The 144179-nt window shown below is 37.4% G+C and overlaps 1 protein-coding gene across 2 annotated transcripts; it reads right to left on the bottom strand.

Annotated features, from left to right (window-relative positions):
- Nucleotides 1–42375: 42375 nt before the first annotated feature.
- On the bottom strand, nt 42376–126934 carry Calcr (calcitonin receptor). Of its 2 annotated transcripts, XM_057777094.1 has the most exons (14): nt 126828–126934; nt 79478–79556; nt 75031–75184; nt 73592–73702; nt 71191–71303; nt 69172–69263; nt 65967–66093; nt 64921–65031; nt 54891–55044; nt 51961–52021; nt 51813–51879; nt 49661–49879; nt 48313–48354; nt 42376–44124 (listed from the first exon to the last, which is right to left on the bottom strand). In XM_057777094.1, the coding sequence occupies exons 1-14, from the start codon at nt 126848–126850 to the stop codon at nt 43852–43854; spliced, it is 1626 nt and encodes a 541-aa protein (XP_057633077.1). In that variant the 5' UTR covers nt 126851–126934; the 3' UTR covers nt 42376–43851. The 2 variants fall into 2 exon arrangements, with proteins under 2 accessions (XP_057633077.1, XP_057633084.1); XM_057777101.1 differs by lacking the exon at nt 64921–65031.
- Between the last annotated feature and the right edge of the window lie 17245 nt (nt 126935–144179).

Below are 144179 nucleotides of genomic sequence, written 5' to 3'. Positions count from 1 at the left end.
CTTGCAAATGCTTTGTTATTTTGATGCGTGTCAGAGCAAAGGATTAATCATGCCTTTTAATCATATTTTGTTTTAAAGGAACTGTAGGAACTTATTATGTAAATAGATTTAACCTGGCATTTTCAACATGGGGCGGCGACTGCAAGTAGAGTAATTTGGAGAATTTTGTTTTTAAAAGTTTTTTTATTGTTTACTTACAAAATTCCTATCATGTTCATTAAAAAAAATGGAAACACTAGGAATGTTGAAATAACGCAAATTATATGGAATTTTCTAGAACAATGGTTCTCAACCTGAGGATCACGACTCCTTTGGCAAACCTCTATCTCCCAAAATATTTATGACTCACAACAGTAGCAAAATTACAGGTATAGAGTAGCAAAGGAAATAACTATGAATTGGGGTCACCACAACAAGAGGAACTGTATTAAAGGTTCACAGCCTTAGGAAGGTTGAGAACCACTGTTTTAGAGTGACAAACCTGAGGAACAGAAACACGATTCGATTTGTGTTAATTAGTATTTATAAGTCTAGAGGGTTTTTTTTTTTTGTTGTTGTTGTTGTTTTTTTTTTTTTTTTTTTTCGGTTTTAGAGACAGGGTTTCTCTGTGGCTTTGGAGCCTGTCCTGGAATTAGGTTTTGTAGACCAGGCTGGCCTTGAACTCAAAGAGATCCACTTTATCCTGAGTGAGGTAAGCCAGACCCAAAAAGAGGAACATGGGATGTACTCACTCATATTTGGTTTTTAGCCATAAATAAAGGACATTGAGCCTATAATTCGTGATCCTAGAGAAGCTAAATAAGAAGGTAAACCCAAAGAAAAACATATAGGCATCCTCCTGGATATTAACCTTCATCAGGCGATGAAAGGAGACAGAGACAGAGTCCCACATTGGAGCACCGGACTGAAACCCCAAGGGACAAATCAGGAGCAGAAGGAGAGAGAACATGAGCAAGGAAGTCAGGACCGCGAGGGATGCACCCACACACTGAGACAATGGGGATGTTCTATCGGGAACTCACCAAGGCCAGCTGGACTGGGTCTGAAAAAGCATGGGATAAAACCGGACTCGCTGAACATAGCAGACAATGAGGACTGCTGAGAAGTCAAGAACAATGGCACTGGGTTTTGATCCTACTGCATGTACTGGCTTTGTGGGAGCCTAACCTGTTTGGATGTTCACCTTACTAGACCTGGAAGGAGGTGGGAGGTCCTCGGACTTCCCACAGGGCAGGGAACCCTGACTGCTCTTTGGGCTGTTGAGGGAGGGGGACTTGATTGGTGGAGGGGGAGGGAAATGGGAGGCGGTGGTTGGGAGGAGGCAGAAATCTTTATTAAATAAATAAATAAATAATAAAAAAATAAAAAAATAAAAACATATTTAGAAAAAAAAGAATTTTGACTATCAAAATTATAGTAATTTGAAGATCATATAAGATTCAATCCAAAATTTTGAGTACAGATATTAATAACTAAATTACAGAGATTTGTGTGGTGGAAACATGGTGACTGTTAAGTTCCAAAGACCACCATTAAAATGTATAAATTATCTTTGTTCCCAAGATATTCAAAATTTTCACATTTGCAGGCATTTTTAGTCAATAAAATAAAAGAAACATTGATTTTAAAAGTTTATTTATTATGCTGTGCTTGTGTGTCTATAGCTTTTCAGATTACTTTTGTCATATTCATACTCACAATCTTACACATTAAAAAGAAGAAAAAGAAGCAATTGAGATTATAGCAGAAATGAGAACATTGCTTTGACTGTCCTTTAAGAAAGAACTGGCTGTCCAGGTATGTGATTAGTGGACAGCCAACTACCGTAAACTCCTTCATGTTCCTTCATCATTGTAGCTGAGAACATTTTTCAATGGTAGCCCTGGCCAGTACAAAAATGTCATTAAAGTACCTTAGAGAAAATTCTAATGGCTAACTCATAGATAAAAACTCAAAAGAGCATAGAAATCCTTATATATTTTAGCATTATTCCAATCTTCACAGTCATCTCACATTTATTACAGCAGAATTTTTGAAGCTCCGACATTACTGTCCAAACATTGTCGAGTCTCAGAAATGAAAGAATATCTTTGCATATTTCATTTACCTTCACTTGGCAGTTATTGAGTTCTGTAATTACAATAGCAAATGTATCAAATGACTCAGAAGTAAATCCTTCTTATACACTTGTCCAAGTGCTTCTTAAGCATGAGCATGTTGATGAGCCAACTAGATGCTGTGAAGATGCTGGATCTTCGTCAATGAGTCTAGAGCAGGCATTCTATCACCAGGGGATCATCTGGGTCAAGCTAATGCTAATTCTGTTCCTTGATCAAATCTTCTTATCTATCTTTTAGCATGCCATGAGTATTGAAATTACTTTACAGAGAGAAAGAGGAACATGGCTTTAGAGACAAGCCAATGATTATGATCAGAGGCTATGCTAAGCACTCTACAGCTATCATTTCATTTAATTTCCTGGAAAACTACATCAAAGAACTACTGTTCCTTTTTTGTATGTCAGAAAATTAAGCTAACAACCCCTCAGTGACACAAGGTGCTGTGACTAGAGGAGAAGCAATTATTGTTTGTTTCTAATTAGTATTTTGAGAATAGACTAAACAAAATGAAACTTCACCAGGACTATGAAACTCAGGGATGCTTCCCTTAAAAGGAATGAAAACAACAGAATAAGCAAAGTTTTAAATTCTTAGTCTCCTCAATATATTCGAGGTGAAATAAGCCTGTGCCACACTTTAGTTACTAAAGGCATATTATTATCCTTCTCAATAGAAATATTTTTCATGTGTGAGATCCTGTCATGTTAATTCATATTGTTTATGAGTTTTGAATGTTCATGAGCAATGTATACATATTACATTAACCATAAGATGAAACATCAAAGGTGTTATTGGGATGAATCCTAAGCATTTACATAGTTGCTGAGTAAGTCAGCCTTTACAAAAAGAACTCCTATAGATTCTCTTTTCTTTTAGTAGGGATGGAAAATGATGAGTGACATTTGTACTTCATCTCATTTAAATTACCATCCTTGCATCTACAAGAGGAAAGAGCAATGTAGTAAACTAGGACCATGAGCCAAGAAAACAGAATCCAGACGTTTTCAAATTGCTTTTTTTAAACAAAAAAGTACTAAACATAATTTTTAGTTTAATAAAAAAAACCTACTTCAGTTACATTAATTACAAGTTGACAAACAGATAAGGATTGCATTAAACTTTTTAATACACTCTCACAGAAAAACATCTTAAACATTGTAATTTCTGTATTTATGACAACTCTTACTGAAACTGGCAAATTAATTGAGTATCTGCTATTGCCCTAAAATGGTACTGCACATTGAACTCTCATCTATTTTTCAGTTTGCAAAATCTAGGATTTTACAGGCTGCCTTTAGTCTGGTTGAATCACTTGCCTTTTCTTTAAGAAAACTGAATGGCATTGGGAAAATAAGAAAATCAAAATTTAGTTTCTCTTATCTTTTATTGTACATTATAAAAATTTCCTTTTATTTTCTTTCAACTAAAAATTCAAAAAAAAAAAAACCCAGAAGTGAAGCAGTACCTCCATCCTTAAAATGTTTAAAATTTGAAAAAGAAATCGAGCCATAGTTCTTTCATTAGTGTAGGCTATATGGTTTCTATGAACACTTTCTTTCCTGATTGATCCATTCAGTAAAATAATATTGATCATTTGGGATAGTGTGTTGCATCATTAACGTTTCTTTTAATTAGAGCACATCAAAACCAGAATGTTCATTTTGTTTGGAAACAGATTTAAGTAATGGAAGGTAAGTGAGGTTTCCACATCCTGGCCCAGCAAAGACTTCCAATCCTTCTACTCCCACATTTTTGAAGACAGGTAGGACTAAGTTGAAGGTCCATGAATAGCTGTCTCTTGGTGCCAGCCCTCTATTCTGCTCTAAGGTAATATTCAGAAACTCTGGAAATTACTACACATATCCCAGATTCCCTTCATAGCTGAATTCCCATTAAGCTTTATCAATGGGAGTACTGGCTGATGGTTTAATGGATACTTTCAGCATCCTCTGGTGAGCTGTGAATGACAACATCAATGCTTATCCTACTTATTTTTAAATTCTCTCAGCACCCTCAGAACCATTTCCACTGAGCCCCTTCAGAACTGTCAGACAAGATCTACAGCAAAGATCTAAGCACACGGCAGCTTGGGCTTCAGTCATACCACTAACAACATCTCACTGTGTGTTTCTGCTCCCAGATCTAAGACCTCTGAGGCCCTCACCTCTAAAGGTAAGCATCAGCTCTGAAGGTAGGGGAGGCTATCTCTCCTGTGATGCCTAGATTCCAGTAATTAACTCTACCCACCTTTCCCCATCATGTTTCTACAAGACAGCTGAGAAAGCCTCTTCATCATCCACCTTTACAATGCCTGAGCAAATCACACATTGTATGTCCTTTGAGTGACTTAAGAATGATCAAAATATTTTACATAAAGTCTGTCACATCAAGGTCTACTGCCATTCCATTAATAAGAGATTTATTGATAAACATGACCACAGCTACACATCTGAAAGAATATTCTAGAATACACAATTTTCTGCTCCCATTCCACGAGCATTTAGTTATATCTTCCTAGGTCAATCAATGAAGTGATCTCTTCAAATTAATACATTATCTTCAAATGACTGATTTTTGACTTCCTACGCTTCACCCACTTTTCCTGGGTGGAAAGATGAAGAAAATAAAGTAAGACAAACAATATTACTTTTAAAGAATCTCTAAGTTAACTCCTCAGGGAGTTCCAAAAAGATGTTTCAATTAGTATGACCTCTTTTTCAATAGCAATCAGAATACAAAATTTTTGACCATACGTTCAATTTTCAGTTGTGACATGGATTGTCACTCAAGTGAAATATAAAAGACAGATACAATCTCTCTGTCCAGGTAAAGAAAAAATTCAATATATTTCCAACATTTCCTGACAGATTCAGTAGTAAATAAATAGAAGAATGTTATCAAGTCCATAAATCTAATATTAGTTTCTATAACCTTCTGATAAATTCTGAAACCTCTGAAATTCTTAAGAATGTAAAAGGAACTCACCTGGAACTCAGCTGGCTTCTGGGTCCCAGGTTTAACTTTTACAATTTATAGAGGATATAGAAGGATCTTATTTGTCTTTTTAAATATAATTTTCATTGTATGTTTTGGAGGCTTCTAACATGATCTAATGTGATGTATACATATAGTAAGGTGGTTATAAAAATGGAACAAATTAATATATACACCATTATATATAGTCACTTTTTGTGACCAAGGCAACTGAAATCTTATTTTTTTAACTCTCAAATACAAGAAAATTGTGTTAATTATAGTTTTTAAGTTGTGTGAGTCTTCTCTCTCATTTTCTTGAAGGGTTCAACATGAATGCTCACAGTCCCATCCCTCTGCTGTGTATACAGAATGTTCCTCAGTATTAAGCAGAGTGGGAACCTGGCTCTGAGAAAAGGCAGAGTGGCAGTAAGGTGATAAAGTCAAGATTCCAAACAGATCACTGCCACGTAAGTCTGTCCACAACTTAACCCAAGCGACAAAACCTGATCTTATCATCAGCAAAACCTTTTGTTAAACCATAGGGACAAGAGGACTACATACATATTCTGTCCCAAAGACGATGGACACCTCAGTCAAATCTTCCATTGTGAGCTGAAGAGAAAAGAGAAGCCCAATCCATGCACAAGACCTGCATTCTTTTACAGTGAGTACACCACCCGATCAGCTCTCACAGTGCCACTGGGTGCTGCATCTCATTTTCAAGCTCATCACATCTTCTCAGTATACAACTGTTAATATTTTTAAACCCAGATGAACAGGTGGGAATCTCAGTTTCTACCATTCTGTGCTAAGGGTAAGCAAACAGGTATTGCTTAAGCATCAGCAGGAACCACTTTCCAAGCTTGAATCAATTGCATTATTCTTTTGTGATCGAAATAGTTACATTCTTCCCAAAATTATAAAATAAAATGTATTGTGAAATGGCTGAGATCATCTATAACTTTGCTTTTCTGTTTACTTTCAAATATTGATTCAACTCTAAGAGTCTCCCTCAGTTACCAGTTGCCGGTTAGATTAGTAGCTTCTGTTGATAGTTGCTTACTCACTTTAGAGTGATGACCTGATATTATTTTTAAGAAATATTTTAATTTTTTCCCACATTCAGTAAATTTACGATAAAGGTTGCCGTATTCTACCTGCACAACAAAGAGGATTAGTCATGGGAATTACAAACTGGTTGTTCTGTCTTCATCTGTAAATTTTCTAACAGTGCTAACATAGTGTTCATCCTAAGAAAATAGAGTCTCATTTCAGACATTTAAAAATCCCTCCTGGGGTGGGAGAGATGGCTTACCAGTTAAAAGCACTAGTTGGTCTTGGAGAGGATGCTCGTTCAGTTCCCAGTAACCACATAGTGTTTTACAACCTCCTGTAAATCTAGTTCCACAGAATCCAAAACTTCTGACCTCCATGGGCTCCATACAAGCACACAGAGCACAGACATACATATTGCCCAGTCACTCAAACATATAGATAAAATAATACTTAAAAAACCAAATACCTCCTGAACTGCCCCAGATCCAGTGTGTTACAAAAGGAGTAATGCATGTTGCATCCATTTTCTCTTGATTATAGAATTTTATTGCATTTTACTGCCTCTCTCTCTCTCTCTCTGTGTGTGTGTGTGTGTGTGCATGCGCACACGCGCGCCCTGGAGTCCTTGTGGTCTGTCATGTAAACTAACCAAGAAGGAAAAGAACCCAATGCATAACATAGTGCTGACTTCTTCTTCATTGGTGCCATGACAAGGGTGACATCTCAGGGTTGTCTTTTTCAACATTCTACTCAGATGCAATAACCCAGAGTAATTTTCAAATAACTCATCATAGTTTAAGTCAATTCTGTTAGGTCTAAATGGAGTTGTTGTTTTTTATTTTATTTTTATCTGCCAATAAAAAGCTCTGTCAAAATAAAGAAATTAAAGTTAAATAGAGCTATTTATTATTTACCATAAGTGAATGAGACACTTAGGCACACTGTATTATCTTTCCAAAAAAATGTTCAACCTTAGGAGATGAATGCACTTCAGATTTAATAGTGCTTATATTAATGTTAATCAAAACAAGACAAATTGTCATAGTTTATAGCCCTAGTTCCATTCCATTCTTCCCAAAATCTAAACCTACCATTTGATTGATGTGTGTGTGTGTGTTTTGAGATGGTGTCTCTCTGTGTAATCTTGGCTGTCCTGCACCTCACTGTGTGCACCATGCTGGCCTAGAATTCACAAAGATTCCCCCCAATGGCTCTGCTAGGATTAAAGGCATGTACTAGCATGCCCAGTCTGGATTGTGGTTCTTAACATCTAACCATCAATCAGGTACTACCAAGGCTGAAATTCATGTCTGTCCCTTTGGCCACTTCTCTGGTATCATCTTTTTAGTATCCAAATTGAATGTGTGGTGATTTCAAGATTTCCAGTTTATCTTTAGTGAGATATTTTGAGTAACTTATTCCCTCTGTAATTAATAAAATACATCCTAAGAGAAAACAAGGAAGTGAAATTATTTCTGTGACAAGGTCTTATAAATTAAATATTAACTGTGGATAAAATTATTCAGAGAATGCAAAGAAAAAGTCCTGAACACACGAGAGAGAGAGAGAGAGAGAGAGAGAGAGAGAGAGAGAGAGAGAGAGAGAGAGAACTAGTAAACAAATTCAGTAAAGTTGTTGAGTATAAAATCAACACAAAACTCTTCTATATATGTATAACAAACTATCCAAAAAGGATGAGTGAGATGCTCAAAACCCAATACCACTTACCTTAGAAACTACAAATAAAATAATTAGGTTTAAATTTAACAAACAGTGAAATGCTTTTATAGTGAGAAGTATTAATATTTATTTAAAACTTTAAGAATACAAATAAATGATAAGACATCTCATGTTCATAGATTGAAAGAATTAAAGTACTTAAATGTCTATTAATACTACTCAGAGTTAGATACCAATTTAGTGCAATCTCAATTACAATTCCAAAGTAATTTTTCACAGAAATTGTAAAACAATATTTAAATTTGTAAGACATTAACAAAATACCACAAGTAGCAAAATCAAAAACCAAAACAAAGTTGAAAATATCACAATACCTGACTTAAAACACAAAGTAATTATAAGCAAAACAACATGCCACTGGTATTTTTTAAAAACTCATCAAGGGATGGAGATGGAATGATAGAAACTTACACATTTATAGTTAACCAATTTTTGACAAAGGCATCCAGACATACAATACGGAAATGGCGTTCAATCAGTGAGTGATGCTGAGGAAATAGGCTATTTATTTTCAGGATAATGAAATTAGAAAACTATTTTAGAGCAGGCACAAAAGCCCAAAATAAATAATAACTTATACTTAAGACTTGCAATGGTAAACTAACAGACAAAAACATAGTGAGATAACTTTACAATATTGGTCTGAGAATTTTGTGCTTGACAAATAACCCTCAAAATTCAAGTAATAAAAATATAAAAAATTGGTTTCCTTTTCATAGCATATAAGCATTCAACTGAGTAAAGACACAAATTACACGTTTGCAAAGTATATATCTGAGAGGAGGTTAATATTTGAAATATATAAGGAACATAAACAACCAAAAAGCAAGAAAGCCATACAATTAAAGTGGACAAAGTATCTGAGCTGACAGCTCTAACAAACAACACACATTAGGGCTGGAGAGGTGGCTCAGAGGTTAAGAGCAGTGGCTGCTCTCCCAGAGGTCCTGAGTTCAGTCTCCAGCAACCACATGGTGGCTCACAACCATCTATAATGAGATCTGGCACCCTTTTCTGTCTGCAGGTATATATGCAGGCAGAACACTGTATACATGATAATTTACAAAAAATATTAATGTCCAACAAGCTCATTTTATGCCCAGCATCATTGGTTATTAGGGAGATGCAAATTAAATCAAATGGAAAAATCACTCCACAGAATATCTCTTCTTTAAAATAAAGATGATAGACAACAAAGCTTAGAAAGAGTATGGAGAAAAGATCTCAGTGTTTTTTGTTGGAATGTTGGAAAGCATTGTAAAAAACCACATGGACGTTCCTCAAAAAATAAGAATATTATATGATCCAGCAGTCCTACATCTGAGAATACAGAGGAATTGAAATCAGTTGTGGTCAATAGGATTCTCCCACTCATTTTATCATTGTCCACAAAAATCAAAATATGGAATGCAGTGTCCCTCAGCAGTTGAGCAGATAAACTATGGCAAATACCGGACTTTGAAAAGAATGTAGTTCTGTCACTTGGAACAAGATGGATAAATCTTGAGGACATAAGACTAAATGCCAGTTACAGAAATGCAACTTTCACAAATCTCATCTGAATGTCAAATATGGATCAGTAGAACTCATAGAAATACTTGGGAGCAGTAAAGAGGGGCTGTGAAGTTATTAGTTCAAGGCATAAAAAGTTTCAGCTGGATCGGGCAACAGTTTTGTAGGATCTTTAACAGTGGGATGAGTGCAACCAATGTCAATCATATACTTCAAATAGATGAGCCGGGTGGTGGTGGCACATGCCTTTAATCCCAGCTCTCAGGAGGCAGGAGCAGGCAGATGTCTGTGACTTTGAGGCCAGCCTGGGCTACAAGAGCTAGTTCCAGGAGAGTCTCCAATACTACATAGAAACCCTGTCTCAAAAAAAAAATAGCTGCGTAAAATTTAAATGTACATTACAAATAGTTTGTCCAGTAAATGAGAAAAAGGATCTGTTAATTTGCTTCTTTAATCATTCCACATTGTATACATATATTAAGACACTAACCAATTACATCATGCCAATTAATACAATTAAGATTTTTTTTTAAAGACGATATCATTGCAAAAATGGTCAGGAATATAAAGAACCCCTATATTATTCCAATCTATAATTATGTAAAAATGTAAAATCTTTTGTTTATATATTATATATTGCTGACTATTTGGGAAGTCAGCTCCCAGAAGTCAGCACCAGGGTATGTAAAGAAAATTCGTGAATGTGGTAGAGGCTAGACTTCTTTTCTACCTCTGGGGTAAATAAGGAAGCACACACTTTCCTGGTGGTAACCTTCTCCTACACTTTAACTTACATAGTCTCTCTTTCTTGACAATCTCTCTTAACATGCAAACATTTCTCTCCTGCACAGTTACATATTTCAATATTCAGTTACAACATCTCATTTTACATGACTACGCATCTTTTACATACATTTTCCTCTACATCTCTTTTCTATACAGCCTCATTCTCCTTGTCTCCACACATTCCCAAATCTCCACACAGCCACAGCTGTACATCTCTGTGTGGCAGTAGCTCTTACACACTGCTCTCTCTCTCTCTCTCTCTCTCTTTCTCTTACACACGTACTTCTTTGCCGGGGACCACCCTCAGCAGGGAAGTGGGTCTCAAATCTGGGATGTCTGGAAGGCGGAGTGAGTACACAAACACAGGATTCTGATGCAGGCTATCAGCTGTGGGGCAAGCTCTTCTTCTTCTTCTTCTTCTTCTTCTTCTTCTTCTTCTTCTTCTTCTTCTTCTTCTTCTTCTTCTTCTTCTTCTTCTTCTTCTTCCTCTTCCTCTTCCTCTTCCTCTCCTTCTCCTTCTGCTTCCTCTTCCTCTTCCTCTTCTTCCTCTTCTCTCTTTCTTCCTCTGTCTCTCTCTTTCTGCCGTAAGCTTTAAACCTCAGTCTTTATTGTAAATTTTACACAAGGAAAGTGATACTTTTTTCTTGTTACAGGTTAATCATTACATGGGCAAAACAGTTCACAAAAAGTATAAAGATTTTGAAATCAAAACATCATCATTTATCATCACATTTCCCTAGTTCCCAAGACCCATGCCAGCCACTATATTCTTAATTCTTAGCTAAGTTAATCATAAAACAACTTCCGAGGCTTCCACCTCAGAGGCAGACTACCTGTAGTTTACAGAAGCATAGTTCAGTGGGTTTTACTTCACTGTCATACCTTTCCCATTGTGGTTCCCCACTATTCCAATTTTGATTTATAAGGTCATAGGCAGTCGGCCCCAGAGACCTGGGTTCTTCAGAAACTTTATTCATCATAGGCAAGTTCCTTTGTGTTTCAGTATAATTCTTCTGCCAAGTTTTATAATCAGGAAAAGAACAATTTCTGCATTTTCCCAAATTGCTACAATTCTTTCATCAGTCAGGGTTTTTTCTTCCATAAAAAAGCCATGTTTTATAGCTTTAATGCCTGTCTGCTCTGTCAGATCAAAAAGACTCATATTATCATACAGCATCCATATTTTCTGAAGCCACTGGTGTGGAAAGAGAAAAAGAACATGAAGAACAAGTTCACTAGTAGAATTGCTATAACCAGGATCATCTGTGACATTGCCAAATGCGTATGCAGACACCATAGAAGCGGCACCCGGGACACGTGGGTTATTTCTCCTTGGCCCTCAAGTAACACGCTCATTTAGCTGCCACTGGGATGCCTGGGGGGAATTGCTTCTGGCACCTCGGGAGCCACACGTGGAGGGGGCTATGCTTTGCCCTCTCCGGCACTTCTTCTATGTCAACCACTCATCCTTTACTCACCTGTCCATTCTCACTCCTCCACTCTCCCACAGCAGCCTCTGTCAGTATCACCTCTGACTCTTCCTTCTCTGCTCTGCCTCTCTGCTCTCTTGCCTCTTGCCCTTTGCTCTCTGCCCCCTTACATCTCTGCCCTCTGCTGCCTCTGCCTTCTTGCTCTGTGCCTCATTGCCTTCTCCTGTCCTGTCTCTCCTCTAACAGCCAAACTCTGGATAATAATACTCAAAACTTGAGTCACGTAGTTTCTCTCAGGCTAGAAATGTCGCAATGACCCTGGACATAGCTCTAATTTGGTGAGGGTATTTAGACAGAAAATGACATTGGAAATCAAGACTTAACAATAACAATTCATTAGAAGGATCTTGAGTGGTAAGGAATATATGCAGACTAAAGTTGCTTCAAACACTGGCTTTGAATCAGTAAACAATACCTGTGGAAATGTCCTTGTGCATGTGTCTCTGGGGGCAACCAACCTGCTTTGAATGAGGTTCTTGGCTAAATGTGTAAAAGGCTGTCCTTGTAGCTCAGAATTCTCCTGTCAGGAAGAGTTATGGAAAATATCCTAGCTTTATTTCTGTTCATCAATATTATATAACTTAAGTAGAATCATTCTCTAGATCATGCACAGATGTATTTGTGCTCAACAGAAGGGAAATATGCAAGAGATAAACCCCCAAGCAGTGGGAATACACCCAAAACTTTTCTTAGGGAAGAAATTAAATTCTTAGGAAGAAATGAAGTGACTCATGAGAGAAGTTACAGACAGGAGCAACTGGTTTCCATACTCAGCGACCCCACGGCTTTGTCAGGTGGGGCTCCCCACCAGGGAATCATGTGTCTGATGGGTCACCCTGCTGAACACTAATTGCAACCTTCAGTAGACTCCCACGGCGGCTCTCTACAATTAAGTTTCAGATTATCTTTTAGGGATTTTCTGTGTATGTAAATGTGTTTCTCAGTGTCTGTGTGTGTTTCTTATGCTTTTTAGTTGGGTCTTTTTTTTTTGTTTTGCCCTTTTTCGATTTGGTTTTATTTTTTATTAATATTATTATTAGATGCCTGTTTGTCTTTTGATGAGAAGAGAAAGAAAGGGGGTGGATTTGGGTTGGTTGGGAAGTGGGGAGACCAAGCTGGCCTCAAACTTACAAGATTTTGTTTTTTTAGAGGATCCCTGTGTGTTTAAATATGTGTATCTATGTGCCTATATGTTTTTCTCATGTTTTTTCTTTGGCCTATTTTCTTCTGTTTGTTTGATTGCCTCCTCCCCACCACCGCCTCCCATTTCCCTCCCCCTCCACCAATCAAGTCCCCCTCCCTCAACAGCCCAAAGAGCAGTCAGGGTTCCCTGCCCAATGGGAAGTCTGAGGACCTCCCACCTCCTTCCAAGTCTAGTAAGGTGAGCATCCAAACTGCCTCAGCTCCCACAAAGCCAGTACGTGCAGTAGGATCAAAACCCAGTGCCATTGTTCTTGACTTCTCAGCAGTCCTCATTGTCCGCTATGTTCAGCGAGTCCGGTTTTATCCCATGCTTTTTCAGACCCAGTCCAGCTGGCCTTGGTGAGTTCCCGATAGAACGTCCCCATTGTCTCAGTATGTGGGTGCACCCCTCGCGGTCCTGAGTTCCTTGCTCGTGCTCTCTCTCCTTCTGCTCCTGATTTGGACCTTGGGATTTCAGTCTGGTGCTCCAATGTGGGGGTCTCTGTCTCTGTCTCCTTTCATCGCCTGATGAAGGTTAATATCCAGGAGGATGCCTATATGTTTTTCTTTGGGTTCACCTTCTTATTTAGCTTCTCTAGGATCACGAATTATAGGCTCAATTTATTTATTTATAGGTCCTTTATTTATGGCTAGAAACCAAATATGAGTGAGTACATCCCATGTTCCTCTTTTTGGGTATGGCTTACCTCACTCAGGATAGTGTTTTCTATTTCCGTCCATTTGCATGCAAAATTCAAGATGTCATTGTTTTTTACCGCTGAGTTGTACTCTAATATGTATATATTCCACATTTACTTCATCCATTCTTCCATTGAAGGGCATCTAGGTTGTTTCCAGGTTCTGGCTATTACAAACAATGCTGCTATAAACATAGTTTAGAATATACTTTTGTAGTATGATAGGGCATCTCTTGGGTATATTCCCAAGAGTGGTATTGCTGGGTCCTGGGGTAGGTTGATCCAGAATTTCCTGAGAAACTGCCACACTACTTTCCAAAGTGGTTGTACAAGTTTGCATTCCCACCAGCAATGGATGAGTGTGCCCCCACATCCTCTCCAGCAAAGGCTATCATTGGTGGTTTTTTTTTTATTCTTTTTTAATTAAAATTTCCACCTGCTCCCCGTTTCCCATTTCCCTCCCCTCCTCCCAAATATTGCCCCCTCCCCCAACTCCCTTCTCCCTATCCCCACTCCTCTTCTCCTCCCCCCACATCATTCCCCCTCCCTCTCGATACTGAAGAGCAGTCCAAATTCTCTGCCCTGCGGGAAGACGAAGGTCTTCTATCTACGTCCAGGAAGGTGAGCGTCTAAACAGGCTAAGCTCCCACAAAGCCAGTTCATGTATTAGGATCGAAACCTAGTGCCATTGTCCTTGGCTTCTCATCAGCCTTCATTGTCCGCCATGCTCAGAGAGTCCAGAATCAACCCATGCTTATTCAGTCCCAGACCAGCTGGCCTTGGTGGGCTCCCAATAAATCAGTTCCACTGTCACAGTGGGTGGGTGCATTTCCTTGCTCATGTTCTCCCTCCTTCTGCTCCTCATTTGGACCTTAAGAGCGCAGACCGTTGCTCCAAATTGAGACTCTGTCTCTACCTCGATCCATCGCCAGATGAAGGTTCTAAGGTGATATGCAAGAAGGTTCTAAGGTGATATGCAAGATATTCATCAGCCGGGCGGTGGTGGCGCACGCCTTTAATCCCAGCACTTGGGAGGCAGAGGCAGGCGGATCTCTGTGAGTTCGAGACCAGCCTGGTCTACAAGAGCTAGTTCCAGGACAGGCTCCAGGCTCCAAAACCACAGAGAAACCCTGTCTCGAAAAACCAAAAAAAAAAAAAAAAAAAGATATTCATCAGTATAGGATAGGGTCATTTCAGGTTCCCTCTCCTTAGTTGCCCAAGGTAATTTGTGATCCTAGAGAAGTTAAATAAGAAAGTGAACCCAAAGAAAATCATATAGTCATCCGCATGGAGAGGGGAAGTAGACAAGATTGCAGGGCAAAAACTGGGAACTTGCGGGTGAGGTGGCATGGGGCAAAGGGGAAATGGGATGAGAAACATGAGAAGGGGAGGATGGGAGGAGCTCGGGGGATTGGGATGGTTGGGATATAGGAAGGGAGGATACGGGAGCAGCGAAGTATATATCCTATCTAAGGGAGCCATCTTAGGGTTGGCAAGAGACTTGACTCTTGAGGGGTTCGCAGGTGTCATTGGTGTTTTTGATTTTAGCCATTCTGACAGGTGTAAGATGGTATCTCATTGTTGTTTTGATTTGTATTTCCCTGATCGCTAAGGAAGTTGAGCAGGACCTTAAGTGTCTTTTGGCCATTTGAACTTCTTCTGTTGAGAATTCTTGCCGGGCGGTGGTGGCGCACGCCTTTAATCCCAGCACTTGGGAGGCAGAGGCAGGTGGATCTCTGTGAGTTCGAGACCAGTCTGGTCTACAAGAGCTAGTTCCAGGACAGGCTCCAAAACCACAGAGAAACCCTGTCTCGAAAAACCAAAAATGAAAAAAAAAAAAAAAAAAAAAAAAGAGAATTCTCTGTTCAGTTCAGTGCCCCATTTTATAATCGGGTTGATTAGCATTTTAAAGTCTAGTTTCTTGAGTTCTTTATATATTTTGGAGATCAGACCTTTGTCTGTTGCGGGGTTGGTGAAGATCTTCTCCCAGTCAGTGGGTTGCCTTTTCGTCTTAGTGACAGTGTCCTTTGCTTTACAGAAGCTTCTCAGTTTCAGGAGGTCCCATTTATTCAATGATGTCCTTAGTGTCTGTGCTACTGGGGTTATACATAGGAAGTGGTCTCCTGTGCCCATGTGTTGTAGAGTACCTCCCACTTTCTCTTCTATCAGGTTCAGTGTGTTCAACTGATATTGAGGTCTTTGATCCATTTGGACATGAGTTTTTTGCATGGTGATAGATATGGATCTATTTTCGTTCTTCTACAGACTGACATCCAGTTATGCCAGCACCATTTGTTGAAGATGCTCTCTTTCTTCCATTGTATACTTTTAGCTCCTTTATCAAAAATCAGGTGTTCATAGGATTGAGGGTTAAAATCCGGGTCTTCTATTCGATTCCATTAGTTGACTTCTCTGTTTTTATGTCAATACCAAGCTGTTTTCAATATGTAGCTCTGTAATAGAGTTTGAAGTCAGGGATGGTAATGCCTTCAGAAGTTCCTTTATTGTATATGATTGTTTTGGCTATCCTGGGTTTTTTGTTTTTTCATATAAAGTTTATTATTGTCCTCTTAAGGTCTGTGAAGAATTTTGATGGGATTTTGATCGGGATTGCATTGAATCTATAGATTGCTTTTGGTAGAATTGCCATATTTACTATGTTGATCCCCCCCCAATCCAAGAACAAGGGAGATCTTTCCATTTTCTGGTATCCTCCTCAATTTCTTTCTTCAAAGACTTAAAGTTCTTGTCAAATAGATCCTTTACTTCCCTGGTTAGAGTTACCCCAAGATATTTTATGCTATTTGTGCCTATCGTGAAAGGTGATGCTTCTCTGATTTCACTCTCTGCTTCCTTATCTTTTGTGTATAGGAGGGCAACTGAGTTTTTGGAGTTGATCTTGTATCCTGTCACACTACTAAAGGTGTTTATCAGCTGTAGGAGGTTTTTTTTTTTTTTGGTTTTTCGAGACAGGGTTTCTCTGTGGTTTTGGAGCCTGGAGCCTGTCCTGGAACTAGCTCTTGTAGACCAGGCTGGTCTCGAACTCACAGAGATCCACCTGCCTCTGCCTCCCAAGTGCTGGGATTAAAGGCATGCGCCACCACCGCCCGGCTGTAGGAGTTCTTTGATGGAGTTTTTGGGGTCGCTTATGTATACTATCATATCATTTGCAAATAACAAAAGTTTAATTTCTTCCTTTCCAATACGAATTCCCTTGACCCCTTATGTTGCCTTATTGCTATTGCCAGAACTACAAGCACTGTATTGAAAAGGTATGGAGAGAGTGGACAGCCTTGTCATGTTCCTGATTTTAGTGGGATGGCTTTGAGTTTCTCTCCTTTTAATTTAATGTTAGCTGTCATCTTTCTGTAAATAGCTTTTATTATATTTAGGTATGACCCTTGTATCCCTAATCTATCCAAGACTTTTATCATAAAGGGGTGTTGAATTTTGTCGAATGCTTTTTCACCATCTAATGAAATGATCATATGTTTTTTTTTCTTTCAGTTTATTTATATGATGGATTACACTGATAGATTTTCATATATTGAACCAGCCCTACATCTCTGGGATGAAGCCTACTTGATCATAATGGATAATTTTTCTAATGTGTTCTTGGATTCGGTTTGCCAGTATTTTATTGAGAATTTTTGCGTTGATGTTCATGAGTGAGACTGGCCTGTAATTCTCTTTCTTGGTTGAGTCTTTGAGAGGTTTTGGTATCAGGGTAACTGTAGCTTCATAAAAGGAATTTGGCAGTGACTCTTCTGTTTCTATATTGTGAAATACATTAAGAGAGAGAGAGAGAGAGAGAGAGAGAGAGAGAGAGAGAGAGAGAATGCAGAGTCAGGAGATACTGTGGAGCAGCCAGAGAAGAAAGACATAAGCCACCAGCCAGAACCTTGCCAGTAAGCCACAGCCACATAGCAATACACAGATTAATAAAAATGGGTTAGTTTGGGATATAAGAGCTAGCCAATAAGAAGCTAGAGCTATTAGGCAAAGCAGTGTTTTAACTAATAAAGTTTCTGTGTAGTTATTTTGCATCTTGGCAGCTGGGAACAAATGAGCAGCTTCCAACAACACAATTCAAAAGAAAAAATAATCTGTCATGTGAATAAACTTGAGATAAATCACAAAGACATTCATTTCCTTCAACTACTTTCTTTAAATTTCCTTTGTAAACTTAGTTTGCCCCTATGTTGTGTAATGTTTGAAATGGTTCCCTCTCTTTCACAAGAATAATGCCATTTTGTGAATTACATATTCACAATAATATATTAACCATAAACTCCACTTTTCAGTATAAATCTTTCCTCTCCATAGTGCCTGTTGGGCTAGATGGAGGAGAGGTCTGTGGCCTCCGGATGCTGGGTCTTGAGGGTTTTCTCCCCTCTGAATCCTAGCTGTGATTTCTTCTTCTTTTTTTTATTAATTAATTTATTTAATTATTAAAGATTTCTGCCTCTTCCCCGCCACCACCTCCCATTCCCTCCCCCTCCCCCAATCAAGTCTTCCTTCCTCCTCAGCCCAAAGAGCAAGCAGGTTTCTCTGCCCTGTGGGAGGTCCAAGGACCACCCACCTCCATCCAGGTCTATTAAGGTGAGCATCCAAACTACCTGGGCTCCCACAAAGCCATTACGTGCAATAGGATCAAGAACCCATTGCCATTGTTCTTCTGCTGGAGAGGTTGTGGAGAAAGGGGCACTCTCATCCATTGCTGGTGGGAATGCAAACTTGTGCAACCACTTTGGAAAGCAGTGTGGCGGTTTCTCAGGAAAGTCGGGTTCAACCTACCTCTTGACCCAGCAATACCACTATTGGGAATATACCCAAGAGATGCCCTATCATACAACAAAAGTATATGCTCAACTATGTTCATAGCAGCATTGTTTGTAATAGCCAGAACCTGGAAACAACCTAGATGTCCTAGCTGTGATTTCTGACCCCTCAAGGGGTGGTTTTAGGGAAGGCAAGAGTAAAAAAAGACAAAAGAATCTTGCCTGGGGTCCTTCAGTGGTCTGGCTCCCCCTGGTTTTGCATAATCTACCATTTTCTGTGAGGTTCCTGGAAGTCCTTTTCTTCTTCTAGAGTGGGCAGACATCCACTCTAGAAGCTTGCCTCCTCACTCCAGTGTTGTCCCCTTCATTGGGTCCACCTTAGCATTTCATGAAGCAATCATTCTGCCACACTTGATGGAAACTCTTCCCACCCGTGTTGGATAAGAGTAACTCAACTTAGTCTCAAAGTCGCTGACTTCTTGGTGAAGGGCAAAATCAGCCTTTGCTTAAGCCTCTTTAGGATTTCAAGTTCTCTTTTATGGGTGCTCTTTCTTTCCACTTCTATAATCCAAAGAATTTCCACTTTGAGGAAAAAAAAATCATCCTCCTCCTGCTAGTGATAAGGTCACAGGAAAGCTGTGGAATCCTTAGCACTGATCAAAAAACAAAAAACAAAAACAAAAACAAAACCGAAAAAACCTCCCTGATCCTCTATACCTCCATTTTTATCCCTTCAAATAGAACAATACTGGAAAACTTGATTTATAAAATTTGGTAACCTCATGGTTCATGTGTTCACTCGTTATGTAGGGGTATCAGACACCTAACATTGTTCTACCTTGTTGTGGTGTCTGGTTAAGAGTTACTTTAAGAGTTAAGAATTATTCTAGACATATATGTATTTGAAGTACAGACTTATTATTGAGATTGAAATTGCTATATAAAACAATACAGCATCCAAATTTGAATATAACTTAATTCACATGTACCACACCAATTGACTTGCATCACACTGTTCATTTGCCTAATGTAGACAATATATAATGCCATAACAATTTGAAATTTAAATTAGATAAAATGTTTACATAACATGTCTACATATTATGTTTACATGATAAACTTCATTGGGGAAGTCAACAAATTAACTTTATTTTTTTACTTGTCAGATGGATACTCTCATTGTCAATTTTCCAACAACATTAAATAGGAATTCATTGACAGTGGTCAGATTTAAGCATACTTTCTACCTCAAATCTTCTTACCACACCAGCTTGCTTTATTATGACAAAGCTTGAGACGTAAATAGATAATTCAGGTATACATTCTTCTCTATTGACTATTTCTAGTTTTTAAAACCTAGTAGAGATGGTGGAAAATGCCTCATACAGCACCCAGGTACTTTCTTGGTGCTGAGATATGTACCATACAACCTGAATAAAATAATCTGTGCTTAGAATTTTGACTAGCTGTGCTGGCATAACTGGATGTCAATCTGTAGAAGAATCCCACCTCAAATGGTTACTTCTTAAGAGTTCCAGTAGTTTGATTTCTGTAATCTCTGCCTGACTGCAGGTGAATTTCTTTCACCTATATTCTTGGTTTTCTTTTGTTTTGTTCTTTCCTTTTTAAGACAAAAAATCGTTTATTTTGTGTTACAGTTCTTCAGGGATCCAGTCTGTTATGGCAAGGAAGACATGGCAGCATACAGAGACAACACAATGTTGAGAGCAGGAGGCTGCCTGGTTATATCACATCCATACCTAGAAAGCACAGGGTCAACGAAGAACAGGTCTGGGCTAGAAAGCTTTGAGGCCTGTCTTTAGCAATCTGCATAGCCCCATACCCTAAAGTTCCACAACTTTTGTGAACATTGCCACCAGGTGGGGACCAAATGCTAGCCTATGCAAGTGCTTCACATTCAAATCTCAACATTATTCACAAACTTGCTTTTCATTTAATACTATTTGTTGAAGAAAATCATATAGAAGTACACATTCCTTTAAGAAATGCATGGCATTCTACTGCATGGATACTCCATTTTTTTAAATATAAATACTTTGAGAATTATATATATGAGTGGTGTATTTACATTTTTCCCTTCCTTTCTCCCCTATAACTCTTTCTTGGTCCTACCTACTACCTCTCAAATTCATCACTTCTTCTTTAGTTATTATTGTTACCCCCACACACAAAATTCAGACTCACACACAGCCTGCTGTGTCTGCTATGTATTACTCATATGTATATATGTTTAGGGTTGACTGCTTGGGATTGGATAACCTACCAGAGGGTTACACCCTGGAGAAGACCGATTTCACCTTTCTCTGCAACCATCAATTATTAGTATCTCTTCATCTAGGGCTTAGGGTCTTGTGAAATTTTCCCCATCCTCATTGGCACATCAGTTGGTATTGCCATTTTGCTTCTTTGACTCGTGGTGAATTTTGTAATGGTTTCCATCTGCTGCAAAATAAGTTTATCTGATGAGTGGCAAGGCCTGCACTCATGAGGGGCTATAAGAATAAATATTTAGAACACAATTAGGAATTGTGCTAGTTTAGGGAAGTGGCATAAATTCTTTTTTAGACTCTATGAGCTCACCAGCCAATGGTTGTTGACTGAGTTTACAGTACCGGGCATGGAGGATTCTCTATTATGTGGGCCTTATTTCCAATTAGATGGCTGTTGATTAGATGTCATTCTTGTACCCTTGGGGATATCTTGCCACTGTGGGTTGTAGCAGCACATTTTTGCAGGACTATTGTTTTTCTTCCTTAGCAGTGTATCATCTTCTGATAACCTAAAAGATAGTTCCTAGGTTTCTAGGTCAGTTTGCTTCCTTCAAGTCCTGAGTCTGAAGTATGTGTTTTTTTCAGCAACAGGGTTTTACATGCAAGCTCTTGGAGGCAACCAATGATGAGGGTAGCAACCTGGGAGTCTCTTCCACATACAAAGAAAGTAATAAATCAAGACATTTAAAAAAATATATATGGTGGAAACATCAGAGAAGTGGATTACAGGCAGGTGGAACACCCTCAACTATAGGCTTCAGATGCTATCTGATAGCATTCTTTAGCCTTTGAATATTGGAGAATAGGAGTTTGTTAAATTGATATATTCCAAGTCTGAGCTTGGTGGTGCACACTTTTAATCATGACACCTAAAAGGCAGAAGCAGACAAACCTCTCTGAATTGAATTTGAGGCCAGCCTGATTTACATAGTGAGCTTCAAGTCAGTCAATGCAGTCTCAGAAAACAAATAAGCAAACAAACAAAACAAGTTAATACATTTCAAAGGTATTAGGTTTGACAGAAGTGGGCACGGGATAGCTATTAGACCAGAGACAGCCCAAAAGAAATTGTAGTTAGACCCTGCAGCATTTAAAATTCTCTACAGTCACTGAAATTTCAGTCAGTGCAGACAATCTTTGCAGACAATTTCTTTCCAGGAATTCTTGTTAACCGTCCCCCTGTTGACTAAGTATCACATTTTGTGCATGTGGACAGGGAAGGAAGAATTTAATTAATTATCAAATATTACAATGTTCTACATAACTAGCAAGAAACATTCCTAGTACCTGATGTAGATGAGTCTGTGTAGTAAGCAAGATGGCAGCCTTCAGAAGAGAGGATAACTGGTAAAAAGCAACATGGTAATACCAGAACATGGTACAACAGAAAGAATTCATCATCCTAACCCAGAAGAAGCAGCAGAAAGTGATTTTAAATGTAACTTTATGAGGATGATGGAGTAATTTAAAGAGGAAATGAAAATTCCCCTTGAAGAAATGGAGGAAAAGATAAACCAAAATGGAAGAAATCAATAAATCAATTAAAGAAACAAACAAACAAAAAAAAACCAAGAAAAAAACAATCAGACAGGTGAAGTAAACAGTTTAAACAGTTCAAGACGTGAAGACTGAAATAGAGGCAATAAAGAAAACACAAACTGAGAGAATTCTGGAAATAGAAAATCTGGGTAAATGAACAAAAACTACTAATTCAAGCATAACCAATATTATACAAGAGATAGAAGAGAAAATCTCAGATGTTAAAGATACTATAGATGAAATAGATTCATTGGTCAAAGAAAACATTAAATGCAACACATTTTTAAAACAAAACATCCAGGAAATCTGGGACACCATGAAAAGAACAAACCTAAGAATAATAGGGATAGAAGAAGAAGAACTCCAGCTCAAAGACACAGAAAATATATTCAACAAAATCATAGAATAAAACTTTTACAACCTAAAAAAGGATATTGCTATGAAGGTAGAAGACACTTATAGAACATCAAATAGACTGTACCAAAAAAAAAAAAACCAACAACAAAAGAAAAGAAAACATCCCCTCACCATATAATAATCAAAATGCCAAACCTACAGAGTAAAGAAAGAATATTAAGAGCTACAAAGGAAAAAGATCAAGCAACATACAAAGGCAGACCTATCAGAATTACAGTTGACTACTCATTGGAAACATGAAAGTCAGAAGGTCCTGGACAGATATGCTGCAGACACTAAAAGACCATGGATGCAAGCCCAGACCACTATACCCAGCAAAGATTTCAATTGCCATCGATGGAGAAAACAAGATATTTTATGACAAAACCAAATTTAAACAATATTTATTCATAAATTCAGCTCCACAGAAAGTACTAGAAGGAAAACTGCACCCACAAAAATACAGGCAACACAAAAACAGTACCACCAAAAATTAGCAGGAACTAATAATCATTGGTTATTATTATCTCCTTATATCAACGAACTCAATTAACCTATAAAAAGACACAAACAAACAGACTGGCTATGAAAACTATGAAAACAGAATCCATCCATCTACTGCATACAAGAAACACATCTCAACCTGAAAGACAGACATCACCTCAGACTAAAGGTATGGGAAAAGATTTTCCAATCAAGTGGACCTAAGAAAAAAGTTGGTGTAGCTATCCTAATATCTATCAAAATAGACTTCAAACTAAAATTAATCAGAAGAGACAAAGGAGGACATTTCATATTTGTCATAGAAAAAATCTACCAAGAGGAAATCTCAATACTGAACATCAATGTCTCAAATACAAGGGCACCCTCCTATGTAAAACAAATACCACTAAAGCTTAAATCACACATTAAACTCCATACACTAATAGTGGGAGATTTCAACAGCCCACTCTCATCAATGGACAGATCTGTCAGTCAAAAAATTAACAGAGAAATAAAAGAAACTAGACCGTAAAAGGCTAATCAACCCAATTATAAAATGGGGCACTGAGATGAACAGAGAATTCTCAACAGAAGAATTTCAAATGGCCAAAAAACACTTAAGGTCATGCTCAACTTCCTTAGCGATCAGGGAAATGCAAATCAAGACAACTTTAAGATACCATCTTACACCTGTCAGAATGGCTAAAATAAAAAGCACCAATGATAGCCTTTGCTGGAGAGGTTGTGAAGAAAGGGGTACACTCATCCATTGCTGGTGGGAATGCAAACTTGTGCAACCACTTTGGAAAGCAGTGTGGCGGTTCCTCAGGAAATTCGGGATCAACCTACCCCAGGACCCAGCAATACCACTCTTGGGAATATACCCAAGAGATGCCTTATCATACAACAAAAGTATATGCTCAACTATGTTCATAGCAGCATTGTTTGTAATAGCCAGAACCTGGAAGCAACCTAGATGCCCTTCAATGGAAGAATGGATGAAGAAAGTATGGAATATATACATATTAGAGTACTACTCAGCAGTAAAAAACAATGACTTCTTGAATTTTGCATGCAAATGGACGGAAATAGAAAACACTATCCTGAGTGAGGTAAGCCAGATCCAAAAAGAGGAACATGGGATGTACTCACTCATATTTGGTTTCTAGCCATAAATAAAGGACATTGAGCCTATAATTCGTGATCCTAGAGGAGCTAAATAAGAAGGTGAACCCAAAGAAAAACATATAGGCAGCCTCCTGAACAGTAACCTTCATCAGGCGATGAAAGGAGACAGATACAAAGACCCACATTGGAGCACCAGACTGAAATCTCAAGGTCCAAATCAGGAGCAGAAGGAGAGAGAGCACGAGCAAGGAACTCAGGACCGCGAGGGGTGCACCCACATACTGAGACAATGGGGATGTTCTATTGGGAACTCAGCAAGGCCAGCTGGCCTGGGTCAGAAAAAGCATGGGATAAAACTGGACACGCTGCACATAGCAGACAATGAGGACTACTGAGAACTCAAGAACAATGGCAATGGGTTTTTGATCCCACTGCACATACTGGCTTTGTGGGAGCCTAGGCAGTTTGGATACTCCTCCTACTAGACCGGGATGGAGGTGGATGGTCTTTGGACTTCCCACAGGGCAGGGAACCCTGATTGTTCTTAGGGCTGACGAGGGAGGGGGACTTGATTGGGGGAGGGAAATGGGAGGTGGTGGTGGGGAGGAGGCAGAAATCTTTAATAAATAAATAAATAAATAAATAAAAATAAGAGAACTAACAGATGTTATGACTCAAATGGACTTAACAGACATCTATAAAACATTCCATCCAAACATAAAAGAACATACCTTCTTCTCAGCACCTCATGGAACATTCTAAAAAATTGGCCACATACTAGGGAACAAAGCAAACTTCAACAGGTACAAAAAAATTGGAATAAACCTATGGCTATTGGATCACCATGGCTTAAAATTAGAATTCAACAGCAACACTAATTTCAGAAAGCCCATAAACCCATGGAAATTAAATAATGCCCACCTGTATCACCAACAGGTCAATGAAGAAATAAAGGAGGAAATTAAATACTTCCTAAAATTCAACAAAAATGACCACCAAACATACCCAAATTTATGAGACACAATAAAAGCAGTGTTAAGAGGAAATTTCATAGCACTAAATGCCTACATATAAAAGCTGAAAAATATCCCACATTAGTGAGTTAACAGCACACCTAAAAACTCTAGAACATAAAGAAACAAACTCACCAAGGAGGACTAGATGGCAGAAATAATCAAATAGAGAGCTGAAATCAACAAAATAGAGACGAAAGAAACAATACAAAGAATCAATGACATAGAGTTGGTTCTTTGAGAAAATCAATAAAAGGGACAAATTTTTATCCAAACTAACCAAAAGATAGAGAGAGACTATCCAAATTAACAAAATTAGAAATAAAAAGAGGGACATAATAACAGACATTTAGGAAATCCAGAGAATCATCAGGTCATACTTTGAAAAATTGTACTCCACAAAATTGGAAAACTTAAAGGAATTGGACAATTTTCTGAATAAATATTAGTTACCAAAATTAAATCAAGACTAGATTAGCAAATTAAATAGACATATAATTGCTAAAGAAATAGAAACAGTCATCAAAAGTCTCCCAACCAAAAGAAGCCCAGAAACAGATGTTTTCAGTGCAGAATTTTTACAAGATTTTCAAAGAAGAACTAATACCAATACTCCAAAATTGTTCCATACAATAGAAATGAAGGAACATTGCCAAACTCTTTTTACGAGGCTACAATTATCCTGATACCCAAATCACACAAAGATATTTCTAAGAAAGAGAATACAGACCAATCTCACTCATAAACATTGATGCAAAAATACTAAATAAAATACTGGCAAACTGAATCTTAGAACACATCAGAAAATTCATCCACCATGACCAAGTAGACTTCACCTCAGATATACAACATTTTCAACATAAGAAAATCTGTCAGTGTAATTCACATATAAAACAAGTTGAAAAAAAACATGATAATCTCATTAGATGCTGAAAAAGCATTGGACAAAATACAGCATCACTTCATGATAAAGTTATTGAAAAGAGCAGAAATACAAGGAACATACCTAAACATAATAAATTCATCAAGCCAACAGTCAACATCAAACTAAATGAAAAGAAACTCAAAGTGATCCATCCCACTAAAGTCAGGAGCAAGACAAGGTTGTCCACTCCCTCCATATCTATTCAGTATCATACTTGAGGTTCTAGCTAGAGGAATAAGACAACAGAAGGAGATCAAGGAGATACAAATCAGAAAAGAAGTCAAATCCTCACTGGTTGCTGATGATATTATAGTTTACATAAGTGACCCCAAAAATTCTACCAAGGAACTTCTACAACTCATAAACACCTTGGGTAATGTAACAGGATACAAGATTAACTAAAAAAAAAAAAATCAGTAGCCCCCCTTTATTCAGATGTTAAATGAGCTGAGTAAAAAAATCAGAGAAATATCACTCTTCAAAATATCCACAAATAACATAAAATATCTTGGAGTAATTCTGACCAAACAAGCAGGAGAACTGTATGTCAAGAACTTTCAGTCTTTGAAGAAAGAAATTGAAGAAAACACCAGAAAATGGAAAGATCTCTCATGCTCTTGGGTAGGTAGAATTAACAGTAAAAATGTTAATCTTACCAAAAGCAATCTAGAAGTTCAATGCAATGTCCATCAAAATCCTATCAAAATTCTTTACAAGCTTTGAAAGAACAATAGTCAACTTCATATAGAAAAAAACAAAAAACCCAGGATACCAAAAACAATTCTGTATAATAAAGGAACTTCTGGAGGATTCACAATCCTTGACTTCAAACTACTACAGAGCTATAGTACTGAAAACAACTTGGTATTGACATAAAAACAGAAAAGAAGACCAATGGAACCGAATCGAAAATCCAGATATTAATCCACACACCTACAAACACCTGATTTTTGACAAAAAAGAATAAAATGTAAAATGGAAAAACAAAAACATATTCAACAATTGGTGCTGGTCTAACTGGATAACAACATGTAGAGGAATGAAAATAGACCCACATCTATCACCATACACAAAACTCAAGTCCAAATGGATCCGAGAACTCAACATAAAACAAACCACACTGAACCACATAGAAGAGAAAGTTGGAAGTCACTTGAACACACTGGCACAGGAGACCATTTCCTAAATATAAACCCAGCAGCACAGACACTGAGAAAAAAATAATAAAAAATTAATAAACATCTTGAAACTGAGAAGCTTCTGTAAAGCAAAGGACACGGTCAACAAGACAAAATGGCAGCCTACAGAATGGGAAAAGATCTTCACCAACCCCACATCAGACAGAAGGTTTATTTCCAAAATGTACAAAGAACTCAAGAAAGTGATTGTTAAAATTTTTAATAATTCAATAAAAAATGGGGTACAGACATAAACAGGGAACTCTCAACAGATGAATCTAAAATGGCTGAAAGACACTTAAGGAAATGCTCAACATTCTTAGCCATCAGAGAAATGTAAATCAAAACAAGAAATTTCATTTTACACCTGTCAGAATGGCCAAGATCAAAAACATTGACGACACTTTATGCTGGAGATGATATATGGTAAAGGGAACACTCCTCCGTTGCTGGTGGGAGTGCAAACTTGTATAGCTGCTTTGGAAATCAGTATGGAGATTTCTCAGAAAATTAAGAAATAACCCACCTCAAGACTAAGCAATACCACTTTTGGGTATATACCCAAAGGATGCTCAATTATACCATAGGGACATGGGCTCGACTACATTCATAACAACTTTATTCATCATAGCCACAACCTGGAAGCAACCTAAATGGCCTGCAATTGAAGAATGGATAAAGATGTGATACATGTATTACACAGCAGAAAAAAAATGATGACATTTTGAAATTTGCGGGCAAATGGATGAATCTAGAAAACATGATATTGAGTCCCAGAAAGACAAATATATGTACTCACTCATAATTGACTTTTAGATATAAAGCAAAGAAAAACCAGCCTACAATTCACAATCTCAGAGAACCTAGACAACAAAGAGGATCCTAAGAAAGACATACATCCATCTAATCTATATGGGAAATAGAAATGAACAAGATCTGAGTAAATTGGGAGCATGGGGATCATGGGAGAGGAGGGAAGAAAAATATATAGCTTAATAAAGAAGAGAAGAAATAAAGAAAAACTGGATCTAAAATATCCAAATTTTATGGAATAATTGGAAATGTACTTTAAAAATCAACATAGTGAAAATAGTTGACTCTTTTCAGTATAAAAACTAGTTTTGAATAAGGTAGATGTTTGGGGTAAACAATTATAATAGCAATTATGGCTAATAAAACATGGTTAATATCTTACTTTATTGTAACTTTATTAAAACCAAAGTTAACATTATTTTATCACTTTGAACCAAATGAAATAGCAAATATTATAAAATGATTTTTAAAAATCTAATTATAAAGCATTTGGGAAACATGAAAAATGAGAGAAATGTTCAGTTACTTTGGGTACTCGATTGTCAATGGTGTTGAAGACCCAGAATTTCTGAAGACTACATGAATGTATTCTCAGACACAGTTGGCATGTGTTTTATGTGGGGTAGTTTATCAGCTTGAGTTTGTAGTCCATGAGTGGTAGAAGAATAGAGTCTTTGATATGATGTCTTTTTGCTTTTAACTGATGAAATCATATGATTTTCTCTATCCTCAAAGGGAATAAGGGACAAGTTCTGAAGTTGAACATGATCCAGGAATACAGATTTAGATTATCCTAAATTCTGAAATGTGAAAGCAGTTGGTTTTTATTTTGTCTCTGATATTTTTTATCTTTATGTTTTTAAAATGTAGGTACTTATGGCTAATTTCCCTCATGGGACTGATTTTAATGTGTCCCAGGAATTTTGTTCTGTTGAGTTTTAATTTTTGTTTAATTCTGGGATTATCTTTTTATTTGTTTCTTGATTTCTTTCTTGATCATCCATCATTCTGTACTGAGTTGTTTAATCTCCATGAGTTTGTATAATTACTGTTGATTTTTAAACTTTGCTATATTGTCAGAATATATAAAGTTATTTCAATTTTTCTGAATTAATTAAGTTAGTTATGTTACCAAGTGTGTGGTCCTTTTTAGAGAAACTTCCATTGGCTACTGAATACAAGTGTTCATTGATGTTCAGTTGGAATATTCTGTAGGCATATGTAAGTTTGCTGTATTATATCATTTAATTTTGAAGTTTATGTTTATTGTTTATTCAGATAACTTGTCTATTGGAGAAAGTGGGTTATTGAAATCACCTACTTAGCTGAAATTAATCTACATATTTGAGTTCAGTAGTGCACTTTTTGTCAAACTGTCTATAGCCAAATTGGTAGATGTGTGTGTGTGTGATTATAGTGTCTATTTGATTATTGTTTTCTTAATTAAAACGAAGTCTGTCTTTTTTTTCTTATGGTTAATCTTAGTTCGAAGTCTATTTTGCCAGATATTAGAATAGTGACACCTGCTTGCTTAGAACACCCTTTCACGTTAAGGTGGCTCTAGCTTTGAAGGTTAGGTAGTTTTATTGTAGACAGTAGAGAGATGGATTTAGCTTATAACGTGTACACGACATACTTCTCTGTCCAAAGCATTTCTTTATGCATTCTAAATGTACGGATTCATTTTTTTTTAAAATTTTTTATTGAAAAAAAAATTTCCGCCTCCTCCCAGCCTCCCATTTCCCTCCCCCTCCTCCCACCCCTCTCCCTCTCCCCCCACTCCTCTTCTCCTCCCTCTCCAGTCCGAAGAGCAGTCAGGGTTCCCTGCACTATGGAAAGTCCAAGGTCCTCCCCCCTCCATCCAGGTCTAGGAAGGTAAGCATCCAAACTGGCTAGGCTCCCACAAAGGCAGAACATGAAGTAGGATCAAAACTTTTATAAACAGATATTCTTATTCCTGAAATCTTCTATCTGTATGGGATCACATGCCCCATTATGTTGGTGTATTTTTCTAAAACTACTGGTAAGCATTGCCTTACTGACTTATGCTGCTCCCTTAATTAAACAAGTGGAATATTTGGAATACATATAAAACATTTAAGAATGATTTGAACTATTCCTCAGTATATTTGATAGGATGTATCTGTAAAGTCACATCATATAAGAAAGTAGTTACTACTTCACTCAAGATTTTTAATTTCTGTTTATTTTTCCACATATATTCAGAAAATTAGTTTTTAACTTAAATTTTGTTTTAATCTAATTTTTAATTTTTAAAATATGGTTATTAATGAGTATACAAATGCCACAGTGATAATATTATTTTGTACTCTGTGATATATTGTTTATCCTCTTATTAAATATTCTTAAAATAGCAATTTTTATTCTTTGATCAATCTTTTTTTTTTTTTTTTTTTTGATCAATCTTATTAGAGATCTTTTCCTCAAAAATATTTTCTACAGGTCAAACTGACATTACTTCTAAACAGTCTGATATTAAAAATAAATACTCATGAATATCCCCTACTTTAAAATGAGATTTAGGATTGTAGAAAGTTACTTCTCCTATGAGTTTAATTGTTTTTATTTCATTTTTATGTGCATAAGTATTTTACCTGAAAATGCATATGTGTACCACATTCACATCTAATTTTGTGGAGGTCAGAGGAATGGTTGTGAGGTAGAGTAGCAAGTCAAAGAGTAGCAAGTCAAAGAGTAGCAAGTCAAAGAGCATCAAGTCAAAGAGCAGCAAATGTTCTTGAAGGCATTTCTTGAGCCTTAGGTATCATTTATTTTGAATAATTTATTGGTCTTAGTTTTGTTGTTCTCCCGCAATAGTCTTCTCATCAATAATTCAAAAGCAATATTTTTATTTTTTTGTGTGACTCTGTTGATCAATTTTTTTGTTTGTTCTCACCCAATGTTTGAATTTTCTTCTGTGTTTTAAGCATCTGTTTAAAGTTGCAACACTGCATTCATTGAAATAATAATAATGCTTAAAACACAATCATGGCTGGCTCTGATGTTAAGAGGACTTGTTCAGTCCTAAAGTCCAGATTCCAGTCTCAGAACACTAAATCCTGTAATCCCAGTTCTGAGGTATCCAATGCCCTCCTTTGGCCCATGTGCCTGTTCCCACACACGAATGCACACAGTCACACAAATACAATAAATAAATAAAATCTAGAAAAAGGCTAAATCTTTATATATATTTAAAACAAAAAGTCCTGAGAGATGGCTGACTGTCGAGTTCCATCCTCAAAACACTCATAAAAGTGCAAAGGAAAACTGATTCAATATAGCTGGCCTTTTACCTCCATATGTGCACTGTATTGTATTTGTATCAATATGTAAATCATTCTCTCTCTCTCTTTCTCTCTCTCTTTCACACACACACACATGTAAATTAATAGAATAAAGTTTAAACACAAAAATGGGAAAATATATGTGATAGTAATACAAAGAGGTCTTGTTATGTATAACATATTTATTAACATATTTGAAATAAGCTTCATTCAGAAATATTGTTTCCAACACCGGATTATATAAGATATAATTTTGTAGTCAATTTTATTTATTTATTTATTTTTATTTATTTTTATTTTATTTTTTTTTTATTTTTCGAGACAGGGTTTCTCCGTGGCTTTTTGGTTCCTGTCCTGGAACTAGCTCTTGTAGACCAGGCTGGCCTCGAACTCACAGAGATCCACCTGCCTCTGCCTCCCGAGTGCTGGGATTAAAGGCGTGCGCCACCACCACCCGGCTGTAGTCAATTTTAAATTTTGTTGTGTAATGATTAGAAATCTTTGGAGTCATTCCAATCATTTGCAACCTATATTTTGTTCTTAAATACAGCATATTATAACTGTGCATATTCAAGAGCAATGCCTGTTTTCCATATGTCAAGCATACTGCTTGATATATTTGCAATATATTCTTGAGATTGACAGCTTTTCCCAGATATTCTATAACAGTGCTAACATCTGCTTGATCTAGCAGATTCTGTGACAGTCACGTGAACGCTTTGTTACATCATTGTTTATTCCATTGTTCCCTTAAAACTGCTTGATGAAATTTGAAGCATTTGCTTAGGGCATGCATGATTTTATTTTGGTTATAATTTTTCTATATACTTATTACTTTTCCTAGGATATAGTTTCCATTTTTACGTGATGTTTAAATGTTTATGCCATCTCAGAATTCATGTATTGAGGCAGAATCCCTAACATTACAAAACTGAGTAGCGAGAAGTAACTGAGTCATGGAAGCACCTACCTCATCAACCAGGTTAGTGTCTTTATGAAAGGGAACCTTAGAGAGTTCCTAAGTCATGGAAACACTTACAACCAGGTTAGTGTGTTTATGAAAGGGAGCCTGAGAGAGTTCCGAAGTCACGGAAGCACCTACCTCGTCAACCAGGTTAGTGTGTTTATGAAAGGGAGCCTGAGAGGGTTCCGAAGTCACGGAAGCACCTACCTCGTCAACCAGGTTAGTGTGTTTAGGAAAGAGAGCCCGAGAGAGTTCCGAGGTCACGGAAGCACCTACCTCATCAACCAGGTTAGTGTCTTTTTGAAAATGAGCCTGGGTAAGAAATGGAATAGTTCTGCCATTCTTTTTTTCATGTCAAGAAATGGAAATGCTACCAGCTGAAGAGCAGACTTTCAGAAGACATTGACTTTGCTGAGGATCTTGATATTGGAAATCAAGTTTCTGGAACTGTGAGCAAACCATTTCTTACTTTTAGACTACTATGGGTTCATAGAACTTTATTATAGCTGCTTGAGTGAACATACTGTCCTTTATGAATTTTTCTAATGTTTTATTTACTTTGATATTATCTTAACACAGTATCTGTCTTAGTTAGGTTTTCTATTGCTGTGAAGAGACACCATGACCATGCCAACTCTTATAAAGGAAAACATGAAATTGGCTCAGTTTTAGTTCAGATGTTCAGTCTATTATCATCATGGTGAGACATGGTGTTGTGCAGGCAGACATGGTGCTGAAGACAGCTGTGTCCTGTCGATATGTAGGCATCGGGAGAAGACTGAGAGTCACACTGAGTGAATCTTGGACACAAGAGACCTTAAAGCACTCCCCACGGTGAAACACTTCCACCAACAAGGACACATCTACTTCAACAAGGCAACACCTCCTAATAGTGCCACTCCCTTTGGGATTCTGGGGGCCAATTACACTCAAACGACCACACCATCTTTTATTTATTTTTCTGCTACAACCTTTCGCATTTCTGTTTGGTTTTCGTTTTCTTTTTGTGTTTTCTAGTGTCTCTTGTTGCCTTTGGGGCTTTGTTTTATTTTCCAAATGAAACTCTCTCTCTCGTTAGTTGGTGACCCTGACAACTTTGTATAACTATTATGGTTTTCCATTCCCAAGGACTCATCCAACGATGCACTCACATTCCTTTCTAATCTCCTACTTCTCTGTCTTTTGACAGTGGAACTGATTTATTGGGAGCCCACCAAGGCCAGCTGGACTGGGACTGAATAAGCATGGGTTGAAACCGGACTCTCTGAGCATGGCGGACAATGAAGGCTGATGAGAAGCCAAGGACAATGGCACTAGGTTTCGATCCTAATACATGAACTGGCTTTGTGGGAGCTTAGCCTGTTTAGACGCTCACCTTCCTGGACGTAGATAGAAGACCTTCGTCTTCCCGCAGGGCAGAGAATTTGGACTGCTCTTCAGTATCGAAAGGGAGGGGGAATGGTGTGGGGGTTGGAGAAGAGGAGTGGGGATAGGGGAGGGGAGAGGGGAGGGGGCAATATTTGGGAGGAGGGGAGGGAAATGGGAAACGGGGAGCAGGTGGAAATATTAACTAAAAAAAAGAATAAAAGGAAAAATAAAAAAAAAAGAAAAAAAAAGAAAGTTTTATGTCATATTGGTTCTTCCTTGCTTTATTGGTTCTTCCTTGCTTTGATCTTTCTAGGAAAAGTTTTAGTTTTGTTCATTTATTTGGGAACATCAGAGTAATTCCTTTTTAGAGCCTGTCATCTTTTGCATTATAATTTTTGATGTACAAAATAGTAGGTCTCATTGTGATCTTTCAATCACTTCATAATTTGCCCATATTCATCCCTCCATTGTTGACTGTTTCCCCTAACCCTCCTGCCGTTCTCACTTCTCTACAACTAGACTTTTGCTTTTATAAATTTAAATCTAAATTCTGCATATGAGAGAAAACATGGAATATTTTTGTTCTCCATTTTCTACTAACCTCCTGTATTCTACCTTTTCTTTAATCTCATTTTAATAAATGTGTTCAATTCTCTATTTTCACTTCTGTGTTATTTTGGGTACAGCTTTTGCCCTGATGCTGAGGCCCAGATGCTGAGATTTCCATCACTGCCTCTCAGTTTTTATATTCTGCTTTTAAAATACAGTTTCTTCCTAGAAAGATTAAAAGTCTTATTTTGCATTTCATTAATTTATTTAAAAGTTGTGTTATTGTTATTAATTAAATAGTATTTATTTCAACTCTTATGCCTAGTGTTACTCCAGCTATTGCTCCTACTGGGTTCTTTAATATGATCCCTTGCTTTCCTTTTGTGTTGGAAGCGGTCCAACATCTCCAACATACATTTTGCAGTTTTCTGGATTTATCAATGTTTCCTGGCCACTGACAGCTGATAAAATGTGTGCCTTCTAGTTCTCTTTTGAAGCTTCTAGTGGGCTTGTCCTGAAGCTTCTTTTGGGGAATTGCTAAAGTCTATGGGGGAATGACTAAAGGCCAGAGTTTAACTTTTTGAGTTTTGTTAACTTAAGGCAAACGAAGGAGGTGAGTCAAAGGCTGAAGGTGCAGTCACCATGAACTATACTGGGTCTTTCCTTCTGTTGCTATTCCGAAATAAAAACTTCAACCTGAACACTCATGGAAGTTTGTGGATAAAGACATTAGGATGAGGAAAGCTATCACAGGTTAAAACAGTAGAGGAAAAAGAGAGGCATGAAGTCCTGGGTAGCTGTTCTATGTATATTTGTTTGTGTGAATTCCTTGGTCTTTGAGGCTTTTGAACTTCTCTGAGAGCATTCCACGAACCCTGGGAGAAACAATTAGACTTAAAGGCTCATGTGTTTGAATATTTGGTCCCCAATTGGTGAACTGTTTAGGAAGGATTAGGAGGGGTGGCCTTGTTGGGGGAGAAGTGTCACTGGGGGTAGGATCTGAGGTTTAAAAGCCCGTGCTAGTCCCAGTTAACTCTCTCTTCCACTCACTTGTGAATCAAGATATGAGCTCTTGGCTATAACTTTGGTACCATTGTGGGCATGAACTTTAACCCTTTGAGACTATAAATTTTGAATCAACTTTTTATTCTGTAAGTTGTTTTGGTCATGGAGTCTTTTCACAGCAATAAAAAATGACTAAAGAGAAGTTGGTATGAGGGAGTAGGCTATAACCGTGACAGGCCCGACCATGGTACTTGGGGGAGGACCATGGAAGACTTGGGAACTTTGGATTAAGAAAGATGTTGAACACTGTAAGATGGCTTAGTGAGTCATCCTAGTTGGAGCTTGCAACGCAAAAGTTCTGAGAGCAATGCGGTCTACAAAGATCCATCTCAAGGGGTTTCAGAGGGGAACAATATTAGTAATGTTAGAAAATGGGTTCATTTCCCCCTATTTTCACAAGGAAAGTATCTGCCTTTTTCCCATGTCCTAAGAATCTGCCTGAAGCTAATTTTAAAACTATTGGATTAATTTTCTCAGTAAAAGAAGTTTTCAAGCCAGTCTAATGCTGATCTGTTGAGTTGTCATTAGCAATCTCTCTTATGCAGGTCTACAATGAAAAGGATGAGCAGAGTAAAAAGAAATTCAAAGTGTGTAGTTTGAAGTGAAAAAGAGCACCAGGAAATTTAATGTTGGAGCCAAGGCTTTTGCTGAAAGAGATAGAGAGAGGTCTGACATAATATGGATAAGGGGACAGCTGCCCGCAGGGGAAGATCTCATCCTCCTAAGTTTGTTAAAAAGAAAGGCCTGGGATGTTTTTCATAAAAAGCAACAAAGGACAATTTCTGGAAATGTAATTCAGAGAAGAGTCAGGCTCTATCCCAGGTAAGCAACCAAATTTGGTGGTGCTGTTCACATGAGCTTGGTTTAGAGTAGTCAAAGATGCAAGAGTGAAGGAGTTGTGGCATCTTTTTCCATGAATAAGGAAAGCCACTTGGGGCCACACATGGTGTGGCAGTGGAGTCCCTGCATGAGAAAGAGGTCATTGCATGAGGCTGTGAATGTGAAGCCTGGATCACCTTGGAGACCCCAAGATGTTGGACATGCCAGAACCATAAGATCCCTGCCAAGGAGAGCTGCACACAGAGAGTGGAACCAACCAGCTCAAGGGAGAGAAGCATGCTGCAGTCAGCAAAGCTGGGAAGGCAGAGTCAACTAAACCTTTGACATCAGAAGCGGAGTTGTAGGCTGTGGAATTTGCCCTGCTGGGTTTTGGTTTTGCTTTGGTCCAGTATTTCTTCACTATCCCCCCATTCCTATACTTTGGGATGGTAATGTATATTCTGTGCCTATATATATTATATACTTTGCCTTTTTATTTTACAGGCATTACAATTAACAAATTGCCTTAAGTCTCAGGAGAGACTTTGGGCTTTTAAAATGTATTCAGATTGTAAATTAAGGGAACACTTGAAATTGCACTAAATGTATTTTACATTTTGATATGGCTGTAAGCCTCTGTGGGTCAGAGAGAAGAATGTCGTGGTTCAAATGATAACAACCTCCATAGCCTTCTTATATATTTGAAATTCCAGTCTTCAGTTGATGGGAACGTTTAGGAGAGATTCGCAGGTATTGGCTTCCTGGAGGAGTTGTGTCACTGGGGATGGGCTTTGAGGTTTCAAAAGCCATTATCACTCCCAGTTAGCTCTCTTTGACTCTTATTTGCGGCTCAAGATGTAAGCTCCTGGCTACTGTTCCAGTGCCATGCTTGTGTGCCTGCTGCCATGCTTTTTGCTGTGATAGGTTGTGGGCTCCAGCTCTGTGAAACGGCAAGATCCAAATTAATATTTTTCTATAAGTTACCTTTGTCATAGTATATTTACAGCAATAGAAAATAAATTAATATAATAAGACTATTCACAGTATTAATTGGGTGAGTGATATTCACCATTTTTCACCATCTCATATATTTCAGTTGCAATAATGCCTCAAACAGCACAAAATATAGCCCTGCCTACTTAGGCCCAAGCTTCCAGCAAGTGTCTTGGGTTTATTGACAGATTGTGGAAAGTTTCCCAAAATGTTTGTTTCCCAAATGCAGTACTTTGAAAAGGTATGACCTCCATAGACTTATGTATTTGAATGCCTGGCCATAGGAAGTTGCACTATTAGGAGGTGGGGCCTTGGTGAAGGAAGTGTGTCCGTGTGGAGGCAGGCCTTGAGGTCTTATATAGACTCAAGCCAAGCCGGTGGCACTGCTGCTCCTGTTGTCTGTGGATTAAGAAGGATATTTTCATTTCCTTCTCCAGCACAATGTCTGCCTGCACACCACCATGAAAATAATGAACTAAACCTTTGAAGCTGTAAGTAAGCGCCAATTAAATATTTGCCTTTAAAAGAGTTACCATGGTCATTGTGTCTCTTCAAAGCAATAGAAATCCTAACAAGACACCAAATATGTTCATAAAAGTCACATTCAAATAGAAAGGCTGCAACCAAATACTGTGAGAAAAGAAGAAAACTTAAAATGTGTGTGTATGCACTCATGTGTGTTTGTGTTTGCTTGGATTTCACACACATTTGGGTATTAGAGGAGGATACTTAGAGCCCTGCTTTATTACTCTCCACCATATTCCCTTGAGGTAGGGTCTCTCACTGCACTTGGGACTCACCATTTTCCGGCTAGATTGACGGGTCAATGATCTCCATGAGTCTTGTCCCCAACCCTTGCCAGCCAGTGTTGAGATGATAGGCATCTATGGCCATGAATGGCTTTTGACATCGATGCTAGGGATTGTAACTCAGTTCCTCATATTTGCGTAGAGTACATGTCTGCCCACTGTAGTGTTGTTCTAGTCTTAGATGTCTGCCCATTGCAGTGTTGTTCTGGTCTTAGAAGCAAACTTTTAAGCTGCATATGCATTTCCTCCAGAGCCCTTATATTTGAATTAAATCTACAGATCAAAAATTAAGATAATTTTGGACTCAAACCATATAGAGTACAAACAATCCCTTCTGTTATTTTAACCATTTGGAATTTTTTTTTTGTGTCCTTTAAAGGTAAAAAAAAATATGAAGAAATAGAACAATTATACTTGAGAAGCAAAAATGCCAAGTTTAAAATCTTGGGTTAAGGAGTTTTGTCAAATCTTGGCTCAGACACTACTGAGGACTGAGGAAGAATGTTTTATGAGCTTATGTTTTAATTCTCGGCTTTCAGGAATTGTTGTGGAAGCTGCAGAACCTTTAGGAGGAGAGCTTTGCTGCAAGAAATGGGGCAATGGGGCTATGCCTTGAGGTTTTGAAATCTGCCCTACATCTTGTGTATTTTCTGTTCTGTGTACTTTCTGCAGTGGTTTCTTCCCTGTCAAGATGTCAAGATTATAGAAAATTATAATATTTTTAATTTATTCTTTGAGATTTTCTTATTTAGATCATATTCACACCCTCCCCATCCAACTCTTCCCCAGCCCCCAAATACGTGACAATCCCAACTTTGTGTCTTTTTCTTAAACCAGTGAGCTCAACGATTTTATTCATTATTAAGCCATTAACCAAATTGATCCTTTCTCCCTGAGGTTACTCTTATCAGGCATTTGATTACAGTAGCAAGGAAAGTAACTAGTATAACGACTAACTGTGATGTGTGGACAAGTTCTTCAAGTTCTCTTTATGCAGTGTTCTCATCATTAAAATGGCAAAAAGGAGTGGACCAGGTGTTATGAAAAGCAAAAGAGTTAGTGGTTATTGATTTGTTTTATAGACTTCAGTGTTTCCTTGAATGATGTTTATCTTCTTGGCATCTTATTAGCTATATAAGACCTACAGTACCCATTTGCCCGCAATAGTACACAAAGGTCATAGTGTATTGGCACAGGAGATAAGTCACGTTCAGCAAAATTTTTGCTGCACATAGACTAACTACCCACTTGTCTGCGTAGATATTTTTGGAGTTTATAGCTGAGTCCATACCTCAGAGCATGGTACATGTGTGAGAGATCTGTGTATTAGCTTTGGTTAGCCTGACTGGCAGGGTTGAACTGAGACATAGTTCTTTGTCTATTTGTGATTTTTTTTTAAATGAAAGGCATTTCAACTGGCTTTATTGAATTTCCATTGAACTAACATAGTCTGAGCTTTGGAGGCAAATTTTCCTAATTAAAAGATAATAGATCACTTTAGCATTGGAGATGGCAATGACATTAGGTGGAATTGCGGGTCAATAGGGAAAGAGGGATCGCCCAGTTTGAGTTTCAGTGGAAGGGCTTCTGGGAGAGTTAAGATAGAATGTATTGAATTTCTTTAAGTAGAAAATAGGCATTGATCAGGACCATAAGGGACTGGTTGACCAACACTTAAAACAAAATCTGAAATCCTCAAATACATTGTTAATCTAAGTGAGGGATGATATAGCATTAAAAACAATTTCAGATAAAATATTGTTATATTTTCAAGGGTACTTTTCTTCAACACTTCATGTGATTATTTGGAGATGTTGAAAGAAAATTAATTCCTTGTTGTAAACAAACAAGGAACGTTTTTATAGTTCTTAGTTTGGTAATATGGGGCTGGAGAGATTAGTGCTTAAAATCACTGGCTGCTCTTCCAGAAGTCCTGAGTTCAGTTCCCAGAACCCAAATGGCAGCTCACAATTTGATTCCCTCTTCTGGTCTGCAGGCATACATGCAGATAAAGCACCTCTATACATTAAATAAATATGTAAATAAATTAAAAAAATCTTCAGAATTGTGTAGCCCAGTTGGCCTCAAACTTGTGATCCTTCTGTCTCCACCTCCTTCAGCAAATCCTACTGGAGTGCACCACACAACTGGCAGCAGGTCAAACCATGGTGAGGAAACCTACTGAAACAGTCTACCTGAACTGGTGGGAGCTCACCAACTCCAGCTGGACAGGGAAGTAACCAACATAGGTCCAAATCAGTCTTTCTGAATGTGGGTAACAGTTGTATGGTTGGGGGCAGACTGCAGGGACACTGACAATGGCACCAGGATTTATCTCTACTGTTTGTACTGACCTTTTTGGAACCTGTTCTCTTTGGATGGATACCTTGCTCAGCCTATATATAGTAGGGAGGGCCTTGGACCTTCCCCAAAGCAATGTGCTTTCCCCTCTCTGAGGAGTGGGGGGTGGGGTAGGGTGGGAGGAATAAGTGGAGGGAATGGGGGGAGGTGAAGAAGTGGGAACTGGGATTTGTATGTAAAATGAAAGACAGTTTTTCTTTCTAAAAAATAAAATAAATTATTAATTTTTTTATAAAAGGAAATGCTTCTTAACTTCCTTTGCCAATATGATAACAGTGTTATTTTTCTTTATGTTTCCATGTCATTTTCCCATGCTTCACACCTCTTATCAAACTATGACATCCATTTTACCTAAATCTGAGGTAGGAGTAAGACTCCTGATTTTTTCTTTCTAAAGAATAAATCTAGTTTTTCTGGATGTACGTGATTACATTTCAAATGTGGTATTTGATCTCTACTTTTTATGAACCACCTCATTTTAAACCCTAAAGTGTTAAGTCACATGATAAATCGTGAGCCATCAATGTTACCATGGAAGGATTGTGTTTTCCATGTTATTGTTTAGGAAATGAGTCCTAGATAAAACCTTATGCAGATGTTGTTTGGAGAACATTTCTGATGTCTGGAACTCTCTGATGCTACTTGGAAGGAGACCTCACATTAAGCTACCATCTCCAACAACACAGGCCATTTTGTTTTCCCACCCTCAGACTATCAATGATTGAGCTGTTATTTAGGTTTTGATTTATATCCCGACACAGAAAATAAACAGCCATCACAAACAATAAATGTTAGACTTATGGTAGGATAGGACATATATGAAACATTTGTACCAATGAGTAATGAATGATTCATGGTGATAAACATTTTCTAATGTCTTTTCCAATGGCTTCCCCTCCCTCAGGATTATAATAGTCTCTTGTACACTAAGATAATTTTGAGCCATTTTATATTAGACAATCTAAGGAGATGATTTTATATTACAAAATCTAAGCTACCTCTTGCACAAGAAGGATTACATTTATGGTGTGGGAAATTAGTTTTGTTCTTCAGGATCTCAAGGGTATTGAAGTTTGTTATTTCTGCTCTCTGGACCATACAGGGAAATGCATCTTTGTGTTTCCCTCCTCAAAAAATTCCCAGATCTCAAGAGGCAGCAGTTTAGGGTGCTATGTCTACATATCACCCTTGTTTCTCTTATTAGTTCAGGAGTGCTCACGTAATCCTCACCTTTCCCATATCTTCCGGGATCTGAAAAAATCTTTTTAACAGTGGCCTTAATTCATTCTAATGATATTTAATTGGTTACCTTTTATTAAGTCTGTGTCTTTTTCCTAAATCATTTTAGAAACTTGTAATTATAATGATTCTAATGACCTGAGGTGATGCTGGACAGAGTAAGTCTGGCTCCAGAATAATAATAATAACAAAAGGATTTTATACTTTCCTGTCCTGGATTTCTTTGCTATAATTCCCAGTTATGGATGGTTTCATACTATCAAGAATATGAGCTCTGTATCACTAGGTTAGACTGAAAGTGGTTACACTAATAAAGATAAGGACCTTTTGATACATCTAAATAATTTAACCTATGCTTTTCAATCCTTCTCCGTCCCAGAAGAGCAACAAGGTGGGATGTTGGTAGTTTATGGCTGAAATGAAGGAAGCATGGAATGAGCAGAGACAAGATGAATGAATGAAAGATGAAAATATATTTCTCTAGAAAAATATGCAAATATACATTTTTGTCTTTTCAATATGCTCTGTATTAATTTATACATGTACACAGCAGAAGCATTTCACACAATTAGGTATTACATGCAATACTGTGATAAGTGAGTTTGATTTCATCAGCTCCTACTACATCAGCACAATAACATCTCAAATATCCCAGCAATATATTATCACATTTGTAGCAGAGCTGCCTGAAATACATTGTGTTTGATGTTTGTAAACAAAAATTATGAACATCACCATGTAACACTGTAATTGAAAAAAAAAAACCTTCGTTTCAATTCTTCCCTTACATTTAGAAAAGGAGTCACGCTCTCAGTATCCAAAGTCCACGGTCACTAGGGAAACACAGTCTCCTCTGGGTGCACTAAATATGTAACCAGAACCAGTCATTTTTGTCTTTCCACAACTAAATCACTTCTGAAAGGCAATAATATAAGATGTCATAGATGGGCCGAGATTCAGAGGGTTTCATTTAAACTCCTCATTTAGCATATAAATTAAATAATGATAACTCTGCTGTTGCAGATCAAAAAATCAGTAATGATATTGGTTTATTCGTGGACCTTTAAAAATATTATACTGGGGAATAAAGAGAAATGCAGAAATATAATACTGGGTTTTGGTGAGAAGCTCTGTGTTTTAAGATGAATAGTTATGTGGCTAATGAAGTCTTATGTTGTGTTTCCCTCTCTTTTGCTGATAGCAGCAAACAGGAGGTCAACTAGAAACTAATTTGTAATTAGCCGCTCTGAGTTTTCCCAGAAAATGCAGAGATCTTGTTAAGCTTTGAAGCTGGGTGTAAGAAGGCTAATGGACTTGTATGGAGTCTTTTAATTACCAGCCATAAACAAATCTATCTCTTACTGCTAGATAGCACCCGAGGGCAAGAGGTAATCTGCTTTATAAACCTTGATTTGCTTTATAAATCTTGTAGTTTAGGAAAGTGGAAAGCTCTCTTTAAAGAGTGTTCTCTTTCATTGAGAATTATGGTTTTGGCAGTTTTGTGAAAAATTTGGTGACAGATTCTTGATGACCTCCCAATTTATACATGCCAATGAGCAAAGCCCATCCAACATTGAGATCCATTTCTTACAGCATTTGGGTCTTCCTGGTGGACAGGATTATCCAAAAGCAATCCGATTGTGGAACAGTTCCAGCAAATTCACTCTAAATGCCTTTTTATTCAAAGTCTATCTTCTTGCCCAATGCACAGGTCATCTCTGTCTGTATGTTTAAAAGTCACATCATCTTTCAGAGGTCATGTTATTTGTGCAGTTACATTGTATGGATGGTAAAAATGTAATATAGGAATTGATTGAAATAAAAAAATTAAAAATTAGATCCATAGCCAAATTAGAAAGAGTCTAATTCAAAGTCTAGTGTTAAAATTAAAAATATATAGAGTGTATTTTTTTTTAAATTTCTCAAAGGTATAAATGGCTCAAGATTAACAAGGAGCACCCTGTATCTGAACTAGGTCAATTTAGTGGCATTTTTTTGGATACCTTGCCTTCATTCTTAGACACTGGCATCTCAGTCCTAGATGAATGACAGAGTTCCCAAGTTGCAGTGGGAGACTCTATTCCTAGACAGTCTTCCAAAGCAATAGTACCAAGAATAACTTTCTTCAAACATCACTATGGACAAATTCACTTAATAATTCTTCACGAATGATATGCTCAGCTCCTGGGAGGATGGGGATCACTTGAAATGCATGGTCTATCTTCACCCAGGAAATGAAGGCTCAGAGGATCACAATGGCGTAGCTTCTCATTCAAGCACATGTGTCTTCCTGTACGGCAGAAGGGTCTTGCTGGATGACGTTCAAGGGAATCATTTCAGTACCCTCTTGGACTGGGTTGTTGTTGACTGGAGGATTTCTCGGTTCCTGATGGCAGATGTAAATGGGGAGGCCACCAGGCTCAGCGAAGGCTGTAACACGAGGAGCAGCGACCACGCGGTTGTTGGTGCGGCGGCGGCGCCTTCCCCAGCGCTGGCTCCACCGGATCTTGAGTTTTGCCCACTGGCGTTTCACGGCAACTTGCACCTGGAAGAACAAAGGGATCCTTGCTTTTAACAACTGTCAGCTTAAATGCTTGACTCTTGGGGCGAATGGAGGTTAAACTGTAGATCTGCTTTAAGAACAGAGTTTATACCATAGTTATAAAATATTCCACCCTGGAATAACAATATGCCAGTCAAAGAAACAAGTTACTAGTCTGGGCAACAAGAGGCAAGCTAGTCGCCATTTTTTGTTTGTTTTTGTTTTGGTTTGGGGGTGAAGTTTTCAGTCTTTGCTCCCAGCACCTGCGAAGGAAGGTTGACTGTTCTCTTAATGTAGTAGGTAGGTCTCATTAGAGGATAAGACTTAGGAAAATTTTTACCTGCTGGCATTCATGCTAAGACATGATTTCATCCAAATCTTAACTTGTGGATCATGAAAATGTATCCATAAACTACAACACAGTCTTAAAATTTTATGATAATAAACCCATGTTGTGGATTTACTCTTACCAAACAAGGCTCCAAATGAGATGTTCCAGATAAAAACTCTAAGGCAGCGAAAACCTTTTAAAATTGAGACTTTAGTCACTTTTAGAAAAAACAAAAACAAAACAAAAAAACAACAAAACAAAACAAAAGCCAATCAGAATAATTTAGAAGTCAGATCATTTGAAATCCAGGACTTCTCAGACAAATTGTGATTATACGTGTTTGGGTGTAGTATTTTAGATTCATTTATATCTTAAACAGACAGAGAGACAAATCTTGAAATGCTAAAGGCTAGGGCATGCCATGCAGCTGGAGTTTGCCTTGATAAAAGTCATACAGGCACGAGGGATGGCGTAAAGCCTTTAGTTACCACTTACTCACTGATTGCCATGGACTGTATTGTAATCACTTGATTTGATTAATTTATTAACCCTCGCAATAGCCTCCTTCCAAGGGCACTACTGTTCATGTTCAGTCACAGAACAGAGTGCTTAGACTATGCCGTGTTTGCACAATCAGGGAGTTGCAATGTGGCACAACCCGAGTTCCAAGGGAAACCTGGCTTTATGTGTAGTGTACAGAAACCCTTCGATGTTAGGTTTATAATCTAGAAACCATCAATGTACTCTTGAGAAACTAGGAGAGATGCCAGTTCAGTATCTTTGGAGATGCAGTGTCTGTAGAGAAAGGAAATCAATAGTTTCCATGGATTCAGTTTCTCTTAAATACCAAGGTTTGTCTTACAGCCAAACCTTACTTGAAGTTTTAGAGGCACTATTGCAGATGGCTACAAATGTAGTGATAGTTGGCATAAGTGCCCCAAGAGGGGAAAACACCCTCTAGCTTTTGCCTTACCTGCCATTTCACAACCCCCACCAGAGCACCACATATACTGAATTACCCAGTTCAACATTAGGCTGAAAGACTTGATGCCAATTTTAATTGTAAAAATTGTTATTACAGGAAGTCAGCAACCTTCTCTAGCTGCATTCCAAGTTTATTAGCTATCCTTTTGTGTAGTGATGACAATCTGCCTCCATTTATAGAGTATACATAAGAAATAGGCCCTGAGTAGCAATAGATACGGCAATGGTTATAGTCTAATAAGAGTAATTATCTCTTATAGTAGTAGATGGATCTGGTACATGGACTGAATGTACTTTGATGGTAAGAATACGGGCACTAAACCTGTGATCTTGACAAAAAGCAAAACCAACCCAATCCAGAAACTTTTGTCGCTTCTGGAAAGCAGGAGAAATGTGTAAAGAGGTCAAGGGGCAAGTATAACACATCACATTCTGGATTATATATGTTTATTGCTCATTGAGAAAAAGCAACAAGCACAAATAACTTTAATTTTTCTCATTGATTTTTATCAGTTTATTTATTGTTGAATTTGAAGAACGAGAGTTTGGTCTGTTGGTCTGAAGACACAGTTGTCCTCGCTTGGTTCCCGTACTTGGGGAGACACACATTATACTGAAATATTCTTGGTTAGGTTTGAATGCTTGGGGTGTCTCTCTTTTTCCTTGTTAAGCTTATTATAAGCACCTGTACTTATGTGCTGAAGCATGGAAGTTGGGATTTCCCTCCAACAATGGAAAGAAAGAGTTCAGTCTCCCTCTTCATTGTCACTCTGTCACAGTCTTACATACCTGCCGCTCTTAGTCTGTCCATGGACCCTCTGTATAAGGCTTTGTTTCCATGACGGTAATCACTGAAGCAACATGTTCATATTAAGTCAGAATTAAAATTTCAATTTGTACCATTGCATTGTTGACTATTATTCCCTTGGATCTTTGCCAAAACTCAATACTCAGCCAGGCAAAAATCTCATGACATACCTGTCCCAGATGTGGGTAGAAATAACTTCCTATGAGTGTGTGTGAATGCCTTGCTTGAGGTCAATGACAGAAGGAGAAATGTATGCAGAAATGTCCAGCTGAGACCCAAATGCCTGATATCCGTGGGACTGTGATACTATATTTGGCCTAGCATACCATTTTTGTATTATTGGAAATGTCATGCTTATACCTTCCTCTAGCTACATGATCTTAATGAAAATAGAAATGTTTCAAAAACAGAGAAAACATACGCAATAAATTCCAGCTATTTTAACTGTCAAGAATACCCCTTGGGTTTATTTTCTATGTCTGAGACTCCCAGTGACATTGTAGTTAAGACGCAATAAATATTGTAGCATTTTTACAGATGAGTGCAATCCTCTTGTGCTTTATAAGGCCTGGCCCTTCTGACTGACTTTTCTATTAGCCCTGTTTTTTATAATGTTTTAGATGAAAAAGTTTATTTTGTGTACTAAAAAACAACTCAAAATGCAGGAGTCTCCTTTCACAGAGTATTCTCATGGTGCAGTATTCTCCATGGGATGATAGAAGCCATGTTCATGTTTTAGTATTTACTATCAAAGGATGAAAAAAGGGCTAGAGGTTCTTCTATCACCAAAAAACAGAAGGCCATCTCATTTTTATCCTAGACTCCTAGTGCGTCCCTTAGCAATCATGAGTACACAACTACATTTTGCCAAATGGGGGAATAAACTTTTGGGTAAAAGAGGAAGATGTACCAGTGAAAAATGAAAAATAATTTTTTTCTAAGTTGGACTTGGAAATGGGCATCAGGTAACAAAGAAGGCAAGTATTTTGATACTCACTATATATTATCTAAATAAATAATACAGCACGTATTAGCTATCAATTGTTAATGATTAGAAAATGTTTCTAAATATTAACAGGATAGTATTTGGTCATATCTTACCAAACTATGATTTGTCATAGTTACTTTTAGTAGAATTACTTTTAGCAGGAATTAATTTACAATGATAGAATGCCTGTGCATTAAAACTATGTGGTGTTGGGAAAGTAGAGAACATTTTCTAGGGAAGGATCACACACACACACACACACATTTATTTAAATTTAATTAATTTAACTGGGAGTCAGAAAGTCTGGACTCTGGTTATGGCTGTCACAACTGTATTTGTGATACTGTCTCAGTAACACCATTTTTTTTTCTGGAGCTTAGACTGATCACCTGTAATTTGAGTGGAACTTTCGAATTGTACTCCTTGAGATCACAGAGGTTCACTAGAAGAACCTCTAGGGTTACAGCAGCTCTCCTTTCATATTTTATAATTGAACTGTCAGTCAATATTTTGTTGGAGGACAGTGGACTCTGGCTGAAACTACTTGGGTAACCTGGTTGTGCAGTTCCTGCAGCACACTGAACCAGATATTCATGTAAGGCTTTATTCCATGACAGCAGTCACTGCATGTGTTTTGAGAATCCTTTTTCAGTCTTAACTTCAGGTTCATTTTGCAAAACATTTGAATACGTGGTCTAAAATGGCATGAAGCAACTGGAAAATAGGAAACACACTGACTGTTGCAGCCCAGGCGTGAGTTTCCAGAAAGAATAGGTATATGGCTTCTCATTCTGTGGGAAGTGAGAGAAGCTTTTGCCATTGCTGTGGAGCACGGTGGCCCACTCAGCATGCAACTGAAGAAAGTGTGAACAGAGCATGCTCCTTGTGTCCTATGTAACTGCACCTGTAGCCGAGACTCAGCTTGAAGTAGTAGAAAAAAACCACTATCCCATTACTCACAAACCCTTATGAGATTATGCGGAAAGGAGATCTGGAGAAATTGCACTGTGGTCCTTAGGAAACTGTAAAACACTGACTTTACATAAATGAATGATAGCATTACAGGAAATGCATGCTTACCTCATGGTTGAAGAAGCAGTAGATAGTTGCAACAAAGAATCCCTAAAAGGAAAAGAAACAATGTATTTGAAGTTCTCTATATTTGCCTGATGCCATTTCCTGAAATCAACACACATAGACTGTCTGGAGAGGAATATTCCACTATTGCAAGAGCATGTCATGGTTTGATGAAACAGAAAGGCAGGAAAAATAATGATCTACCTCTTTCATTCAGTGGTAAGTCACAAAAGTATTTCCTTTAGAAGTCTATTTTCTGCTCAGTGGTAGATCATTTACCTACCACATATGACACCAGGGGCGAATCTTCAGCACAAGAAATTTAAAAATCCTTCTCTCGGTAGAGAAACGTGTTTCTTGTAAGATTCGCAACTGGAAGGGCTCTAGTGGATTTGCTTAATGTATTGCTCTGTTTAATATGGAGAGTTTTGGTGAATGTGCTGGTTTTGGTGGATTTGGAAAGTTTTGTACCTTAAGAATTAAAAACTGTGGCCACCAGAGAAACCTTTTGCATGTCTGAGTAGGAAGCTGTGAATTAGTCCCGAATATGTCTTTAAGAAACCCAAACTCATTTTGGGCCTTGCTTAATTCTCATAAGATGCTTTGTGCTGAGGTTTAAGTATGATCTCAATAGCTTAGGTTATTAAAAAAAACCCAGGATTTATTTTCAACCTAATTAACTTTGGCCTTCTCCTCACATTAGCCCTTGGCAGTTGGAAAAAATGTAGTGGATTTGAAATTTACAATTGAGCGAGAAAAACTCTTGCCTCAGATCCTGGTTTAGGACCTCTCCCTGAGAACCTCTTCATGCCAAACTGACTTGACTCTCAAAGTGCCGAGCGGTTGCCTTTAGTAGAGTCTGTGAGCTGGCCCAAAGCTCTGGAGTGAGTGGAAATGAGGTTCACTTGTCTAGGTTCGCTAACTGTTCAGCCCAGGAATGCTCTCCTCTTTGAGAAACCCAAGTCCACTGTTCCTGTCCAGTCCCAGAACTCTCCTGGATAGATTCTGACAGGAGAGCTAAAGGAGCGGGAGGCATGGGCAGCTCTGTGTAAATGTGTTCCTCCCATCACTCCAGAACCACATTGGTTTAGGAAAGACATGCTTAGTACCTTCTTGATATACAATTAGTTGCCTGGGTGGGACCAGTAGAGGGTTATGATATCAATAAAGGGGAAACAAATGTCATATACAATTTCTTTTCCTTCAAAAGTTTTGGTTGTGTCTGCTGAGTTGAAGGCTGTGAGTTTTGACTTTTAAGAACATAATCTTACAAAGGCAATCATGGGTTTTCATCAGATGAACCTAGTAGGAAAATAAAGAACGGAGTAAACATGCATGTTGGTTTCCTTACCTGGAAATGAATCAGAGAGTGCATGAAATAATCGTAGATCTTCCCAAGAATCTTGTTGGAGGGCCTCCAGGGAAACACGACAAACTGGATCCCCAGCAGGGGCACAAGGACCATGGTAGCCTTCACAGCTTTCAGGTACATATAGGTTTCTGCCTGATGAGTTTGCCTCAGCTTGGTCACAAGAACACGGACGATGTTGAGCAGAAAGAAGAAATTGACCTGCAAAGATTCGTATGAGCAAAAAAAAAGGGGGGGGGATTAACTGGTTTGATGGGATGATTGGTATTTGTAAATTACTGTTTTTAAAAAATTGTATTGGTACTGTTTCTTGTATATTGATATATTAAATATTAAATGTAAATGTTCCTACCTTTATTTTTGTATAAGAGTATGCTTATAACTTTGTCTATATTGTATTGATACATTTACCATATTACAATGTATATTTCTACCTCTGGTACTATTTATATAATAACCTTGTTTATATATAATAACATTGTTTACAGTTAAAGATCATTGTTTTCATATATTACACAGTTGTTTATTCTCTTAGTCTTCAAGTTAGATAGGTATTGAAAATTATATGTTTGTCATATTTATTTTTAGGTTAATCAGGTTTTTTAGATACATAAAATTTATATTTAGTATAGATAGTATGATCTTCAGCCTCTTCAAAGAGCTGTAAAAAATGGCCTTTAATCTAACCTAAAATTCTGTGCCAACGAGACACAATTACTCCTGGCAACACCACTCTACTCCCGAAAAAAACGTTAAACACCAAAGACACTCCACTGGGAGTTTGTCTTTTTGACAAAACTGGCCTTTGGGTTAAAAAAAAGCCCATACCTCATCTACTGACAAAGATACAAAATATCCAAAAGTAAATAAAACAAGATTGTCTTATCTTGCCAAGACAGGGTAAAATAGTTCTAAAAAAGTTCCTTGCCTTTAATAATGGTATGTCAGTTATGTTAGGCCTTAACCAAAGTTGGTTGACTCAACATTACAAACAAGACTTTGGGTGATTGCCCAGGTAGTCAGTTGTCTCTGTCATTTGTTGAACATTTTAAATATCTCTTGTTTGTTAAATAATATTAATTCCCTTCTCAGATCTTTGACGGAGTTAAAGACTATATAATTGTAGTTACTCTCTACATTATTTAGACTCCTTAAGATATATTTATTATTTGTTACTATTGTATATAGTTATATTTGGTTTAGTTCTGTCGTATTTAGACAAAAAGGGGAGATGTAGGGTTAGCCCTGCCCATTTTGGGGGCGTGTTCGCCTCGCGCTAATGTTTACGTATAAATCTGGCGAGCGTGAGCCCCACTGCTCTCTTTCTTTTTTGTATTTCCTGCTCATCGCTGAATCCCTGGTGTTGTAAGCTATTCCCTCATTAAAATTTGCTGTTTCATATTAAGCTAGTCTGGTTATTACGCCCATTACAATTGTCGTGCGATATAGGCTGCCAGATCAGAGACTAGAGAACTTTTAAAATAAAACAAGTCGACATCTTCCGAACCTCAGATTTTCTGGCTCTGAAGATTAGTTTTGAAAATAAAGTCTTAAAATAATTTAATTGTAAGTGCTCAGAGTGAATTTTTAAATCCTGGCATAGAAATTGCCATTGTGCAAAACATGTAGACAAGAATGACACCTTCGATAGTAATTGAATTATCTAGACCTGAGTCCTCAACTGAATAAAGTATAAAAGGAGATGAGAATAAGCATTCAGCCCCCGTCTCCTGCTGTGGGCACGCCGGTGTGTTAGCGCCTCATCTGTCCCATACTCGCTGTCACGAAAGCCCTTGTCAGCTCAAACCCAGAGCAGATCAAATTTTTCTTAAGTGAGAGACCGAGAAGCAGCCTGGATGGCAATCCAAGTGGCACAGTTACTAACTGGTGACTCCTTAGTGTAGGTGAAGAATGTGGTTTAAAAATTGGAGTGCGTTTTTTATTTTTCTTACTATGAGAAAAGAAAACACCATCTTAGGGATTAAAATTAACATTGTTTTGAGTAATATAATTTGTTCCTATGTGATAGAATGGCATTCAATTAACTTTATTTTGTAGTTATAGTACATATGCTACATATTCACAAAGCTGAGTGATGGCACTGATAACAATATATTGAGAAACTGGTCCTTACCACCAGAGCCACCATGACGGGTCCATGGACGATGTAGAGCAGGTGGGTCTCGACACTCAGCCAGCAACTGCAGGAAGTGAGGGCGCACATCAGTACAAGCATGTTTTCACTGTGGGATACATTAACTTCAGCGCTGGTGTGCACTTACTTGTCATTGTAGTAGAGAGCACGAGTAACGGCATGGATAGTGGTTGGTATCACTGGGAACCCTAAAATTGGGAAAAGCACAAATCAAACTTGGATCCTATGCCAAGAGCTTACCTACAATTGTATGGATAATGGTAGCATTGTCACAAAGATGGTGACAAATTGAGCTGCCTATCAAGACATTCCCCTGATATGTTTGTATTCAGATTATTTGGTCAAGTCAGACTTGTGGAGTATGGCTAAGAACATCCAGACAATTAAAAACCTTTTGCCAATTCCTAGGCACAGCAGGTACCTTGTAACTTGTATTATGATCCTTACTAACACTGCTAAGTTTTTGAAGATGTTTTTGCTGTAAACTGGAACAAGCAAGTCTTTCACTGTGTGAATTATGCTCTCATATAGTGAGAGTTTGGGTCATTCTTAAGGGATGTAATGTGGGATGCTAATTGCTATGAAATCTTTAATATTCATATAATTTCTTTTGGGTATTTTATTTTTTATTTACTTTGTGCACATTGATCCTGTTTCCTTTTAAGCAAGTGTTTCAGAGAAGCCAGTGTATTTCTACCTCTCTAAGTTCTGGTTGTGGCTTATAGAGGAAGTGTAGTATCCTCTTCCTTGACTAAATCAAAGTACTAGTAAAGATAAACAAAACTCCCTTTAGCTTTATTTTTAGAAAAATTCAGATACTATCTATTCAGCCAGCCAAATTACATATTGTTAAAGTATGTTTTTTCCAAGAATGTATTTCAATGTAATAATTTTCCTTTGAAAAATTTTGTTTTTATACTCAGATATACCTAGTACATGATAATACTATTTGATTTGATTGAAGCATCTGTAAAAAGAGGTTTGTTGTTATAGTCAGGTTATGAAATATGTCTCAGAAAAGAAGCTGGTACCCTTCAAATTTTAGTACATGAGATACAAAAAGAGAAGGTCTCAAAGCTTATGTGAAAAGGTTTTCAAATAAAATAATATTGGTTTCTAAATGCTTAAATGAAATAATTCATACCACTGATTACGTGTTGGGCTTCAAAATAATTTTAAGCTGGACTATTAATACAACATATGATTGTGCTGTTCACAGGGCTTCTAACAGACCTTTTTCTCATTTGAATTCAAAGACTCAAAATTATTCTCTGGATTTATTTTGAAGTACATATCTTAAGTTAAGACAGCAAAAAAATAGGTATTTGGGAATTAGCGACTATGTGCCCACTCCACTTAAAGAAAAGCATGTTTCCTAGTTATCGGGGAGACACTTCATCTAACTTTGGGGCCTGACGCCTTCCTAGTGTGGCTTTTTCAATACAAAGTTTTGGTTTTTTCTCTGTTCCTGCTCTTCTAGTCCCCAAGACTTATAGCAATCTTTCCTTTCTACCAATGACAGTGAAAATAAGAACAATACTTATTCTAATGGATTCCTTTCCTAAAACAAGGAAATCAAAGAAATTCTATTTGTTCAATGTGGAAATCCATTAGAAATATTTTCTTCATTTTACAGCAAGGGGAATCGGTCAGAGCAGGAAATGACCTGAAGGCATGGTGCTGCTTAGATATCTGAGATGCCGAATATCCCGTGATGCGACAGGGATGAGGAAAAAGGCATCTGGGAAGAGTCCTGCTTTGATTTTGTAGTTGGGAGAATCTCAGCACCAGAAAGTTGTTCAGCCACAGGATGGGTTTATTATGTCTCTCACAAATCTTGGAGTTCTATTCCATTTTAGATTCTGGATGGCTTTGATGTCCTCTAAGGACAATTTAGTTCCCAGAAAATAGCTTTGGAGGGGTGCACATTTTCTGTATCCCAACTTTGAAGAGTATTTTCAGATATGAATTGTGCATTATTTTATTGAAATTGTAAATCCTAGAACCTATGCTACTGTTTTAGTATTTTCAAAAGGAAGTCGTATATTGCCCAACACAGTTTTCTCTGTTCCATTACATCTTCTAACATTCCTGTGAAATGTTTTTCTTGAGAAGTTATTTGGGCTTCCCTTCACTTGTCTTCCTCTCACGCAGAGACAAAACTGTGTCACGATATAAATGAAGGCTACAGCTTTAAAAATGTCCTACTCTGTGGCCTCATATTTGTTTGGGGGAGTTGTATTTGGCTTTCTGAGTTTCTTAATGGTAAGGAATGTGGTAGATTTTAGTTTACTTTTTTTTCTTTCTTTGTGTGTGTGTGTGTGTTGGGTAGGATTTGAGAACAGACTTTGGCAGGCCCCAATAGTTGACTTTCTGTCTTTCCAAATACCTATTTATAAGAAGCAAATCCTTCCTTTTGAAACATTTTATTCTCTGTGGTGAGAATACTGAACTAGAGATCTACTGCCTTAGCCAGCACTGATTAGCAGTGCCCTTCTCTGTGGCTACTGTGAGTGTAATATTCTTTGATTCTACTTGGCTCATGCTAATGAAGTTTTAAATATTGACTTATCAAGGAAGGTTAAGGTATTGTATAAATACTTACTTATTATTCCTTCCTTTTTGATACAGGTAAACAACTCATTTCTTTTTTCTTTGTGTTGGTAATGTGCTAAGTAGAGATTTCTATTGAGCCAAAGATGCCAACAAGCTTTATAACTAATTTACAGAGCATCAGTATGGAAAGAAAAATGTAAATGTTCCTTCCGTGTCTCAGCTGACTGTCATAGGTAAGAATAAATTTATAGCTAGTGATTGTTTTCATGGGATATTTTCTGAGTTTGACAGAGAGATACTTCTGAAACACACTTATGGAAAAAATTTCATCAATTTTATTTCAAATAAATAAGTAAACTAGACCTGACAGAAATATGTGAGAGAGGCGGTTCTAAAGACTAGAATGCCGACTGTGTTTTCTAAAATCAAGACCAGAAGAAAGCTATAAACATGTGAATCCAGTTGGATCTAGCTCAAAAGTCTATTGTATGAAATACATACCCCAGCCAAGAAGGTAATACCAGCACAGGCGTTGCTCCTCTGCGAACATAGCCACGACGATGAGAGTGTGAAGATAGATCCCCTCACAGAGCATCCAGAAATAGTTGCAAGCCATCATGTATTGGTGAAAGAAGTGCAGAACCTTGCAACTTATCTGTTAGAAAGAAATGAAGAAACTTAAAGGAAGGCATAGTTATAGATCTGGTGATAAAGGGAGGAGTGCAATTATGAGCCAACGTATCTGCATTGAACTCTCAAGAATTACCCTGAGTATTTGTTAACATATGCCTTCTATATTTAGCAATCAAAGGGACTGAATGTTAGTCACAAGTACTGTATGAAAATAGCCACATTGGCCAATGAAGCTGAGGCCACAGAATATTCTTTTCTCCATTAAATTCTGGAGACTTACCTAGAGCAGTTCATTTTCCTACAAGGTGTCTGAAACTAATAAGTTTCATCCAAATGTTTGACATTAAACTTCTGTACTATTTTCTCATCCTGTGATCCATGAGGTAAATAACCCGAGACATTTTAAGTGCTGCTGCTGAAGCTGATGGGTCTGTCAGCCATGCCTTCTTAACCATAAAGAGGAGATGGCCAGGGAGAAAGTTATCTTGTATGAACCTGGAGCCCATGCTGACCTCAGCTTCTGTTTCAGAGGTAACTCTGTGTTTTATATTAGGAACCAAGTGTTTGCCAAATCCTCTCTGTACATTAGGATCAATGATTATTCAGAGAAGACTTAGGAAGCATACCAGTATAGACTTAAATCTCTTAACCATCTGTATAAGAAAACCACAAACCACGTAACAGAATATCCTGTTATTTCCTAGTCATTTCTAAAGTGGGTTTCCTTATCTTGGCAACATTAACATTTTGAGCTAGATAACTGGTTGCTGTTGTGAAGGGTTGTCCTAGGTTTGTTGGCAGTTAACAGTCTTTCTGCCCTTTAACTAACTGATGTCTATAGCATCACGGCTCCAGATACTTCCACATGTTCTTTGTGGAGCAAAATGTGTCTAGTTAAGGACCCCTACCTGAGGGCACCTAGCATTGATTACCTTCTAACAACCACAAGACAATGACAACTAGACTCAACATTCTGATTTTAGATAAGAGGATGTGGCTGTTTGCCCAGCGATTATTTTATCAAATGATATGTATTCTATTACATTGCTCCTCCTTGGGGTACCTTTGAGTCTAGTTGGATTTCAATCTTTTTTTCATAAAGCAATGAAATGAAGTGACTTTCATCCAAAGCACCTTTCTGGGCTTGTAAATTTCTATTGAATGCATAAGAGTTATAATTCATTTGGTTGATGAGAAGCGATATGTTGAGCCAATATGTATTCTACTGTTTCTTTTCCCTTCAGAATTCATAGGAGAAGACAGGTTGGTTCATAAAAAGTAGCTGTTAAGCTTTCAAAGGTAGAATCAACCTCTGGTTCAGACCAAGAGGAATAAAAATGTTGAAAATAGACTATGTCAGAAAACCTAAAGCAATACCTATATATGGTTTGGGAAAGAACACTTCTGACCTTGCAGTGCTTGCCATCAGATTCTCTTCCTTACCAAGATTAGTTGATTGACTCGTGCATCAGTTTTGTATTTACTAAGTAAGTACTTGCTACGATGGCACCAACATTCATATCAGTAAAATGAGAAATTCAGTTGAGATTCTAGATTGCTTTTGAAGATAACTCTTTGAAATCCCAGCTTCTCCTGGATTCCTAAAGGCTGTGGTGACTTTTCTCTTCTAGGGGAAGAGATAAGTAGGTGGAGATGGCCTTTTGCCTACATGATTCAGAGTAGCTGAGGTTTCATGTTTAACCAAGCTCATTTCCATTATTTTTAGTATTTACCTTCTGAAAGTCATTATAAATACTGAATTAGCAAGCATTAAGTTGTTCACGTAGGCATAATACAAGGTGAGGGCTCTTTGAGACCCTGGTCACAACTTTTTTTATCAAGTAACCAATACATTGCTTTTTTAAATATGTTTTATGTACAGACACCTTATTTGATACATATGTTATTGATTTATTAATACTGAATGCTTGGCCCACAGCACAACAGCCACTACTTCAGAGTAATGTACTTAATACTTACTTTCTTCATAAGCATATCAAGACATTTTTTTGTTTTGCCTTATAACAAATGTATCAAGGGAAAATTAAAAATAATAGTCATATATTCCTTAAAGGTTCTATTCTTGCAGAGTTCAATGCTTATGGTCAGGGGAGTGACCTTCTGGTGGCAAGACAGACAAGTAAACAAATAAATGTAATCATGCACAATGACTTCTAGAAATATATATTTTCTAGTTAATCTGACTATTAAATTATTTTAACAGTTGTTTTCTCAGGTACATAACAAAGTCTGGCATTTAGAAGAATCAATAAAGCCAACTAAAGGGGCTTGTTTTAAGAACATTAAATTCTCTACTCAATTTGTGGACAACCAGCAAGGAGTGGAGTATTAGATTGTGTCAAAGCTGAACACATTGGTTGGTACTGTAAAGCACTCTGCTCACACTCTAGCATTTGAACTTTTGAGGGTATGGTGAGGAGGGGATGCAATATGGACTATTTTATACTAAAAAAGGTGGCTGTCTATAAATTTGCTTTTCAATTCCTTATGAAAATATTAAAACAAAATAGAGTGATACAAAGAATCTCTTTCCTCTTTCTTTAGTTATTGAGGGACAAACAAGTTCCTAGGGAAATATGGCAAACATTTAAGACTAATTGGCTTATTATATAAAATTCAAAATGTTTCAAAATAAATTTGAACTGGGCCAGTGTGTTAACTCCAAAATGCCTTTTCCTGATCTAAAAATTCAAATTTTACTTCTTCCATGCCTTGTATTTAAAACAGAAGTAGACTTTGTTGCTCATTTAAGTGATCTCCAGTCATTCAGGATGTTTATTTGCATCTCCTTGGAGTTTCTGAAGATGTCTTTTAATTACTTCACTTTAATACTGAAACAGGAGGGTGAAGCTATGTTTACTTGATCAACAGAGATGAATAAATAATTCAATTTCTAAACATTTAACTTGATGTGTGAAAATATCAAAGATCTGTGATCTATGTTGATTCAATTTTTAGGTTAATTTTAAAATTTAATTTAATTTAACATATTGAGTAAACCTGCAGTCGTTGTTACATATGCAATTGAGTCATCTTTATACGTCTGACTCCTCCACTACTTACATCCAATAATATTCAAATATAGGTGAGCAACAGATGCTTATTCAATTTAAATGAATATGACTTTGTATATGGCTCATAAAGTAGCTCAACTGAGTGTTCAACCCTTAATTAATATAATTATTTAATACATAAACCAGAATTGTCTATCAAGAGTGGACACAATTTTCACGGCATTTAATTTTAATAAAATAGTACTGAAAATCTTGGAATCTTTGTAAAGATCATGACGTATCTGAAGGGATCAGGCTGCTGACATCCATAGAAAATGTACAATGCTGGGGTAAACTCTTCAGACCTGAACTTTTATGTTGGTTGCATTTGGATCTTTGTCATGTTTTCTAAGTATCCAGAAAAGGTACCCTCTGATGATGGCACTCCCTAAATAAAACACCCAAATAAATCCTGTTATTTTCTCCTGTGTCCATGCTAGAAGAGCTGCTTGACTGTAAAGCAATTTGCAAAAAAAAAAAAAAAATGGTCTGCATATGTTCCATTGACTGTACACAGACACTCTCTAGTGGTCCACACTTAACTTACATTAGCCCAATTTTCTAGTTTCCTTTACTAAGTAAACATATACTATGGTTCCACTATGGCTTGTTTTTTCACAAACTTACAAAACAACTTTCAGGTGTCAAATTGACAATTTAAAATATTTATGACTAAATTAATAAAGGTGTCCTGAACTTGATTTAGAATGTTCTGGTTTTCCCTGTTACATGCATTGACTTTCTAAAGTAAAGAAATTGAACATGGTGTATTTTCAGTAGTTGGTATCTTCTGAAATTAGGGTATGTGCAGCGAGAATTATGGCCTTTTTATCTAATAATCTGAATTCCTTGTTCAAGAAGTGAATTTTGATTAAGACAATTTATCTTTCATGAAGTTTAGGATTTTTTTTTTTGGCATTTTTAGCTTCATTTTGTTTCCAGTCAGTTCTTTGTTGTCTCTTCATCGTATGCATAATATCTGCATTTTGAATTTTTATGTATGTGACTTACATGCTCTTGAAACTCCTCATTCCCCTGATATTTTATGTATATTCTTCAGATTGGATAGTTACTCTTGATTAAGCATTGATTTTGCTGAGTCTTTCCTCTGTGGTCTCTGTCCTGCACATAAGCTAATCTAATGTCATACATTTAAAGTTCAGTTCCTTTTCTTTTTTGTTCTAGGATTTCCATGTAGTTCATGTTTAGTAATTTCAACTTTTCTGGTTAAGATTTCTTGTCTTTTCATTATTCACTCACAATTTTAGCATAGTCATGTGACCAGCACATAGTCTGATAAATTAACATCTGGGTTACATTAACAGTTGACCTTAATTCTACTTTCTTGTTGTAGCCTAGCCAGGCCCGACACACATGGGAACTTTTCTGTTGCAGCCTCCTGAGTGTTGGGATCTCAGGTGTGAATACTCACACCCAGCTGTCCTTTCTCTTGACAATACACCATATTTTCTAAAATTGTCTTTTTATCTGGTACCTCTGAACTATTTCTAGATATCATAAATATTGGGATGTTGTAGATTCTGGTTCAGAGTCTAGATTCTGTTATATTCCTTTGAAGTTTTCTCATTTTGTTTGTTTGAATAAGTACTTTACATAGTTAAATCCAAAGTATAAATTCCCAGTTGGACTGTTGGTAACTTAAATATCAGTTGAGTTATTTTAGATCTACTAACACTCTTGGATTCCTCTGAACATATATGGTCAGAATCTATCTATCTATCTATCTATCTATCTATCTATCTATCTATCTATCTATCTATCTATCTATCGAAAGAGCACCTAAATTCCTCACCTTTCTCAGAAGACTATCCTTTACTTTTAGGGTCCTGTAATTGCTCTGTTCAAATATTATGCAATATAAGAACTAATCAGCCATAACCATTTTCTCTTAAATTAGACATATAATCTATAACACTTTATGATGATTATAATGGCTGGATAAGAATAAACCAAATTTTAACAACGTATTTTTCACCACAGAACTGGTTTTACTGTTTAAGTGAAATGAAGAATAGTAGGCCAGAGTAGACTGCCCATAATAGCACCCAAGCAAATCTACCACATATGTTTGTTTCCAGTCTACATTCCCCGAGGATATTGAAATAGGTAACCCCATTTAGTTTAATCTATGTGGACTTGCCATTCCTGTCTCTTTTCTCAGTCGTCTCTCCATCGTTTATATGTTCTGCCTTGTACCAGCAGCTTTTGGCTGGGAAGGAGCAGTCTTTTTCAATATGGACTTTCCAATCCCCATTGTCTAGATACAGAGAATTCTTTCAGTTTGACCTTTCTGTAACCTCTTAGGATGATGCTTTGGTATGGTCTGATGGCTCAACTGTTGTGGACAAGTGAACGTCAGAAGAAAATCATGCCATTTTCGAGCTTGGGACTCTTTTGCCTTTACTTAGATAAGATGCTATAAAAATATAATCTGATTGTCTCAGCTTTTGAGGTGCAAAGTGCAAAGGGTTTCCAGTAAGAACCAATCTCCCTGTATTGTCCGCTTTAGAATCAGACAGAAAGTTCAGACAGATATTTCTTTCTAGAAAATGACAAGTACCCTGGCAGCTTTGTTCAGATGCAAAAAGAACAATGCTTTAAAAGCTGCCTCTTGACTCTACATAGAGATCATTGAATGAACAGATAGAACAAGAAAAGTGAAAATTTAGATATTATGGAAATGAAATGCTTAAATGACAATGGGCAATTTTCACATCACTCAGTAAACTGAGGATCTATTCAGCCCTTATTTATGGCATGAGTTATTTTGAATTTAACTTGAAAAAAAAAAAACAAAATAGAAGAAGTGAAGGAAAAAGAATCTTATCTTTAGTAATACAGGAAATAATAAACCTATCAAAAACTTTGGAGGGAGAAAGTGACTACCTTGATGGAAAAGGTGGTACAGAGCCACAGAGATTCACCACCGTTGAGTGGGATGTTCTATGTTCTTTCTTTCCTTCACAACTACATCAAAGATCTTATTGACGGGGTACCACCACATTTGGGACATATGAGATGAGCTGACCTCTCTCATCAAGAATGAAATTCTTCTTTTTAATATATTACTTTAGTTATTGGATAGAAAAACTTTTGGGTACTGAGTCATTGGCTTGAGACCAGGGACAAAGATGGAAAATATGTCCCTTCGCCGGTTTAGTTTGCTTAGGAGAGAAAAATATCTTTGAAAATTAAGTACTGTGTTCTTCTTAAGAGGAGACTGATATCCTTATATTATCTGAAATGGAAAGTGTACTGGTGAATTAGCTTTGCTTCAGTTTATGACTATTTATATAATGTTCACCTGATATTTCAATAAATATTTGTAGATTGACAATGTCAATAACATCCCCTTTCCAAAAGATTTTTCTGTTACATATTCTTTCCTATTTATTTATTTGCACCTTTTTTCCCTCCTTGTCTCTACTTTTTATGGTGAGGGAAAAATCTTTATTTTCTACTATTTGGATTGTTGTTGTTTTTTTTTTAAGAGAGATAGTTCAAATCAGCACCTTAAAGTAACTTTAAATACATGATTCTGCATATGGCTTAGTGTGGCAGACGCCATGATTCTCCTGCCCAACACGGACGTAGGTTAGAATCTTTCCCCATAAGCCACGACCTTATGGTGCTACACAGATTTAATACAAATGGGTTAATCAAGATTTGGGAGTTAGCCAATAAGAGGCTAGAACTAATGGGTCAGGCAGTAATATAATTAATACAATTTCTGTGTTGTTATTTCGGGGGTTAAGCTATCCGGGCGGACGGGATCCGGGCGGCGGGCTTTGCTGGGCAGTCGGGAGCCAGGCGGGACACAGCCGGCTCCTTTTTACTACAGCTTAGTAGGATTGAGAACATAGTCCATAGGCTTTATATGGTGGCATGGCTGTCTCATTAGACAGGGCAAATTTACTGCCAAGAAAAATGGAGTTTGGGAAAAACAGATGAATCTTCCGTGTTATCATCTATTTTATTATCCTCAATTCTCTGGCAATAGGGACATGCCTTCTTTACTCATACTTAAATGATGGGGTCTACTAGAACCACAGAAACAATTTTCTGGATGAAAAATGATTTCCAAGAAATTGGGCTTTGATAAATACACTTGTGATAAACTACATTTACAAGGTGAGATAAGAGAATTTCACCTTGTGTCTTCCAGAGATAGTTTCAAGGACCAGAAACATTTCAAATGTGCCTGTTTAAGAAAATTCCTGAAGCAATTTTTGCTTCCCTCTTCGAGTGGTGCTATGCTGCTTGTTTATGGAGGGTTTGATTTAGCCAATTCTCATTGAAAAGCAGCAACTATTCAAATAAGGAAAGTACTGAAGCAAATCCCCTCATTTATTCCTTCTAGGAGAGGCATAGGCTGTGCACTTTATGGACGTGAGTTAACCTTTAGATTATAATCATTGACTTTTGGCCTGTACTATTTAAATGATTTGGCGAGAGGTTTGGTTTCCACACTTTCTCTCAGGGATACAATAGACATTTGGGATTGTGAAAGAAAACAAGCTATGGCATCACTATTCACCATGTAATTGAGCTGATACTGGCAGCCCATTCTCATTTTGTCTAGACTTAGACAAAAGGAAGTTTCACTTTTAGATCCATGGAGAAATATATTTAGATTTGTGTTCTTTTCTTTTTTCATGATCAAAACAGCCATATTTCAAAACAGGCTAAAGTATTACAAACTCTTACAAGTGTGGCTGCAAAACACAGCATGCTGTGTGAGCCCGGGTTAATTCCTAGACAAAGGAGATGACAGCAGAAGGGCATATTGTCACCTAATAGCATCATTTCTGTCCAGGCTGAAGATTAGCGTTCGAATCCTGAGTGTTCACTAAACACTTAATTCTTAGCTATAGTGTACCATGGGTTTTCTTTAGGAGATTTATTCCTATATATCTAAACTAATGAGTTTGTTAGATCAAAAATGTACTGATGGGAGAACCAGCTTTTGTTTTTCATGCCTCAAGAATGAACTTCTTTTCTTTTGCTCTAAGGCATGTGAGAGAATCAACCTCTTATCTATACACTACTGGAAAGTGTCCTGTTTATTTCTCTGGCTCTCCTAAGATCTCGTTGACATTTTCCCAGGAAGTCAGCAGCACAGTGGCCAGGCCAGCCCTCCAGACATCTGCTCACCAGCTTCAATAAAGGTTCTAGGCAATGGAGGAGCCACAGGATAGACACAGATGATTTTTGATGGCTAAGAACAGCTTGACTGGAAGAATGCCTTGGCATGTCTTCCACTAAGACAGCTTATGAAAGGGAAATCATTTAGCAAAGACAGTTAATGAGACTATTATGAACAAGAAGTTGTGTAATAAAGTCATTGGAAATGACAAGCATGGAGATGCAAGGACTTAGCCACTTGGTAACAGTTAGCAGAAACCTTGTGAGCTTACAACAATATTATGCTCTTGGGGAATCCTAAAAGTATTATCCTTCTTTTGGTCTAGGACAACTCCTTAGGAACAAGCAAGGCTTTTTGTTGGTTTATTGGTTTTTTTTTATTCTCATTTGATGGCTAAGTTTGCACTAGTTTCTACAGTTTCATAGTAAACTTGGTAATGGGGTAGAGACTAGCTTTTTTTTGGACTATTTCAAGATGATAACAAGGTCAGCAAGATCTCACAAACTGTGAGGGTCCTCTTTGCTAAGAACAGCAGGGGAGAAAGCTAAGCAGATGGGAGAAAATCTATTTGTGAGCTTAAGTACTTCACAGTGTGACAGAGCACCAGTCCCAGGGCAGTGTGGTCGGTTACTCAATAACTGAAGTGCTACCCTTTAATGAGAAATGAAAAAGCCAAAACTCTGACAGTCCTGAGAGACGCTTAGTGCATTGCTTCTACTTTGATGGAGTTGGCTCATTAATTAACCATACTATGCATGACTAATGACGAGAATCATTGCAATGGATGAGACTGCTTTTTTTTTTTTCCAAGAACATAAGAAAATAACAGACCGTCAAGAGTATAGAAAAGAGAGATAGGATTGAATGAGATTGGGCTAGTTTTGAATCCTATCTCCAAGTAGTCATAACAGGAAAGAAATTTGCCTTCACAGAACTTTAGTTTTCTAACTTTAAATATAGAGTAATATCCACTTCTCACTGGAAATGTTAGCATTAAAATAAATGAGATTAATTTTATTTCAATCCGTTGGAATTTAAAAAGAAAAGTCATCAAGGAAAATCCATTTGATTACACAATCAGGTAAGATAAGACTTTGTGTCCATTAGCAGATGGCAGGGGTTTTAAAGAAGAATCACAATGCATTTCTGAAAATATCCAAATGGCAAGTGATTAGTACTGTAGGTTTCGTTAGAAGCCAAATTAAGCTTCTTTCCCATGCTATGCACTGTTATGCAGGATGCATGCTCTGGGCAGATTTCACGCATTTTTATCATTGGGTTGGCATAACTGTCAAATGCCAGATTTGAAAAATGAGGCTATCTACAGATGCTCGCATAATACAGTTAAGCAGAGAAACAAAAGTTAAAATATGCCCTGGCCAGTTCTGTATGCTAGATAGTTTCAGTTTCTGCTTTTTGGTTCCCTCTCCTCCCCATTCCCACTGTTCTGGAAACATATCTATCTACATCTACTAAAGTTTCCTTGATCGCCAGTTTCTGGTTTCAGCTCAGTGAATGAGACCCTCTACACAAACTAGTAGATGAGAATGAAATAGGAGAAAGCAACCCCCACCCCCTCCCCCCTTGTGGTTTTGTCCCAGGCTGGTTGTGTCTGGAGACATAGTCCCGAGTTTTTGAAGGCCAGTCCTCATCATACCACTTCACTGTCATTAGAGTCCATCTTTCCCTCCTCTGCACTCTGGGGCAAGAGTGGTGACAGTTCCCACTGCATTGTCCACATATGTGTGTTATGATGAAATATATGCATCTGTCAATGTTTCAGAACAGAAAGGATCAAATATTGGCAATTTCATATGCAATGTAATCATTATATCATTAAACTGTTTTGTAATTGACTTTATAGCAACTGAACTTCAGCATCATGCGAATAGCAACTAGCTAATATTTCTATTTCACCAGTTGACTAAAGTGTAGACACATTTAGAAAGTATTATGAGGAGCACAATCTAAGAGAAAAAGAAAGAATGTTAAAGACAGGTGTGAATTTCGTAAGCAACCCTCAGGAAAATTTTGGCAAAAGGAATCCATGGCAGTTCTAGGCGATAGAGCCAAATGACAAGTTCTCAATAATACATAGAATAATGGTGCACATGACATGAGTTTCATGAATGTCTGTCTGGTAGACCTTAAGTTTTTTTTTTATTTCTTTATGTCAATATGGATCTTTTCCAAGTGTGTAGACATAGAACTTGACCATATTTGTGTGATTTATTTGAGTCAATGCACAAGTGCTTACAGCTGAGGTGACTGCAAAAGCACATCCTAGGAGCATAACAATCACTTTTTTTGTCCATATATAATAATCAGTGGCAAACTGGAATTTACTGGAAACCACTGGTATGGCACGTCTAGTATTATTTGTATCCCCAAGAAGTGCTCAGTATTATTCCCATAGATATTAGTAGATCATTGTCACTGATAAATTATTGGGTTGTCATAAAACATATGATTCATTGCATAATTCTTACTTACCTATGTTTCAAAGATCCCCACCCATTTAATGTGTAACAATTACTTTCATGAATTACTGATAGGCTTTCTTAATGTAAAACTCAACTTCAGAATTAATTATGATTATACTTTAACTAACAAAGTCAAGTTTTGGCATCATGCTTAATATTTACAGGTACTTAATATTTATAGGTATTTATAAAATTAAAATCAAAACCCAATAGTGCTTACTGGATCCCGTCGCACCAGATCACCGTTGGGCACTACCTCAACCAGGTGGATGATGATTATGATAGAGTTTAGAATGTAAGTGAGAAACATGTTCTTGTGCACCGTCACCCTTTGGCATCTCAGGCTCCTGGGAGAAAAACAATAAGAGATTAAACAGAAGAAGGACTGATAAAGCAACAAGACACAGAGAATCAATTGCTAGCATTAAAAATGTATTTTCAATTATAATGATCAGAACACAGCAGAGCAATCACAACATGAGATTAATTTGGGGATGTCTCTTTATTTCTCAGTTGCCCTTCACCATGGCAAACAAATAAATCATCATGACTCACAACAGTTTTCGTTAAAAGGCATGATGCTAAAACCCCACCTTTGAATTCTTTTTAAAAATAAAACCACAAGAAAAGCGAAAGAATAAAAAATATTCAAAATTATAATCACACAAAATAATAAATGTAGCCATGGCTCAAAGTGCTAGGGGCCATTTTTTGAATCCTTGTTTCAGTAGAGGATTAGTATCTTGCTAAGGATGTGCTCTCCCCTTGGGCTAATTATCTCTAGTATTATCAGGGTAATATTTTAATGAAAATCAAATTAGCATTCTATTGTTCTATCTATAAGTCACTATATATTTAAATGCATGTAACATACCTTAAACATAGAGAATTATTTGGATTTGGAACTCAAGGAAAGCTCTCCAGAATTTGTGTTATTCTACAGTCACTATTAGTACCAAACACAATAATGATGATAGCAATGATAATTATACCAAACACTTATATTGCATTTATTTTGTGTCAGTCAATAATTTTGGTACCAGATTTTCCCTACTGATACTTTTTCAGTTTCTGTGTTACTGTGGTGTTACAATAAAGAACGCACATGTGGCTTACTTTAAATTTACACTTGTAACACAGGAAATGAGGCATAAATTATGGATGTTTATTTTAATAAAGGTTCATTGTGTGGGATAACCCTTCTCTACTCTGTGAGTATAAGTTGCTCTTATTAGTTAACAAAGAGGCTACTTTGGCCTATAACAAAGCAGAATATAGCTAGGCGGGAAAGCCAAACTGAATATAGGTAGAGAGAAGGGGGGAGTTTGAATAGAAATGAACCAGCAGCCTAAGAAGCAAGATGCCAGAAGACTGATTAAAGTCAGGGAAACATAGCCATACATAGATTAATAGAAATTGGTTAATTTAAATGTAAGGGCTAGTTAGTAATTAGCCTGAACTTTAGGACAGTTTGTAATTAATACAAAGCCTCTGAGTGATTAGTTAGAAGCGACTGTGGGATGGGGAGGGACAGAGAAACCTCAATTTACAGCATTTCTAACTTATTTTTATTTGAAATACATATAGGTGTATTCCTGAGTCTGGAGGGGTTGGGGATGCAACTGTGTGTTTGTGAGTGTGGAGGTCAGAGGTTAATATTTGAGTCTTCTCTGATCGCTCTTTACTTTTTGGAACATAGTCTCCCATTGAGTCTGGAGCTTGGGTGGACACTGAGGACACGGAGCCTCTAGCAACCATATGTCTCTCCTGATGCCTTAGTGCTGGGCTATAGAAGAGCTGTACCTGGATTTTTAAATGGGCGCTGGGAACCTCTGCTCAGGTCTTCTTGCTTTCACACTGAGCTCTTTACTCATGAGCCATCTTTCTAGTTCCAAGAGTTCATAATACAAAATATAGTTATTTAAAAGATTTTTATATACATTCATTTAAAGAGGATATGATGCCTTAAATAGTAAGATTATTTTTGCAGTGTTTTTCTCATATTTGTTTCTGCTTTAATTGTTCATGTATTAAAGGAACAAGTACACCATTTGAATTAGGTTTGGCAGAGACATCATGCTGTGATGGCTTATTTTTTTATGATAAAACCATTGTGTCTTCAAATCTCATCTTTCTGGACTCCTATCTGTGAAATCATAGCAGATGTATATTGCCAGACAATATCCTTAGGCTATTTCACCTATTTTGGCTTTTGTATTTGTCAACTATTGGTGATAGCCATCTCTAAGGAGGAAATATTTACATGAACAAAATAAATAATACCCTCTCCACAAGCTGGGAATTCTACAGAATTTCCACAGCACCTATTTATGTCCATGTCAAAATTTTAGGTGCTGTTTAGGTATTTAGCTCTTATTTCCTCACAGAGAACAAACAGTAGTCTTATTTTATGCAACAAAATATAAAAGAACTGAAATTTTATACTGAAACTAGTGTAAACATTTAGGTGAAAGATACTATCCCAGAATATAGGACTTATAAAAGGGTAATGCAGTGCCTCCTGCCTTTATTCTAGAGAATTATTTTCTAATATTTAGAAGTCACAATCTTACCACATGTTAGTGTCTCACATATCCTATGGATTCATGCTATAAAATACAAAATTATCATACTAAACTTCCCCACTATGGTGAAACTTCTCTCTTCCAAGTTAATAACTTCATCATAAGTAATACAACCAAGTATATAGATACAACCTTGGGTTAAATTCTTCACTGGAATTTTGTTCCCAATTATCTTAGAAAGTTACTGTTTGAACAACAACTAAGAAGGTCAATAAATTAGCACTGGGCAATGAACTAAGTTCTTTCAGAAGCTTTCTTTGACCTTACTTGATTGAGTCAAAGTCACAGAGAGTCAGAATGCACTCTTCCTTCTCAGTGGGATGCTCTCATATATTGCCGGTCCTACTCATGTTCTGGTTAAATTCACTTATCATACAACTCATAATTAGGTTAGCTGCATTTGAACTTGAGGATGTGTGAGTAAAAGAAAATAGAGGATATTTTCTCATCTGTCCATGGTGGAACTTTAGCTGTGTCAAATGAATTTTTATTGTGTGATCACAGGGCCCTTATGGGTTTGCAAAATTAATATGGGAAGGAGACACATTGCCTTTGAGGATGATAAGGAATAGATCTTGCTCTCTTTGGAGTAGAGTTCAAAGTATGTTTAGCTCATTTCAGTTTTCTTGCTAATTTATCATTCTCCCACAATCCCCATAACTCTACTCTTTCAAGAGTTACTGTTATTTATGTAAGTGAAAAAATGACAATGATAATAATAATAAGTAATGAAGGGTGGCACTTCAAGAACTTTCTTATGATATTGTCTTGCTGAGAATGAAGATGCAAAATAAAGTTGACCCTAAAACAAAAACAAAGCGGTATTTTAAATGTGCTTACTTGAAAAACAGGTAGATCCCCAGGGAAGTAACCAAAGCAGCAATCGACAAAGAATGACCCACAAGAGCCAGGTAGTACAGGGCATATGCATTCTATAGCAGAAAGAGTTGGAAAATCATTTAACTAGATAAACCGTGAATTGGACAGAAACAGTAATTTCTATTTCTAAATGTAAGCATAAACCAATAGAGGTTTATACCTTAAAATGTATCTTAAAACTTACAACAAATATTTCAGAGGATGAAATTATTTTTTTCTATATTAATGGTGTACATAGAAACAAACTTTAAAGAACCACTTTCACTTTCAAAGGACAAAATTTCTTGACACAAAATCATTTAAAATATTGCAGAAGTGATTTTTGAATAAATTATAAGTTATTATTCCTAATCTTAGTAAGCAATCTAGGTGGATTTTAAGTCCTGAGGTCTTGTATTCAGCAACAGGTATGTAAAATTCACTTAAGTGTAGATGAAATCTTTCCAGATTTCTCTGAACCCTGAAACTTAGAACAACTCAGAAAGATTAGGGAGGTTGGTGGCAGAGCTTTTCACTTTTATTTAACTCTAAATTCAAGGAGATAATACCTTTCTATATCAATTTAAGTAAAATGAAAAATTTCCATTAGTGTTTTCTTGGCTGAAGAAGCTAACATTCTCCTTGTAAGCAATTTGCTAATTCTATCCTTTTTATAACCACAATTAATTTATTTCAGTTCTCTTGCTGTTACGTTAGCTTACTCAAAAGAATATTTTCCTTAGTAAATTCAGAACACTATAGTTTCTTTTTTCACATCTAGTACCTGAAAGAGAGTATTTCTTCTTACAGCCATTTCTTTCTCACATGTGGTAAAGTGTTTGAGGAGGTCAAACAGCAGCAGCGAGAGTCGTTTATTGATTTGTATTTCTCCTAACACTCTAACTAACACAGTCATATGAACCTAATTAGCATGCACTCATGAAATTCCCTACATGGTTATATCACTTCCATCAAACTTCATTAGGTGACTAGTTCTCCGTTAGAGAATAAACATATATCTATGATGTGGAATAGTTAAATGTTTTGTAAAGCGGCCAAAAACTTTGGTGACCTCATCTGATCTTGAAGGTGTCCCACCAGTCAACTGGTCTCTATTTACTTTGGTTTTCTTGTTGTCATTTTTTTTCAGTTTGAATAAATGAAAACATCTATATACTTCTGAACTTTTCAAAAGCTAAACAAAGCATGAAGTGCTTTTAGTTTCTGACTTAATGCACAGGTCTCTCTTTGAAGGAAATGATTGGTCCATGTTGTAGCTAGCAGGATCCTTCAGAGATTTTCTTTACAGTTAAATATCAATGTCATTTCTCCCAGCCCTCACGGTAAAGGAGCTAGTGTAGATTTAGTAATATCTTCAGATTTTTAATGTAGCTTAAGACAAAATAGCATATGTTTCCCTCCTCAAGGGACTTAAATAAAAGTTTTAAAGTCAAGATATTATTAAAAGTATTTCACAGCCTGTAAGGCACAAGTATTATCAAATTGGAGTAAACACGTCTGGAAATTATCTGTACTGCCCTCAATATATCAGTGGATGGATGGGAAGCTTCACCATACACAATAGTAAAATTGAGATCATATCCAACGCGTGTGTTAAGAGGTTGTAACTGTAACTTGTTGATTTCTGAAAACTGGAGGTTATGGAACTCTCTCAGGAGGAGGAAGATATTAGTGAGTTCCTTAAAATGCTGCCTAATTTTTGGCACAAAAGGAAATCCCATTATGTGCTGTGTATAAAGAATTATCTTTATCATCACTGGCCTAATTTTACATTCAAGCAGAAGTATTGCTACTGAGTACCAACAAGAAGGGAAATGCTATTTTCTCTAATGTCTTCAAGAAACCCTATTTCCTTACATAGCTATCTGTTGGTCTTTTGTTTGTTGGTTTTTGGTAACAGATATTTCATAGTTTTGCATCCATTTCCATGTACAAACAATGACACTCTCATCCAATACTAAAATTTTAAGTAGAGCTTACATGCAGTTTCTCAGAAGTGAAAGCATTACACAGAGTATAGTTGGACCAGGTTCGATTGCTGTCGGGGTGTCTGAACCATTCTCCATTTTCATCACAGTATTTTGAAGCCTTTTCTGTTAATGAAACAGAATGGTAGTGCATTAATATGTCAAATCTAAAGAAGAAAAGTAATAGTCTAAAGCTGACAAGCCATTCCTAAGAATGAATCAAATTGTAGAACACAAACAGAGATAACATGGAACATCTTGCCACTTTGGCATTTACTGTGATAGAGTGAGTCAAGGTACAGGGTCTCAGAAGCCTCCTTGGTAAATGCTCCTGTTTACGCTCTACCATATTACTGTAAACTATGTCCTCTTCAGAATCCAATACTGAACTCACTTGTTCACTATTGCTTTTGTGCTGTATATGTGTGTGTGTGTATGTTCTTGTGTGTGTGCGGTGTGTGCAGAACACAGAGGCAGGTGTGTTGTAAATTTTCTCAATTGTTTTCCCTCTTATGCTTTGAGACATCATCTCCTAATGAACCTGGAGCTCACCAATTTGGATAACGTGGACGTATCTTTCTGCTTCTGTTTTCCCAGCACTGGGATATAAGGGTGTGCCTCTGTGATTAGATTTTAATGTGGGTGTTGGGGAACAAACTCACATTTTCCTGCCTTTACAAACTTGCTGATTGAGACTCCTCAGCCCACCCCATCTGTCTTATACCAAGCACTTCTTCAAACACGAAACCTCTTGACATTTCCCTGGAGTATTTTTGTGATACTAAGATGGAGCCCTATGTCAACAAAAAATCATAAGGAGTTGAAATGTGTTGAAGACAGATGTGCTTTTCTTTAGAAGTGATTTTGACTCTTAGCTAATATGGATCCATCTAAAAACTAGACTGAAAAGACAGACCTATGACTGGAAATCTCCACTTTGCTTATCAAAACCTTGCCTTTAAGTTAATATTTATAGCTACTTGGGCAAGAGCTCATTGCTACTTTCGAACTGACTTACTACTCTCAATTGCAGAACAGCTTTTTTGTTCCAGTCAAGTCACCTTAAATGAAGTTGCAGATCAAGATAAATGAATCACCGTGTATTGGACAGAGATAATAAGGGCTCAAAGCATTCTCATCCCGCAGCATTTTAGGAATGCAGTTACAGGAATGCAGCTCAGAATCCTCTGTCATACAGCACCTTTCAGAACGAGATTCCTGGAAGTGTCTGGCCTACACTGGTTTTTTATTTTGTTTCACATTATTTTTTTAAAAAGCCCTTGTAATTATACTTTGATTATATCTATTGTTCTGGGATAGGATTTTGGCTTTAATAAGTGAGATCTTCCCTTGAAGAAAGCCCCTAAAGTATTTTCCAAATACTGCCTCAGAGAAGGGTTCATATCTGCTTTTATGGAGATCTAGAGAAACTTAAACACCTTTGGCTGGATCAGAATTGTTTGACTTTTGCAAAAATATCTCATCTTTTTCTAGAATCTGATATGTTGTGTCTCTAGCTGATCCCATCTAGATTTGTTTTCTCATCTGGACCTCTTTTATAACTAAAGTTTATGTATCCTTCTCAGCGTCTTCTAGATTTAATTCAGTGGGACAGATCTTTCTTTTTCTTTGGTGGCTGGGTATGATTTTTCTGGCTCTCACCAGGCAGTTCCCATAGTAAGTAACTACCCCCACTAACCCTTTGGTGTCTGCCTTCTCAAATTCATCTGCTGTACGCTGCTTCCTAAAGCAAGCTGTTCAGAATAGTTAATTGGCCTGCTAAGCCCCTAATCACTTCTAGGCCTGGATTTTCTTCATCTTTTATTAGATTCAATTTGCCCAATGCCATTTTCTATTCACATTTTTTCTGTATAGTTCTGGACTGAGGCTGTGAGAATCTACCCATATGCCACTGTACTATTTCTAAGTATTGATTATGGAACTACCTAAATTTCAGATCTCTATGCATGACAGTATTAAAATAAGTGACATCAACCCTTTAATCTCCCATGTCACTTAGAACATGACCCTCCTTTACTGTCACTCTGCTTGAGCATTCTGTGTTAGCATCTACAATATGTATGTGACAGGATCAAGAGCTGAAAAATCAACGTGTCTTCTCTTAAAAGTTATGAATATACAATCTGTACAAGTCTGCATGAAGATTAAGAAATATTTAATTCTTAATTCACGGATGTCAAGATCATATGCTGAGTTAGAGTCAACACAGTTTTGTGTTAAATACTGTAAGTATAAAAGGATAATAATAGTATGAAAATACATTAAAATGTGAAAGGTGATGTCAATGTGAAATATTGTATGTAACTTTCATAGTTCAGGTGCATTTGGTTCTACGTGTCCACTTAACACATTTTTAGTCATAACAAAAATCATAAATGAAACTAAGACCTTACCAGTCACGTCAAAGTCTGGAAAGTAGTCTGGGCAGTTCTGATAGGCCGTCACTCCAGCTGGCGTGTCATCCCAGCACAGCCACCCGTCCCAGGTACGGTTGCAATATGGGCCTGGGAGTTTAGAGAGAAGCTGACATTGGAAGATGCGACCTAACGACAGGACTGTGTAGAGGAAGCTGTCTTCAAAAGGAGGGCTGACTCTACCACTGCAATCAAGACTAATCATACTTCAAATGGCCCATTTTTACTTTGGAAATAAACTTTCAGATGATTTTAATATATGTGGAGAAATATCTCACTGGATGACAGGCAGGTTCTTGTTTTGCTTTGTAAGAAGTTCTGAGGTTGGTTTCTTATAAAAGAAGGAACCCTAAATATTGCATTTCTGTTCATTTATTTAATTGATGAGGAATTATAACGTGTTACTCAGAAATGGTCAAATGGGATCTGAGGTATGTTTATAAGTTTTTACTTATAGAAAATTAACCTTTTAAAAAGTGTTTACCCAAGAAGCTGAATTTAAATTGTAACATGCAAGTCAAGGCACGTTCAGCATTGCAGTTTGAAGAAAAACTTGGTGAGGGCATTATTTATCAAAATTCATGACACAAATTAATTCCTCAAAAATCTGAAATAAATTTACATAGAGATGAGGATATTTTCTAATTTAGTAAAATACATCAGTAATTTAGTAAAATACCTTTTTGTTTCGTTATTACTTAAAAAAAACTGTATATCAGTAGAGTATATTTAATCGTTTCTCCCTTGCTAAGTAGCTTTGTTTTAGAATGTTTAAAGTTATGTAAAAGTCTTAATTGAATTTTTTAAGTGTTTCAGAGACAAGGAAGAGAATTAAAAGGCCATTTTAAGTTTGGCTAACAAACATTCTTCATTTTTATTTTTCTCTGGGATTTCCACAGCAGTAGACTACACTTAGCCCTGAAAATATTTAGGCTGTTTCAAAGAAGAAGGACAAAGATTAACAATGCTCCCTGAGGCAAACTCTTTCCTCTTCTTATTCCCCATGGGACTGGGGGTGGGGTAGCAAGAGAGAAAAGATAGCAGAGGTTGTCAATGAATTGACATCGAAGGAAAGATGTGCCTAATTAATCCAAACAAGACAGGGGTTGACCAGGTTCTGCCTCAGGCAGTCTCTGCTCATCTCTTTCCATTTCCCCGCCATCATTCAGTCCTGTATTGTTCCTGCTTATTAGGTGTGAGTGCTGTGTTATTGTTGTAATTCTGTCGGAAGGGCAAATGACAGCCAAAATGATGTTAGATGAAGTAGGGGGAAATCATTTCTGCTGCACAAAATAGACAAGCACATCATAATGTGGGGACTGTGAATCTGTCCTGTTCCAGCTATCCATCACTGTAGACCTTAGGAAGAAACGCTCTTAAATGATGTTTCACATATAGGTTCACATGACTTCTCTTACCTTCTCCTTCATAAGGGGGCAGCTCCTGTATTCTGTCATAGCAGCCATACTGGGCTTCCAGCAGCTTCTTGCGCCCAATGGTGTGCAGAAATGCCTCATTAGTAGGGCTGGGTTCACTGAGATTGGCAGGGGCCTGAACAGCTGGAGTTGGGCTCTGTGTAAAAGGTAAAATCATTACTTAAAAAGTAGGTCATAAAGTAACACATAAATAAAAGTGATGATTTTAAAAATATAAAAACTTTTTTATTTTATAAGCAACATTTATGCATAATTCAACAGAAATATTCTATACTAAATGTATTACATTTCACATTCATATTTTATCCATTTATATTTGTACCAATATCTATTTGCTATTAAGAATAGAGGGCAACCACACACACTCACACACACCTTGATCATCTCCTATTTTAATTTCATTGTCTTTGGAAAGTTGACACATAAACAAAGCAAATAATTTTATTTCTGAAACATCTCCATTATAAAGCCAACTTTTCCATCTTTTGGAATCTTAAGAATCATAGCTCACATATTTAAAAACATAGAAATGGTGGAACAAATATGCTTCCCTTTTGTAAATATTTTGCTCAGGTTTAGATTGTATGCTCTGCCAAAATTTGCCTCACTTCTCCTTCAGAACAATCCAAATAATAGACTTTAAGCTCTTCATATTGGCTCCACGAGCACTTGGCCTACACACAGTCATTCATGTCATCCGGGTTCAGAACAAGGTGGCTTTGTTTTCCATTTCGCCACTGCCACAGGTCTTAGCTTCTTATAAGTTGTGATTTTTACATGTGTGTATGTGTGACTATTTACTGAAAATGACAAGCCAAGCATTACTGAGGATGCAGTGTTGAAGCAAACAGGTGTGGATCCTGCTCCTGTGGAGCGTACAGTCTAAAACACCAGTGCTGCGCATGCTCCTGACACGGGTCAGGAGGAGTGGGGATGGCATGGAAGCAGGAGCCGGGAGTGGTAGTGCTGGTTGGAGTCGACTCACACTCACCATTCTTCCAATACTGAAACAAACTCCAGTGAACTTGGTTTGGAGCTTGGTTCAGTAGAGGTTGTTTCAACACTGAAAGAATAAAATCAGAACCTCTGTTGTCAGATGAGCCATGGCATTCTGGACCTGCTCCTGGTCTGGTCCTTGCTTGAACACTGAAGGTGGGATGTTCCCAGTGGTTCCTGAATCTCTCAATGACTTTCTTCCTAAAATTACACGCACCTTGGGTACTCCATTTACAGATGGATGAATGGATAGATAGGCAGATAGAAATGTGTAAATGCAGATAGAAATATATAACATATTTCTAATCATGAAATTAGTACTGCTTAAAACAATGTATTTACAACTTTCATATTGTTAATTAAACTTTTCTAATAATTGCATGCAAATAAATTACTAATGAGATAGCATTTTTTTCAACAGTAAGAAGGAAAAATAAAGTCAGCAGTGATATCATGAAACAATCAAGCAATATGGAAGATGTGAAGAGATTCTACTAATTTTAAATATTGTGCTTATGCTATCACGATGCCATGCTTACAAAGGTGGCAAGGAGACATGAGCGTGTTACACAACCCGCCTACCGATCTGCCTACCAACACCTTAATTGTTGTTCTAGGTAGCAGTTTAGCTGTCATATATGTGGTGTCATTCCAGAGGATTGCAGAAGGTATCATCACACATATCACAACCAAGCAGCCACAGCAGCAGTCACCAGGTGAGGCATTTACACTTTTGTATTTTTGCAGTAAATACTCTAAATGTCTCCCTTATGCCAGGTCCTGTAGTAGGTTCTCAAAACTCAGCAGCAAATTCACTAGCATGGTTTCTGCCCCCATGGAGCGTACATTCTAGAAGGTTTAATTTATACTGAACATGAAGGACGAAAGAAAATATCTCAAATAAAATGACTACATGTTAAGGTAACTCCTAATTTGATGTGGGGCAATCAGTTTTTTTTTTTTTTTTTTTTTTTTGAGGGGTTACCAGTGGTTTCTAGAACGATTGTAACAGAGCCTGTTCATCCTAGAATGTTCAAAGCAGTTCACTTCTGCTTAGTTTTTGCTCTGGATCCGTGCTACTGTGCTGAAGACAGCACTGCATGTAATTGTATCAGGCACAATTGCTCACAAAAGACTATGCATTCATTGACTTTCTAAACATTTCATTGAGAGGAAAGTGTTAAACAGCCTATTTGAGTCATTACTAACTTTAACATATGAAATGATCCCATTATAACCCATAAATTAGAACAATTAAAGTAGTAATCGTAAGAAAGAATATTAGCAAGGTTTAGAAATTGGCATAATTAATAAGATTTCCATGCCAATATCCTTATCACTGAGTGTATATGTTACAATTACTTATGGTTTTGAGTTATGCTTTTCTGTATAACTAAGGATGAGGCTCAGTGCTCTAGTGTGTTAACCCTGTTTTCCTACTGTGATCAGATGCCTGTTTGGTGTTCTATTTTCTGGGGGAACACAACTACACAGACAAAGAATAACAAAAATCAAAATACTTCTGCAAGAATCTTGTTTCTGTCTGTGTTTTCCTTGGTATTGTCACTGTTGCCAGTGTCATCCTCCCAGCATTGTCTGAGTGCTCCCTGCTGACCAGCAAGTCCTAGGTCCATAGGGAGTGGCAATCACTATGTGATTGATGCAGAAGAGACCATAGGAAGGTGCTTGGCCAAAGACAAAAAAAAAAATCTATTTTAAGGACAAACTGGGAAATGAGTTGGTAGAATTTAATAAATATATTGTGAGTAGTTTTTCACATTAATCTGTGAATGTTATATAAAAAGTGATGGTTTAGGATAATTAAGAGTATTTTACTTAAATTTCTTTCTGAGATATATCAATAATAAATAAGCTGTTTGAAAGGAATTGGTGTATCAAATTTTTAAAAATCATACCTATGGGGAGGAGGCAGAAAATTTTTTTTTTCAATAAAAAAAAAATCATACCTATTTCTTCCCCAAGTCCTTCCAGGGAGGGAAAGAATATTTTCAAAACATATTTAAATTTAAAAGTTGTTTTAAATAATGAAAATACTAAGAAATAAAATTATGCCCAAAATCATGTGCTTTATGATCAATAAATACCATACTTTTACATTCATAAATGTTATGTAAGGGTTAGGCATTTATAAACAAAATAAAACTGTCTACCTTTCCAACACTCTCATTGAGGGACTTGTTTAGATTTATGATATGAAGTAACCTGAATGTACAAGTATTGGGTTAATTTTATAAAATTATATTTTGCTAAAGAAATTTTCACTAGTTTTAAATAATGTGCTACTTTGGCAGAATATTAAACTAAGAGGTACAAAATGATTGCTAGACATTCCCATAAACATTTATTTGATCTACAAACATTCCCTTTCAAATTAGGTTCATCTTTACCAAAAGGCAGTATTTTTTTCTTTACTTATACAGGTGAAGGAGGCTAGGTGGACTTGCAAACCTGCCACTATATGGTAAAGAATAAATAAATGATGTTCTGGAACCCATTTCAATCCTTGCTTAGGTACAGAGTATGAGATTTTAAATGATATTAATTGGCAACTGTGATTCAGCCTCCAATGTTGTTCTAATATGGCCTTCATTTGCTCATCTCCCTTTTAGATAATACTGAAGGTCATGTGATGGCATGTTGATACAAACAGACACTGACAGTGTCTTCTTTTTTTTTTTTTTTTTTTTGGTTTTTCGAGACAGGGTTTCTCTGTAGCTTTGGTGCCCGTCCTGGAACTAGCTCTTGTAGACCAGGCTGGCCTCGAACTCACAGAGATCCGCCTGCCTCTGCCTCCCGAGTGCTGGGATTAAAGGTGTGCGCCACCACCGCCCGGCCTGACAGTGTCTTCTAAAGTAATTACACTTCTAACTAGCTAAATCTTTATGAATAAAGCAACATGAAGTTATATAATGTGCCAGTGGTTCCTCAAATACTGAAGACTCTTAGTTTTGATCAGAAATATATCGGAAATCAGTCACTAGACTGATGGAATTTAGATTTTTTTCTTTTTTTTTCCTTTCTTTTTTCTTTTCTTTTTGTGGCATGTGCCACAACCACTCAGCAGAATTTAGATGTTTTAAAAGTATAGAAGAGTTCAGAAGCCACAATTCAAACTCACATTTGAACACCACGCAAAGATTCAGGAAAATTCTCAACTTTCTGTACTATGGAGGTGACTCAGTTTCTTACTGACTTTTCCAAACAAGTGGAACTCAATTGTCTAGATAAACTATGATGATATTTAAAATGATCAGAAGCTCAAAGGAAAGACTTGTTAACAAATGTGAGGAAAAATGACAGTTTGAAGAAACCAAGTTTTGGATTCCTTGCAATTATCAGTTCATCAACACTCAGGCACTCTTCTCTACTCTGCACACTTATTAACACAAGTGGAATGCTTTTCTCCACTTACGAGAAGAAGCAGGAGCAGCAGAGTGAACCGGTTCACCAAATGGAACCTCAACTTCGGTTTGCGAAGGTTCCCCCTTCTCCTAGAAATATATAAAAGTAACAAAGATTTAAAAATATATATAGATCAGATATCTTTACATCATTCTTTCTTTAGACACACTAAATATAACATATGGAAACAAGAATATTATGCTCATGACATACTTGCAGGTACATGTTACATTTGTCCCTTCTGTTAACCAGACTGGTGTCCTTAAGACACTATTAAAAATTTCTGATCATATCTATTAACATTTTTCAGCTCAAACGAGATTTCCTGGATTTAAAATGTTTTAAGTTGAATGTTTAATACAGGTTATAAGAAAGAAGGAAAGATATATAACTGACCATATGGGGGCAGGGAGCCAGGGGAAATGTGTATGAATAAGGTAACCAGGTCATGAAATACATTTTAGAATATCAAGAAGTATATAGGTACAATTTTAGCACTAACTTTGTAATAGCATTAACTAGTATAATTTATTATTATTTCTCAAGTTTAGCAAACCATGTGTATTATGCTATAAAACAAGCAATAGGAAACAAAATACAATACTTACTAGAATGTTCACTAGATATTCAAATCAGGCCATTAAAACTTTTTCACTGAGATAATTTTAATATTTTTTATTACTAATCTAAAAGGCTAATTATTACAGTTGGTATACACATAAAACAAATAATACATATACAATGTATTTTTTGAAGCTTAAATATAACAATAAATATGAAGATTAAATTTATATAACAACTTTGCATTTCATAACTGAAATACAGGAATTCTAAGAAATCAAGAACCATCAGCTGACTTGAATAGTATGTGTCAACAGTGGAAACTGGTGAATATTGCAATGGGGCCATCAGGAAGAACTCATTTCTCTGGTAAACAAAATCTGTGGTTTGTGAAAGATAAATAACATTATGTTAACTGCTAAAGTAATTTGAGAATGACAAGTATTTTTTTTATAAATATGTTTCTTTAAACTTCAAGTTTCTATTGAGAGTAAAGTTCTTCCACAGCAAAGAATGAGTACATCATTCAAGAGCTCACTGCCCCTGCTCAAGAGCCCAAGAGTTAGAACAGATTGCTCTGTCACAAATATCCAACAGATTCTCGTGAACTTGTAGATACCTACAAAGATGATAAAGAGGTGAAAATTTTAATATATGCTACATTTTCATTATTAGTATTAGAGTGGAAACTGTATTTTTATTAGGGGTGAGAGATTATGATTGCATCTTAAATGGTATAATTACCTCTAACACTCTACCCATTGTTTTGCTTACATATTTAAATTGGAGTCTAAAAAGTGAGTGTCATTTACTTGCTTCTCTAAAAGAGTAAGTTTTACTCAATTTACATAATAGTGCAACAATAAAGGGAAACTACAAAGTATCATTTTGAAATGCCACCTTATATTCTGACTATTATTCATTAGTATTTATTGATCCACTTAGTAAATTAGACACAAACATGCTTATATTCTAAGGCATTATGATGAATGTGGGTGAGCTGGGTGAGACACTTTGGAGAATTACGGAGATGGTATGCATTTTAAATTATGATGTGAAAAATAACTAAAATATAGACTGAACTAAACATTCATCAGCACTGAAAATACAGATCCAGGTAATTTCTGAATAGGACCAGAGTAGGGTTTATGTTTTGACATAAAATAGGAAAACTAAGCAGGGTGGTGAAGAGCAAAGACTACAAGGAATGGAAACTACAAACAGGATGTGGAGATAAGAGAGAGGCTAATTGAAGAGACTAACTTTGCCTGAGCAGAGCAAGTCTAGAGAAGCAGACTTTTCAGTATGTAGGAAACTTATTTAACTAAACAATCTTTGCCATTTTACGTATGTGCCATGTACCCTGATAGTTTTACTTGATTCTAGCTCCATTCAGATAATTGCTTTTTAATATACCTATGTATGTCTGGCACCCCTCCTAATCATTTAAGTGTGATTATTCCCATTATTCATAATGGTGTTTTTTGTGTGCTAACACAATAAGAGAGACATATGATTGTGAGTTTCTAAACTGTCTTCGCCATACCACAATGGTAGTAAGTCAGAATTGCTATTTTCCTCCACACTTTTGTATTTTCCATACCAGAGGCTTGTTCAATTATCCATAAAGTCTTTGAATGAGAAACTTGGGATCAACCTAAACTTTCTTTTTATTTGATGACTCATTTTCTAGAAATTTAAACCACTTGAATTTTTTTTTTCCTGATTGGTCAAACACTTCCAAAGATTTTGTAAAGTTAACTGGATTGCTTTAACAAACCAAGAGATTAAGTGAGATTAATGACATAGGGACGGCTGATCAAGTTGGACCTCTAAATATTAAACATGGTGATGTGAACAATTTTCACCAAATCAGTTGTTTCCTCCCATGATCTAAACAGCTAATATTTGAAGTTCTGATCTGAGGGGCTTCGATCTAAAGCAATGGTTTCAGTCAATTTCCATATTGCGATTAGACTTTTTAGTTGAAGTGACCAAGCTGTTTTATTAAAGAATGAGTAGTAAGATTCATGCCTACACCCTGATTTCTCATGTGGGAAATAGAGCCAGCCAAATACTTCCACATAGACTACGTGAATTATAAATTTAGATTCAATTTAAATAAACACTGGCAAGATGAATATTGAAATAATTTAGAAAGGCATAAGGGCAGAATCCCTTTCAAACGAATTCATAACTTAGAGGAATTTTCAAATATAAAAAATTAGGAGTAATTTCCTTATCTTGCCATTAATTACTGCATTGTTAAATGCTGTGGAGGTTCTCTGTCATGTCAGCAGGTTAATTGCAGTTCAGTTACAGTGTGTCTTTTAATAATAGAAGAATGGTTTTCAAGGAGCTCTGTATTACATAGCAAATTTGGTATTTATAAGGAACAGAAAATCTGACTGTAAAGTATACTGTGCTATTTACCCACCCATCAATGCACAGATAATCACCATTTACAGAAAGATAAACCACTTAGTCTCATGGTTTATTTCAAAAACAGGAAACAAAACCAATGACATGTTTTTGGAGGCCAGACGTCACACAAGGTCTATTACTGTTTCTGGCCTGGAACTTGTCAGATAGGCTCAGTTAGCTGGGTTGTGAACCAAGGGAGTTACCTCTGTCCACCTCCCTGTCAGTGGGGTTTCCAGTGCACTCTGCCATACCTGCACTTCTAAGATCTTAAAGTGGATTCTAGAGATATTAATTAAAACCCCTATGCTTGTACTTCATTACTTGAGTCACTTCCTCTGCCCCCAACTGGTATGGGAGGTCCTTCTGTCTATGTGTTGCTTTTATTGACTAATGAATAAAGAAGCTGCCTTGGCCTGTGATAGGACAGAGTGGAGTTAGGTGGAAAAACTAAACTGAATGCTGGGAGAAAAGAGGCAGAGTCGCCAGAAACCGTGAAGCCACTAGAGGAGGAAGACTCAAGCTGCCAGTCAGAACTTTGTCGGCAGGCCACAAGTCTCATGGTAAAATATAAAATAATGGAAATGGGTTAACCAAAGATATAAGCGCTAGCTAGCAACGTACTTAGGCTGTTGATCAAGCAGCAATTTAAATAATACAGTTTCCATGTGTTTATTTTGGGTCTGGGCAGCTGGGAACAAAAATGTATTCTCTTACAACACCCAAAGGCACATTTTGAAGTTCTACTTAGAAATTAGTTCCCTCATAAAATTATAGAAGAGAATATTTAAATCAGTTCTAAAGAGATGTCTTTACATTTAAATGAGACTCAATATTTATTTAAAAAGAGAGTAATAGAAGGGTGATTGTCCTAAATGAGTCTATTGTAAGGTGTGGTCTACTTTTCTTATGCAATAGTATCCAAAATACAAAATGCTACTGCACATGTTTAGGAAGAAAGATGGTAATAACTTGCTCATGTAATATATTTTCCTTATATCCACGTATCTATTGGTAGTTTCATCAGAGGAAGAAAGAGAACTGGGAAGAGAGGGAGGACAAGCAGGAGGGAGAAGGTGGGGAAAAGCAAAAAAGGAATGAATAACAATCAAGGGAGCTAGAAAGGCAGAACCACACACACACAGAGGGAGGACAGAGAGAATATATCACAAAGGATTTCACAGTAGGACTGTGAAAACAATATTGTAACTTCTTCAGGTGGTAAGATTGTAATCAGTTTTATTTTCAAATTTTCATAAAACTAGAAATTTTTTATTATTTATTATTTAACAAAAACCAATTCAAGTTCCTACTTCCTCCCTTCCTCCCATTCCCTCCATGCATCCTCCCATCCCACCCACCTCTAATCCTAAAAAAGGGTAAGGCACTTTGCCTTGTGGAAAGTCCAATGCCCTCCGCACTACATATAGGCTGAGTAAGGTTTACATCCAAAGAGAACAGGATCCCAAAAAGCTAGTACACGTAGCAGAGACAAATCCCGGTGCCACTGTTAGTGAGCGTCAGTCTGCCCCACCTGTCAACCACATTCAGAGGGACTAGTTTGGTCCTGTGCTTGTTCATTCCCAGTCCAGTTGGAGCTGGTGAGCTCCCATTAGCTTACACAAACTGTCTCAGTGGATTAACCCCTCATGGTCTTGACCTCTTTGCCCATATTCTCATTCCTTCCACTCTTCAACTGGACATTGGGAGTTCAGTCCAGTGCTCCTATGTGGGTCTCTGCCTCTGTTTCCACTTGTTGTTGGATGAAGGTTCTATGGTGATATTAAAGATAACCATCTGTCTGACTACAGGACAAGACCAGTTCAGGCCCCCTCTTCTCTATTGCTTAGGGTCTTAGCTGGGGTCATCCTTGTAGATTACTTGGAATTTTTCTAAAGCCAGGTTTCTTGCTAACCCCATTATGGCTCCCTTAATCAAGGTATCTCTTTCCTTGCTCTCATATCTGTCCTTCCTCCATCTCGACTATCCCATTCCCTCAAGTTCTCCTCAGCCCTCCTCTTGTCCCCTCTTCTTCCCCTTCTCCCCTTCCTTCTACCCCTGCCCCCATGCTTCCAATTTTGTCAGGCGATATTGCCTGCTTCCAATTTCTAGGTGGGTCTATATATGCTTTTCTTTGGGTTCACTTTTATTACTTAGCTTCTCTAGGATCATGAACTATAGGCTCAATGTCCTTTTTTTATGGCTAATATCCACTTATGAGTGATGGGGTACTGAACTAAACAGAGAATTCTCAACAGAAATTGCTTCCTAAAACAGAAGAGATGAGATTATGAACTATATTGCCTTGCACTATTTTCTTTAGTGTTCCTTGAAAGAAGGTTCCCTGTGTTAGATCTATAGAACTCAGAATAAGAAAGGATGTCATATGTGTGTAAAAATAGTTAAGTAAAGAAGTCAATAATTTGATAGTGAGTAGGGGAGGGGACACAATAGAAACTGGAAGGGGAATAGGGGAGTGGAAATGATGTAAATACATGTAGTATTCTTTATAAAATTATTATTCATAAGTAAAAAAGTAAGAAATTAAACTAAGAAAAAGGAAACTGAAGATGAGAACAGAGAAAGTTGAACTTATTTGATTTTAAGTGGGGTTACTGGAATTATTTTTATAACCTAACTGAGAGCAGTCCTTTGTAAGGATAACTCATACATTAAAAGAAAACACCTTAGCCAATGGGAATCCATTTTAGCATGAACCATACTCTACAACAAAAGGTTTATTGCTGCTATCATGAGCATGCTGCTCTAAAAGATGAATTAGGATTAATTATCAATATTTAAGGAGGAATGTTGAATTGACTTTTTAATTGCATTCCTTAAAAGAGCCCTGATGGTGGTTAGGTGTTAAAATGTAGTTCACAATTGTCATTACAAAACCATAAAGGGGAATGAATCTCAGTGGCCAATGAAAGATAATTTTGATACCTAAAAATATCTCTCAACAAAGCATGAATGAAGGCAGATCATAATCAGTAATATTACAGAAAATGATCCAAAGTTCCCATTTTAATTCTTATCGCTAGTTGAATCCATTAGAAATTTTCTCTAATGGGGAAAAATAAAAACAAACAAACACAACAAAACAAAAATCTCCTCCCACTTCATATTATATATATATGTCACTATTACAAGATTTAATTATAGTTCAAAATAATGACATTTTGTAATATGTGTACTGGAAATAAAGAAACCCATGACTATGAAATAAAGAACCTCTAACAGACTGCAAGATAGTTGTACTATCAAATGTCAGCAATATTTGGTAGTCAGTTGATAATAGAATTTTTTAATCAAATACTTCCTTTATTAAACAACATCTTTTCTCTCCACTCTGCCATATTGTGCAGACACTCATGGTGTCTATGGTAACTTATGTCTATCTTCATGATTTTCTAATGCCCTACTCTCTGTCCTACTTTTATATCACACCTCCAAGTTTTAAAACCCAAGAGTTACATGTTCTAAGGGTTCAATGTCCTCAACTGTCATTCCCTTTCTTTCATCATTAGGAAAAACTTTATTGTTTCCCCATTTAGCACAACAAAGTAATTTAAATTTCAGAAAACAAAATAATTTCACACTATTAGGAAAGAACAGAACATGTCTGTTGTTTCTCCTGAGATCTCCTAAGGGAACTCATTCAGCTCATCTACCCGATGAAGTCTAATAATGACAGAAATGAAGAAGACCACATATAATCATTGTTTATATTTTTAAGTAACAAATATAAACAATGATTATAGGCAAATAGAAAATGCACATTGGCACCAACAGATAAAGATCATACATCATGTAAAAAGGTTTGATCTTCATTTATAGATTAACCCATTGCAATAGGTAAGCAGTAAGAAATACATAGAAAAATTTTACAATTGAGTAATTTATGACATATGAATCACTTATCATTGTGTTTAATGTTATTTTAATACAAGATTAAAGTTTTTTAAAGAAAAGTATCTTTAAGAAAGATATTTTAGAATTCATGTTCATTTTTAAGAAATCAGTTTGGGGTTGACTTGGGTGTTACTTAATTTATATTATTTAAGTCAAGGATCAAGGATCTTGTTCTTAATTATAAAAGCATCCTCTACCCCCAGATAAACTACTGGAACTTTGAGATTTGACAAGCGATTAGGCCATGTTAAGACTTCCATGATTCTTTAACGAGGTGTTCTAAACGAGGCAATGTAACCAAATAACCATCTCTATTTCACTGGACTTTAATTACAAGATGGTGAGTGGGATATAATGATAATTTGATAATCCTAGCTACATTTGCATAGTAACAGCATTCTGACATGGAAGGCAAACAGTTTAGTTTGTAATTTTCATGGGGAAGAAAAAAAGAATAAGGAAATTGTACCAACATATCTGCTCTACTTTATAGACACAAAAACCATTATAGAAACTGTTAAAAGTTGCCCAGGAAACAAGAAGTTCTGAATGCAAGTCAGGAACAGAGGATTTAAATTCTGCTTCATGAGTGGAAACAAGGGCTTCTCAAGTGTGGGTGAAAACTTTATGGGTACATTGGTTTCCAGGCCCAAACTCAAGGTATTGGCTCAGTGGGTCTTGTACACGTTCCTAGGGAACATGACATAGCATTATTCTGCTTCATATTGTCTTGGTTTGAAGTAGCTTTATCTGTCCCAAATTCCTGGGGTAAAGGTTCCCAGGGAATACTGAGTCTCCATCTGTTCCTTAATGGAAGTCATCCCCAGGTGTCACTTAAGAATCTCTGCGACAGGCAGACAGCCAAGCGGCGGGGACCGGTGCACAACTTCAAGAGTGGATTGCCCCACTACAATTAAATCAAAGAGGTAGGCCTTTTGTTGGCGAGGTCCCTGGTGAATGGGGAGCCTGGTCCTGTTCCTGAAGACCCTTCTGAGTGGTGAGGGATCTTGGCCCGCAACAGGAGCCAGGAAACGGAGCGAGGACATTTTGTAAGTGGGGCCCCTGGCCAGCAGGGAAACCTGATCCTGTTTTAAAAGACCCAAAAGATAGCATTGATAGGAGGAGATGGGCAGACACCAAGGCAAGAATTCACCCAACAATCTGAAAAACAATACGAAAAAATAAGAGCCCAATGATCTTACAACAGAAGGACTTGAACACCCTAACACAGAAAAAGGGGAAAAAATAGACTTTATGAAAGCAATAGAGTCCCTTAAACAACATGTAAAAAACACCCTTATAGAAATGGATGAGAAGTATAACAAAAAGTTTGAAGAAATGAGTTAATACGTACATGATACCCTGGGAAACCAAGAAAAAACGATCAAATAGGTAATGGAAACAGTTCAAGAATTGAAAACTGAAATGGAACCAAGAAATAAAACACAAACTGAGGACCAGCTGGATATGGAAAGTCTAGGTCAATGAGCAGAGTCTACAGAAACAAGCATAATCAATAGAATACAAGAGATAGAAGAAAGAATCTCAGTTTCTGAGGACACTATAGAGAAAATAAACGCACTGAGTAAAGAAAACAGCAAAGCCAACAAATTCTCTTCATAAAACACTCAGGAAATATGGGACACAATAAAAAGACCAAACCTAAGAATAATAGGAATAGAAGAAGGAGAAGAGTCACAGCTCAAAGGCCCAGAAAGTATTTTTAACAAAATTATGGAAGAAAACTTTCCCAACATAAAGAAAGATATTCCTTTGAATATTCAAGAAACATACAGAACACCAAATAGACTGGATCAAAGAAAAACATCCCCTACCATATAATAATCAAAACACAAAATCTACAGGTTAAAGAAAGAATATTAAGAGCTGCAAAGGACAAAGGGCAAATAACTTATAAAGCTAAACCAATCAGACTTACACCTGACTTCGCTATGGAAACCATGAAAGCCAGAAGGTCCTGGATAGAGGTACTGCAGAAACTAAGAGACCATGGATGCAAACCCACACTACTATACCCAGCCAAGCTATTGTTCACTATCAATGGAGAAAACAAGACATTCCAGGATAAGAACAAATTTAAACAATACGTAGCCACAAATCCAGCCCTACAGAAAATAATAGAAGGAAAATCACAACCCAAGGAATCCAACATTGCCAACACTGCCTACAATAACTCAGGCATCTAGCGACCCTTCACCAGAACAACTCAAAGAAGGGAGACACACAAACTCTCCTACCAAAAACAATAAGAATAACCAGAGTAAACAACCACTGGTCATTAATATCACTTAATATTAATGGTCTCAATTCACCTATAAAAAGGCACAGGCTAAGAGATTGGATGCGAAAACAGGATCCAACTTTCTGCTGTTTGCAAGAAACACATCTCAACCACAAAGACAGGCATCTACTCAGAGTAAAGGGTTGGGAAAAGATGTTTCAAGCAAACGGTCCTAAGAAAAAAGCAGGTGTGGCCATACTAATTTCTAACAAAGTTGACTTCAAACTAAAATCAATCAGAAGAGATTGAGATGGACACTTTATACTCATAACAGGAACAATCCATCAGGATGAAGTCTCAATCCTGAATATCTATGCCCCTAATATAAAAGCACCCACTTATGTAAAAGAAATATTACTAGAACTCAAGGCAGACATCAAACCACACACACTAGTAGTAGGAGACTTCAACACACCTCTCTCTCCAATGGACAGGTTCAATCAGACAGAAACCAAATAGAGAATTAAGAGAATTATTGGAGGTAATGAAGCAAATGGACTTAACAGACATCTATAGAACACTCCACCCAAATAGGAAAGAACATACCTTCTTCTCTGCAGCTCATGGAACCTTCTTGAAAATTGACCACATACTCGGAAACAAAGGAAACACTCCACAGATACAAAAAACTATCAGTGTCCACCTGTGTCTTATCAGATCACCACGGACTAAAGTTAGAAGGCAACAACAATGTTACCTCCAGAAAGCCTACAAACTCATGGAAACTGAACAGTCAACTACTGAACCACACCTGGGTCAAGGAAGATATTAAGAAAGAAATTAAAGTCTTCCTTGAATTTAATGAAAATAAAGAGACAACATACTTCAACCTATGAGACACGATGAAAGCAGTGCTAAGAGGAAAGTTCATAGCACTTAAAGAAAACGGAGAAAGCATACATTGGGGACTTAACAGCACACCTCAAAGCTCTAGAAAAAAAAAGAAGCAGACGTGCCCAGGAGGAGCAGAAGACTGGAAATAATCAAACTGAGGGCAGAAATCAACAAAATAGAAACACAGAAAACAGTCCAAAGAATCAATGAAACAAAAAGTTGGTTCTTGGAGAAAATCAACAAGATTGACAAACCCCTATCCAAACTAATTAAACAGCAGAGAGAGAACACGCAAATAAATAAGATCAGAAATGAAAAGGGGGACATAACCACAGACACAGAGGAAATTCAGAGAATCATTAGATCTTATTACAAAAGCCTGTATGCCACAAAACTAGAAAATGCAAAAGAAATGGACATTTTTTTTAGATAAGTACCATATACCAAAGCTAAACCAAGACCAGGTGAACAATCTAAATGGACCTATTAGTGGCGAAGAACTAGAAACTGTTATCAAAAATCTCCCTTCCAAAAACACCAGGACCAGATGGTTTCAATGCAGAATTCTACCAGAACTTCCAAGAAGAGCTAATACCTATACTCCTTAAGGTATTTCACAATATAGAAACAGAAGAGTCATTGCCAAATTCCTTTTATGAAGCTACAGTTACCCTGATACCAAAACCACAGAAAGACCCAACCAATAAAGAGAATTACAGGCCTATCTTACTCATGAATATCGACGCAAAAATTCTCAATAAAATACTGGCAAACCGAATCCAAGAACACATTAGAAAAATTATCCATTATGATTAAGTAGGCTTCATCCCAGAGATGCAGGGTTGGTTCAACATACACAAATCTATCAATGTAATCTATCATATAAATAAACTGAAAGAAAAAAAACATATGATCATTTCATTAGATGCTGAAAAAGCATTCGACAAAATTCAACACCCCTTTATGATAAAGGTCTTGGAGAGATTAGGGATACAAGGGTCATACCTAAATATAATAAAAGCTATTTACAGCAAGCCGACAGGTAACATTAAATTAAACAGAGAAAAACTCAAAGTCATCCACTAAAATCAGGAACACGACAAGGCTGTCCATTCTCTCCATACCTCTTCAATATAGTGCTTGAAGTTCAAGCAATAACAATAAGACAATATAAGGGGATCAAGGGGATTCGTATTGGAAAGGAAGAAGTTAAACTTTTGTTATTTGTTATCATATATATATATATATATATATATATATATATGATAGTATACATAAGCGACCCCAAACACTCTTCCAAAGAATTTCTACAGCTGATAAACACCTTTAGTAATGTGGCAGGATACAAGATCAACTCCAAAAAAATCAGTTGCCTTCCTATACACTAAGGATAAGGAAGCAGAGAGGGAAATGAGAGAAGCATCACCTTTCACGATAGCCACAAATAGCATAAAATATCTTGGGATAACTCTGACCAAGGAAGTGAAAGATCTATTTGACAAGAACTTTAAGTCTTTGAAGAAAGAAATTGAAGAGTACACCAGAAAATGGAAGGATTTCCCTTGTTCTTGGATTGGGAGGATCAACATAGTAAAAATGGCAATTCGACCAAAAGCAATCTATAGATTCAGTACAATCACCATCAAAATCCCATCAAAATTCTTCACAGATCTGGATAAGACAATAATCAACTTTATATGGAAAAACAAAAAACCCAGGATAGCCAAAACAATCTTATACAATAAAGGATCGTCTGGAGGCATTACCATCCCTGACTTCAAACTCTATTACAGATCTACAGTATTGAAAACAGCTTGGTATTGGCATAAAAACAGAGAAGTCGACCAATGGAATCGAATAGAAGACCCCGACTTTAACCCACAAACATATGAACACCTGATTTTCGATAAAGGAGCTAAAAGTATACAATGGAAAAAAGAGAACATCTTCAACTAATTGTGCTGGCAAAACTGGATGTCAATCTGTAGAAGAATGAAAATAGATCCATATCTATCACCATGCACAAAACTCAAGTCCAAATGAATTAAAGACCTCAATATCAGTCCAAACACAGTGAACCTGATAGAAGAGAAAGTGGGAAGTACTCTACAACACATGGCACAGGAGAACACTTCCTACGTACAACCCCAGCAGCACAGACATTAAGGGCCTCATTGAATAAATGGGACCTCCTGAGACTGAGAAGCTTCTGTAAAGCAAAGGACACTGTCACTAAGACAAAAAGGCAACCTACTGACTGGGAGAAGATCTTCACCAACCCCGCAACTGACAAAGGTCTGATCTCCAAAATATATAAAGAACTCAAGAAACTAGACCGTAAATGGCTAATCAACCCAATTATAAGATGGGGCACTGAACTGAACAGAGAATTCTCAACAGAAGAAGTTCAAATGGCCAAAAGACACTTAAGGTCATGCTGAACCTCCATAGCGATCAGGGAAATGCAAATCAAGACAACTTTAAGATACCATCTTACACCTGTCAGAATGGCTAAAATAAAAAACACCAATGATAGCCTTTGCTGGAAGTTGTGGAGAAAGGGGTACACTCATCCATTGCTGGTGGGAATGCAAACTTGTGCAACCACTTTGGAAAGCAGTGTGGCGGTTTCTCAGGAAATTCGGAATCAACCTACCCCTGGACCTAGCAATACCACTCTTGGGAATATACCCAAGAGATGCCCTATCATACAACAAAAGTATATGCTCAACTATGTTCATAGCAGCATTGTTTGTAATAGCCAGAACCTGGAAACAACCTAGATGCCCTTCAATGGAAGAATGGATGAAGAAAGTATGGAATATATGCATATTAGAGTACTACTCAGCAGTAAAAAACAATGACTTCTTGAATTTTGCATGCAAATGGTTGGAAATAGAAAACACTATCCTGAGTGAGGTAAGCTGGACCCAAAAAGAGGAACATGGGATGTACTCACTCATATTTGGTTTCTAGCCATAAATAAAGGACATTGAGCCTATAATTCGTGATCCTAGAGAAACTAAATAAGAAGGTGAACCCAAAGAAAAACATATAGGCATCCTCCTGGATATTAACCTTCATCAGGTGATGAAAGGAGACCCACATTGGAGCACTGGACTGAAATCTCAAGGTCCAAATCAGGAGCAGAAGGAGAGAGAGCACGAGCAAGGAACTCAGGACCGCGAGGGGTGCATGCACACACTGAGACAATGGGGATGTTCTATTGGGAACTCACCAAAGCCAGCTGGCCTGGGTCTGAAAAAGCATGGGATAAAACCAGACTCGCTGAACATAGCGGACAGTGAGGACTACTGAGAACTCAAGAACAATGGCAATGGGTTTTTAATCCAACTGCACGTACTGGCTTGGTGGGAGCCTAGGCAGTTTGGATGCTCACCTTAATAGACCTGGATGGAGGTGAGTGGTCCTTGGACTTCCTACAGGGCAGGGAACCCTGACAGCTCTTAGGGCTGACGAGGGAGGGGGACTTGATTTGAGGAGGGGGAGGGAAATGGGAGGCGGTGGCGGGGAGGAGGCAGAAATCTTTAATAAATAAATAAATAAATAAATAAATAAATAAATAAATAAATAAAAGGATCTTTGTGACAGTTCTGTGAAGATTCAACCTTGGTCTGCTTGGGCAAAGGGACATCTTCTAGTGAGACAGAAGGCTTTCCTAAAGGCATTTTGTTTAATCGTTTAAGACATATTAGTAAAAATATTCCTGAATATTGTGTGGCTTACATAATCAAAATCTTCATTCCTAAGTCTGATGAAAAATCTGGGGAGCCTCTGAAGAAATGGAATGGCATGACAATCTTGGAGGATGAGTTGGGGAAGAGGAAGTCCAGAGGAGGGAGAGTCTACTTAGGAGGTGGAACCTGAAGTCTGAGAGAGACCAAAGGGTAAGTATGAAACACTGCAGATAGAGCAATAGCTCTCTGTGTGGCAAGTGAGTTAGAGAATCACATTTGTAACTAGAGAGTTTAGAATAACAACCAGTAGCTGCTGCTGAGACTGGGGAGGGATTCGCCTGCATGGTTGAGGATCTTACTGCAGGGATGGATGAGCTCACGAGTGCTTCTTTCACAACCATTTCTATATCTTATATATACTTGACACTCAGTATATGAAGTATATATACTTCAGTACACTCAAGGTGTAATATAAATTCCTTAAGATTTTCCTTAAGAGATTAGAATAAATTACTATTTAGAAGATTTTTAATTAAATTTCTAATCCTTGGGAATGAATAACTTCTGTTTTTAGGTTTGCAAGTATTTTGATAACGAGTAATTCACCAAGAATTTATTGATCATACTGATATAACTTTTTTTTGGTAAGAATCAATCACAATAAATAATTACTAAATGTTAAGAGGTGGGAAACTATAGCTCATACTTTACAGTTGTGAAGAACAATTAGAAGCAGACCCAATGGCAGAGCAATTGTTGGACTTCACTGGTCAATACTGTAAAGTCATTAGTAAACACAAATGAGCTAGTAGCATGGTGATGAATGGTAGCTATTGCAAATGAAATAGGGAATTTCAGGAGACATGGAAAATTAATGAAGGAAAATTCTAGGGATAAATATCAAATATCTGGAATGAAATGAAATAGGTTAAACAACAGATTGAACTCAGCAAAGAAAGAGATCTGTTTGGGGGACAGTCATGCATTGTTTATATAAAAGTATATAGGAAGGGGTGCAAACAGATCTCCCTAATTGAGAATAGTTGTATATGTCCTCTTTTAAATGTCTTCTGGTTGAAATAGTTCTTTATCTTAAAACCAGTCATGTTCAATATTCTGTAGACCCATGAATTGCAACCTTTTTGAGGATGGGTAGGATACAGGCTGAATATTGATCATTCTTCTTACTACAGGCACAGCTGAGTATGCCTCATGGGGATTATGAAAAGGAAGTAAAGCTTGCTTGGAGAGTTAGTGCAACCAGGTCTCATGCTATTTGCCTTCTAGCCACTATGATGTCAGGTACACAGTTTTTTCGATGGCATGAATTATTATGACTTGTGTTGACAACCTAAAACATCTAATTAAAAGGTAATTGTGTCTGCAAAGCGAATACTCTTGGGCTGTTCTTGAAGGGCCTCACACAGTTTTCCCACACTTGCCCCTTGCACACTCAAGAATATCATAGGATTCTAAAGAGGATTACATAGTCCTAAATCATTCTCATGAAATCTTTTTCCTCATGAATGGCAACACAAATGGTTTATAAGCTCCTTCCCCACCCCAGCAATGGTTGCTGTCCCTAGGAGCTGCTATCTCTGCTCTCTCACTGACAAAGTAGATCCTGTTACATAGCATAACAAAATATCACACACAAACTGGAGACTCTGGGAACACCAGAATTGACTGTTAATGCTCTCCTCATACATTTGCATTGCCTGTCACTTGTAGATGAACCCGACTTCTCTCAAGACACTTCAAAGAAAATTGGTATATAAGAAATACCAAATGGCACTTAATATAGTCAAATGTTCTGGTGATATGAAAACAATTTCTGTTTTCAAGAAAAAGCAATATGATGATTTATGTTAATAAGTGTTTAAAGTAAGTTTTTGGCACAGCATCTACTCCTAACAGTAACAATACAGGACAATTTGTTATTTCTTCTGTTTTTATATTTACATGTATCAGAAATATGGAGTTTTATTCTTAACAATTCTACAACTATTATAAAATACTATATTGAATAATGTTGGATTTCCAAAAAAAAAAAAAAACCAGTAACACTTGTCAGATGTCAAACTAGAATAAACAATTCTGAATCCCTGCTACAGTGCTACAGTGCTAACCATCTTTGTAGCTGAGGTAGCATCAGTTAGATGGAGCTCTATTTTCTCATCTGAAAAATGGGCCTCATAATGACAATCTTGTGCTGTAAATGTAAACTTCAAGAAGATAGCTCCATGAAACACTTGGCATGCCAATACATATTTAGTATCAGACACTGGCATCTGTTATGACTGGGACCTACTCCATTTCTCTTTTGGAGTAAGAATGTAATGATTCATAGAGAGGTCCCATAATAGCCAGAGATATGGAAAGCTTTAAAAAATCTTATAGAAGAAGAACAAACAAATAATAAATAAGATCTTATAGAACTACGACAATAACTGACATTGAGGATATGGTTTAGAAAAAAAACAACGATAACCATGGAATAATAGTATCTTACATTATGGGTACTTAATGCTTGAGCACTTTAGATTTGCAATCCTATTTAACCTTCACAGCAAAGATGCAGTAGGTCCTGTTAGCATCCATTTTACAAACAAAGAAAATGAAGCACAGAGGGGTTTAAAAGAGATGAATGAGAACTACATGACCTGTCCTGGGAGCATTATAATTTCATACGTTCTGGATGCAACTGAACAAAGAATTTCCCATTGACAGATTAACAGGGAAATAAATAACTCGCAGTTTTCCCACTCTTCTCTTTCAGATCTGTGGAAATCACTCATGGAGTCTTATCACCAATTCTGTGTCTGAGGACATGGGGAAAGCAGTTCAGTGTTCTGAAAATCCATTCAGCAGAATTTGTAAGTGAAATTAGATGAAGATTTAAAGATTGTATATGATTTGAGAATCACATATACTGATATTCATAATGATATTGACCCATAGTCTTGTTGAGGCTTTCCATCATCTTAGGCTAGCTAATACAACCCTCCACTTCTCATCTATAAAATGAAAGGGTTTTATTAGCTGATATCTAAGACCCTTGAAACTTGCCATTCCCCAGTTCTTGTAACTGCTCAAGTAACCACTTCCTAATCTTTTATGTGGTGTTATGATCTTTAATAGACTCAGAGATCAAGGTTTTTTATGAAGTTGCACTTGACCTCTACCCATAAGCCAGTTTCTTGTTTAGTCATTAAAAATAAAGCATGAGATACTTTATTTGCCTCAAAAACAGGGGAAATGAGACTGACAATGTGGGGATCTAATCTCCATTTTTTTTTTGCTAATTGAATTATTTAAGATGAGATTTTGTTCTAATAAAAGAATTTCCTATTCTAGTTGTGGCCAAGACAAAAAAGATCCACTTTTTAGTACTGCCATATCCAATTTCCACACAATGAGAAAAAGCCGTTAACTCTGTGTGAGTGGATGACTTTCTTGTTATTACAACATATATTGAAATTTCAAGTGCAGAGTCCCAGTACTTTTCCAGAGCAGACACCATGCTCATTCACACTTCTCTGAGTCCCTTACACGACAAGGGCAGATGACTTATATAGATAGAGACTCAAAAGGGCAAAGTAGAGTTTATATGAAAACTAGCATTCTCAATAATGAACTATTTTAAACTTTACGTTTTATTATGTTTTGTAATGGACTTCACATGTGTGATCTCAGATGTACATCATGAGAACCATTAATGGGAGGCAGCAGATATGGACATGTTTATAGGAAAAGAAAATTACATCAGAAAAAAAAAAGCTTTCTCATGGCTTACCATATGTTTAAGGCTAGATAGAAATCTAAGAGCCAAGTTGCAAAATGTCATTTGATTAGTAACGATGGATGAAACCTATACAATACACTACAGGAGCGATTATGTATAGCTGTCATTACATTGGTACATGTCCAGCATCTGCTTATGTGTGCATGCTTTATTTGCATATATTCTTTTCATACATTGATTAAAGTGTTTGATTCTGATGAAATACTATATATACATACTATTGAAATGTGTTATAAAATATTAATTTAAGTTGTGTTACATTCGTTTATGCTGGGGAATATTTGTTTTAATGATTCAAAGATGTGTTGCATTCTTTTATGCTATATAGATTTGCATTGGCATGGATATTGCTTTACTGATACAAATTTAAGGTCAATTTTGTTACATGTATATATTTCTGCTCTTGATTAAGGTATTGTGTTTGTACAGCTCATTTAAAAATGTATAATTAAGAAATATAGATTAATAGAGTCCTCTATAATAGTCAAGCTTGTAGTCAGGTTAGTTAGGCTTTCTTGATGTATAGAGATATATTTCAGATGGCTAGATATTCTTCAGATCTTTTAAAGACTAATAGAATATGGTATTTAAACTTAGGACTTTTTATGATATGAGACACATCTGCTCCTGCCAGTACCAATCTACTTCAAGAGGATGACGTACATTGAAGAGGTTCCTCATGAAGTTTGTTAGTCATTTAGGCAAGAAACTACTCTTGCCTGAACTGCTTGATGTTATGTTGTATGAACTGGACATGCAGGACCCACAGAGAAATGACTGCTGAACTTGCCTAAAGGTGAGACTGTCCTTCAGGGTTCCTGCTTCATAAAAGAGTCTGCAGGACATTCTGCAGGACACAGAACAAAGTAACTTAAAAACTGCCAATATAGGTGGAACTGTCTTTGAAATTTCCTACTTCATAGAAAGATCTGAAGATGGGTGCCCACAAAGTTACAGAAGACATTTGGGTGACTGTCCAAGCAGTGAGCTGTCTCTGTCAATTCTAGAATTTTGGAGTTGCTTATAGTGCACTTCCTGTTTATTTAGGTAATATTATATCCTTTTGGAGTCTTTGATGGAGTTGAAGAATAGATAGTTATAGTTTTCTTAGTTATGATAAAAGATAAGGAGATATAAATATTGTAATTGCAATTCTTGCTTGATACCTGTTTTGTTATATGTAATTTTACTATGTTAAATTTAAAACCCTCCTTTTTTATTTAAACAGAAAAGGCAAAATGGTGTGGGAAGTCCTGTATATGTGTTGCTTTTATTGGTTAATGAATAAAAAACTGCTATGGCTTATCATAGGGCAGAATAGAACTAGGTGGGGGAAACTAAACGGAATGCTGGGAGAACGAAGGTGGAGTCGGTGAGAAGCCCTGTAGTCCCACTGGAGACAGAAGCTGGATGGAGCTTTACTGGGTAAACCACAGCCATGGGCAATACACAGATTAATAGAAATAGGTTAATTTAAGATATAAGAGTTAGCCAGAAATACACTTAAGTTACTGGCTAAACAATATTTCAATTAATACAGATTTCTATGTAATTATTTCCAGTCTGAGTTCCCAGGAAGGAATGAGCAGCCTCCGCCTACACTTTTATGCTGCATTTGTTTAACTCTGTGAAGCTGTGTTACTTTGCCTGTTTAAGACACTTGATGGTTTAATAATGAGCAGAACAGCCAATAACAAGGCAGGAGAAAGGATGGGTAGGGCTGGCAGGAAGTGAAAATAAATAGAAGGAGAAATTTGGGAGAAGGAGCAAAATAGAACAAGGAGAGGTGGACATCAGGGGCCAGCCACAGCAAGTCATAGAGAAATAAATAAAGAAAAATATACAGAAATAGAAAAGACAAAAGTCCGGAAGCAAAAGATAGGATAATTTAAGATAAGAAAAGCTGGCTAGAAACAAGCCAAGCTAAGGTCAAGCATTTATAAGTAAGAATAAGCCTCTGTGTATGTATTTGGGAAATGAGTATCTGGCCCCCAAAAGAGCCAAAGGTGTAAAATATTAATAACTGCAGACATGTTTTCATAGGATGAACAGAGAGGGAGAGCAAGGAAAGAGATATCTTGATTGAGGGAGCCATTATGGGGTTAGCAAGAAACTTGGCTCTAGAGAAATTTCCAGGAATCCACAAGGATGACCCCAGCTAAGACCCTAAGCAACAGAGGAGAGGGGGCTGAACTGGCCTTGTTCTGTAGTCAGACTGATGAATATCTTAAATATCACCATAGAACCTTCATCTAGCTACTGATGCAAACAGAGGCAGAGACCTACATCGGAGCACTGGACTGAGCTCCCAAAGTCTAGCTGACGAGTGGAAGAAATGAGAATATGAAAAGAGGTCAAGACCATGATGAGTTCATCCACGGAAACAATCTATCTGAGCTAATGGGAGCTCACTAACTCCAACTGGCCAGGGAAGGAAACAACATAAGACCAAACTAGTCCTGAATGTGGTTGACGGTTGCATGGCTGGGGCAGACTGAGGGGCTGCTGTCAGTGGGATGAGGATTTATCCATACTGTTTGTATGTGTTTTTTGGGAACCTTTTCTCTTTAGATGGATACTTTGCTCAGCTATAGGAGGGAGGGCCTTAGATCTTCCCCAAAGCAATGTGCCTTACCCTCTCTGAGTAGTAGATGAGGGTTGGGGGTGTCAGTGGAGAGAATGGGAGAGGAAGGATGAGGGAACTGGGATTGGTAAGTAAAATGAAAAAAAATAGTTTTCTTTTAAAAAATAAAAATTAGAATTAAAGAAAGAAATCTCTAAAGTATAGATATATTTTGTAATCTGAGTTCAGTGTTAAGTGGAAAAAATGACCACGGACAGCTTTGAGTTTAAAAGCAACTCAGAAAATGTCGGTCTGAATATGATGTTTTAGGGTGCATTAAAACATTTTATTTTGTTTATTTTTTATTTCAATTTAACCACAGATTAGCATGTTATAAAATCCTATCTAAATGAGTCTGAAAGAATTATTTCAGTATTCATAAAACCTCTAAAATAAGACTGTGGGATTGTACTATAATTGAAAGTTCTTATTTCCGCAAAGTAATGGCATGCGAATATAGGAATTTCCATCATTAGTGAGTGTTAGAGTAGAAGTCTGCCTAACATTTTTACTTATTAGTCTTAAAATTTTTGCTGAAATCAATTTGAGATTTGGAACATTGCCCCTTGTTAAAACGTAAAATGGCTTTAATTTAATCCTTTAAAATGTGAATTCCAAGTTTGTAATAAAAATAAGTAGGTAGCACATTTGCATGGTTTTTATGTGACCCACAACTCCACTGTGAACTCATTAGAATCTCCCACTAAAGAGCTCTGTGTTTTGTGGTTGGCATCCATTTACAGAGTTTAAAGTTTTGTATATGTAATAATTCAAGAATTAACTGCTCAGAACATACAGCAAGGTTATCATATGTAGGCATAGATTTGGACCTTAGGTTGTTCACTGTAGTGAAACCTACTATGTGGCCCTGGAGACAGACCTCACGTCTCAGGCTTAGCTGCAGGAGCATTCACCTGCTGACTGGCCCATTTGCAGAAACTTTAAAGTGTAAAGAAATTATCTTAAAATGGTGAACATTTTGTATTTTTATAGCTAAAGGTAATTACTTCTACAATTCCTTCCAAATTTTCCCTTTGAGCAGATAAACCAGATCACAAAGGACTTGAGAAATTTATACAGAGAACTAAGTTCATTTAAGGCATAGCCAAGAACAATTTGGGATGTCTTCAACTCATTCACCTTGTATTGTTTTCTATAAATCTCCCCATGTTGCTATGGAAAATGTATGCAATTGAGTAAAGAGACAAGTATCTAAATAACTGACATTTTTTAAAAAAAGTTTTATTATCTATGTTGATGGCAACACTTTCAGAAGAAAAAATTAGCAAAGATGGAGAAAAATCAATTTCTTTTCAGTTAGTTTCTGGCCCTTTTGTTCAGTTTATAGACAGATGGTTTGGAAATATAGATGACTCTGCCATATTACTACATGTTACTAAGCTGATCATTTTCAGTGACTATGCCGGGCCTGGGGCTCCACAGCACTGCTCACTTTGACATGGAGAATACAGTTGTCAGCTGTTAATGCACTTCCTTTTCAGACACTTATGATCTTAAAATTTTGCTTTGAATTTTCTTTCTGATAATATAATGTGAGTGCCCATCTTATTCTATATGTCACCTTTCACAAGGGCTACGACATACATGTGTTTGCTTCCTATTCAACCCAGTTTTGTGCGGGAACATAGAGTGTCTCAGAAAAACAGTGAAGTGTCTCCATAGTGAGCCTGAGATCAGAGGCAATACCATATCCTGGCTCAACAAAATAAAACAGTAAGTCCTGGGAAATAGACTTCTTTTTTCATTTTTTTTAACAGTGACTATCTATCATCTATCTATCTATCTATCTATCTATCTATCTATCTATCTATCTATCTATCTATCTATCTATCATCTCTCTATCTGTCAAGGCTGAAAACTGAACAGAGTGCATGGCCCTTGCAGGAAAAGCACTCCATCACCGAGCCTAACCCCTACAGATTACTTTTTAAAACCTAAAAATTGATTTTATTTTTGTAATTCTGAGTCACAATATCAAAGTAGAATTTAGGAAAAATTCCCAATTAATAGCTGGTAGAAAACCAGTGTCTAATCTAATTTGATAATTTGATAATGTGATTACTGCCTTTTGAAGCAGAAAGATTCTGATACTAAAAATCTAGCAAGTAAAAGTTTTCATAATGGGTTCTCATATTTTAAAAATACTTATTATGCGGTGTATTTATGACTCTAGGGATCTAACACATTATATTTCTACTTAACATAGTCAATTTTTATTGTAGAGTTAATAATACTTTTTAAATAAAATAGAATAAGAGCACGTATTCAAAGAAAACAATGTGGCTCAAATCCCACCATTCCAAAATAATTATTTTCAATATTTTATTGCTTTTCACTTTTTAAAAAAGAGGTATCTGTGACTTTTCATGTGTACAAAGTTACAAACAAATTTTAATTATATTTTTAAACTTCATGTTTTATTTTTGTGTATGTTCAAGGGAAAAATGCTTTCTCATTCAAGAGGATGCAAATGATTCCCAATATTTATTCCTCATACTCTCCTCTAATACACACATACGTACAATTATTTTCACAAGTAAAGATGGAAATGTGTGTGTGTGTGTATGTGAGTGATTTCCCCAAATTCTGCCCTCTAATTCCTTGCCCCTATGTGTATAACATGTAACCATTCTAGAAAATCAACTCAAAAGACCCGAGTGAAAGATGAAGTACATTTTGCACCTCAGCTTGCTTTCAATATAAATCCGGTCTGTTGTTTAAGCAACAGCACATTTGTAGAAGTCAGTCTCTCCATATTTAAAAATATAGAGCTCATATATTTTTGAAGATTTTGTTTGCTTTGTGTATGCATGCATTAGCATGTGCTCATGAGTGTGCAGGTGTGTAGGTGTGTGTGATGAGTTGTGCAGAAGCCAGAAGATGACATTAGGTCCCTTAGAACAGGATTGACAGGGGTTCACAGGATACCAGACTTATTGTATGAGTGCTAAGATTTAAATTCCAGTCTTCGTGAGTGTGCAGCAAGTGCTCTTAGCTGCTGAGTTGTCTCTTATCCCCTTCATTTAAATTTGTGGTGTATTTTGTAGGTGCATGTGCCCATGCATGGGGAGGCCAGAGGCTGGCAACAAATGTCTTACTCTGTTGCCATCAACATTATTCTTTTGAGACAGCATATCCACCTGAACTGAAAGTCAAGAAAAGACATGGGTGCTTTTCTTATAATTGTTCATACTAAAATTATGATAATTATTCCATGAGAAGGAGAGGGCCTTCCAAATTAAAGGAGAGAATAGGTGAAATAGAAGCAAGTCACAGTATACCAGCTAGTCCAAAGCAAGAGGAGCTGATGTGGGATTCCCCTCTGTATGCTATGAATATGTTTTATTGCCATTGGTTAATAAAAAAAGCTGCTTTGGTCAATGGCTTAACAGACTACAGCCAGGCTGGAAGAGATATCTATAGAGAGAGTAGGTGGAGTCAGAGAGAAGCCATGGATCTGCAGCAGGAGACTGATACTGGACAGAACTTTATATGTAACCACATGGCATTACACAGATTAATAGAGATGAGTTAATTTAAGATATAAGAGTTAGCCAGGAATATGCCTAAGCTAAGAGGCCAAGCAGTGTTTTATTTAATAGTTCCTGTGTGGTTATTTTGGATCTGGGTGGCCAGGAAACTAGAGGACTCCACCAACAAGGGGCCAATAACTCATTTTTAAAAAGAACATTTTATTTTTTATGGCCACAAGTATTATTGTTCTTTTATTCCATGGAATCAATTGCAAATAATTTAATCTAGACAGGAATTTGTCAATTTAATTTTTTTCAGATATTAGGAAATAGATTGACAGTAGCCATCAGCATTCATCCTTATAGAAAGATAATTGTGTCATGCTTTACATTGAGCTCCAGGGGCATTGAAGTGTATTTAACATAGTTCTATACAACTCTTATGTGCTCTCAAGGAGGAAAGTATTCTCTTCATTGAACTGAGACTGGTAGAACCTTCAATAACTGCTTTATCTAAATGTTGTGAGAAATGAATGATTGCACTTATTTCCACAGGAACTGTTGCCTGCAATTTCAGTTGTAAATATTCTGTAGATGTGGTTGTAAGCATATCATTATGGCCAAATTAGGGTTTTAACATGTAGAGGAATCATGCATAAATGTATAGATGACTTTTGTTTTATTTTTTTCTATTTTTAAGTCTTTTACCTTACAAACCAGCCACACTTTTCCCTCTCTTCCCCCCCTTCCTCTCGTGCTCTCCCCACCTTCTCCCACCCAACCCCCTATAAACTCCTCAAAAAGGGTAAGTCCTCCCATGGGGAGTCTATAAGGTCTGGTATATATCCTTCAATAGGGAATGGACTCCAAAAAGCGAGTTTATGCCCTGAGGTTAAATTCCGGTCTCACTGCTAGTGGCCCCACAAACTATCCAAGCCACAGACCTGTCACCCACATGAATATTTGGACATCTTAGCCAGGTGGTGGTGACTCATACTTTAATCTCAACACTAGAGAGGTAGGAGCAGGTTGACCTCCGTGAATTCGAGGCCACCTGGCCTACAAAGCAAATTCCAGGACAGCCAGGGCTACACAGTGAAACCCTATCTCAAAAAAGCCAAAACCAAACAACAAACAAAAGATATATATAAATCTTTTATATACTTGCAATATACAGTCACTCACAAAAGCTGTGTGCTTATTACTGAAATTTTGCCTTATTTAGTTTTAAAACACTTATATGATGTGTATCAGGAATGTTTTAACTTGTTTTCTAATTTCATGCTTAAATGTCCTATATCTGGGAGTTATATGATGCTTATTAAAATATAGATCCAAGGCACAGTTTTAAGAAAGTAAAGTGTTAGTTGTTAGTTTTTGCACAATGAATAAATGGGGTAATAGAAAGTAGACATAGGTCTGAGCACATCAGTGATTGCCATTTCATTTTGAATAGTCCCTGGGAAGCTGGCACAATAAAGTGCAAATTTCCCCTTTGTATTTCAAATAGCAGTTCAATTTGTGCTACCCTTTGACTCATAAATAAGCATTTCTGTATCTTTACAAGGTAAACACAGGCCTTGTTTTCAAGGCTCTTTATCAGTGTTCCCCTTTACAGCAGGTTCTCTCAGCAAGTTGGGTAGCCAAATTGAACACGTGTATACTAAAAGGCCTTTTGACTATTATTTTTATTTTAAAAGTTAAGTTCGGACAACAACTCTTTTATGTTATTCTCAATTAGGAGGTAGGGTAACACAATCATGCTGTATTATGGAAGCAAGGAAGCACACAGAGAGGTTAAGGGATTCCCAATAGGAAGCCTGAGCAGACAGAGATTTTGAATTTATAAAATCAAAACACTTCCACGTTATTGTTTTTATAAATAAAAATAATCAAGACTACATCTTCTTTCCTGACTGCCAGGTTATCTGAACACTCAGCAGGTTGACCAGCATTTTGTCTTCATTGTTGGAAACTACATTCATTACATGATTATTTCCACCTTTTAATTTAACTTTAATGCCCCAGCATACAAAAGTGCTGGGTCAAATTTATTTTGGTGGATTAATGTAACATATTGGAGAGGAGGTCTATAATTTCCTTAAAATATAGAATGTTGAAGATCATCCACAAGTGCCGCATTTTAAAATTCATTAGAGATGTGTGACATGCTCTGCTCTTTGCAAGGCTCCAGAGAGCCCAGATGGCGATTAGTCACACAGGTGCTGCACGGCAAAGTTTCTGATTGAGAAGATTAGGACTGTCCATGGGCATAGGGGAAACAGCCTCTCAATCTACAGAGACAAATGGAATTATTGATGCTACTGAAAGCATCTTATACAACCTTCTATACTTTACATACATCCCTTGGATGATTTTAAACTTCCTAAATGTCTAATTGGTGGAAAATCCAATTCTAGAAGAATAATCGATTCTTTAGTTAGGCTAGTGATTCTTCAGTGGTCCCTAGCATAGACAGCCACATGGACAACCCTCATGAACCTCTTAGAAGAAGTAAGCATTCTTTGCTTAAGATCTGCTGACCTTGAAATTGTGAAGTAAGGCCATAGGTCCCCATATGAGTCTCATCAAAGAAAACTCACAAATTTCCTGAAAGTTATTTGAATGTCATTGGAGAAAAGTTTCTCCTGAAAATAAAGTGGAAATGTACAAATTGATTTTTTTTACATTTATATTTAAGTTAGCATTGTGTGGTTATAGGTGGGATGCTTAACTCTTACCTTTAATGTATTTATTTTTGAATTAATTAGAATTGACATAGGTGTAATTAAGAATTCATTAACATAGCATTATCAGGATGTTAATTGAAACTTTATTCTGTAAAGAAGAATTTCTTAAAAGGTTGGGGTAATTAAGAATTGGGGGGTGTTGAACATTTCCTTAAGTGTCTTTCCATTTTAGATTCCTCTGTTAAGAGTGCTCTGTTTAGGTCTGTACTCCATTTTTTATTAGATTACTTGTTCTCTTGCTGACCAATTTCTTGAGTTCCTTGTATATTTTGGAGATCAGACCTCTGTCTGATGTGATTAGTGAAGATCTTTTCCTATTCAACATCCTTAGTTATAAGAGAAATACAAGTCAAAACAACTCTGAGATTCTATCTTACATCTGTAAGAATGGACAAGATCAAAAACACTGATGACAACTTATACTGCAGAAGTTGTGGGGAAAAGGGAACACTCCTGCATTGTTGGTGGGAATGCAAGCTGGTACAGCCCCTTTGGATGTCAGTGTGGCGATTTCTCAGAAAATTAGGAAACAACCTTCTTCAAGACCTAGTAATACCACTTTTGAGTATATATCTAAAGGATGCTCAATTGTGCCACGAAGACATGTGCTCAACTATGTTCATAGTAGCATTGATTGTCATAGCCAGAACCTGGAAGCAACCTAAATGCCTTTCGACCAAAGAATGGATAAGGAAAATGTGGTACATTTAAACAATGGAGTACTACACAGCAGAAAAAAAAATAATGACATCTTGAATTTTGCAGGAAAATGGATGGAGCTAGAAAACACCATTTTGAGTGAAGTAACCCAGACCCAGAAAGACAATTATCACATGTACTCACTCATAAGTGGTTTCTAAACATAAAGCAAAGAAAACCAGCCTACAAACCACAATCCCAGAGAACTTAAACAACAATGAGGACCCTAAGAAAGACATACATAGATCTAATCTACATGGGAAGTAGAAAAAGACAAGATCTCCTGAGTAAATTGGGAACATGGGGACCTTGGGAGAGGGCTGAAGGGGAAGCGAGAGGCACGGAGGGGAGCAGAGAAAAATGTAGAACTCAATAAAAATAAAAAAAGAGCGGGGGGTGGGCTGAGCGTGGTTTAAAGTTTTTATCTATGCACAAATTACTATTTTGATGTTCCACCTCCATCTTTTATGCCTTTTATGCCTTAAGATTTCAGGAATATTTCATTCAATTGCATATTACCTTAACTATCACACCAAATAGTACAGAAAGTCACAAACCACCTTAAGACAAGGTGAAATGAGCAAACATTCAATTTAGACAGACAATATACAATTTTTAAAATCTCCTTTGAATTTATCTTTTCATACTCATCAGATCAACTCCAGAACTCCACAGGAGTACATTTGATCTTTATTTATATTTAACCTTCTATTCCTTTAATTTTATTCAATTCTCATGTCAGTTTCCAGTTCAACAATGTCAAAGGTGAATACCACTCATATGGAAACTTAGAAACAAAAAAAAGGAGAAATTCTCTATCCTAGAATAGCTGAGATTCCTCAAAGATGTACTTAACAAGCTCCCAACAAAAACTCATTGTGAAGCTAGGTTTAACAACATGCTAATCATCACAAAGGAATTAGCATGAAACTGTTTCCTCCCAAGGCCAAATCAAAGGCTACACCCACAGGTCTCTAAGAGCTCCTAAGCCTGACAGGGTCCAGCGGCAGGAATGTAGTAGTGCTGAGGACAGGACGAGAGTTCTGCCCAGCTTGTTTGGTCTTGTTCACTCTCCATTAATCCCTAATTCAACACGAGAAGTCCTGTTGTTTGGTCTGATGCTTGCTGAACCTCTGTTATTGCCCTATAACAGTAAGGTAACTTTCAGGAGGTGCGAATGAAAGAAACTGCCACTGCCAGGGAGTGTCGGTTACTTGAAGGAATCATTGCAGAGGGGTGGTGGTACTAAAATGAGCGAGTTGTATAACTGCTCTGTCTGCTGAGCCAAAACCTCAGTCAGTGGCTGATAAACATGGAAGAGAATTATTAAAGCATTTGATTTTGGACACTGGAATGTTCCCTAAGTTAGAACAGATCCATATGGCTGGAGTTTGGAAGGCAGGACAGGTTGTCTATGGATACAATTCTTCATGATATAAATGCAGAGGTGACTTCATCAAAAGACCCAAATCATTATCTGTAGAAATCCAATACAAACCTATATCACAGAGCACTGATTGCTCACGTCCAAAGCCATAATCTCAAAAATTCATGAGTATTTCTATCTTTGGGGTGAAAGATATGTTCTCAAATCCTGGCTAAAGCAGTAATGTTTGGCAAGCTAGCCATGAACTAAACTCACTTGGCCTAATTGCCTTAGAAGTACCGTCAAATCATTGAGGAAACTAGCCCTTTGACTTTCTTTCATTTGACTCCAGTATGCCCAGGAGCCAAAGAGAAGTAAGCATTATTCCTGTGAGAACACTGATCTGGTGAAACAACAGATTTATTGTGCTTTTTTTCTCTTCCTCCATTTTTTTGGGGAAAGATTATATACTGAATAAATGCATAGCAATTGTAAGAAACATCTAACACATCTAGCCTTCCCAATTCCAAAGAACCTGCAGTGCTGTGACATATACGGGAGATTCCATAAAGCACTATCCAATATTCATATAAAGAAAAAATCTGTACTGCTGTTTCATGGAATGCCTCAATCTATGTAAAAACCACAAGAGGCTGATGACTATTTCCATCTTGCAGATAGGAAGACTGAAGTTTGGAAAACTAAACACTTGATCACTTTATTAAATTAGTGAGTGATAAAATCCTAACTTTCTAGTTCCAATATTATTTATATGCCATTAACAATTCTCCCATATTTTTTCTGTGAATATGTAAAAAATGAATGCAAACTTCACTATTATTAAAATTTTATGAGTTAAGGTTCTTCATTTTGTACTTAACCTCTATTTCTTCAAGTATAATAATATTTCCTGTAATATCAACACATAATTTACTTTAGACCCAAGTATTGACAACTAAAAACTATTTTACATCATGGATATATCTCAAACAAGGTGAAATTTTATTCTTCACATTAAACAGTTTTCAACTAGGAGGACACTTTTCTATGTCTGCTTACATTCCTTAGATCTTGACCCTTTATTCTCCTTGGTGCTAAGCACGTTCTTTTGCAATTATTTTCTTCTGATATGAGAAAGTATTCGGGGATTTTCAACATGGGCCATGAATTAAATGATAGTATTGCGACATTAAATGCCATGATTTGTGGAATAGGGGTTGGGAGAGGCAACAGAGTTGTTGTCTTCAGTTTCAATAAGCTGCCCTCCGAGGGTCATATGAGTAAAAACCTTAATTGCTACAGCAAGTGAAATTTAGTTTTTGTTGGTGTAGATCAAGAACATAATTAGTTTAACAGAATTCGAGGGGCATGTAGTTCAACTTTGGAGTTGGTGAGTTTTCAGTCCGTTGCAACAACATAAATGCAGGTGGAGTAGGAATGCAGAGGTGAGCAGAAGTGGGTGTAGCCTCCTGGGTGCACAGCAGGCAATGCCCCTGGCCAGGAGCAGCCGCTTCACCTTCACTGCAGCTGAAGTCACGACTGTGGGATGGATGACACTGGGGGGTCCACTGAGCTCCAGTGCAAAGCCTTGCTAGCCATATACTCGTGCCCCTGTCTTCATCTTTCTTATGATTGGCTTAAAGCAAAATTGAAGGCAATTTTATTGTCTACTAGCAATTTACTTAAATATGTATTAAACTCTGTTTTCCTGTTCATTTAAATTTTAAAACAATTCAATTTGTGTTCAAAATTTTAAAAATAAACTCAAATGTGAAGAGAGCACTAAGGAAAGATGCTTCTGTATTATACCGAAGTGCTCTAAGAGAATCAGAATCACAAGCATTAGGATTCTTCTCAAGTCAGTTTAATTCAAACATCACTTTTTTTGTAAATCACTGATCAGGAAAGATTTAATAGAAACTTCCTCAATATTGGCATCAAAAACTCACTTTCATTAAGAAAGCTGAGAAGCATGTTGACATTAAAACTCACTGTTGTCTTCTGAAAACTGAAAGAAATCAGATGTGCTCTCAGTTTATAACTTGTTACACGTGGTTGCCAAGCAAAGTTACTGCAATGGGCTGAACAATAGATACAGATTGGATTATAAACTCCAGAGGGACAACACCAAACTCTAGCTTTGTGAATGAAACATCAAAATGAGTACTGAATAATATATATATATATATATATATATATATATATATATTATATATATTTAAGGATCAAAGAGCATGAGAATTGAAACTGAGGGTCTGAAGGTGGAGGGGATGGCTTGTCCCCACATTTGTTGTTATTATCTGTGGCTTTCCCTGTTAAAGATCTATTTACACTTATAGTACTAAATAATTGCTGGAGGGTTTCTGCCTTTAATATTTTGGGAAAATTAAAATTAAACAATGGAATATGTGGAATAACAAATAAAACAAATGGAAATCAGAAAATCTACAAGAAAATTTAAGAAGAAAATGTCAATTATAACAATAAACATTCTTGGGATCTATTCTCCTCTCAATACACAGTAACTTTTAATTTTATTAAAACTAATATAGAAGCTGGGTGGTGGTGGCGCACGCCTTTAATCCCAGCACTCGGGAGGCAGAGGCAGGTGGATCTCTGTGAGTTCAAGGCCAGCCTGGTCTACAAGAGGCAGTTCCAGGACAGGCTCCAAAGACACAGAGAAACCCTGTCTCGAAAAATCCAAAAAAAAAAAAAAAAAAAAAAAAAAAAAACCAAAAAACTAATATAGAATCCTGCTTACACTCATAGTAAAGTAAACACAAAATGATCCAGAAATGAGTAAAGTAAGAAAAATTACCCAATACCAACCAAAATGAAGAAAATGTTAAAATATTGAAATTGTGTGGCGTAACCTGAGGTAAGGTTGGCTGTTACAACTAAAAAAATAATAAAATGAAATAAAGTAAGTTTTCTGGATCAATAAGCAATTACAGTATATTTATTACATTAATTTATGTGTCCCATTCATTGGGAGGGGAGTGGGAAATTTTTTATTCAGACTTCTCCTTACATTCTCAATTGCTTTATAGTGTATATTTATATTTTCTTATTAATTTTGTCCTATACATATAATTTAGCCTTTGCCTATGCATTTTTGATGGAAGTGTTTTTATTTTAGCCCACAAAAGAGTTTAAATGCTTACTTTCAACCACACCAGTTTGCTGTCTGCCCTTTCCCCCTTCCTTTTCTTCTCTGGATAAGAAGGCCTGAGCCCTCCTTACCTGCACCTTGCTCTATCTCTGCTTTATGAGTCCTTTATTTGGGAGTTGGAGTGGGATTCAAGTCTTGGCAGCCATGGACCCAAACTGACCTTTTCTTTAGAAAGCCACACTTGGCTAGGGAAGCTTGTGACAAATCTTCCCACAGCCGTCCTCCAACTGCTAAGCAGCAAAGATATTTATGTCACAGCGCGTCTCCACACCTGCGGTCAGGGATTTCACGCTGCTTAGGGCTCATTTCATGCAGAGCAAGAGGAAGGGCTCTGTTGCAGCTTTCCCAGGCTGAATATGAGCTCATTTTTCCTGCTAGCTGTCCCACACTCCCCTCAGACTTCAAGGAGGGCAGAGAACACGCAGCAGAGCCCTGCTGCCTGACTTTCCCCCTTGTGATGCTGCACTGGACACAGTTGGATCTGCTATGTGTTAAATTGATAAAATGGAAAAAAATAAAATAAATCACGCAGGAAATTCATAGTGTCTCTGTAACTCGGAGATCGAGTCCGTACACAGGCCGTTCCTGTTGATACTTTTACCAGGACTAAAGAAACCTCATCGGTTCTTTAATAAAACACGACCCTTATGTGGCTTTGAGGAGAGTTTTCAGCCTCCTGCTCACTGGAGAGGGCTGGTTTTGTTAAATTAAGATTTAGGAAGGAAAAATGACTTAAAATAGTGCGTATTAAAAGAATTTAACTAACCTATGCAAATTCTGCCTCCAGATTCAGAAGATCCAACAAAGTAAATTTGTTAAGAGACTGAATTTAACAGAAATCAAATGTGGTATATTCCTACTGCTGGGATTATATTTCCTGAGAAATTCAGGTCAAAGGCCATCAGCTTGCTGGACTTGGATGGGGTTTTGCCAGTGAAATGATGGACGCCCCATTGTTGGGGCAGCTGATGCTGAGACTGGCAAGGATCCTGAGAACATGTTTTAAAAAAGACCTTTTGCTGGCAAAAGGGATAGAGATGACTTCATGGGACTTCTGAGTCTAGAATTGCTTTGCTTTTATTTCCAATTATTTTTGCTGGATTTTTCTTGACACAGTGTTTTTAACTTTTAAAAAGTCTAAACAGTAATAACCGTCCACTCCCTAAAGTTACACTGGAGTTTTGCTGCTGTTCTGAGACTGACCTCACATGACCGTGCACTCAGTGCTTACAAAGTTGAGGACTGGAGTGCAAACAAGAACCCTCCTCGGTACACTCTTGTGAGTTTTTCCTCATCAGCTAAATCATGTAAAATGGCAACACACATCACTAAACATGCAAGTTTGATTCACTTCCAGTTATATCGAATGAGATGCTGTAAGTGCACAGACACAGACAGTAAATCCTGATGAAAACACTATGTGCCTGAAACTTTTGCCCACAGTACCTTTGGAGCTATTAAGATTACATCTCAGGACATCATTAGTTTACTAACTCTCACAAGTGCTCCTACTCAAGGGAGAGGCTTTTTTTTTTTTTTATGTTAGATAATGCCCCTGGGTCTTACCTCATGGGCTGAACTGTTCAGGAATAGTGTTAGAGCATCTGGAAATTTCTAGAAATGTTATTCAGGTTATTCACAGCCTGTTTGAGCCTGAACATTCTAGCTGGTAGCCAGAACATCCAGCCTGAAGATCATGTACTCAGTTAATAATAGAACCCACTTGTCTTTGAAGTTCTTGGTGCTCACGATGCTCTATACAGTACTTCAATTCACTGTGTTCTAACTGTGGGACGAAGACAGCGCTTTTGGTTGTTTGAATAAATGGATATGGCCAATAAAGTCTTCGTTCAAATAGAAGCTTAGAGACTAGACCATTCTTAGAGACTAGATCATTCTTAGAGACTAGACCATCCTTAGAGACTAGATCATTCTTAGAGACTAGACCATTCTTAGAGAGAGACTAGACCATTCTTAGAGACTAGATCATTCTTAGAGACTAGACCATCCTTAGAGAATAGATCATTCTTAGAGACTAGACCATTCTTAGAGAGAGACTAGACCATTCTTAGAGAGAGACTAGGCCATTCTTAGAGACTAGACCATTCTTAGAGACTAGACCATCCTTAGAGACTAGATAATTCTTAGAGACTAGACCATCCTTAGAGACTAGATCATTCTTAGAGACTAGACCATTCTTAGAGAGAGACTAGACCATTCTTAGAGACTAGACCATCCTTAGAGACTAGACCATTCTTAGAAAGAGACTAGACCATTCTTAGAGACTAGACCATCCTTAGAGACTAGATCATTCTTAGAGACTAGACCATCCTTAGAGACTAGATCATTCTTAGAGACTAGACCATTCTTAGAGACTAGATCATTCTTAGAGACTAGACCATTCTGGCAAGGCTGAATAGCCAGAGAGCCCCAGGGATCCTTCAATTTCTTCCCCTCAACATACAGGGATTACAGATGTATCTTACTAAGACAGGCTTCTACGTGTGGGCTGGGGGTCTGAACTCAGGTCATGAATCTTGTGCTGCTTTTTATCCACTGAATCACTTTTTCCAGACCCCCCCCCCTTTTTGGTAGTTATGAGCAGTATATCACATTTCAAGTGATTCTCATGGTTATCAATTCTGTAACCCTTTTCCACTAGGGAAATAGAGTGTGTGTATTGGGTAGAAAAGAGAGGATAAGATCTGCTCTCCAGAATTTTCTAACTGTTCTTTTGAGCATTATTAATTTGTAACTATTCAGTTTTAGATGATCCCAGATCCTAAGGCTGCTCTTGAGGCTGAGAATGGGGTTATTATTTTTCATATACAGTTCCCTGAGAGAAAAATATTAGGATAAGAATTATAATCAAGGTTAAAAACTAAAATGAGAACTAAAGGACTAGAACCAGCCTAGTCCAGCGGGCTATAGAAACCAAGTGTAGCTCAAAGACATGATGAAGTCCTTACAATATGGAGCTTATGAAAACCAAAGACACCGCAGCCCAGTGTTGTCACTGACTCTGATTTATAGGCAGTAATCAGTACTTGGACACGAATTTCAAAGGCAGTTACATTCTCTACCATGGCCATATGTTGCTACAGCAAAGGTCTTTAAACTGAGTGATGTATTGTCAGTCACTCAATGTCTTATCTTTTGAAGAGGTCACTTTAGCAACATAGTTGAGTGCAGTGGTTTGCTCCACAACAGTGACAGTCATCCTTTGCCCCATTCTCAGTAAATACCACAAATGTCAAAATGTGAGCTGAGATACTTTCTATTTTTCTCAATATAGGACATTTAGTTGTTTGCAGTTCACTACCATATGATGCTATTTTTCTTTTACACATAAATCTGGAGACAAGAAGATTTGTAAAGCTGCCAATGTAATCAAAGCTGAGGGACTACCTTTAGAATTATACAGGGTTTCCATTTAGATTAAACACCACACACACACACACACACACACACACACACACTGGTGTGGGGAGGATAACAAAGTACCTACATAAAACATTCAAATAGTTACATTGTTCTGTGGCTTTCATCTGAATTGTCTGAATGACTGGTGGATCTGAGCTTCTGTTGTCTGCCTAGCTGTGAGTACAATTCAGATGCAGAGGAGATACCAGTGGTATTAGTTACCCCCAGTTCTATGGCAGTAATCTTGGTTCTGCAAATTTACAAGATATTTACTAAAAATTCGGTAGTATTTAAAGTCATATTCTCAAGTTTTATATGCTATTTTTTATTTTAAAAAGAGGAAAAAAGCTAAATGTATATACATAGTATAAATCTATAGCAGGCAGACATAAGTGGATCGCAAATTAACATTTAAGCCCCAAAGAAGATACTTGAATTCAAAATTATTGGATCCTAAAATAAAATTTAAAAATAAACTAAATACCTTGGGTATATATTTAAATACTCTATTATACAGCAGATCTGTTCTGAGACTTTCAGCCAAGTTTAAGGATCTGTCTCTGAACACAATGGACACTGAGTGTTGACGCTGTGCCACCTGCTGGACATCTTGTCTGCTTCTCCCTGGCAATCAACTACTAAGTCAAAACCCTCTGGACTCTGATAACAAGTTGTGCTTCTTTTACTATTAAAGATTTCTTATGTTGTGGCAATGAGAGTTACATATTCAGAACACTACTAAAATGGCTAAACAAAAATATTAACAGCACAACCTTCCTTCATGGGGCTTTTCAGAGCCAGTTGTTTAGATCTATTCCATGGCCACAATAACAGGTTCATTTATAGGTATTGAAGTAAACATGAAGAGCATTTTGTCAAAGGTTGTAGGGATGTCTTAGATACTGTCACCTGTTGTTTTGGGAAAACACATCTTAGAAAATTTTATTTTATTTATTTTTTTGGGGGGGCTGGGGTGGTATATTTCCTGGACAGATGGAATAGAAAGTTACAAATACTCTGTGCATACAAACAACACAAGTGAGAAAAAAATTCAACTAGCAGTTAGTAAAATAGTCATCAGTGCCAATAAAAAAAGGCCACTAAATTTAAGTATTTATACCCAAAACAAAGAAAATGAGAGTGAATACAAAGACCTGACTTCTGTGAAGACATAAGCTAAGGCTAAGTGATCTTGGCCATTGTTAATTTGCCTCCCAAACTTTTAATTTCCTCTACAAGGTGAGTTATCTAACTTACAGAGCAGCCATGAAATTAAAATAGATAACACACCCTCTCAAGACCTCAGATCTAGTAGGTACTCAGTAGAGATTATGAGTGGCACAGATTAAACTCCACTGGTATGCACCTATACAATTAAACTCCTCTGGTATGCACGTACATATGCCTTAAAACAAACCAAAGTTAAAAGGCAATCTTTGTGAACTGATCTGGTATATTTCATTCTAACTCCCTGACTTGAAACATAGTTTAATTATGTTTGTTTTACAGTTTTTGCACTAATGATAATTGCATTTATTTATCTTTTGTCGTTATCTCATTACACAAAGTATTGCTGTATTATATTAATAGTGTGCTTTATTGAATAAAAATGTAAATTTTATAAAACAGGTGATTAGAAAATATGATGAGGAAAGAGCTTGAATAGAAGTCTCCTGTCATTTCCAATGAAATCCACCTCTGATTCAGCAGACATGGAAGCTGCACAGGATAGACCATGTTCAGATTGTATGTCTGACAACCCCTGAAGTTCATTCTCGCACACACAGAGACGACAAAGGAATATGCTTTTCTGTTTGCCTGATGGAACCCAGAACCTTGGTCTGCTTTTGACATGTATGGTATTATTTCAGAAGGAGAAAGTTTTAAAGCAAAATGTACTTTCACAAAACTAAGGTTTATTTTCCCTCTTAAATCTGGTATCTTCTTTCTTATCAAATTTTATTCCTGGTGGAGGTACATCATTGACAAGATGTTCAGTGGTGCTGGGAGGACAGTGAAGGCCGGTCTCTGAAGGGCCGCAGTGTGAGTTTGTTAGAGAGTTGTTCGGTAAGGGAACGACCTGGAAGCTCTGGGGAGGATCCCTGGGTAGGTGGAGGTTTGAGTAAGATTGTCAGCAGGGTTCCTTAGCATTTTATGGTGCTAAGTTTATAAATTCATGTTGTAGAAAGGAAAAAAAGCTACTCTTGTGGGTTCTTATTTTCCCTAGAAGCTTAGAAGATTAATGTAATGGTAATGAAGAATAAGTGGGACCTCCAGCAGGGCTGGCAGAGCCTTTAACAGCATCTACATTATGTATGATGGCTCAAGGAGACACATTTGTGATCCAGGGTCAACTGGGGAGATGCAGGACTGAGTCTACTACGCCCCTCTTGTGTGGCCACAACCAAGCTTTTAGCGTAGCACTTATTCTTACTGTTCCTAGATGAGGCATTGGTGTCTCTCGAAACAGAGCTGTAACATCAAAATCATAAGAAAATGAGCCAACCATTTTTGTTTTTGTTATGTTAGCTTGTTCAAAAAATTTGGACCTTAATATCAACTTTGAAGCTTGCTAGGGTCAAAAGATAAACCTTTATACTGTAATTTACTTTTTACATAGTGTGTGTTTTCATGGGGTTTGATAAATTCCCATGAGACTTTGCTTCAATGCTTCATGTAGGTTTTCATTTATAAGACGGTGTGTATTTTAATAAATAACTATGAAAGTTGGGGCACAAATTATGCTTTATTGTAAAATAACCTTTATTTGAAGCTTTGTTTACTCAACAGTCTATTTATCATGAACTCATACTTCTTAGAAACTGACAGAAGTGTTCAACACTTTAAGGCAATCTGTGCTTTATTTTGAAGATTTAGAGGCATATTGGGTATACATGCCTTTCTAAGAGAAGGGGGCTCTAGGCTGGAGGAAGGTAAATGAGACAGAAGTTAGAGAGTACAAGTGGCTCATGATGAAAGGTGGACCCTGCTGACAAAGCAGAATCTCAGACCTAAGGAAGTGTGTGTGGGGTGGTACTGCAGGATAACAGGGCACAGAATGCATCAATAGATGGTTGGCAAGAGACTTTGAGACCAATTGGCCATATTGTTCCTAGTTAAAGCCAAGTATATATATGCCTGTGTTTTACAAATGGAGGTCTCCTCTTCAGGAATAGGACACATCAAAATTATAAAAGCAGAGTCAGTGGATATCCCATTTTTCAAGTCATACGTGTAACACATGGACATGCAGGACACTGTTATGCATTACACACTTCTCTGGAATGTTTGGTCATTTACTCTGCACTGTCATCGTACCCAGAGCCTGCTGCTGCAGTGGCACAGTGATCCAGAGAGGCAGGAACTAATAGCCCTACTTAATGAGGAAATTACTGCTTCCTGTAGGCCACTTTGTCAGTAAATAGGGCGCAATGTTTGACCTGAGACTCTCTGCCATCACAGTCCCTACCGTTAACTACTGCACCAAGCAGTCTGGAGGTGCTGGCTATGGGAAACATCAAGGCTCCACTTCCCTAGGATGGGTGATAGGATTTTCTGTATAAACAGTATGGACTGCTACTTTGTCAGAATGCTACATGGGGCTGGGAAATCCCTTAGGGAAATAGTAAGTGGTCAGGAGTCTAAACTGTCAGAAGAGGATTTTGATGTGACCAGGTTTCAGCTATGCCCCACCATGTTCGTGCTGCACAACAGAGCAAGCCCAGTTAACTCAGGCCTCTGAGGGGCTGCGGGGAAGCTAGCGGAAGATGAACTTATTATCCTTAAAGTGACTGAGGGAATGGCAGGCCACACACTCCTGGGGTCATTTGGAATAGTGGAATAGAACAGGGTTGGTACCTCAGAATAAATGAGTTTTACATGTGGGAAAAGCCATTTATGGAATAGCATTCAAGGCAATAGTTTGGATGGTACCTGTCTTCCGGTTCTTTGCAAATCCTTTTAGGCAGTTGTCCAAGGAAAGATATTGAGTTCAAAACTTTGTAAAATGTTTATTGATGTAGGCAAGTAATAATATCAGAGAATCACTGATTAAGCACAGCATAGTGCTTATCAAGTCTATTCAAACAAACAGAAACGACAAACTAATATATATTCCAAAGTCATATCTTTAAAAAAGAGTTTTGGAAAACAAGAATTTAATGACAAGCAAACTAGTCTTGGGCTGGCTGGTAGACATAGGGTGTTTTGTTTTTGTTTTTTGTTTTTATTTTTAAATCTTATTTGTTCTCTATTTTAGTTAAAACATCCCGTATTCACTGGGGTCTTTTTCAACTGTGTGAAAAGGATAAAATTTATCTTTAACAGAGAGGAAACATACAGAGAAAAGGGCTTGGGCATGGTACGGACGACTTCCTAAATCCACTAGTTAGCTGGAAGTTAACTATGTACTTAGCAGATATTTGAATTTGTCAAGAATAGGGCAGACTGCTTTAATATAGCAAAGCAGGCATGGATGGTGAACATAGAAATGGGGTTTTATGCTCAGTGCTTTGTTGTCACTATGAGAGCAGAGTCTAGATCTGCAGAGCATGATCTCTCATTGCACCCCAAGACCTGGCTATGTGCTCATCATTTTAAAAATAGGTTTGATTTTAAAATATCTTGTTTATAATTCTTCTAACAAAATTTTAAAAATTTTAAAAATTTATATTTTCAATGTAAGTTAAGGAGAACTTCACCTTGTACTTGAACACATTAAGTAGGCTGACACAAGTTCATAAATATAACTTCTTAGAAGTACAGCTAATTAGCAACTCTAATATTCCATGTACTTTTGCACATATAATGCATAACACTCTAAGCAGAATAATTTCTCCATTTAGATATATAATTCTTGGAATTTCTTTTCTTAATATGCAAGGGACATCTTTCTTTCTAATGCTGCTCAGTATCTTCATAATACATTTCAGGTCCTCTCTTTGTGTGTAGGCAACATTCACTTTTGAAGAATTACAGATTATAATAGAAAGAGCATTCTAGAGACACTATAAGACAGGGACCAAAGATTCACAATTTTCTTAAGGAGACAATAAGTAGAAATATTGGGTCAGTAACAGTATTTTCTGTGTCTCCCTAATAACTAAAGAGGTCAGGTCCTTTACTATAATAACTTTGACTATTTCTCTCATCTTTTGCAATTTCCTGCTTACAACTTTTCCATTTAAAATATTTTTCCTTTTTTTTAAGTTTATAGGAACTCTTCTTACCCCCTCCGTATGTTTGATAATTTATCTCATTCAAGCAGATCTGAGTTCAAATTTCTGTTTTGCTTCATTTCTGAGAATGATTTTGGGAGTTCCCTGATGTTGCTAATTCTCAGATTGTGTATATACAAGTGAAGATAAAAGCAATACTTACTAGTATACTTTTTGCAGTTGGCAAGTAAGACTTACAAATGCCCGTGTTTTACAGAGAAGCGTTCGGATGTGTGCATGTGTTACAGAATGGTTAAGTGGAGCTAATGAAAACATAAGAAGAAAGGAACAGTTTTTTGTTTCTTGAGTGCTAAAGTTAAGGCAAAGATTGTAAGGTCTTAGAATAGTGTGTGTGTGTGTGTGTGTGTGTGTGTTTGTATGTGATTTAAAATGAAATCTGTCTGCTTGATGCATAGGAAATACTCTTTAAGACATAATCATCATTAGAATACAGTCATTATTTTTGTGTTCTGCTTAGAATGCTATGATCTTTGCTTATAAAAATATTCTCTTATATTTCTCCTACAAAAGGCATTCATTTGTGATATTGTAGAAGGTATTTTTTTTTGATAATTGTCTGTTATTTTCCCAATGGTTTTATTTGATAATATGCTAAACTCCAATATAACATGCTAAACTCCAATATGTATTTAGACACTTATTCTGTCTTATTGACTTCTCCTTTTCTGCACAAATCCCATTGGTATTCTATCCTCAGCTTCATGGCATGTTGACTCTTCATAAAACAAATCCCTCACTCTTAAACATTTTATTTCAATTATTATTTATTTATGTATGTGTTTATGTGTGTACTTTCTGCCTGCCTTCAGTTTCATGCAGTTGCAGGGATATGTGGTCTGTCTTTCTTCTGTCACTGTACCACACTGCCTAAAACAGTGGATAACCCGAATAAGTCAATGGAAACCTTAGATTATTTAGACCTGGACTTTTCTGCTATCACTTCAACTATTTCAATTATTAAACCAGTTACAAAGAGAATAAACAGACAAAGACACAGAAACTCCTGTAACGACTGCCCTACATCTAATTTAATAAAGTAATTCTTGCTTTTCGCTAAGGATTCCGTCAGCAGCAGCAGTTTCAAAGGAAGTCATGTTGTTATGCTGTGCTCCCCTTTCTCACACCATGGCTCGGTACTGCCTATTTGTCTTTGCCATTTAAAAGAAAATCATTTACACTGCCATTTGTTTTAGAGAGAGAATATGACTATTCCTTGAAAATTTCATCTTTCAAGATCTAGATGAATGCTCATTTGAAGTAAATAGAACTGTTTTTTTTTTCCTTCTGTACCTCCCTGAAGCTCAGGAAATATGTAGACAGTGAGCAGTTCAGTTTCCTGTATCTGGCTGTACTTAGCAGTCTTTTAAATATAGTTCTATATTATACTAATCAATATTTAAGTATAACAAGTGACAATTTCTTCTTAAGTTAACTTATCTTTTTCCTGATATGAATTTAGACACATGGAAAAGAAGTAATGGAAATTCTGGAAGAAAAGGAAATACTAGAAGCTTGAGTAATGACAAAGTAACCTACCCCAGGCAGGCTTCCCTCAGAGGCAACTACATTGTATCAGTATTTTGCTGACCTTTTCACTGTCCAGGGAAAAACTGGGCCTGGAGAAGTGGGTCTAGCAGTCAGCCTGAAATCTCTGGAGCTATTGGAAGGCAGGGAAGAATTCAGGTTGAAATACACACATGCCTGGGGTTTATTTATGAATGTCATAGCTTGACCAGGAACACTGAGAAGACATAGTAACATACCAGATATTAAAACTGTGATTATCAGCCGACCTTAGCCAAGATCAGATACCCTGGGAATGGGGCTCCCATTCTGATATTTGGCAAACTCTTCATGTGATGCTGTCCTGGATTTAAGATTTAGAACTGCTGCTTTGGTGCAATGAGGAGATCGGTAGTTTGAGATTTGGGAGGTTAAAATTAAAATCCTTGTATTAAAATCCTTGCCTGAAACATCAACCTCCATGTAAAAAGGACAAAAAGGCAGTTGTTGAAAGCATTGCAAGACTGTTAACAAATTAAAACTTTAAAATCTAGTGAAAGTTAGGCAAGTTTCCATAGAATCTTTTACCAGGACCAAAGTGAATAATGTCTTAATTATTGGATGCTGATGAGACAATCTCTAGTATTCCCACCCCGTCTGCTAAAGACTAAGTCATCTGCTCACCAGTCCCTTCCAGCAACTGGGCTGCTTCCATTTTTTCAGATGTCTATCAGGAAGTGTCTTCCACAGTCTTTTGGTAGAGAGGCTAAGGCCTTTGCCCTTTTGTGGTTTAGCAAAAGGATTTATATTAAAAATCAAAACTATTATCTGATCCACATTATTTCCACTCTCTGCAATGGACCTGTAGTCACAAAGACAGAGGCCATAATGTCTCTTCTATTTCATTTTTTAGTGCTGGGGGGAGGTATTGGCAAAGTACCCAGGCACTTGAAAAAGCATTTTGAAAATGACTACTCACTACTTTAAATGGAAAAAAGTTAATCTTTGAAGAAATATTTTTGTCTTTTAGCATAAATATTTCAAAGCCATTTTCATAAATTAGTATAATGGCTGAAAATTTCCGAGTTCTCTCCCCTTGCCTGGTTCACACTTCACACTGGTCTCTTTTCTCTAGTAAGAAAAAGACTGGGGACCCAGTCTTGCTATTATCCCTATCTGGTGGTTGACACACCATGTGACAATTTCTTTGCTGCATTTTGCATTTAAATCACAAGAAGGTATAAAACATAATTTATATGTTGAAAAATTTAAGCTTAAGATACTCATTCTCACAACACAGTGTATACTCTATATGAATCTGTATTTGAATATATTAGAAGTCACTGTTTAAGTTCCAGATTTCCAAAGAACTTGAACAAGAACTGATTGCTACATTAAGAGAAAAACAAGCCCCATGGAAGAAAGGAAAAGGAATTGGTTTCCTTCCTCATTTGTTTCTTCTGAGGACTGAGCTACAGCACACTTCTGCTTTCTTTTTAAAAAGACAGAAGCCTTGTATTCTTTAGTACTAGGGTGGAAAAAAGTGTGTTTGACTTAAGGAATCAGTATGCAACTTTGATTCTAGAGAAGCTAAATATGAAGGTGAACCCAAAGAAAAACATATAAGCATCCTCCTGAATATTAACCTTCATCAGGCGATGAAAGAAGACAGAGACAGAGACCAACATTGGAGCACTGGACTGAAGTCTCACGATCCAAAGGAGGAGCAGAAGGAGAGTGAGCACGAGCAAGGAACTCAGGATTGCGAGGGGTGCACCCACACACTGAGGCAATGGGGATGTTCTATCAGGAACTCACCAAGGCCAGCTGGCCGGGGTCTGAAAAAGCATGGGACAAAACCGGTCTCACTGAACATAATGGACAATGAGGACTACTGAGAACTGAAGAACAATGGCAATGGGTTCTTGATCCTATTGCACGTAATGGCTTTGTGGGAGCCCAGGTAGTTTGGATGCTCACCTTAATAGACCTGGATGGAGGTGGGTGGTCCTTGGACCTCCCACAGGGCAGAGAAACCTGCTTGCTCTTTGGGCTGAGGAGGAAGGAAGACTTGATTGGGGGAGGGGGAGGGAATGGGAGGTGGTGGTGGGGAAGAGGCAGAAATCTTTAATAATTAAATAAATTAATAAAAAAAATAAAACCTCCTATCAACAATTAAAATTGTGCAGTACTCCTGATATATCAGATCACGGTCTAGGTAACTTAACCACAAACCAAAGATTCATGAGAAAACTTAGGATCTGCACTTTAGGCAAACGTATCTGGTTTGCCCTGGCCATCCACTGAACCTTCTTTTACAGATACCAAGCCATTGTTCATGTTTGAGTTCTCTTTTCTCACTAAAGCTTTGCCCTGCAGCTACAGCGTTCTTTATGCATTGAAGACTCTTCCTTATGTCATCTGATGAGATCGTATAATTTCTGAGTCTGTTTTAAAGCTCCCCTGACTATCCTGATATGTACAATTAGTCATTTTAGATTTCTTCTGTTTTTCTACTGAGAAGCTCTCATGGTGGGCCCATATGTACAAGGACATATAAGGTGTACATTTTCAGAATGATGGAGGCAAACTCAAGCCATGTGAATCCGAGATCACCAGCAGCAGGACTGTGACAGGGCTACCGTGGAAACAAAGGTTGTGATGCCTGCAGAACTGTAGAAGATGATTAAAAGAATTGGAATATGACAAAAAAAGAGTAAAGCCTTTGCTCCCTCACCTAACTAGATGAGGTGTTTCGGGTCACCTTTTAATCTGAACTATACATTTCTTAATTATAAGATGAGGATCAAAACAATAACAAGAATATATAAGGGGTGCTATTCTGATATGTATTTATCTATAGGTTTGATATCTACCACAATAGAAAAGAAAAACACACACACACATACATGCACGCATTCATACACACACACAAACACAGAGAGAGATCAAATATTCAGAAATCTGTGCATAAGAAAGGCCAAACACTGCTGACAAGCCATATATACGTGTGTGCGTATATATATGTATGTATGTATGTATATATGTATATGTATGTATGTATATATATATCATTATGTATTCTCAAGCTGATACCACCATGGCTGCTGGAGTAGCATTTCTTTCCAAGTGGTAAGTACCTATCAAAGGAGAGTGTGAGACACTGCATGGCTGTATGTATAGTACTCAGCTGGAGTTCAGGTGTTTTGTGTATGTATATTCTATGAAAGTCTATTGGACATGGAGAGTGTCATTCTTTTTCAGCTATATACTGGTCCCCTTAACTGCCTTTCAAAACCAGAAAGTACATGAACTTTAAGCATAAAGCTTAAGTCTTAGGGAAACCTGTGAAATATATTTTGATAACTCTTTTCATTCTTACATGTTTCTACTTTTTTTAGAGGTAAGAATCTTAAAGTATATGAGTTATGCCATTCTCTCCAATTGTCCCAACTATGAGGCAAAGGGAATAGGACTGACAAATTTTTAATTAGTATGTTTAAAAATAATTATCAGCCATTCCGAAACTCATTAGATAAAAAGGGACATTATTGCTCTGCAAAAGGAAGCTTATGCTCGCAGAACAAAGAGCAGTCCTTTGTAGGGAGAGGCTTTAGTAGTTAGAGACGTTCTTGACGTTGTCTTTGAACTTCTCATTTTCTACCAGACAGTGAAATTCTGCCAGGGGTTAAAGATCACATTTGAGAACAACTATTTTCAATTAAAAGCCACATGGGACCCTGAACAGCCACAAACTCAGCACCAAGTAGATATGATCAAGCATATAAGCTCTGATTTTTACTAGGAGTGCAGGGTAGTGATTCAGACTATAGTATGATGTGTTGAGTCTGGGTTCAAATCCTGCCTCTGCTTTTATTTATATGACCTTTCTTCTCATCTGAAATTGTTATAACCCTCTGACCTTAATTGGGAAAAATGAGACCACCTGTGCCTACTGCACGAATTTAACGATATAATTCTTCCAAGAACTGTTGTAGTGAACACTTATATCAGTCAAAAATGATTGCATTGGCACATTACTAATGATGGGAATTAACCTCTTAATTTTAACTTATTCTTATTGGCTTCTTTAAATATCAGTCCTAGTATCTGTGAACTGGAGATAAAAAATATATCCATTTCCAGGCTATTGTACAATCAAAATGAGAAAATGTATCCCCATATATTGTTGGCAAACATATATCTGAAACTGAATTGTAATACACAGTATCTATTCTGGATCTCTGCTTAGAAATCCTGTGACAGGAAGGAGAAATCACACTAATGAATGATTTGATGTATGAAATGCAAGCCTCCAACTTCTCTCCCACATGTTTGCATTGCCAGCTGCCCGTTCAGTCTCCTCAAGGTGCTTTGTCTCCCAAACCCCCTTCCTACCCACCAGCACTTGTGGCTAAGTCTGAAACCACATCCTTTTCATTTTAAGAATATCTCTTGCAAGTTAGCAGTTTCTGATGATGGAGTAAGACTGAGAGGTGAACCCTCCTGCACTATTGGGATCTTAATAATTTCTTAACAATAACCCAATAATTTCCTAATTCTTGAGGAAATTGGATAATTTGCTGTAAAATAGGTATGTCCTACTCAATAGTTTTTATTTTACTGTTCTATAACTGAGCTACCACACCAGGGGAAGATCTCAGATTAAGCCATTTTACAATATAGAATACAAGAAATGTGTAAGAGAGCTGAATGTCCAAGAGTTGAAACGAGTATAAATGCAAGTATGGTAAGTAAACAAAAAAATGGCATAGTAAACAAAATCACTTGCATGAGACAGTAGCCTGAGCATGGCTGAAGGACATACAGTTTCCTTTGCGTTTCAGAATGAACCGTCCCCATTCTATTGCTACCCCCACCCCTGTTTTGCCCAAGTACACAAAGTGCCTAGGCAGTCATCAGATAGGGAAATGAGACTGTTCAGGGGACATGGAAAAGAGTTGTCACTCTCCAAAATAGAACTTGGAAAGTTTATCATCTCTGAGTGAATAGGAAAATTGACCATTTTTAGACTAATTAAAATTCAATGTATTTTCATTTGCTATTTTGTGCCCACACATTTATTTCCCCCTCCACATCATTAAAACCACAGATACCATGAGTTTCTGACTAGTTTTCATGGAAATAAGTAAAATGTAGTTTTAAGGTTCTTTTAAAAATCGTGTTATATCGAGTTGTGGTTTATATTTTTGATAGAAGTTGCATCTTTGAAATAATTAAATCAACTTGTTTTCATTTGATTTTGCTTTTTATGAATGAAACTGCCAAGCTGGAAAAGGAAATCTCCACTTTGGATAAAGCACAGTGCACAGTGGGATGCTACAGGCCTGGGTCTAAGCATGAGAGCTGGAGAGGAAAATATGGAAAATAAGGAAAATTTTTATTATTTCTATATATTTTCCAAGACAGAAATTCATGGATCTGTTGTTTAAAGACAAACAAAATGCAAAAGTAAAAGACATTTTACATTAAAATAATAAACTTTGGCTGTTATAAATGTAATAGTAAGTACATTTTTATTTTCTGATTTACTTACACTCTGAATTTCCTTGGAACCATTTTCAAATCCTATGTGTGGCCGTCCTGCTCCCTCGGTTTCTTCTTGTGTGGAATGTGCGCTAATGGCACTTACCTTAGGTGGATACTGTAAATATCAAATGCATTAAAATCAATAAAAAGCACAAAATGTTAGCGGCTCATGGAGAGCTCTATGTAAGCGGCAGATATAGTTATCATTATGGTTTTATTGAGATACTTTAATTAATATCCCCATTTTGTGTACATAGTGTCTCATAAGTTCTTAACTGCTCTAAAATCATCCTTAAGATTGAAAACCTATCATTTAAAAGTTGGTTATAATGATAGAATACTTTTTTCTTTTAGTTAGTTTTACATTGGCTATTAAGTCTTTTATATCTTTAGCTATAGTATAAAGATTAACACTTGAAATTAACACTCAGACTTATAACACAAAGAAAACATCATTATTGCTGACTATATATGTTTTTTTTTTTCCTGAAGAGAGTTAAGTACAGTTTTCCCTACATGAAGAAAGCAAGATTTGTGGGAACAAGGTAAAAAAAAAAAAAAAAGTAGTTGGTGGGCTTATAGTGATAGGGGAGAGCGGGAGCAGGGAAGGGAGGGGGAACTGTTGTTGATATGTAAAATGAATTTTAAAAAGTAGCTGATTTGAGCATGGAAAAGTATAGAAAGAGACTAAAAGAGAGACACGTGAAGGCTTTTCTTTGGGAAGTTATACGTCTGGGCCACCCAGGCTTACTGTGTGAGTTGAAAGCACTGGGCCGACCAGGAGGCTAGATGGAACAACCAAGTTAGGTCACTCCTGCTCATGTGTTTCATTCTCTGCTCATCTGGGAGTGCAGTGGAGCAGGAGGATTCCTGCAAATGCTTATGCCTTCCAGTTACTCTATCAGTCCCTCAGAGAGTACTGGACATGGATTCAAAGGATGGGATTCTCCCGATAGAAATACCATCTTCTGCTGGGGGGGACTACGGCACTTATGCTGTAGTTTTCCCCAATGAAAGCATTGGATTCCTAATTTAATAAAGGTCAAATATTAATTACCAAGAAAACATATTGGCTCCACCTTAAAGGCAGAAGTGTCGTTTTAACATATTAAAATGCAGCTCAATGTGATCATAACATTAAAATTGGACATCAAGCTGCTACTCCTCAAATGTGCCTAGATATTAATATTTTAGTAGCTAAAAAGAAAAGCCAAGTTTCTCATTGACCTTATATTCACTAAGATAACATATCTAATTTGTAAGAATACATATTTTCCTCATGGGATGCAATAAAATTATTTTTATTTTCAATGGGAAAAAAAGCAACCTAGTAAATTCTTATTTTTCCTGAATTGGCCCCCGAGCTATGATCATTTGCTTCATTGGGGTTTTGCCTTAATGCCATTTTTGCAGTCTATGTGATGTTAGGGATGAAAAAGTGTTCTAATATTGTCCTGACCTTTTAGCCTTGTAGTAGGCCCAGGCAAGGTGCTGAAGCAATTTGCATTACTGTGTGCTCTGTGCCATGAACTTCTTTGAATCTTAGACTAAAGAGATTCCATCCAAATGCTCATAAACATCAATATTTTCTTCAGGACACCCTTACACTTGCCAGACTTCCACCTGTCCCACCTAAGAATAGAAAAATTATTACCACTGGGCTAAAAAGTTGGGTTAATTAGTATATGAATTGAGTCAATTTACAATTAAATTTGGCAGCAATACAATTTGTCTTTTCTTTTGCCCTTGTTGACTGCGATGACTTCACAAGGAGCACTCTAGAGAGAAAGGCTCCTCAAATAGCCAAGCTTTTCTTTAGGAATCACTAATAATTGTTATAAAGTGGCCATTTCCCCCGTTGTATAAACAGGATAAGCATTTGTTATTTTGAGCTTCAGGGAAGTATAAAGAATTTTCATCTTTTGTGGTCATCAAATTGCTGTTAATAATTAGTAAATTCATTTGATGACTACTTAAAAAGGAACTTGGTTAAATAATAAAAGCCTGAAATTCAAAATCAATATTACATTTCATATTTTCGTTGCTGTGAAGGAATGGCATCTAGAACATTCCATAAATATAGGCAGAACTTGGACTATTCCAAGCTGGGATTTGGGGTAAATACAGTCATAGTATGCCTGTAATCCCATTGGGTGGTGTGCCAAGATTACAGTCTTCAGGTAGACCAGTAGTCATGCCTGTGGAGGTGGGCTCCTCATTCCATCTCTTGCAAAAGCTTGACCATTGCAATGATTAATATTCTAATTATAGTTTTTTTTAAGGTCTCAAAGTCACCATCAATTGCCATTAGTTGGAGTAGGTTAGTTTTGAGTTGTATCTCTGCCATATTCAGGGATCCATGAATTTTGGCAAGTTTCTAATCCTGCTTCCTCATCAATGGACTGAGCTTTATAATATTCTTTAAGGACACAGGATATAGAAGGGTGTCCTGAGAAGTGACTGAATAGTGTTGCATCCAGTACTCAGTGAGCCACCATGAACTGTAGTCACTATTTTGTTGTATCTCCCAAACTTGGAGGACTTAGATTAAAGAAGATAAATCTTCTGTTTAGTGGGAGTTGTTTCTGGTTCTGGTCTGTACTGGGAAAATAAGAACACCCTTGCCCACAAAGGTATAAAAAACACCCAATTAGCTTCATCCTACGACAAGAAGCAGAGCTATAATTGTCCTTCAGAATTCATGATAGATTGGTTTCAGGACCAAAAATTGTGGACAATTAGTTTCCATATATAAAATAGCGTAGTATTTAATTGTAATCCAAACACCCTCCTGTCATTCTGGACTACATGTAATAACAACTATAATATAAATGCTATTTTAAGAATTCTTTTTATTTTTAGTTATGTGTACGTGCATATGTCAGTAGTATGCACATGTGAGACCAGGTTCCTGTAGAGGCCAGTCGCATTAGATCCCCCTAGAGATAGAGTTATAGGCAGCTGTGAGTCATCTGACATGTGTGCTCAGAATTGAACTCAGTTCTCTGAAGGAGCAGTATGTGCTCTTAACTGTTGAGCCATCACTCCAGCTACTATAGATGCTATTTAAATATGTGCTTGGCTGGATTGTTTATGTGACAGGAAAAAGCAGCTTGCCCATATTTGGTACAGATTTAATTTTCAAAAGCTATATTCATGTGGGTGCAGTAATCGAAGTCTGCAGACCCCATATGCAATGGCTGTCCTCTTCTCTTTGTGATTTAGAGGGGTAAGGGGCACTGGATATGGTTCTGCATGTTTGGCTGTCTGTCGTGATGCTCGACCTATTCCCTGAAGAACAGGGAAAATGTATGTAATAAGCCCCCAAATGAAAACAGATTATTGATTTGGAGGAAGTATCTGAAAGTTTCGGGACAATCACAAATTAATTCTTTAAAATAAAACTTCAAACTTCACTGTGACAAAAATCACTTCAGGAAAAAAAAATCCCAGCATCATGATAGCTAAGTTTAAATAAATTTTAACGTATCCCAAAATGAACATAGATAGCTCTCTGGATTTGCTGGGAAGATGAAACAAATGGAGGACTGTCCTGCATAATCTGAATGGAAGGAAGGAAAGCTAACATGCATTCATAACCAAAAAAGAAACAAGTCACAAAGCAGCTAGAATAGATTCGTCTTATCATCTGAAAGTTGACACATTTGTCCTAAAACCTTAGTTATATAACTTCTAAGTATATAAACAGTCTGAGAAGAGTTTGTGCGTGCTGAAATGCTGGAGTCCTAGAGGACTAGAATCTGTGAGCCCTTGTTGGTCCTTCCCCAGTGTGCTACTGGAATAAAGAGATTCAGAGAATTAATGTCAAAACAGAACATACTGAATAAAAGGAAACATGCTATACACATATTGTATATGTGGACACACACACACACACACACACACATACATACACGTCGTCCCCAACACGCAGAGTCTGTGGAGTCTCTGAAAGACTGACAGATGGCCGTAATACTGCATTTTGTTTGAGGGGTCAGTGGCTGTCAGAGAAGACTCGAAGAACGAAGCAGCACTTAAGCGAAACTTGAGGTTGTACAGTTTTTAAAAATGAGAGATAAGTGCTTTTCAAACTAACTGAAAGGACTGTACAGCTCATGCCTCCATTTCCATCCCTTGATGCAGGCACCCCAGGCTGCAGCCCATGATGGCGTTCTTCCTCCTCTGTCTCCTGGTGACTGCAGACCTGGTGGTTTTCTTTCTGTCTGCCGTGGAGCCACTGGCTCTGTGCTTTCCTGCACATCTAGCCTCCTGTGTCTTTGGAAGGCTTGATTTCCATTTGTCCCTGAAAATTTGGTGTCCCCAAAGACTATGTCTTAAATGTTTAGCTTTTCATTTTAATTTCCTATCTTTGATTTTTTTCTTTCCTCTTTCTTTTAACTCCTTTCTACTGTTAGCTGCTAAAACTGTACTGAAGTTATTCTATTTTTTAAATTTAGTATCATAGTCTTTTGAGGCATGAATGTCCATATTTACTTCTAAGTAACACCACCATGTACATAAAACAAAATATATCATGTTTCTTCTTCCCCCTGCAAATTCAATTCTATATCTTTTTGTTTCAAAATACTTATCGTCTATGCTGGGTGGTTGACGCCGTAGGTCTGTTGTTATCTGTGAAGGAAAGCTAGAATTCCTCATGCAACTAGGCAGTACTTTCATTCATCTCACCTCCAAATTTATCATTGACTAAATACTTAAAATATTATCTTTAAAATAATTTCCATACTGTTTTGTACTATTGTATCTCCAAGTGGCCCTAATTATTTCTCTTTCTGTTATGGTAATAAGGCTCCAGACTTTCCATTAATTTGTATCCATCCCACTTTCAATCTAATTTTTCTCCTATTTTTTCAACAGAGTGATTCATTCAAATGGGAAGTTTGATCATTGTTGTCCCTTACATTATTTTTTTAACCCCTTGTCTTTAGGATAAAATGCAATCCCTTTAGTTCAGCAGGCACATTAGCTGCTTGGTATGTTATTGGTGGCCCGCAAACCACATATCTGCAGTTTCCCAAATAACATGCTGTTTCAAGCTTTTTATTTTTAATATATACATTCTACACATATATATGTATATTATATATGTATACATACACGTAATATATATATTATATATATAATATATATATATATATATAATCTCTTTTGTGCAACACAACTAATGTCGTCCCTTCCTTTTTCGGCTTTGTATGTGTGATCATTTCAGTACCAACTCGTGTCCTCTTTAAGAGGATCACTACCCTAAGAAGTGTCCCTGCTTCCCACTGTAGAGCACCAAGGTCATCTATGGCAGTGCATTTGTTAGCTTGTCTGTCTAGTTCCCTCAAATCAGGGACTGTAATTTATCATAGTTGTCTCTGACTAAAACATAATAAGAATTTAGTAACTATTTATTGAGTGTTGAAATATGAGTGATCCTATCACGGCAAAAATTTGTTGTGTTATTGGGGTGGGGTGGAGAATTAACCTTCTCTGAAGGATGAACAGGTTAGATCTGAAATGCTGGATTTCGAAGCCCCAGACAAATCACGCATAGCTCTAAGACAAGAACTGTCAGGAGAAACAAACAGGCAAAAGAATCTTCAACTGAACCAATATATATGTGGACACACACACCCACACACACACCACCACCACCACCACCACAACCACCACACCAGCTTTGAAGAAATAGAATATAAACCAAGGTTGACAGATAAGGGCAAAAGGTTGAAGGTGAAGCATAGACTCTAAACCTTGAGTCAATTTTTCTAGTAAAACTGCAGCTCCAGAACTGGAGTTAAGGAGCTGCTGAGATTTTCTCCCTCTCACTGACGGAAAAAAAGTCAGATGGGGTTATGTCATGAAGTATCTTAAATAATATTCTGAAGAGGGGGCTACATCCTCGGCAATCACTGAATAATTATGACAGAGGATGACAAGACGAAAGCTTGCAAACTTGTGTTGTGAATTCAGCACACAGGGACTGAAATGTGGCTGAATATTGGGAGAATATTAAGATATTTTGATAATGGCCATAAAAGGGGTGGCTGTGGAGCTGGCGAAAAAGCACAGCATCCGTCAGAAATTCAGAGTACCCTTGAGACTTGATAAGATGTGAAAGAGGCATGCATTGCCAAAAAGAAATTCTAGGCCACAATACAGTTAAATATTGATTACAGAAATATTGATTGCATTGCACTGAATCAGGTACTTTATTTTATTTTATTTTTTTTGAGAATTAACTCGTGTTTACAGATGCCAAACTATTCTCATACACAGAACACGAGTGTCCATTATTTCTTTAATTAAGGAGAGGCTTCCATCAGAACAAGGCCACATCTTATGTCACAAGTGCCCTCGGGTGCTTACAGGTGTCAAGCAGTTGAGTGGAGCTGCGGGCACAGACTATCAAGCAAATTCGGAGGAGAGGGGGCTTCCAAACCAGCTTGGTACCAGGGACATTAACTGTGCCCTTTGATGGATATTTCCTTTCCTAAAAAATACTTTTTCTCTTCAGGAATAAAAACAGAACTATATTCTAAATCCACACATACACATTGCTTCGAGGAGACTGACTTAAGAAAATTGCACTTAAGGAATATAAAGCAATGGCATTTTCTACTGATTCTTCCTAAATGCTCCAACACCATGATATACTTGAAAAATACAAAGTTTCAAGATCCATACACTCATCATAGATCAGTTTTCTAGCCTTATACACTGAAGCCAGAAGTATATGATTTTTGTGTATTGGTGAAATCTAAAACAACCCAGGACCATTTTTAACAACACAAAATATTACCATTTGGTTTTTCATCAGCGAAAGTACTGGAAGATCAAATCAACAATTGAAAATCACGTAATTGCCGTAGCAAACCATGCTTTTAATTATACTTATTATAGAAGAAATGTCAATTTCTGAGTGGAATAATCATTCTATTTATGTACGCTTATTTTCTATAGATGAAAAAAATTTCTTTAGGACAAAGATATGATTTTTTAAATGTACTGTCAGACTTGAATCAATACTTGGCATTTAGTAAATAATCAAAATGTTTATGAATAAATTACATTTAAGACATAACACTTACATATAACCTACTATGCACAAAGCAACTACTTAAATGCTTTACAAATAGTAATTCATTTAATCCACATTAAAAAATCTTTTAAATAGATTTAGCCTTTATAACTAAAACGGTTGAATTACTTGCCCGATCCATGCAGCCGAACACTGAGGAGCCAGGAGTCCTGCCTGAGCACAGCTGTGCTGGAATCTTTCTCTTACCTTTTGTCACTTGCAAATAGATGCTGTCTTTAAATTTTTTAACAATATAAATATTCATTTAAGGTGTGCTTTAGTGATACAGTTGAACTCAGAATAAGAAGGTATGGATTTGAGCACATCTTTAGTTTACTTAACTTGTGGCATTAAGAAAGTTTATAGGCATAATAGAACTTCAATTTTCTCATATATAAAATCAGGGGCAGAGGTTTTCTTTAACCTCAAAAGTTTATTATGAATTTTACAAAACTAATTTCTTTGAAAATACTAGAACACAGTTGGCACCCAGAGTGTTCCATGGTATGCCAGGGAGGATGGCTTTTAATTTTTTCCTTCTCACCTTTCAAAAGGTGTATATTTGCACACTGTGCATCATATAAATCTTAACAAAAGGAAATCAAATTGTAAAGCATTATTTTTTAATATTTACTGGAGATAGAGTTCACATTACAGTTCACTAAAGCATTTTCTGGATGGGCAGATGATAGCTCGTTTTCTGGGAAAACATATTTTCCTGGGATCTGTTAGTATTTAAACATCTAACATTAAGGAATAAAATCTTTCTTCTGATTAGAAAACCAAGTTATATGCATCACATACATGGAAAGAAAGAACAGACACTATAACAAATGATTTTTATTTTCACCAAGATCTTTCAACATTCATTAATCTATGAAATCCAAGATCAGACCAGCAATTCAATAAGTGGCATATATGGTCTCTAAGACCCTCCAACATTAATAGATTCTATCCAATCTTATGGAAAACTGTATCGGCTGATTCTTATCAGTCATGGTTACATGTTATAATCACCTAAAGATATATATCAATATACAGACCTCTTCCTCAGATATTCTAGTTTAATTAGGTTGGGTAGGGTCTGGCATGCTTCCTCCCACCTTATTAAACAAAAATTCTCTCAGGGATTCTAATTTGTGGCTCAAGTTGAGAACAGCAGTTCAAGTTACCAGGGAGACATCACTGGCCCCTTATCATCGCTTTACCTTTACTGTAATAAACACCAACAAGAGACAGCATTTTTATTCAAGCCAACATTGAAAAAGTCTGTGAGGTGTTCATGGAGAACAGAGATGCCACAGCATTTTTATACTAATATTTAGCTTCAGTTCTTTAATCGCTTGACGTAAAGGCTATCTTTATTCAACTGCTGTCTTCCAAAACTACAAGATAATGAGAACCATACTTATATAAATTTAAATTTACATCTAAGCATCACGAAACAGTACAATTCCAAGGCTGTTATGTGCTCTTGTGGATCAGTTATAATTAATAGTTCATGTTTACTGTTTTCAATGTGTTGGTGTGGTGAATAAGCAATAAACATTTTTACAACATGGTAAATATTATTTTCATAGTTTTAGTTCTAAAAATTAAATGTAGATTAGAGTCATTAATGAACCAAAACAAATCCCAGATGGGACTGTTAGAATAGAAATTAATGTGGTTACTGGCAAACTGGAAGGCTTTGCGAACCGGGTATCCTACTTCCTTTCATAACAAAAGTGTATGAAACCAGCAATTCCAACTTGTTAAAGATGAATTCTTTAACTACTGAGATTATTAGGCTAGTACAAATTGTCTTTAAGAAATGTCAAAGCATAAAAAGCATCCCCACTTTGTCTTGGATGGCAAGTCAATCGGCTTGACTATGTAAAATACTTGTCTTCTATAATCATTTCAAACACTGAAATTTGGACACTCGGACATTTAACATGAACTTCCAGAACATAGTCAACCTTTAGCTTATTTTGAACATTTTAGTCTTAGTTGCCCAATAATTTCAACAAATATTCTTGATTAGATGGGTTTTCTCAGAGTCACTTACACCACAAAGGTGGTCGTGGATTCCTGCAGACTCGGCCCCCCTTTTCTGTTTATATATCCTATTGGATTAAAGCTATCATATAGAACTTTTAGGTAGATTCCCGAAACAAAACTGGCATAAGTGACAAATCTAATTGCATTGTTGATTTCTGACTTCGCATTTCCTTGCACCTCAAGGAAAGCGACTGTTTTGAGAAGAGGAATTAATTTGTTGAAATGTTTCTTGATGTCTTTCACCCCGGCTTGGAAAGAGCGTCATGAAAAAGAGGGCTCTTCTGGAAACTATGTACACGGCAGATTTCCCTAATAGGTGTGAAGAATGGCTGCTATGCATAAATGATTGTTGGAAAGTAATTTTTTGTAAAAAAGGAAAAAAAAAACATGACCAAACAAGCAACCTCATTCACTCCTGTAGTCAATTTCAAGACTGTTCTAAGACCGAGAACAACACAACACATTTTCTAGATGCCGATGCCCTCTACTAGTTACTAAACACCTCTTAGGGAAAAACCACGACTTTAAGTCTAGAAATTGTTAAACTCAATAAAATGAAGACTAAAACTTTTGAAAGAAAATTCATTTGAATAATATTATAAAACTCACTTGGAATCAGAGAGCTTCTCAACACAAAATTGTAAGCTATAACACCTTCCAAGACACCTGTTTTTTTCTTTAATCAAGGTATAGTGAAGCAGCCGAGCCTAAACAACAGAGACGCTATAAGAAACCTTAACATCACAATCAAATTACAATTTAGCAATAAAAAAAAAGTATCAATCTCACCACTCCTCTAGCTATTTCTGAGACCCCCAAATCTTTAAATCTCATTCACTCCCGCCCCAAACCCATCTTACCAGTAATTCTCTCACTGGGTGTCTGGGCAGCTCAGGAGTCTCAGGAATTCAGGCTTCACTGGGCATTTCCCTGGCAGAGAATGCCAATCTCAGGGTGAGGTGCGGAAGTGCGCACCTGTCCAACCAGGAGGGTCTGCAAGCTGCAAGGTGCAGCCCACCCAGGGTCCTGGGGGGCTGGCTTTCCTAGTTTAATGTGACAGCAAACTGGGTTAGTCTTGAGTACTCTCTTGCTCCCCTCCCAATTTCCAGGCACTTTAAACCCTTGAAGGGATAGGTTCAAAGCCCAAGGTTGTAAGCTAGGCTGAAGGCAAGGGTCCTTTCCCCATTGCTCTCTGCTCCCCAAAGCGCGGGAGGCTCACCTTAGCGGAGCCTGCCTCTGCTCGCCCGGAGATGAGGCTGTGCGCAAACTTCTCCGACTTAAGTCCTTTTCGGTGCGCGCCACCCCCGCCTTCCTCCCCACTCGCGGAGGAGGGGGGACGGACGCTCGCAGAGCCGGCCCCGCCCGGACCCTCCCTACACGTCAGTCCCTCCAGCCCTCGGAGGGAGGGGCTAGCAGCAGCTCCTGCTCCTCCAGCCCCCCCGCGCCCCGGCGGGAGAGGGGCTTCACTCGCCGCTGTTGCTCCACCCCCCAAGAGTTCCCGATACCCCTGCGCTGGGAGCCCAGGAAAGCAGAGAAGGGACCCCAGTTAGACCTTGAGTAGGGAATAACTAGGGGGTCGACAGATTGGGCAGAGAGATCGTAACCCGTCCCTGGAGGCAGCTTTCTGGGAGTCCAGCCCCTTCCCCGGCGGATGCAAATTCCATAGGGAGGTGAGTTTCCCAAAGAACCCTATCCCAGAGAGAGTGGCACCGTAGTTCCGACAGTGGTCACTCAGGGCACCACACCAGAGATCCAGAAGAGAGTGTGGTATGTAGTGGGGCGCGGTAGTAAAATTGGGGTGGGGGCGTGAGAAAACAGCTGACCAAGACCCGGAGTGCTAAGTAAGGAGCCCGGAGGCAGAGGGTAAGAAAAGACCAGAGGTTCCAGCAAGCCCTGGACCCCTCTGGATTTGGACAGGCGCAATCTAGGGTGCAGGTTGGATTTGGGGGACACATTCTCTTCACCGAAGAGGATGATGCTGGTAAAGTATCTTAGGATGGGTGACAGAGAAGAAAAGAGTCTGAGGTGCCTGACTTGGTGTGGAGGACAATTCCTTTTCTCCGCTAAAGCCAGCAGGAGCCCGGGACAACCCGATTCCAGATTCCAGGTGGGGCTCAGCGGGAACTGTCAGGCACACCCTGGGAGGCAGGCAAGTTGCTTCCAATGGGGGGCGGGGGGAGGGCTGCCCTCCACCTCCTGATGTCCGGAGCTGAGTGCAGCCAGGCAGAAGCAGACACTTTTTCCCAGACTGTTCAAGGAAAAGCAGCTACCTGTGTGTCCCAGGAATGTAAGGTGGCTGTAACCGTCGAGGTTACCAACACACCTAAGCATAGTAATAATAGGATGGGGGTGAGGACGGGAGGCAGAGAGCAACACCAAACACTTTCCTAGGCACTCAGAGGTTAAGCGCTTGGTCAGTTCTGGGTAACAGAGATGCAGGTGTCTTTGCTGCTCCTCCATCCTGGGAGGTCAGTGACTAGTCAACAGTGTGTGTGCTTCTTTCCTAATTTGAACCCTGACTCTTTAACCCAGCGAGACTACAGGGGCCCTTAATTTGCATAGTTTGGGACTTTCATTGTCCCGGTGGAAGACAGGGTCCAGGGGCTAACAGCTTTTCCTTGGGGGTCCTCTTTGCAGGCTCCCGCTTCTATATGCCCCCTCCCTTTCCCTGCCACATCAGTCTGGTGACCTAGAGGTCTGAGTGTGACTCATCACGCATTGCATTCAAACCTAAAGCACCATGCCACTGTAGGGGAAGAGTCTTCCGGGATCTAAGTGGTAATAATATTGTTAAGAGTATGAAATGTGACAAGGAAAGAGACTGGATATTCAGTTGAGAAGGAGGTTTGCAAAGAAGCATACGGAGTGACATAAACAAAATCTGTACGTGAAACGTTCTCTTTTTAATTAATTTGTGCTAATATAAAAATTAAAAGAGACCCTCTAAATTCATAATTTAGATGCAAATCTTGACTACGTGTTTTAACATCCGTCCTCAATGGCTCTCTGATTTCCTAGCTGCTGCTAGCCAGCCGACATCTAATCAGACCTTCTTTTGAGAATTCTTTTTGATAGCTTATTTGCTTTCTTTGGGTACAAACAGCACAGAATTATTAAAATTGTTTACGCATTTCCTATAACAACTGCTGGGGGTCAAATGTTGAGAATTCTCCTTTCATAGCCCAAACCACTAAAATATCGATGAATTAGGGAAGCAGTTGGTGAGAGGAAGTGGTACTGTCCTGGCACCGAGTGATCCAACAACTTCAGAGATTGCTAGTTGTTGTTGTTGTGATTGATTGATCCTTGGGCATGTTACCTTATTAGTAACAAACAGTAGTATTCTGAGAACAGACTGAACTTGTTTCAGTAAAGCCACGACATTAACATGACTCAGATAAAACGGTGTTTAAGAATTAGCAAGAAACATCGTACGTATGTCAGAAAGCCTCAGACCACATGTGATGTAAGCAAAGATACCTCGACTAATTGGGGTGCTAATTGTGTCAGAAATAATAATGGAGAAGCAAGAAGTCATTATAGCCAGATTTCAGGGAAGGCAACATAGTTGGAGTGGGATCGGGGATGAGACTTTGGTCTCTCAAGGGGTTTAAACTGACTTTTCCTGCTACGTTATTAATACCAAAATTGCTATGCACCTGTTGGATGCACCTGAAATCACAGAAGTATAAGTCTGTTATTGTCTTAATGCTTCCAAATTATTTTCTATGTGGTCCCCAGAGGGCAGAGGTGGATGTGGGGACAAACAGTTAAGAAGGCTTTGCATAGTGCTGTTGACCTTCTGAGAGCTATTGCTTTTTCCTACAGCCGACGCAGTGAAATAGAGTAGAACATAGCAGGATGGGGTGTTGTTTTGGGGAAGCATGGGTGTGGTTCCTTTAAAGTTCAGTCTCACTTCTATATGTCTGGACTGGACTGCAGAGAAAAATAGATTTCTTCTTGACGGTCAGAATCTAAGGTGGCACAAGCTTAATTTGTGCCGAGCTGCTGCTTTTCAAACAGGATGGCTTATAATTATTTGTAAATGCACCTTTGAATGAGAGAAGTTTATCAAAGGGCTGTTCGGGAATAGCACCTTACAACTGACAATTCTACATTTCTGGAATTATCACTGATTACTTTTGATTTCAAAATGTTGTAGCTTTATGGGAGTTTTCCCTTCTCCTCCTGTCCCTCTTTAAACACTTTGTCCTTGGGAGAGTCAGCTAGTAATCTTGTCTTACGTGTTTGGAGACTGAAGAACTAACTGCTTTGAGACAAACTCCACCTGCTTTTAAAATTCCCAATTTTCATTTCCCGGAGTGTGGAGTCCTGCCACGCATAAGAAAAAGAGCTTGCCGGTCAGTTAACTAGTGAAACCCTGGGATCTGCTCAAACCTGCTCTTCATCACTGGGGGTATAGGCACGAGCTGCTGGGCAGGTGGGCGCTGGGACTCTGGACTAAATTCTCGAACAGTGAGTATTGCGCTCATTGAACCTTTTTTCTAGCTTGTTTTCTGGGAGTTTGTTCTCTTTTTACAAGATATCTAGACAAAAAGTTCCTCTCAGAGACCTTAGTCTGTAGTTTTAGTGATTCCTAATAGTCAAAGCTTCCTTCCATTAAAAGCATATTTATTATTTCTTGGGTCTGTCATATACTGGGCCAGCCACTCCTGTGGGACACAAATAGTATAATATGCTCTTCCCACCCTCGGGAAGCCCACAGCCTCTATAAGGACATGTAGCGTTTTCTTTCCAGCCTCCTTCCGCGCACAGCAGCTGGTGATTATCCTGTATGTAATTACCCTTCAGATTTACAGACTTCAGATGACAGCAAGGATAATAATTCACCTTGGTGAAAAATAATTTTTTTCCCTTGAAATAATTTGAACTTTGACCTGATAGATCATGCTTTTTTTCTGGAAGAAAGTCGGCTTTGATTTTCGGGCTTTTTTTTTTTTTTTTGAATGAAGCTGGCGAATCTCACAGGGGGCTGCACAGTCATATTTCTCAGCAGAATGCATTCCCTGACATCAGAAAGCAAAACACCAAACTAAAGCAAAGCCCAACAACACATTCCACGTGAAACTGAAAATGTCTTTCTTAATTATACTTAATATAAACTTTCCTTGGGTTAACTGTTAACTCAGAGAATAGATAAAGGGTAGTAGGAGGCAAAGGCAGACCATCCGCTCTGAGCAGTAATGGAAACTAATTAGTCCATGTCTGATGAAGTTGGGAAATGCTTCCTGTTTTATAAAGAGAATTCCAGAGAGAAACCCAAGATCCAGGGAAAAAAATCTGCGAAAACAAATGTATGCGTCCATTCATTTAAAACAAACATGAATAATTGAGTAGCTACGGCTTACATGCTAGTAGGGGAATGAGCAGTGTTTAATTTCAGACACCGATGTATTCACGGAGATTGCTGACAGACAGTTGAGAGGCCAGCATGGCAATGTTGCTCTAGGTGTCAGGGAAGCTCGTCCCTGAGTTGAGCCCCGCACACGCACCTAGGAAAATCCTCATGATGTGCTTGTCACCCACCCCTGATTTAGAGATACCATTTGGCCAGGAATCTACTCATTTTGGGATTGTGCCTGTGTGGGCATGTGTATCTCTGTAAAAGGTTTTCTGTAATTTAGCTGTATTTGGTCTGTTCTTGGGAATTTGGAAGATAGGAGGTGTGGGATGAGTAGCCACAATTTTCTGTACTTCCGGGGATATTTCATATTAAGTTATATTAGTAGTGAAAACTCTTGCATGACACTAACCTTTTAGCTTATCTTGTCAGAGTGCTAAGAGGAATAAACAACTTTCCACAGAGTTACAGTAAAACCTTAAATTGTCGTTACTAGCTATAGTTCTTAACTTTCTGTATTATAGTGAAAAACTCAGGGTTCAATCAGCTTTTCTTTATTGAAAACTTACCTGGCACTGTTTCATTTTACCAAGCATCTATAGCATTGCCTTATCTTAATTCTATAGTGCAGGCATATTTCATTACTGTTGTACAGGTGCACAGGCAGCTGCTGAATGTGTTAGATGTTTTGACAAAGTAACCAAGATGCGACTGCAGGCTGATTAATTCTTCCACATACTGGATGGCAGTGTTTCAATTAAGGCAAGAATGGGGATCACCTGTCCCCCCAATTCCAGTGCTGACTGGTAGGAGAGCACAGGGAGAAAGAAACACACGGAACTTAAGGGCAGGTACAGGGTCAGACTGTCTGCTTCATTTCCCATAGGCCCGCTTCCTTAATTAAAAACAAATAAGACAGTTTTATGATTCTAAATAGCAGGAGAGGCCCATGATAGGCATCTATAAATATTTCAGGAATAGATTTTAATTATAGAGGTTTTCAGAGAAGGTGCCAAAGGTGTACAGATTTTTCAGAGGCAGAACTTGCAAAAAAGCAGAGAAACCTCCGGTGCTAAGGAGACAGTAGTATGGTGCGATGGGACTAGGAAGGATCATGGATTTCATCCCTGGGGTGATGCTGGACTACTTGGGTCACCCAGGTTGCTATTCTTCAAAGCTGATTACAGGAAATAAGTTGATTACAGACAGCTGTTCCTATCGGGAGCCTCGTTACCTGCTGCTGACACTTCGGCCACAGCTTTTCCCAGCTTTGCCTTCTCCACCTCAAAGGGGCAGTATTTTCCAGCGTCCTCTTTAGTACTGCTCTGCTTAAAGAACACATTCTATCTGGTGTCTTGTTGTCTTGTTTCACCTCGTTACTTAAACCTTTTTAAATGAATTTTTTTTTTTACCCCCGGGTTTCAAAATTTCTATTTGATGGATTCTGCCTTTCCCTTTGTTAAAGCAAGATTCCTTATAATTTTATCCCTCAGGGATGGACCAGCTAGATACCCACCTTCTTGAAACTGTCTCTATTCTAAAAGTGTTATTCAAAAGGAAATGTTTATGTTTCTTATGAATCTGAATTAAGGTGTCACATGAGGAGCTGTACAAAAATCTTCTGCTGCTATGGACAGAAGGTTTGCTTTAGCAAAGGGAGGCAGGGTTGATCCTACTTTAGGTTTGAAGTGCTGTAAACTACTTGGACATGTTGATGCAATGCGGTCTCGCCCTGATACCTTAGGAGTGGACCCTGAGATGCTGTATTTCATTCTTCATGTGTGTGTATGTTTGTGTTTTGCCCGTGTTTTTATGTGGTGTATGTGTGTGTCCCTACCCTATGTGTGAGTGAGTATGTGTGTGTTTTGTCTGCGTTTTTATGTGGTGTATGTGTGTGCCCCCACCCTGTGTGTGTGTGCTTTGTCTGCATTTTTTTTCTTGTATATGTGGGTGCCCTCACCCTAAGAGTGTTTGTGTGTGTGTGTGTGTGTGTTTGCTCATGGAGGTCAATGTGTGACACTGGGTGCATTTTTAGTACTTCTCTACCTTAATTATTTAAGATAGTCTCTGTCTCTCAATGAATCTGGAACACAGAATCTGCTAAACTGATTGCTTGGCAAGCCTTACGATTCCTCTGGTTTATCACTCCCATGCATGGGGATGGCCATTGTAAACAAATAGGCCTAAGCTTTTACGTGGTTCAGTGATCGGGACCCGAACTCAGGTACTAATGCTATGCAACAGACATAAGCTTCAGAATTTCTCTAGAGGTTGCATGTTTTACATGCTGATTTGTAGTTATCTTTAAAGCAGCAGCACAGTCTGCCTATTTCCCTCAGATATACGCATTGCTTTATACACTGCATGAATTTGTAAATATGTTTTATTCTGTAAGATTTAATGATTTGTAAATATGTTTTATTCTATAAGATTTAATGATGTATGACTACATGAAATAAGATTGATTCTGTTTTTTGTTTAATCTTAAAAATAATTTAGCAATGATCTATAGGTAGATATAGTGAGGACAATTGCAGGAAGCTGGGAAAGAAATTTATTCTGGGGGTTTAATCAACAGAATTTAATTTTCCTGAAAGAAGCCTTGACTTTAAAGAAGCTAGTCTTTTTTTTTTAATTTTTCCATTCAAAAAATTTACACTTCTTCCCTTCCTCCCGAAATTCCCCCTCCTGCTCCCCCACTCACCCTTCTCCCTCCTCCTCCCTCCTTAAGAGAGGGCAGGGAACCCCGCCCTGTGGGAAGTCCAAGCCCCCCCCCCCCCATCCAGTCCTAGGAAGCTTTGCATCCAAATACACAAATAGACTAGGGTTCCAAAAACCAGTACATGCAGTAGAAACAAGTCCCAGTG

The sequence above is a fragment of the Chionomys nivalis genome, chromosome 1 (assembly GCF_950005125.1).
Source record: "Chionomys nivalis chromosome 1, mChiNiv1.1, whole genome shotgun sequence".
NCBI lineage: Eukaryota > Metazoa > Chordata > Mammalia > Rodentia > Cricetidae > Chionomys > Chionomys nivalis.
This window is presented reverse-complemented; position numbering and strand designations above follow the sequence as displayed.

Excerpts from the sequence above, each read along its gene's own strand:
- Calcr (XM_057777094.1), bottom strand. The coding sequence starts at position 126,850 with ATGGTTCCAAGGAAATTCAGAGT. Across the intron at positions 79,557-126,827 it reads GTTCCAAGGAAATTCAGAGT|GAGAAGGGGGAACCTTCGCA; the intron begins GTAAGTAAATCA and ends ATATATTTCTAG. Across the intron at positions 55,045-64,920 it reads ACTCTAATGACAGTGAAGTG|ATAAGTTGCAAGGTTCTGCA; the intron begins GTATGATGAGGA and ends TCTTTCTAACAG.